General features: G+C 34.8%; 4 protein-coding genes across 10 annotated transcripts; 3 read left to right on the top strand and 1 right to left on the bottom strand.

Moving 5' to 3' along the window:
- Positions 1-26,558: 26,558 nt before the first annotated feature.
- LOC123562422 (uncharacterized) lies at positions 26,559-47,972 on the bottom strand. Of its 3 annotated transcripts, XM_053524046.1 has the most exons (5): positions 47,609-47,972; positions 37,792-37,882; positions 37,301-37,378; positions 27,493-27,599; positions 26,559-26,655 (listed from the first exon to the last, which is right to left on the bottom strand). In XM_053524046.1, the coding sequence occupies exons 1-5, from the start codon at positions 47,647-47,649 to the stop codon at positions 26,604-26,606; spliced, it is 369 nt and encodes a 122-aa protein (XP_053380021.1). In that variant the 5' UTR covers positions 47,650-47,972; the 3' UTR covers positions 26,559-26,603. The 3 variants fall into 3 exon arrangements, 2 of the variants coding, with proteins under 2 accessions (XP_053380021.1, XP_053380025.1); XM_053524050.1 differs by lacking the exons at positions 37,301-37,378; positions 37,792-37,882; positions 47,609-47,972 and adding an exon at positions 31,653-32,066; XR_008367240.1 differs by lacking the exons at positions 26,559-26,655; positions 27,493-27,599; positions 37,301-37,378 and adding an exon at positions 36,244-36,295 and having other exon boundaries at positions 47,609-47,961.
- A 7,659-nt stretch (positions 47,973-55,631) lies between these two features.
- LOC123564775 (small G protein signaling modulator 3-like) lies at positions 55,632-105,156 on the top strand. Of its 4 annotated transcripts, XR_006689035.2 has the most exons (21): positions 55,632-55,787; positions 61,313-61,491; positions 66,024-66,090; positions 71,835-71,965; positions 73,523-73,717; positions 74,256-74,390; positions 74,776-74,892; positions 76,015-76,093; positions 78,622-78,767; positions 79,762-79,857; positions 80,938-81,069; positions 81,353-81,541; positions 82,269-82,424; positions 82,910-83,073; positions 83,758-83,851; positions 86,076-86,146; positions 89,383-89,431; positions 90,180-90,265; positions 91,930-92,052; positions 99,864-100,052; positions 101,196-105,156. XR_006689035.2 is itself a non-coding variant. In XM_045358586.2 (20 exons), exons 1-20 carry the CDS (start codon positions 55,721-55,723, stop codon positions 99,997-99,999), a joined length of 2,412 nt encoding a protein of 803 aa, XP_045214521.2. In that variant the 5' UTR covers positions 55,632-55,720; the 3' UTR covers positions 100,000-105,156. The 4 variants fall into 4 exon arrangements, 3 of the variants coding, with proteins under 3 accessions (XP_045214521.2, XP_045214520.2, XP_045214522.2); XM_045358586.2 differs by having other exon boundaries at positions 99,864-105,156; XM_045358585.2 differs by lacking the exons at positions 99,864-100,052; positions 101,196-105,156 and adding an exon at positions 97,620-99,852.
- Positions 105,157-106,442: 1,286 nt separating this feature from the next.
- On the top strand, positions 106,443-109,713 carry LOC123564774 (uncharacterized). The gene is made up of 2 exons (XM_045358584.2): positions 106,443-107,133; positions 108,129-109,713. Exons 1-2 carry the CDS (start codon positions 107,073-107,075, stop codon positions 108,542-108,544), a joined length of 477 nt encoding a protein of 158 aa, XP_045214519.2. The 5' UTR covers positions 106,443-107,072; the 3' UTR covers positions 108,545-109,713.
- A 20,841-nt stretch (positions 109,714-130,554) lies between these two features.
- On the top strand, positions 130,555-134,655 carry LOC128548685 (uncharacterized). 2 transcript variants are annotated; one of them, XR_008367232.1, is made up of 2 exons: positions 130,555-132,698; positions 133,308-134,655. XR_008367232.1 is itself a non-coding variant. In XM_053524045.1 (2 exons), exons 1-2 carry the CDS (start codon positions 132,572-132,574, stop codon positions 133,766-133,768), a joined length of 588 nt encoding a protein of 195 aa, XP_053380020.1. In that variant the 5' UTR covers positions 130,739-132,571; the 3' UTR covers positions 133,769-134,655. The 2 variants fall into 2 exon arrangements, 1 of the variants encoding a protein (XP_053380020.1); XM_053524045.1 differs by having other exon boundaries at positions 130,739-132,698.
- The last annotated feature ends 9,524 nt before the right edge of the window (positions 134,656-144,179 follow it).

Here is a 144,179-nt window from a genome sequence, read left to right as displayed (position 1 = left end):
TTATTCGATATACATGTACATAAAGAGAAGTTCAAAGCTTTATTCAGTATATACAAAACTTTCAGCGTACTCTAACACATCTAGAGACTAATCTTAAAGGCACTGACCACCAAATTGGCTATTTTTTTTTTTTTCAAATTGAAGTTTGGTTATATTATGAACATACAGATCAGCTCACGCGGAAAACCCACTTTCCGTTTTTCCTCAAAGGAAATATCTTGCATAGCGAGGAATTCTTCCGAGTACTGCCTAATTCTGACTCGGAGTACTGACTTTTATAGTTTTATTATTTTAACGGATAATCGTCGAGTCACTTCGAGTAATTACTTGACGGAACTCCGAGTCGAAATTATACAGGTAACACTATAATGATTGCCGGTATTTTATGGCCACTCCGCGCGGCTTCAAGTCTGTAATAAACAATAAATCGGTCGTTTCGAGTGCCGCAAGATGCATTTGACGAAACTTCGAGGCAGTATTTCCTAACTTGGACGGATTGTTTTTATATAAATAGCTAGTTCTTTTAATTGAATGTATGAAACTGTTGTGAATTTTGATATTGAAATAGTTTCTGACCATGCGAATTAGATTTAGAAGTATATTCATGTATAATAAAGTAAATTATTAATCACACGAAATTAAACAAACTTTCAAATCACCGCCGTTAAAGGCAAGTTATTTGTTAAATTTTGATATTTAAATATTTTCTGACTTTGCGAATTAAATTGAGGAAAAAAGTCGTGTAATAATTTATGCACTAAATTAAGAATTATTTATAAATAGATAAACTTTAAAATAGCACCCGCTAAAAGTAAATTGTTTAGTATGATATTGAAATACATGCGAATTAGATTTAGAAGTAAATTTATGTAGAACGGACTAAATTATTAATCATATATAATTAAACAAATTTCCAAATGAGCGCCGTTAAAGGAAACTGCTTTGTTAAATTTTGATATAGAAATAATTTCTGATTTTGCGAATTTAATTTAGAAATAAAGTCATGGAAATGCACTAAAATATAAATAATTTATAACTGGATAAAATTTAAAAATACGCCCGCTAGAAAAGTAAATTGTTAAGTATTAAGAATTATATAAAACTAACAAAATTTCAAATAACTGCCGTTGAAAAAAGTGATTTGTTAAATATTATATTGAAATAGTTTCTGACAGTGCAAAATAGATTTAGAAATAAATTGATGTAAACTGGACTAAATAAGAAACTATATAAGAGTGGGTAAACGTTAAGATAATGGCAATGAAAGAAAAGTGACCTTTATTAATTAATGAAAATTATAGGAGATATGATTAATTTTGATTATGAAAATGGTCTTTGTTTAATGTATTTATTTGGAAGGAATTATAAATAGGATAAAAAATACTACTGCCGTATCCACTCAACGAGAGGTTCATGATGACCCTGGATTGCTCACCTGAGAAATATGAGCTACATGTTTCAAGTGTCAAACTGATGATAAAATATTAAGAAAGTCAGTAGGTCACATTCATGGTCAATGAAATTCAATTTTACGATTTGTGTGCAAAACTGTGTATGTCATCAAAATTTCAAAGCTGTATCTTAACAAGAGCTGTCACTAATGGTGACAAATGCCCCCGCAGCGCATTGACCTTTGGCCTGGTGACCCCAAAGTCAATAGGTGTCGTATGCTCAATAAGTACTATCAGCATGTGAAGTTTGAAGGTCCTGGCTGCAGTGGTTCGCGAGTAAAGTGCCTTCATGCAAAAAGTTAACGTTGTTGTGACGAACGAACGAACAAACGAACGAACAGCAGATGAAAACTAATATGCCTCCTTTCGGAGGCAAAAAACAACAACAAGAAAGTAGGTCAGTAGGTCAAAGTCACAGTCAAGTGACATCACATTACTTGGGGTCATCAGGTAATTATAATTAAACAGTCTTGGAAATAGGATCAGATGATTTTTTAAATATTTTTCCTATATAACTCACATAATAACTAAGTGACCCCAGGGCGGGGCCTCTTTTAAACCCAGGGGCATAATTTGAACAATTTTGGTAGAGGACTACTAGACAATGCATCATACCAACTATCAAAGCCTAGGTCATATGGTTTCAGAAAAGAAGATTTTTAAAGCTTTTTCCTATATAAGTCTATATAAAGCTTGGGACCCCCAGGGCAGGGCCTCTTTTCACCCATGGGTACAACTTGAACAATTTTGGTTGAGGACCATAAGACAATGCTACAAACAAAATATCAAAGGTCTAAATGTTGCCAGCGGTCCGATCTTTGCATAACGAAACTGAAAGGTTTGTAAAGTACATATACTGCTATACCAAACACCAGTTACGCAAAAAGAGAAAATAACTTTCATTTAGAAATAGATCTTTGGATTTACATATTGAAATAGCTGGTTTTCAGCGTTCCATTGCATTTGCACTTGTTCGTACAGAAATCGTTGTAAATAAATCCTCCAAGGGATTCCAAAGCTTCGGTCATTTTTGTTCTTTTTTAAACAGAAATCCTATCATATTTCCGACCGGTCGAGACGGGCCGGAACAAGTACATGGTTCATTCTTTCGGATGGTGACAGAAATTTCTTTTACTAACATATTTATGACTACAATTTTATTTGCATATATAAACCAAACTGATACTTTTACGTTGGGAAATTTGAGGAAATGATTATAGAAATAATCCATAATCCATAAAATAGAAATTAAAGTGGAAAACCACAGTGTGGTTGAGCTTGTTCATGGAGGTAGTCGAAATGCAAGCTAGGTTGAGCAGAACTCAACATTTATAGATGTTATAAATGCAAGATACAGTTTAGACACATTCCGCAAATGTATTATATGGCTGTGTACATGGAACTTTTAATGATACACAGTATGTAATTTAAAAGTCCTTTCTATATTTAACAAAAATATCTTTTTTAAAAGATTCTTGAAGCAGTGTAATTGAAAAAAAGTAATGTATAAACTGGTAAGTGTTTGCACTTGGAAAAACTAACCTGTTATCCATATAGAAATGAAACTGTTATGTCCAAATTAGAAAGAAAAGTGTTTGAAGGTTAACGTGAAATATCTATACATTTATGTGAATCACTTATGACTAGGAGTAATGTGTGCTAGTTTCAAAGAGATCGACCACGAAATAAATGAGTTATAATAAGCATGGTTAAACTTTGTGATAGAGACACAGAGCATAAACAATATGCCCCCAGATCATTTGAACCAGGGGGCATAAAAATACTGGTGGAAATAAAACTACTTTCGGAAAATTGCAATTCAAATGAATGCAGCAAATTCAAGTCTGTGACTTCTTGTTTAACACAGCCTGAAGGGGTTAGTTATTTCCACTTTCAGCAAGTAGTGCAACGCATCTTTTAGATCTACCCCACGAATGCATGAGTTGGGATTCAAATCATCTGAAGTGGTTCCTAAATACGAGAGAAAAGATTGTCACCAGAAACCTGGAAGACTTACATCTATTGCACCTGAATATGACACCTGTTATGTAACATTCAGTATATTAGCTATACGACCATACACAGCTCTATAAATTCATAAAAAGTAGCATTTTAACGGATTTTCGTATTGTATTTATTTGACATATACTTATCATATTTAATTAAACATAGCAACATCATATACTTGCTAAATATACTGACCGACACATACCCTTAAAACTGTAAATATATGTAGTGTCATCCAGGATGAACACTTTGTCATTTCACAGAGCGTGGTACAAGACATAGTGTGAAGAAATTGAACACTTCGATCCAATTAACAGGACTGTTGCATCAATCTTTTAGAAAGCTTAAATACCAGTTATACGTTATCAAGTAATCTGATTTGACAACTAAGTCACGTGGTATATGTTAGTGTAGATCATGAAAATGAGCTCTACAAACACTATAACAGAATAATCCTTCAAGAGAAGAAGTCGTTTAAATGTGACCACTCACGGCACGTCGTCAATCCACACTTTTATATCTTTTCCGAAACTATTTTGTAGGAGTTGATTAAACTTGGACTAGATGTTCCTTGGATGTATCTATAACATGGCGTCGAAATATAAGAACTTTTTCTGAGAAACCATTCACCAGATTGCAAAATAATGTAATAAAAATATTCCTTGGATAACCGTTTACCAAGACTTTTCAATTTTTTCCGACTCGTCAAAATATGGTCACAATCCTCTTTATTTATATTGTATACAGAAAGAATATTGAAAATCTTCTTGTCACAAAAATATTCCTTTTGACCATTTACCATGACTTTTCAATCTTTTTCTGGAGTTGCTCGCCCACAATTGGGATGAAATTTTTCAACATGTTCATTTCCACCAAGTTTGGCGTAGAATGTATATATCAAACTGAAAAAAAGATAAATTAGATGAAAACAAATTAGATATTGGTACAATGCAAGAAGAATGTTGATTTTCTCACTGTTTATGGATTTCTCAGATGTTCACTTAAAATGTGTGGGTTAGTCCCTTAAAGAATCATCTCGTCTAAAACCGTAATGTCATGAGCTTAAATATTTGCGTATAACTTCGTAAAGTGGATCCATACGACTTTGTTCAGATCGTGTCCGTAGTGTAAAACTAGGCCTCATCCTAGGGTCACTTGTTTATATAAGAAAACCTTCTTGTCAAAAACCTCCAGCCACTGAGCTAAGATATTAGTGTAATGGTCATTTACCAAATTCATTCAAATCATACCCTTTGAGTAACCATTTGCCCCGCCCGGGTATCACTTGTTCATATCCTCTTGTGGTATTTGGTCTGCAGCTGTATGTAATGGTTTTCGTCCAGATTTGTTCAACTTATGCCTCTGGGGTCAAAACAGACCAAGTTATGCGGTCAAACTTCATATGATAAAACTTGAACGATTTCTGTGATAACTTTCTCAAATATCTTTATTATTTTTGCAGTATTACTTGTTACTTACTTCTCTCATTACCAACTGTAAAATATTTGTTTCTGAATTTCAACAATATTTTATTATAATATTTTCACCTCCCACTGATATAATGCAAATATGACCATATGTTGCATACTGTTATACACTGAAATGCATAAAAACATGAACGTCCGCCTTTCACATATATGTTAAAACATCATATTGATCTATAATCGACCTGTATGCACTTGAGTAAGGTGAGCGATATTGAGCCATCATGGCCCTTTTGTTTACCTTTAGCTAGCCTCCTAATGCAGTTCAGCGAAACCGTTTGAATAAAAATAATATAAGGAAGACACTTACCAAATTTAGCAAATACATGTGTATTCACTAACGATTCCACAGAAGAAGTTGTGTACATATTTGTACTTGTTTATGTTTAACTCCGGCGGTCCCATAAAGTAGTTAAGCGAAACCATTCGTCAATCTTGAGAAAATGCAAACAAAGAGAATACAGACCACGTTTGATTACAGCCAATCGGTTGGCTCATAGAGAGAAGTCGTTTAAATGAAGAGAACTATTTGAATTGAGGGAAGTCAATACAAGGATGCTACAGACTAAGTTTCCAGACGATAAGAAGTTGTTTATTTTTAAGTTTTAGATCTGGTGCACACAAGTATGCTATAGAATAAATTGTTAATGAGAAGTTGTAAAAGGATATCTAGCGGGACCATTTACATAAGGTTGTCAGAGAGGTCCGTGCCGGGATGCTACAGAAAAGTTTAGTGTAATTCTAACCAGATACTTTAGGTTAGAAGATATTTCAATTTGGCGATGAATACAGGACGACAGATCACCCACCTATAGCAACAGCTCATTCGGAACGTTTATATGCATTAAGATATAAGGGACTTGGATCCTACTTGCAGCATTTTAGCAGACTTAATTTGACACTTGATCAATTGTCTTAATATTGCGAATATTGGAATTGCATCAGTGTCTGTTATCATTTATGGTTAACATTAGGAAACAAAAGCGACGGACTGGCAGACTGATGGAAACAAAGGAATACTATATGTACAAATTACAACAAAATTTAATTAAATTACGTCTTTAATCCTTGTGAAATGTCTAGAGATGTTGAGTATTTTAAAAAATGACAAACATTAATTTTAAAAGAAATAGTAATTGTTTTCAATGATAATTATTGTAACAAATCTGACATAGTAATCATTACAATCATCTTCATTAAGTGCCTCACTCTAGAATAATATACTTGCGATTTTCGGGGTCAAGGTATTGTAAATTTGAATTTACACAAAGTGCGTTGACACCATTGTGGCAAAAATCATAAAGTGAATCAAAATTTGAGAAATGTCAGCAGCTGTATCACATTCATTTATCACTTTATCGTATGACATTATCAACTGATATTTAAGATAAATCGAATAAATATTGGTTTAAGACACAAAATTTTAAGGCAAAAATGACCCGTATTGCACACTTAAAATGAGACCTGTCCCGAATTACTTGCAAGCGATTTACTTGTGTACGTATTTAAAATTAGATAGCATGAGACTTAGACGTAAACAATACCCGTAAGAAAGGTGACTCATTAAGGGTTACGTGAGCTTAATCTAGGTGGATGGATGACCGTTCCTTTCTAATGTATTCCTATGTCTGAGAAAATAGTTTACACCCGTCCAACTTTTATGAGCTATGGAAATCGGTTAAAGTATTTATCAATATGACACAATAGTTACTCATTCGTAGAAATTCTTAGTTTCATAAACATAATTGATAACATACATAATACAAATGCATATAAAAATATACATTTCTTCTATGCAGAAAACGCACCATTGGTAAAATATGCTATATTTAACATGATATGGCCCACGGATGCTAATATGCATTATAATGTGAAAGGTGTCGTTGGAAAGAGCTTAGAACAAGCTGGAGACCAGAACAGCATTACGGTTAGAGGTGTGGAAATGAAAAAAAAGATATAGTGTATACTATCGAGTTGAAAATTCGTGAAAATTACCTTTTTTGTTTTATTCAGTTTCGTAGAGTAAAAAAACGGTCTATTTTAGAGAGTTTTAAGTGAAATGATGTTGAAATTATTATATGATATTTGCACATAAGATATAGACTGGTTCAGTTCACTAAATTGAACCATACAATGTAAACAATATATATCATGGTCTAAGAGCTAGTCTAGTCTATTATATAAAGTATATGAAAACACACGACAAATCTGACAATAGAAGTAAAAAGTCAATTAGTTCTCTGAAAGACATAATATACTGTCATAGTTAACTGATATCAATTTACTGATAGTTCTTACCACTTTATTTTGTTACTAGAGACTGTAGAATTGTTTACGCCAAAGTGACCAACAAATGCGGGATCATTGATCGTACTAAGTGGTTAAACATGCATTCTAGAATAACTACAATCAGTTCCGTCAGTACTTATCAAGCCATTAGTGCGAAAGAAAAATCACACCATTTCGTCTAATTAGGAATATTAAAACAATATTAGGAAATGAAGCTGTAAGGCGTCTAATCGGCGATTCCGGACCTTCTGCATGTAGAACTTTTTATACTAAGCTTGTAGGCACATTGTTTCGCAACGGATTTGCAAGAATTTTGCCCGTAAACAGAAGAGGTCAATTTGATATTCTTTCTGTAAATGCTTACGTACGTTACAGATTTGTAACTTCTGTTGAGTAACTTTAAATTGTAAATTATACAAAACTCGTGAATAGAGTTAGCGACAACGTAAGTTTCAGAAAATGCTATTAGCTTGACACGTTTTACAAGAGGTGAAAATGTCGCGAAAGGTCGGTTTACATACAGCAGACATAGCATACCTGTTTTATTATATAAGCAAATATATGACTTGAGTGAGTGAGTTGGATTTTACGGCGAATCGACACAAAATGGTCATATATCGCCGAGATAAATTATATGACTCGATTGTACATGTTTGTAAAATATGAAAACATGAGTGGAAAGCAGACGTGGAATGTACAGATGTTGTCCAGGAATTAATGACCAATATACTGGGCCAATATACACACTCTCACCCTGAAACACAACAAAGACTCATTTGTATGACATTTATCTTGATACATTTACTTCAGAATATTGAAAAACCTTATCTTATTTATGTAGGGCTATATGAATAGTTAAATGTCGCGCATTCACAGTCGAGTTTTAAAAACAGCTTCCACTTGTTTCAGTGTTAGTGCACATTTATATTTTGTTTAGGTATACATGTTTTGTGTACTACTTTAAACCTAATGCACATTACTGTTAATACACAAACCTTGTTATATGTTTACATTAAAAATATATATGTAGTGATATTGTTAATATTTTCCAACTTTGCAATAAGCGTGACAGTACGGTGGCGAAACGCGACTGTACGATAGTGACACTTCGATGACGAAGCGCGACAGTACAATGGCAAAGCGCGAAAGTACGATGGTGACACTACGATGGTGAAGCGCGACAGTAAGATGGCGAAGTGCGACAGTAAGAAGGACTGACACCATCGTACTGTCGCGCTTCGCCATCGTACCACCGTGTTATCGCCATCGTATTGGCGTGCTTTGCCACCGTTCTGTCATGCTTCTACATCGTTCCATCATACATTCGCGCTTCGCGTTCTTAGGGAGCAGGCACTGGCCCTAACTTTTTATCTCTTTGATATTAAGGGTTAGGAGAGTATGTATCCATCTCCCCTAACATTATGCAGGAGCTTCTTAAACCTAATGAATTACTACATGATCTGTAATACCATTTTAGAGAAAAGAAAAGCATCACTATCAAATACTATACTCAGTACGTATCAGATTTAGTTTTAACGTATTTTTCAATTACCACCGACAGCGATTCTTCTTTAAGAGTTGTCTCGCCCGCCGTTATTCAATTGTATCATGCGCAAACACTGGGTTTTGTTTGATACATTATAAGTAAACACAACCCTTTGTTATTCTGCATTGTATTTGAACTTTTTTATTGCAGTTTATGGAAATTAACCCTTGTATTTCTCCCATGCTTGAAGTGTTTATGAGCCATTATTTCCGTTATTACATATTGACCAAATATTTATCCATTAACTATGATCTCATAATGGCAAGAAGGAGATTTATTGGCTTGGTGTATGATGTCACTGTGTTGGAATCTAAAATGTGGCTCGCTTATAGGTAACTTTGAACATTATCCGCTTTATGATACAAATGTAACTGACCTATTATATCGTTACACCACAAAACACAGAACTGGTTTTGTTTTTCAAATTACCGCATATTACTTCGAAGCTGATATGATATATTATTTTGTTATACATTCCTTTGGAAAAGCAACACACTAGTTTTCAAAATCACATTGTACAGAAAACACATTGTAAACTACATTTTATAAAAAATTAAGACCAAAGATCTCTTAAAACAGCTATGTTCATAAACGCATTAGGAATCACAAGGCCAGGTACCTGATTAAGTAGGAGATTGCAAGGTCATGTAATTATCGAAGGAGGACGTTATAAGGTCAAGTAACTGACTAAGGAGGGAATTACAAAGTCAGGTAACTGTCTAAAAAAGAGATTAGCCAAGTAACTGTCTAAAACAGAGATTAAAAAGTCAAGTAATTGTCTAAGGAGGAGACTACATGGTCAAGTAATTGTTTAAGGAGGAGATTACAAGGTCAAATAAATATCTAAGGAGGAGATTACAAGGTCAAGTAATTGTCTAAAAAGAGATTAAAAGGTCAAGTAACTGTCAAAGGAGGAGATAACAAGGTCAAGTAATTGTCTAAAAAAGAGATTACAAGGTCAAGTAACTGTCTAAGGAAGAGATTACAAGGTCAAATAATTATCTAAATTATCTAAATAGGAGATTACAAGGTCAAGTCACTGATTAAGGAGGAGATTAGAAGATCAAGTAACTGTCTTAAGAGAAGATTACAAGGTCAAGCAATTGAGTAAGGAGGAGATTAAAAAGTCAAGTGACTGTGTAGGGAGGAGATTACATGGTCAAATAACTGATTAAGGAGGAAATTACATGGTCAAGTATATGTCTAAAGAGATATAAGTAACTAAGGAGGCGATTACAATGTGAACTAACTTTCTGAGGAGACTACAATGTCAAACAACTAAGGAGGAGATTTCAAGGTCAAGTATCTGTCTAAAGAGAGACTACAAAAATAAGTAACTGAATAAGGAGAAGGGGGCCTCCGTGGCCGAGTGGTTAAGGTCGCTGACTTCAAATCACTTTCCCCGCATCAATGTGGGTTCAAGCCTCACTCGGGGCGTTGAATTCTTCATGTGAGGAAGCCATCCAGCTGGCTTACGGAAGGTCGGTGGTTCTACCCAGATGCCCGCTCATGATGAAATAATTCACGGAGGGGCACCTGGGGTCTTCCTCATTAAAGCTGGAAAGTCGCCATATGACTTATCATGTGTCGGTGCGACATTAAATCCACACCCCCCCCCCCCCCCCAAAAAAAAAAGAAGGTTAAGATCACAATGCCAAGTAACTTATTAAGGAGGAGATTTCAGAATCAATTAACTTTCTAAAGAGGAGATTGTAATGTCAAATAACTAAGTTAAAAGGAGGTTACAATATTTCAAAAGATCCTAAATAAGGTATCCTATGACAAGAATGAAAAATGATAAACAATTAAAAAAATAAGTGTTTGAATTGTCCACATACATATGTATGTATATATATATAATGTAATGAGCAATGTATGGAAAGTCATGTTTGATCAAGTTAAATAACACATGAACTCCAGTTTCATATTAATGCAGTTGTACTTTCCTGAAAGTTTCAAGTGATCATATATTATCAAGTAACCAATGTAAAGACAGTATCGAAGAATATATGTGACCACTTCTGAGAATGAATTGCCTTTTTGAAGAACAAATTAAATCACAATAATTTCCCTATTTGAAATAGCGAAAGAATATAAATGGAGTTATTATACGTTTAAGTATTTGTCTCGAATTTTACTGTGTTAATAAAGAAACAGAATATTAATGTCAAAGTGCCAATGAAACACAAGCGAGATTCTGTTGTAGTCTGTTGTAAAACACTGAGCCTTAATGATTTTACATCTCAGATAAACTTTGCACATGTTTGATTTTTATGGTATTCGTTTAGAACTGGAACGAAATAAGAATTCACTGCACATCATATTTTGAATTAAGATTGAATATTTGTTTCCCGAACTTTTCTTTCCGCGCCATTGTCTTATTTCAGATAATTCGAGTAAAACCGATAAATCATTCATTTGTCTTGAATTACTAATATCTGTTCTAAGGATATTTTCAAATTGCCATCAACTGCAGACTTATGTCAGCTGGTATATGATCATTGATCGAGATTAATGCTGTGTTGATTGGAGGAAAACAAGATTCTGATTGGAATGTTCGAACTTTTGTCGGTAGTGCTTATCATAAATATCATTTAGTATCAGAGTCTAGAAAAACACACTAAACAACGACAAGTGTATGACCCTTTCATTCTACTAATTAATAAAACGATGCCGCTGTTACGACAATATGTTAGATTTAATGTTAGATAAAGTGAATATCGTTTTGATCTCTATGGCACCCAACATCAGAGTGTTCTTCAAACATTAAATGTGATTAATTGTCACTAGCGAAAAGAACGATCAGCCCGGTCAATAAAATTAATATAGAAGAAATGTAAGCTTCAGCAAAGGTCAAGAGTTTGACGTGCCTATCAAGAAACTTGAAAAGTGACATGTCAAAACATTGTGGAACACCACTAAGGCATCATAATAAGTACTGATGTAAGGAAGCGAAAAAAAAAAAAACAAAAAAAAAAAACACCACATTGGCTGGCTGTTTTTTATGTTCGTTGCTAATTTGATGTTAAAGTCGCAAATAGTCATTTCCGCACAGCACATATGCACATTTTTTGTCGGCGTTTTTTTTGAGCAAATTATTAAGTGTATTAGACATTTTGCAGAGTAAACTAAATAGAGACTCATTGATTGTAAACTGCTTAATAAATAGCAATAACAATGCACGTTAAAATAACTCTAACATTACTTGATATATTACCTAATAAACGTTACATGTGTTCAACAGCTTGCTGATATGCATGTCTTAACCCTCAAGACATTTCTTAATAACAACTCTATAAAGCTGGTCATTGCGCTCACTTCTACAAGTACATACACACGTTTATATGACTAAATTGTTGAATAAAACGCTAAAACTATAAACTATAATAATAATATTAATATAAAATAAGGCAATGCCTCAATCGAGAATCGTTACAGTCCATCAGCTTACCCAGAAGTATGCGTTTGTATCAATTTAAAGGTAGATTTTGGAATAAAAAACATACTGCACGTATTTGTACTGATGTGCAAGACGTTGCGGTTCGACGAAAGTATGTGAACGCTTATTACGCACAGTACAAGGAATAAGCGTATTCTTCCAAAAAATCGGAGGCAGACTCTCTATGCACCTGCCGGAAGACCACACTTTTTAATTCAATAGTATATCTCATTCGGTATATATCACACGTTGCCGCAGAGGGACTGATCCCGATTTTCGTCGTTTGGCGACGACAACCGATAGGGTCGATTCCCTAATATCTGGTTGGTGTTTACGAATTCGTTCCGAGGGCCCCTGCGCATTAGGCGGTAACGAGGCTATAAGGATGACTTAAATTTACTTCTTATTTTTCTTGCATACTATATATTACAAATAATGGAATAATAAAGAAAATAGAACACTTTCTCAATGTAGAGTATTACACAAAGCGCGGGAAATCAACGTCCGTAAGCGCTTTAGAAATGTGTCATTGAAAAATTCGTTCAGGTAATGTTTTTTTTTTTTTTGTTTTTTTTTTTTTGTAAATAGCAAACTAGCAAACAACAGTTTTGTTCAAACGATTCTGCTTGCCAACACATAGGAATCACTAGGACTTTAAACAGACAAACCTTCAGACGACCACTTTTCCTAAACCACTGGTCTGATGTTCCTTATCACTTTGATTCGTCATAGGGACCAAGTAATTATTTATTATATTTAGATAGTCGTTTGCTTGTCACAAAATGCTGGCTAGATTTTTCAACAATAATTATCACTTACAATGGCCTTAAGTGACCCGTAAACAAGATTGTTCAAATCTTTGAAATCCATTAAAATATAACCACGAAAGGGCGTGGTTACTTTTCCCTCTATGTACATTAAAATGTTTGTTTTTATTACCTGAAATAAAACAAATATTCGACTTCACGCGCATGTACCGTCTACATGTTCGTCACAATTTTCTTTAAAAGACATCTACCCTGAAACTATCTATTGGAACCTGATGAAAATTGACCGGTATGTTCCTTGGATCGTCTTTACTCAGCATCGTCTGAAAGGCATTATCTGGTATGTTTCTTGTATTGTTTTTATTCAATATTGGTAAAACGTCTTTGCACGGTTACAAAAGGCCACCACCGAAGCTTAGATTAAAATAATTTTCATGCGGCACATTTTGCCAAACTGCCAGCAGCTTGGTCAGTTTATGAAATGACCATCAGATATCCCCCATTTTTGCTGACTCGTCAGAACACGGCTGTTTGTTCTTAATCAAATACAAAAAAAAATCTTTTCCTGAACAGGATGTCTGATTTTGAAGTAATTTCAGTGACATGATTCTTTCGGTAATCCTCAACCCCCCCCCCCCACCCCCCCCACACACACACACACACACTCCACTCTCCCTCTGTTCGGGGATCATTAAAAACTTTCCACTCAGAAATGTTAGGCCCGATTTCATAATAATCTGATGAGTTAGAATCTTTTCTCCAAATTTTTACTAGATTGGAAGGGCGATTTAGGGTCATCCTGTCCCAGTTATTTCGGAAGTCATCTTTTTACACTTTGACACCTGGTCAAGGAATTGGAACATTTTCACATACAAAACTTTTTTAAAGGAAAAATGAACAATAACGTGTTGCTTCGTTTAGATTTCATTCAAAATTCTTTTGGAACTTTCGGATGTTATTTTCACAAGCATTTATATGCAGACTATTCCTGACATTACAAACGTCAAGTTCTTATAACCAGCTAACATAACTTAGAAAACATTTTCTTTATTATTCAGACGCCAAAGATGTATCCAATTAATTTGATAAACTACTCACTCGTGTAAAATATATGTTCGTTTAGCAAAACTAATTTAGAAGCAGTAACGGCGACAAGAAGTTTATAGTGTTTATCGAACCTCACGAAAGATGAAATGTGACTATTAAGTAGCTGTAGATACCAGTTTTCATTAGGTGATGTATTGGGTAACCTTAGCTTTATGTTAGTCATTTCGTTAAATTTATGTATCTTAAACAAATACAAATTAGAGATAGTTGGATGCGAATATCTATTTTTTAAGTATTAGTCATAGAAATAGATTTATTTGTCTAATCTGAAAACTGAAGTAATGCAAAAATTAAATCAGTGTAGGTTATATTTGTAGCAAAAACAGATTTGTTCAAAGGCAGTGATGTTTCAAAGGTTCATATTATTATCTCTGCTGTACCAGTAATTTTGATACCATCTGATAAGGAAACGACATGTCACTTAAGTCGATTGTCTGCGATTTTGTTATAGAGATCTGTTTGGTAATGAAGTTACAGATAGCAAATTACAATGTATGGAAGTGTAAACGCTCCACAGTTTCCGTTATTACATTGAGCCACTAGATTTTCCAATCAATTTTGATCTACGTTGACGGCAGCAAAATGTATCGGTGCGATTATAATACAAATATAGCCACCACAGAATCTATACATATTTCACGCTTACTGTTGATATATTGTTACAGTACAAAGTGTTTGTAAGATAGCACTTATATACCGATATGATTTGCTAAGTGGTTTGTATCAGTGATTGTTCGTAGTATAGACAATTGTAAGAAGCAAGCTTCTTAATAGAGATTACTAAAATACTGAAAATTGTAAGTAGACTATATAAAAGCCAAACTATTTTGTAACATTTGTTGAAAGCATAAGAAGGCTAATAAAATAAAATTATGATAAAATCATCAACCGTCCCAAAGTATTAAGTTTTACTAAAGGGTAAAGAGTTTCTAAAAAAGCTTATTAGCTTACTACTCGATCCCTTGCTTTTGTAACATATATTGTAATTACATGCTATTTGTTGAATGAAATATTGTTTAAATCAAAGGGTAGCTTTGGAAGATTCAATTCAACACTGTGACATTAGAGCTAGACTGTGGTTCTAGTATCACTTACTTTGAAGTTTGCTGTTTATAGAGATGGCAAAATTAGCGTTCAGTACATATAATTCCCAACATTAATGATAAGCTAAGATGACCAGGTAGCGTCTAGTACTAGCAACTTACCAAATTACGTTGGACAAAATATGGACCGTAAGTTCAACAAAATACTTTCAAATACATTAACTGTTTGTTCTCTACAATTTCGCTACAAGATTGTATAATACAGATCATTTTTTAAAAATGACACACAGTGTGTACAAATTCTTCGTAGTTTGTTGGTTGGACTCCAGTTGTTTTTGCTTAACAGCGATTGAGAGAAAGGGAAATATGACTGCCATCAAGAACAATAGGCTCTTTTGGAAATGCCCATTTGATTATATTACCCAGTAATACAAATTACTTCTAATGTACACAAACAGTTCAGAATTTAAAGTAAATCATATTATATCACATATACCTAAACTTAAGATGGACAATTACGTCATGATATGAGTCAAAAGACTGAAATTCTTGAAACGACCAGGTATCATTAAAATTATCATTTTCACAGGTATGAAAGAATGTTTAGCAGTATCCTGTCTTACAAATGGTACAAACTATTTATCAGTTTCTGGCTTACCAGCTTGCCAGCTTTTTACCAGTTGCAATATCTCTGATACGCCAAAGACAGTTTATATTCTTCACTCCGCTATTTTATCATCGAAACGGATGGTTTTAACTCAAGAAGATGAAGAAATCCATAAAAACTATTGCACAGCATGCGTGCTTTGACTTAAACACGGCAGCTTTGATGCATTTCAAAGTAAGAAATTGCCTGCAGTAATCATAAACTTCCATTTATTGGTGATATATGTAAATATTTATGATAAAACAAGCATAATAAAACATTGAAGAGAGCGACATTCATTGCTTATATCGGTTTAAAGTTATGAAAAGTAAAATTAGAAAGGCAGATTTTCCGAAAGCACAGAGCACAGCAAACACAGCTAGAGTCATGAATCACAAAGTAGACCCGCAACAAATAGAAACTGTTGTGGAAGATATTATGCATGGGCTGCCTTAAAATCCAACAACAAGTACATTTTTAAATACAAGCAAGATGCATGAATGGGAATTAAGTAGAGGAAGGGGTGGGGTGTTAGGGGGGAAGAAGAATAAAGCAAGGATGAATATTCAACAAGGAAAACCACGTTCTTTCAATGTCTATACCCTCTCTTGATTCCGCTTCTTGTGGAGACATAACCCTGCGATCTCTGGATAGAATCGGTGACTTTTGATCCCTATATGCCATTTCATTTATCTCTTACTGAAATATAAATCAATCACAACAAAATCAGAAGTAAACACGATGATCATATCTACCAGATAGATGGTAAGAGTGGTAATTGTGTTCACATACACACATTTATTCTTCTATCCAATAAAATGATCATAAGAGTTGCACTTTATCCAAAAGGATAGTTACAAGAAATAATTAGCAAAAATGTATATAATCAGTCTGTAAATTGCCATTTTGTAGAGCAAATCAAATACAGTAATTGCTACACTGGAATACTGAGACAATAAAAGCGGTCATAAACATCTGTCACCATGTTTTACAGCGCCAGTAAGAAGCAAATTACGCATGCCATATGTCATGCCGACAGTCCAGATGGACCGACTTTATAATCGGCAATTAATATATAGTTCCATACTTATGAGAAATAGTTTTCCAATAAATGATTTCTAATCTTTTATTACTAAGTTATAAATGGTGCGATGTAAAATTGATCAATGTGATTGGTTAATGGCAATAACTAATCATTCGAGATTATAATTGTTTATTTTTAATATTTGTCAAAAATGAGAAAAGTACAATGATATAAAATGCATCCACAGTGCAAAACCAACTATATTTTCTCATATGTGAATACTTCTGCCAGTTTCATCATGCGAAACGAAATCAGTAAATTTAAATTAGGCAGTGTTACCTACTTAAAAGATAGTCAGTTAGATGACAGTATTTACTTTGGACCAGAGCTTCTCTCTTTTCATACTCTACAAATGCATTTCACTATTAAGTCACAAATGCCTGTTCCAACACAATTTCTTTAATTATATGATACAGTCATTTGACTAGAAATTAATTCTAGACTTTATCACATCAGAACCACTGACTACGAGAAGAAACACATTTGCTGCATTTAACATTTTTATTCAAATTGTATGGCGTCTTACTTCCTACTATATATAATCAATATGTTAATATTTTAAAACCTGTGTATCGTGAAACTGTTACAGTTGCAATATTTACGATTTTGGTATTAAGTTCATTGCAGACAGCATGTCTCTTAAGTCCTGTAAAGCTGTCATTTCTAGACTGTAATAACTTCCATGTTATCTTTATTATTTTCTTGACACGAACATTGAATATGTGTTAAAGTATTGAAGTATCAAAACTGACAGTGTCTAGTATATGGAAAATAAACCCGGTTAATGCTATTAATGTTGGTTAGAAACAATAGAAAACCAAGGAAATGCCTATGTTATTACGTGTACAAACCCATCTAAAAGTTTTGAATGATTAAGCCTCTTTAAGCTTATTATACTATTAAATTCCGCTCGACTTGAGATGTGATGCACTTAACCTGATCTCTCGTGAACCCGGTTGCGCTGCCAAAAGAACACACTTATAGATTATCCTCATTCCTCCATTTTTTTTATAGAATATACAAGCAAATCTTGGCTTTTTGGACAGACGAAACGTGACAACAATATCTATGCTAGCTCTACAGAACATGGTTGTAAAGTGTGAGTTTTGCTGTGCAAACGACATCTTACAAATTTACTTCTAGAATGTTATATATGTACATTAGGTCAGTTGATATATACTTCAGTTCGTTAATAATCTTTAGTATTTGATACTTATCTCTTTTCATATGTATAAATGTCAGTCAGCTATCTCGGAATGGACTTTGAATTTTAACTTATAGTTGGCTGCATATATACAACACAGATTCCATTAAAATACTCTAGAACTCTTAATTTTCATTTTTTAGCTAATGTTTAGAATAATCAAATGAAGGAAGTCACAATTATCACAGACAAATTATTTCATGATTTCATGAACTCGACATTAACTGTTCTTAGTATCAAGTTACCAGAAACCATAGAAGTATTTGCTAATGTGAGAATATTGATCAATATATTTATATTGGGGAGAGAAATTAATATCTGCTGATAATTCGTGTTTTCATTGCTTATTACACCTGAGATTCAACTGAATACTAGTGACTTATCACATACTGACCATCGATAACTAAACCTTCTCACACCGAAGCATGGCTTATAGTGTGTTTAGCAATATGTTCCTTGAGCGTCCACAGAGGTCTGTTAGGACAAATGAGAATTCACTACCTCAACCTCTTCCTTCCATACGCGTATCATGTAATAACAACTCAAATCTTTTTTTTCTTTTCCAGAATGTGTAAGTATGCTGATATGAAAATATTGATTTCGACCAAACCAACAAGTTATGTGGAATGCTGAAGCAATCACTGTTTAGTTTGTATACTCATAAGTTTAGTACAAGACCAGAAAAATGCTATGTTTTGAACCAAACATTAAAATATGCAGTATGTATTATATGCGGGGAAAAACGTCTTAAGAATGAGTACATCTTTTTGTAAAAGTCACTTACCTCATATCATTAGAGTATAATTTAGGTATTTTTTTAATGAAAAACACGTTGAACTGTGTTGTAAGCAATTGTTTTGTAACATATATTTTCAACTTTCCTTTGTCAAACCCTGGATATTTCCACACCCTTGTACCATAAACGTGAGATATGTTATGCTGTTATTTTGATGTGATACTGACAGCTTTATGATATACGAGGTCGCTCAATGATACTGAAGAAGATTCCAGGAAATATTAGCGTTTGACGTGTCTTACAGATTCTGAAAAATGACATATCAATTCTTCATCAAAGGTCAAACTCTTGTATCAACTGTTACTTTATATTTATATATTCAGCATCAATTTGATATATCTGACAAAATGTCCGGGAAGCCATCATTTCTTTTATGGGTTCATTTCATTCAATTGTCCGTTCAAGAATGTTTGTGGACTCGAGAACTTTCGATTTTACGTCACTAAAATATGATAAACGGGTGTGTAACGTAAAACACAATTTCTTTTTCCAAGTTTTCACTATTTTTCCTTTTACATAAAAGACAATTATATAAATGAAACATATTTGTTTGTTTCAGTGTAAGATAGAAATATCTTTCACAAGTGAACACCAGGGGCCGTATTCATACATGTAAAGCATCTTAAGTATAAGTATAAGAAATTGATTATTTACTTAAGTATTACTTAGGTAAGAAATTAATTTTACTTAAGTATATTTGTTATTCATAAAACAACTTAATAAGTAATTCTTGGTTTTTATTGTGGACGAAAACATTAAAAAAACAACATTTATTTCAGACAGATACAACATGCACAATTATGTTTAAAGTGCTTTTATCTGAAAAACAACACTTTAATCGTACTCACGGCGCCATTTTGTTTTCTGACTTAAGTCATTTCTTACGTATCTTAAGTTTTAGCAGTTTATGAATAGGACTTAAGTTTTTTACTTAGACTTAAGCTGAAATCCCAACAAACTTAAGTAAAATCTTCAACTTAAGTTAAAACTTATACTTGTAATATGTTCACGAGTGGCATAGCCAAAAGTGAAAATGTAAGATATGGTGTGCATGAGCGAAAAATTATTTAAATTTTACACACAAATTTTCTTTTTATTTCATGCTGGAACTAAACTGACATGTTTTAAAGTTTTAACCGGTGAAAAATATATTTCACTCTAATATTTTGATAAGTTATTGAAATACATATAATAAATAATATTATGTTTGGCTTAATTAAAAGTTTGCACTGAAATAGTCTTTTATATTAAGTGTTTTTTTGTACATCTCCCTCTTATTTATTTATTGAGCTTATAGTGAAAAAAATCTGTCTGAGTTTATTTACGTATTGAGCATGATAGCATCTGAAGCAATTATATGACTGTTAGTTTATAATTATACTGTAGCCATTTGAAATTTCGAAGTACCGCATTTTTTTGGATACATCACAGTATGTTGTTTATAGCAGATGTCATACTGGATGAATTTATCAAAATTAAAAAGTGATGGCAGATTTTTTCCAAAAGCACAGGGCACAACGCCAAACATCGAAAACTAGGCACACCACAAGTAGAAACTGTATTGGAAGAATATATAGCAGATTGCTTAAAAATCCAACAAGTATATTTTGATTATAATTATGCAAGATCTAAAATGGGGATTGGGCAGAAATAGGGGTTGAGGATATTAGGGGGAAGGGAAAAAAGCAAGGATGAATATTCAGTAGGGAATACTCACGCTTTTCTACAATAAAAAGTTGAAATGCGTAATTTAATCGTATGAATTTAATTTAATAGTCTTTCATGCTTTCCAAATGTGACTCTCCTCAAAAGCATTTCAAAATCACATCATTTTATTCAAATTATGCTGTACCATTGTTGTAAAAAGACCCATTATTCTCTCTTGATTTACGTAACTGCAACTTCTTGCCAATTTTTGTTTCAATTGTTTTGTTACATGTTCTTTAAACGACTCTTATTTGACAAGAGTTCAATAATTAATTCAGTTTGGGCAGCAGGAAATTGAGAACCCATGCGCTTTTGATACACGCATAATAGGGTTCCAAAACATACATGCATGCATGCAAACTGCTTTACTGTATGGATATGAAACAAGCCGCAATGTCATATGTAAAACTGTATTAATTTATTGTACTCTTGTGTAATTAATGTCAATAAACTAATGTTCATGTTATGTTCTGTTATGTACAGAAAGAGACATGAATTCATAAACCTGAAATCTTCAACAGTCATGTATCCTTGAAAAATAACCGCTTATATCTAACAATCAAGATAGCGGGCCCTTACTTTTGCTGGTTTCATTTTTAGCATTTTCAAATGCAGGCATCCTGTCACATTAGTTTGAGGGTCATTAGCTAATGTGGAAAATGGGACATTCATACAATAATTGTAATATAGCATTATATCGTTAAATAGTCCTATATTAAAGATGTCATCTAAAGTGTGCAAGATATTCCAAATGAGCAAATGGCAAAAATGACAACAGCAGCTTTAACATATTTAATGCTAATTTTACCCAAATCTAATGTCTGAAGCCTTCCTGTTATGTTAAGGATTTGAAATACCAGTTATTACACACACTTTGTAAACAAAGTAAATAGAAATCAATTAAATCCTTTTCTTTATTTTTATTAGCTAAAAGCTCATTGATTTTCTAGCGAAAGTCTTTTTCATTTGTTTCTTTTCTCCTCTGACAAACCGAGGCATAAAAAATAGTTCAGACTGGAAGAAATCATATAAGACAGAGAGGCAACCTAAAGTGACTATTTTTTGATACTATATAGTGTACATTTTCTTAATATTCTTAACATGAAACATAACGCCAAACGAAGTATCCGTTTTATTCAATAAAAAGGTCTAAGTATTTTTTCAAAAAATACCTGAAAGCGTTTTCATTTATTCAGACTCGCCTATAAAATGTAATTGTGTAAAGCAAATCAAAAACAAGAACATTAAGACAATACCAATTGAGAGATGACGTGTTCAAACATGCATCTGATTTGCCGTAAGCAAAACTCCTCTTTGTTTAGAGAAGGTAGCTCGATATACTTTTGAGACCTATTTTCCCCAAGTCCTTCTCACAAACAAGTAAACACAATCAACTGGACATGCATCTTTACAAGCAATGCAACACCGAATTTAAGACAGATGAACAACCTTCAGTCGCTGTTAGTCAGAAGATTGTTTCTGTACTTTATGCAAAAACCTACACATTTTATATGTCCAGGGTGTTATTTATTATTTTGATGGCAGAATAAATGTATACTATTTGTATACCTATATTTTATTAGTGTGCGAGCTAAGGGGTTTGCAGATTTAGGACTGTAAGATGTTGCATAATGTTGACACTTCTGCAATAGTAGCAGTGGTGCCAATTTTATCTCAGTATTTACTGAAGTCTGATTTGATTTCTGCTGTTGAGTACTGCTGCTGGAAATTAGACTATGGAAACGAAAGTATGACAAGAAGCAATCCGTAAGACTGGCCGAAAAGAACTATCTCTTAAACATGGTTCGCCCTCCAATCTGCAAACGAAATATTATATTCACGTAGCGTCACAATAGCTAAACATCAGATGAATACAGAATATTCTGTATATGTAGTGAAAGTTCAACAAGGACTGTGACGTTTACGTGAGGTATGAACGGTTTTTACGACGGCACACGCTGACCACTAATCCTTGTCACTTTGTGACAGTGAGCCTAAAAATTAGAAATGTGTCACAGACACGGATGCCCCCGCAACATGAGAAAGGTCACAGGCATACAAACTAAAAGAATGACCCTTGGCCCTATTTATTTACAAAAAAATATATTGTAGGAAATCAAGAAAATTTAGTATTCTGTATATGTAGTGAAAATTTGCTTAGTTCAACCAAGGACTGTGACCTTGACCTTTGAGTTAGTGAAATGGTTTTTACGCAAGACACATTGTCTACCCATGCTTATCATTTGTGTCAAATTATTTTGAAATCGGACCATGCATGTCAAAGTTATAAACCGGACACGAAGACCACATTATTAGTATATATGTAGTGAAAATTGGCTAAGTTCAACCAAGGATTGTGAACTTGACCTTTGAGCTAGTGAAATGGTTATTGCGCATGACACATTGTATCCATGTTTATCATGTGTGTCAAATTATTTGAAATCGGACCATGCATGTCAAAGTTATGGCCCGGACACGAAGACCACATTATCAGTATATATGTAGTGAAAATTTGCTAAGTTCAACCAAGGACTGTGACCTTGACCTTTGAGCTAGTGAAATGGTTTTGCGCATGACACATTGTCTATCCATGCTTATCATTTGTGTCAAGTTATTCTGAAATCAAACCATGCATGTCAAAGTTAAGGCCCGGACACGAACACCACCCTTTCCCGAACACACAAACACACACGCACGCACGCACGCACGCACGTACACGCACACATACACATACACGGACAGGGGTAACACTATATGCCCGCCCCCACCCCCTCCCATTTTACGGCGGGGGCATGAAAACTTAATCAAGAGAAAAAGGTGTCTGATTCGGAATCGAATCCGAGCTGCCCTGCTTCAGCAATACACCACATAGGAATACTACTTAACGAGAGTTAATACACAACTTAACAATTATGGCAATTTACTTTCAACTGGAACCCTGTGACAAACGTTCACGGATAAAATAGTGAATAAAAGTAACTCTCATGTGTTTCCATAAGAAATGATGTGTTAGTAACTAAGTTTCATGTAAGCCATCTTTAAAATATATAGAAACAATTTTATGATTTCTTAAAAAAAGATTTTGTTGTTCACAATGTACGATCTGGAGGTCAGTCCAATAATGAATTCGATACCGAATACAGATAGATAGACATGCATGTAATAACAATAAAATGTAAATAATGATACCTTTCCACAGGATCACGAAGGATGACTATGAGTTTGACATTCGGGTTCACGTACTTGATTAGATGTGGTGTGATGAATTTTGGCTCTTTAAGACCATGGTTTTGTGGGATGCTCACCCATCCACTCATGTCCCAGATATCCATTGGAGTCCCGTCACCTGAATATTGAGATACCATAAAAAGTGATCAATGTTTTAAGGTGATGGACCGAAATGGCAATCTGCAAAGTACGTACTCTTCATATGCGATTTCGGAATTATCCGGCTTTTACGGAATGTCATGTGCGCGTTGCGCTATATTTACATTCGAAGAATGCCGAATAGCCTGACGAGATGCGTTATTTCAAGTAAATTTACGCGGGACATTACGGTGTTACTACCTCAAACACAAAACGGGAATTTGGCTCATATGTTTAACCCTTACCCTGCTAAATTTCTATAATGAACTTGTCCATCTTTCAATTTGGACAATACCATAAACTGTTAAAAAGGGGTGCTTACCAAAAAGATAGTGACTGAATGGCGAACAGTGCAGACCATGATCAGACTGCACCAATCTTGGTCTCCACTAGTCGCGAAGGCAGAATCACTTGCCACCAGCAGGCTAAGGGTTAAACGCACGTAATGGGAATTTGGCTCAAATGATTTAAATGCACGTAATGGGAATTTGGCTCAAATGATTTAAACGCACGTAATGGGAATTTGCTTCATTTCGGGAACATTTCGGCGACCTGGAAGACACATTTCCTGTAACGCGCGCTCTCGCGGTATAATGTCTTACCTAACTTTTTTCTAAAGCAAATAAAACGTAAGTCTCTTCCGTGCCACCGTAATTTGTTCACGATGCTCAGTATGAATATATTTTTGTAACGTTGTGCTGATATTAGTTCAAAATGTATTTGACGTTGTTACAAATAAAGAATGTTATATCTATTTTTATACATAACATAAAAAAACATTTATCCTTTCGTATCATGATTAAAATGGAAAAAATACGCAGTACCATACACTGCGTCCATATATAATACTTCATAAAATATACAAAAGTTTATGTATACAATAGGGAAAATGTGCATCATTTTCAACCGAAACATTGAAAGACATACATAATTCTGTGTTATGTACTAGATGTGTCATTTTTCTAGAGGTTCAGATCTCGTGCGGCATAAAAGCTGAAGGTTTCATGTGTCTGTGTCAAATTGACTGTGATACGTACCTGTGATGTACCCAGTGTTGGGTTGTGAACGAATGGTTCTGGCAGCAGTATCAAAGTATTTAGTGTAGTATTTAAACGGCTTTATTTTTTTTCGACCTTTTAACCAATGTCCTGAAACAGAATAACAGTTTTTTTTTTATAATTTTGTAATGCGTCCGGACGAATACCCGAAAATCTCATAGGTTTTTGAACATACCGCCTATAACTCGAAAAAGGTCATTTTTGATTAGACTATACAAAACAATGAAATAATATTAAGGTTATTACAACAGTGCCTTCATCTGCAACGTATTCGGCTTGAGTGGATGATGCCAGGCTTGATCCAATGAGGCGCATGCCAGGCAAAATATATACGGGAGACGAATGATCAAGATACTGTGACCTTATATTACATACATGTACCTATTTCTAGAGTTATATCTGTCATAACCGACTATGCTTTTAGAGAAATAAGACTGACAACTTGTTTGAAACGGTGAACTTCTTGACGCATGGAACAACGAGACGCCATCATTGCGTCATTTTTTTTCCATTTTGGGCCACACTGACGTTTGCGTGACATCAGTTGTGTCGTAGCATTTAAAAGTTCTGCAACGACATTATTTTTAATTTTTCTAAGGTCGAAAAACAAATTCATATCAATTATATAATTACTTTAAGTGTAGATGCATATGTGATTAAAGATATTAGATATGCATCAAGATGTATGCATTCCACACTGGCCATAGCTTTATCAGATCAAGTGGTTCCAACGTTGTTTGAATGGTGAATTTTACGCCGATCGCTCAGAAATAAACAGAAGAATGCACGAAACAAAACAGATCCAACAGAAAGAGTTACTATAGAAAATTCTTAAGAATACCACATTTTTAAAGCGAAAACAAACCTCAAAATGGCTGTGGTGCAGTCTGTCGTGATTTTGGTGTGGTGGGCCGTGTCTGTAACTCATTCACTTTTTCCTGGTAAAAATTTATGACATTCTTGCGTAAAATATTAACTTATTGCAAAATGCTGCATATTTCTTGTTGGCTAGTAGGAATAAGCAACTACACTGAACAAATCATCAATAATAAACAATTAAATTTCTAAATCTAAAGTTGCATCAAAAAACGACTATACATACCTATTCAATATTTATCTCTAGAAAAGCAACTAACTACTGGTAAGCTGCCTTTTCATTAAATGAGCCGCGCCATGAGAAAACCAACATAGTGGGTTTGCGACCAGCATAGATCCAGACCAGCCTGCGCATCTGCGCAGCCTGATCAGGATCCATGCTGTTCGCTAATGGTTTCGCTAATTATAATAGTCTTTGAAAGCGAACAGCATGGATCCTGACCTGACTGCACGGATGCGCAGGCTGGTCTGGATCCATGCTGGTCGCAAACCCAATATGTTGGTTTTCCCATGGCACGGCTCAAATCTCAATAAGCAAATTTTGTGACCTTTTTTTTAATCTGAACATCTAGCTTTTGTAAGTTTTATAAGAAAGCGATGCTTTTTCAAAAGATAATTTTAACTAAACATAAAGGCACCTGAGGAAAAATAGCAAATGCAAAAGATCATATGACTTACGAGGCAACAATATTTTGTAGGCGACATCTATCAGCCTGTTGTGCCTCTCCTTTAGTTACTTACTACTGGGGACACTTCTCATCAATGGGAAACCTCCCTTTATTTGTCTGTATGAAAAAAAAAGAGAATCATAGATAACTACTTCTAAGCAAAATAAAATATGGATTTTGAAGAAAAAAATAACACATTCAAAAAGAACACTCCCCTTTGCCAAGTTTCTTTGCAAGCATTTCAAGCAAACAACAATATTTTTAGGGGGCTTTATCAACTATATCATGTAATATTCATGTCATTTAACATCAACCATTAGCAAGTTAAAAATTGTGATAACGTACAATTATTATGATCTCTATTTTACATTTGTTTTCTTTTACAATTTGTATTATCTGTTCCTTAAGTTACAATGTTTTATTACTTTAACCTTTACATTTTCTATTAAAAAAAAACAACAGACTTTATTAACATTTTTACTTGTTACAACATCTGGCATCATCTGAATCCATATCACCAAGGTGGTAGGTCAAAAAGGTAGACCAATAAGGGTAAACAAATTCAGAAAATACATATATGATGATAAAACAAGATGAATATGTTTGTAATAAAAGGAAAATTACACTTCAAAGAATGTTTTATATCACATTTGGTTGGTTTTCATATCATTATATTACTGTCCTTCTGACTTGGGTGATACAAAAAGTAACACAATCAACTTAACTTGATAAAAACGCCCAGATCACCATGTAAGTATAATATTCCCTATGTCTTGTCAACATTAAATAAATTTTATCATATCTTTATTTCTAATATCTTTCAAATTTTTTTAACATCAGCGTTAACGAAAAAAATCAATTCAAATACACTTGCTCTAAATAAATTCTTTTAAAATATGTCAAAGACAAACCCAAAAATGTTATACAATATATTCTATTTAAGTTTTCTCTTACTTTCGTTTCTCTGATTTGAGACCCACACCAAAGCCAACAAACTCAGGACGTATTGCTTTACCCTCCCTGGGATGGTGTCGATACATCCACTGGGGCATTGTGGGATGCTGAAATAAAAATAACAATCTTTACACTAAGAAAATAAACTGGACATTTCCGTTAGAATGTTAATGTTAATGAAAAATGCTGTTTTATTTATCTATGATCATAAAATGTTCTATGTGTAACAGGATTTCTTGTTAGAGAGGGTAATTATAATCAAGTAATCAGAAAATTTGAATAAACTAAGATGATAAAATATCAAATTTTCAAGTATAATTTCAGTAGAACAGTATAGTAAGGATAGGCAATTAAACTTTAAATGTATTTTTGCATAATATATCACAAAAACTGAAGCAAGTTTAGATACAGATATACCAGCTGAGCTTTCTCTGAAGTCACAATTAAGACTTTAATTACCGGTAACAATAAAATACAACTGAGAAAAAAACTTGTAGAAAAAAACGAAAAGACATTTGCTTTCATTCAACTGAAAATTATGTAACTGCAACAGTACTATTTCCATTAAATCTGAAACCTGTGAAATGTATTCTAATCATCCATGATTAAAGTAAAACATCTACGATAAACAATAATAGACAAACTCCAGCATGCAATATTAATGAATAGTCTGCTTACATGCACATAATTTGCTGAAATTGACAGGATTCTAGCTACTAGGTGATATAATGAAAACAACATAACAAATACTATTGAAGTTCAGTGATTTGCTTGTATTCCTTAATGACTTGGTATAAAGCAGTATCTATTGAAGCAAGACTTTGAATTTTTCTATCAGCCAATCCCAAATAAAAGCACGAGGAGGTTATCATGACTCCGGGGTACTTTATCATATCCGTAAACTAATGTTAACATCTCTAATGGTTAACAACAACATGAAAAACACACCACTAAAACAATAGCAACCCCTAGCGGGTCAGAACGCTCCTCTGATTTTTTTTTGTATAATAGAAATATGTCAACCCATGAATTTCTAAGTCAAAAAAGGGCCATCAACATCCTTGCAAAAACAGGATAGAGATTATGTTTCTTGATGTACAGTGTCCCAAATGATGTGAAAAACTGGTTGCAAGTTTTTTAAGCTAGCTTTTGATCGTTTATGAGAAAAGTTGACTTAAACATATTATTCAACCAAGAAAATGATTTTTCTAAGTCCAAAAGGGCAATAATTATGGCAAAAGCAGGATTGAGTTATGTTGTCTTGCCTGTTACAGGGTCAGTTTATGATGGTGAACAGAGTTCAAGTTTTAAAGCAATAGCTTTGATAGTTTAAGAGAAAAAGTTGACCTAAACATAAACTTAACCAAGAAATCCTGATATTTTCTAAGTCCAAAAGGGCCATAAATCTTGCAAAAAGCAGAGGATGGAGAAATGTTTCATGCTGTAACAGGGTCAGCTTTATGAAATGGGGAACAAGTGGTTTGCAAGTTTTAAAGGAATAGCTTATAGAGATAGATAAGAATTAAAAGGCAGACCTAAAACATAAACTTAACCAAGAAAACTGATTTTCCTAAGTCCAAAAGGGGCAATAATTTCATTGCAAAAAGCATGATGGAGTTTATGTTTCATGATGTAGCAGGGTCTGCTTATGATGGTGAACAAGTATTCCAATTTTTCAAAGCAACAGCTTTGATAGGTTTAAGTGATAAAATCGACCTAAAATAAAACTTAACCAAGAAAAACCTTATATTTTCTAAAAAAAAAAGGGCCATAAATCTTGCAAAAAGCAAAGATGGAGTATGTTCTTGCTATACCAAGTGTCCAGCTTATGATGGTGAACAAGTATTCCAAGTTTCAAAGCAACAGCATTGATAGTTTTTAGTAGAAAAGCTGACCTAAACATAAAACTTAACCAGGCAACGCCGACGCAGACCGCCGACGCCGACGCCGACAACCGCTCAAGTGATGACAATAACTCATCATTTTTTTTCAAAAAATCAGATGAGCTAAAAACTGTTTAGACAACATATATATAGTTTTATAAAAACATTGAAAAAAGATAAAGAAAGTGAAGTGTTTCAAACAAATGTGAATGTTGCAGCAATGTTAAATTGAATGCAACTAAAAAAACTTTTTCGCTTGTAAAAATGAGTAATATAAGTCCCGTTTTGCACAGTATTGCATTTTGATCACATTAGTTAGATGCTCAATTGTCCATGACAAGATTCTAGTAGGTACCATTTTCATTAAACTTTAAAACTGATATAAAACAAGAGCACCGCCTTGCGGGTGCTGACGCTCATCTGATTTATTTTGTGTGATAAAATATTGTCGCTACCCATGCTTTTTCTAAAGTCTCAAAAGGCCATCATTCATGCAAAAAAAGCAGGATATAGTTATTTTACTTGATGTTCAGTGTCCACTTATGATGGTGAAAAACAGTTGTTTGCAAGTTTTAAGCAATAGCTTTTGATAGTTTATGAGAAAAGTTGACTTAAAACAAAAACTCAAAGCAAGAAAATGATTTTCAAGTTTCCAAAAGGGCAAAAATTTTGCAAAAAGCAGATGGAGTTAGTTGCTTGCTGTACAGGGTCAGCTTATGAATGGTCAACAAAGTTGCAAGTTTCAAAGCAATAGCTTTGATAGTTTTAAAGAAAAGTTGACCTAAACATAAAACTTAAACCAAGATACTGATTATTTTCTAATCCAAAAGGTGCCATAAATCTTGCAAAAAGCAGGATTGGAGTTTATGTTTCTTGCTGTAAAGGTCAACATATTATGGTGAACAAGTGTTTGCAAGTTAAAGCAATACTTTTGAAAGTTTAGGATAAAAGCTGACCTAAACATAAAAACTTAACCAAGAAAACTGATTTTCCTAAAGTCCAAAAGGGCAAATAAATCTTGCCAAAAAGCAAGATGGAGTTTATGTATTCTTGATGTACCAGGGTCGCTTATTATGGTGAAACAGAATTCCAAGTTCATCAAAGCCCAATAGCTTTGATAGTTTATGAGAAAAGATGACCTAAACAAAAACTAAACCAAGAAAACTGATATTTTCTAATTACAAAGGGGCCAAAAATCTTGCAAAAAGCAAGATGGAGTTAGTTTCTTTGCATACCAGGGTCAGCCATATGATGGTGAACAAGTATTCCAAGTTTCAAATCAATAGCTTTGATAGTTTATGAGAAAAAGCTGACCTAAACATAAAAACTTAACCAGGCAACGCCGACGCCGACAACCGCTCAAAGTGATGACAATAACTCATCATTTTTTTTCAAAAAATCAGATGAAGGCTAAAAATGAGTATAAATAGCAGCAAGGCCAGTGGAAATCCTGAGCAGCTCTTGGCCTGCCAGGAGACATGCTTTCGAACAGTCCCAAGCCCTGATTATTGGGTGCTGCTTTCGAACATAGTGGGGCAATAGGATATCAAATCAGCCAACTTAATCACCCTCAACACCCAATGAAGTCTGAAGGCAGTGGGCCACTACGTCAATTTAGTTTTGAGTGGAAACCATTTTCCATTCCAAAGACCTAAATGACATACCCCCCTACAAAATAAGAGGGCCAACACGGCCCTAGGCCCGCTCACCAGAGTAACACACAAATAGACAATGTAACAATTTTTAACATAGTGATTCATGAGACAAAATTCTGACCAATTTGCAATTAAGATTGGACCAAAAAAAGTGGCCTCTTGAGCGTAAACAAGTTTAGGTCTTTGATTTAACCTGGTGAACCTAGTTTTTTGACCCAACAAACCCAATAAAAATTTGTTCGATATTTTAATGCAGACAAACCATTCTCACCAAGTTTTCATGCACATCAAATGAACAAGAGTGTTAACAAGCTTTTCCTTTGACTTGACCCGGTGTCTGATTCTAGCATTAGTATCCACCTCTGTCATTATAACATTTGAACACGATTAAATTCATTATACAGATATAATTTTAAAATAATAATATTCCCGTTCACCAACATGGAACCCTTTTGTAAGACACTATTTCAATCCTCATTAACTGTATACAAATACATTAAGCAACATACATGTACATCTACCCGTTTAAAAACATGCATACATGTGCACCTCTTATATGTATGTGCAACATTAAATTTTATAATATCTTTCACAACACACCATGCAGTAAATTGCGTTAAACCTTATTCTGTGTTGGCTGCCATGCTTGTGTTCTGTTACCATGGTGACCATATTTCCTTGTGTGAAGGTCAGATCCATTTTGTTTCTTTTGATTAGTGCTAGCAGAGCTGCCCGAGTGCTTTATTGTGAAACGTGCAACATTTAAATATATCCTTGTTTGTAGAAATATGCATGTACAATATAATATTATGAAAATCATGAAAATACGTGACAAGTGAAATTTGATAGCAAATGACACAGTGTGAAAAGAACAGTGAAAGATGAAAGAAGGTAAAACATAGTTTTAAAGATATTTAGACCTTAAACTGGTAGATAAAGGTGCAAGTAGTCCAACTCCCAACACTGGTCCTAAAATTGTTATTATTGCAGTACAAAATAGCTGCTTGAACTTTTGACAGACAGAGACTCTTTGTTGTTCAAAATTAATAAAATACAGATTTGGCTAACCCCTGCCCCAACAACCTTGAAACTTAGGTCACGCTTTCAACTTTGGCCCCAATCTTTGAAAGTCTTCCTATACCAATTGATTTTGATAAATGTTAGTTTATAAATGTGAACACAACTGTTCATAAACAAAATTCAAAGAACAGATTATTTCATTATAGCTATATTCAAGATAAAATCAAGACTTTAACATGATTGTATACATTATAGTCTGATCTTGTATTTTTGCAGATGTATGCAATAAAATTTACTTTTGAATGCATACACACCTTTATCTACCACCCCTTACTCTATTAGATCTGTAATCAGAGTTTTTTTGCGAAATGATAAAACTATCATTACATCTTCAACAAGTTTCGCTGAATATACTTCAAAGTCAAGTTTAATTGTTTTTAAAATTCCAGCCAAGGGCTTATTTTAAATTGGTTATCATTAGGCCTAAAAAAAAAATTCTTTGTTTCCGGTAACATGCTCAAAAAAATTAGGGTAGGTAGGTCGGAAAATTTTTTTTTTTTTTGGAAAATTTTTTTTTATTAAGGGAGACTTTTTGTCGGAAATTATTTTTTTTGACAAAAAATGATTACAAATAGGGGGTTTAAGCCTTTAGAGATCATAAGTTGATTCTAACATCACAGGCCATGTTAAAGCAAAAAAACGTGCAGTTTTGCATCTTATTGTTTAAAAAGTTTGAATTAATATTCTCAAGGCCATAAAAAACATTTATGGTCGGGCCAAAAATTAGGGTAGTGGTCGTGATACCGGAAACAAACAATTTTTTTTTTCCGCCTTATATGAAAGTAATGTGATGTCATGAAAATCATTAAGCATAGTATTTAGGCCATAGCATCTTGTTTCTATGTACTTAGCACCATAATAAAATAAAATAATCATATTATGATTCATATAAAACAATGCATATAAAACATACTATACTATGTTCTATTTATACATGTAGCAGTTATTTAATTAGCTCAAAGCAGATGACTTTTCGAAAAAGTTCTGACGTAAACCGCAGAATGAAACTTTGTATGTCCTCAGCATGCTATTACAGGAAGACTAATGATGATGAAGCTTCTATTTTGATGCAAGAAAGATCAATATGTTCTTACAGGAAATAATTATATACTTTGATGGTATCTGATTCCAGACATGACTGTGAATGGTATAACATTCCTTATAATCTTGTTTCATTTCCCATCTAAGAAGAGCTGCAGACTGTTCCCAGAAGTTCTCACCATTTCACTTGACATTCTACTATCTTCCTCTTCAAAACAAGCAGTATAGTCAAAGTGGAAACTGATTCTGTATAAAATCATTGTGGACAACAATATCACAAGTGATCTGTCCAAAAAACTACGGCCTAAACTTAACCCCTCTTTTAATTTTTTCATTGTCATTTATAGTTTTTTAGACATTTTAAGCAAATATTTTCCTTGTCAGCCTTATCATGTCAGACACATTGATTCGCCTTGCTAACCAGTGATAGAATCATGATCAGCCCTGCACATCACATGCAGTCTGAACATGAAATCTTCACCTGTTAGCCATTCAGGCAGAATCTTTTTTGTAAGCACTCACCTTTTCACAGTTTAATGGAACTGTCTAAATTGAAAGATGGACAAGTTCATTATAGAAATTTAGCAGGGTAAGGGTTAAAAGAGAACATGTAACTGGAATGAGGAGGATGCATATGTCCCATTTAGCCATCTCTGACCTCTTGAAAAGGAACAAATTATACTTTCACGACCTGTTGGTTCTTAACATCTTCTCTGCCAAGACAACATATGACAATTTACATGTGACTTCTTTCAGCTAATAACACCACAATGTTTCGTAGACCTTTCACGGTCATGTCAGTACAAAATACCGAAAAATTATCTATGTACTTTTCAACTAAAAGAATGAAAGTAAAGGAGAAATGTATTAAAACCAGTATATGTTTTACCTAGTAATTACAGTTAAGACCATGTTAATGATGATGTATAAAGATAGATGATGGTTATAGCAGATGCGGGAACTTACAATAAACCTTATGCTTGTACATGTAAGCGTTTTCAGAAGCTTTTCAGGTCTTCCTCCCGATGTTCTCCGTCCAACGAAGTATTGAGTCCCATACAAGATGCTGTACTTTTAATACAGTTTTCTCTTAATCAGATAATGTCTTTACATATTTTGTTTTAGCTAAAAGAAAGTCTTTTATAGTTTTATACTGAAGAATTAATGAACAAACAACAACCATAAATTATTCTCAAGATTTGATTTTCATTCAGCTGTAGAGATACAGTAAAACCTGTATATAGGCCTTTCTTTTCGGGTGATTTTTATTCAAAAGTTCAAAAAGTTAAACATTTGAACTGGAAATAAAACTAGTGTTCTCTATTCATAGGTTATCTTTAGCATATGTTTCGACTGTACATACACAACAGTAATATATTTGATATTAATTAAATCAATTTGTGCACAAGTTTAGGCGATGTAAATACTTAAAAAAAAACAAACCTGCTCCATTTTTTAATGCAAGCCGTGTTTACGTTAATTCCTGGTGATCAATAAGATCTAAACCACCTTTTGTGGTTTACAAATTACACCCATTCTTACATTTTCAAATAAAGTTGTAAATAATTCTATCTATTGACAATAACATGAGGTTACCAAGTCACTTTATTTATCAACAAAAGTTTAAACCTGTTTGAAAGTATTATTTAAAGTTAGATATGTAATCGCAAATCTGGTTAATATTCAATTTAGTGTGGCAAAAACTTTGTAACCTTGAGTTCATTCAGATAATCCCTAAAACAAACACAGAATTCATATTTCATGCACAACGGAATGAATTCTAGTTTAATTTGCGTAAAACAATTATAAAAGAAGTAGTTAAAAAAAAAACGATTTGATGGTCTAAAACTGTGTTTTTACTTTAATACATGAACACAATGAGGTAAAGAAGAGTAATTCATTAAAAAAAACACAGTCATGGCAACCAGAAAAGAAATATTTCACATTAAGAGTGTTAATATAAACATACTTGATTGCGTCGAGACACAATTTACGATTCTCCTGATATTACTTTGTATTGACTGTAAGATTCATAATTGATAACCAAACAGAAACAAATTGAAGCGCTTCAAACATACAGTGTCAATAAGTGCTTGCTTTAATGTTTACATATACAGAAAATATTAATACAGTCACTTCATATTTGTAATTAGTGTCAAAGTTTTGTTTCTATGTAAAATATTGATCATAGTTTTGTTTGTTGAAGGATATACTACTGCAAATATTTACATGGAAATTTTATTCATAGATGTACTTCATATTTTATAAAATTATACATTTCATACAATTTGCCACAAACTATTTCCATAAAAATATTAATTTCACCCCTGTTTCAGTCAAAACTTTCTTAAAACCTAATACTTGGTAAATGGTCTTCAATGATAACAGTTTATGAATGCTGTGACCAATGTTTACTCCTCAGTTATTACCCTTTTGTCAATTTTTCTCAATATTTTTCTCTCTACAATTTTCTCAAAAGCTATGTTTTGTTTCTGGAATAAAAACTTTATTATTTTTTACTTGCAAGCTATCTAGATCTAGTAACAAAAACCTGTAAGCAATATTTGTATTTTAACACAAATTTACCATTTCAAGAATTGAATCAAACAAACAAATAATAGGAACAGTAGTAATTATTAGCTTTATATCATACTAAACTATTTTGAAAGACCCAATTAAAACAACAAACAAATATTCTGATTCCCAACCGTGTTAGCGGCCTTGTAACAGAGACAACCAACACTACTTTCTTCTCTGTATGCAATTTAATATGGAATGCCTACAGGAGCTAAATTACCAGGTAATTCCTTCCAAGAATATACTATGGTCTGGATATTGCCGATTTTCATTGTAAGTCCACTACCTTAATTTTAAAAATAGTTTTGAAAAGTACAAAATGTTTAGTCAAAAAAAAATTGCAAGGTAACTCATTGTCTGATAGTAAGAGTGTTAAAGGATTTAGATAGCAATATGAGTTTTACTTTGTTAACGCTAACATTTTGTAATACAGTACAACTGTGAGAGATGATACAACAAAGTCCTTACCGGATGCATTTGAGTGATTCTTGTTTTGACATCATGCTTGACTCAAGAGTAATGTTTAAGCGCCCAGTCGTGCAAACCATCATACTGCAGTGTAGCCCGCTGAATAAAACAAGTGCATATTAATAAGCACCATACATGTACTTCAATCAAAATACAGTAATACCTGTTAACAACACTAATATGAATTTCAAACTGTGCCAAAAGAATAATAAATCTGGCAGAAATGGACTCCCATTACACAAAAAAGATGAAAATCCAAAATGGACAAAACATTGTAATGGGACGTAGTGAATGTAACTGACAAAATGTAGTTATGTAGTCTTTAACTACAATGTACCCCAAATGATATCCCAAAATTATCCCTAGTACGATTATTTTGGCTGAAATTAGCAAAAAATAGTCCAAGAAAAAAAAGTTAAAAAAACTTAATAAAAACAAGGAGCTGCGTTCAATAAACACTTGATGCCCCCAGTGGCATCCTTGTCGATACAAAGCAACCTAAGTCCAAAACGAAGGTCAAGTTCAAGTCAAGGGCAAACTGATGTTCGATGTGAGTCCTGAAGATGAGGAATGGCCACAGGTAAACATCTGCATAAGGTAACAAGTCATCTAGTTTTTGGTATTGATGCTAGACGTAAACGTCCCATTTTTGGGTTAACCTTGTAAGGACGGACAGACGAACGCAACATTCCAAACATATGGATCCATATGTGGCTACTCTATGTTCTCTCTATTGCTCTTTAAGCCATGTAAGAGAAAAATAGCCACATACAAGCCTAACGTAATGAATGGCATCACAGAAAAGTACAGTTACCTATTATTCAAACAGCGCACCTAAGTATGCAAATGTATTTACCTTACTATTATTATACCATTTTTCAACTAAATTTGGTGTTAAAAAAACATACTGTGGGTAATTTAGGATAATTTTTTGGGCATTCAAAAAAGTCTGTACAACAAAATTTTATTACTCAAGGACAATCTTTAAATTGTTAATTTGTTTTGCCTTTTCTTGGGTGTATTTTTTCAGGAGAATTTTGGGCTGTTAAACAGGTTTTACTGTACTTCACAAAAACCAGTTCCACACTGTGTGCTACTCCCTACCTTTTCTCTTTTTGTAGCATATTCAACAATATTCTCTTTGTAGGGTGACTGACGTTTAACTAAGTCCCAAATTATGCCCTAAGTAAATGCGCAATGGTTTTAAAACAATTGTCTACAATTTTCTACAAATATCAACAAGTTAATTATAACTGCAGTTAATTGCTTCACCTAATTTTCTGAAAAAGATCTGATGAATTAAAGACACTAATTTTGAGAAAGTCGTAAACAAAATATTTACTGGCTGTTACTGCAAAACCATGGAGACGTTGGCAGCTATGTACTCTCTGAACATATCTTTAATCCATGTACTCTCTTGAATACAACGTTATCCACTAAGCAACAGTAAATTTTACTGTCATTATCAGAGCATAAAACAAAATTTTCTTACAATTATTAAAGATAGACACAAAAGTATATAGCCAAGCAATTATTACATTAGAACATAGCATATTACTGCTGGAAACTATATAATATTCTAAATGATTACTTACAGACTTAAGAGGCGGATGATTCAACTGTGGGGCATTAACCCCTGACAAATCAAACCCATCTTCTAAACGCTTCACTTCAAAGTAGTATCGCCTGAAAATATATAAATAAACAATGTAAACATTTACCACAAAAATTGTATTTTAAAAAAAAAAGAGATACATTTTGTATTTTGTGCAGTTAGAATGACTATTAAAATGGTCTTTAAAGAAGAAGGTTTTTACCCAACTGCTTAGTGTTATGACTTACTGCAACTTCCATGTGTCACAGTGTCACTGTGATAATACATTTTTTTTTTGGTTGGGTTTAAAGTCGCACTGACACAACTATAGATCATATGGTGACTTTCCAGCTTTGATGGTGGAGGAAGACCCCAGATGCCCCTTCGTATATATTTCATCATGATTGGCACCTGGGTAGAACCACAGCCCTTCCAAAGCCAGCTAGAATGGCTTCCTCAAGAAAAATTTCAACGCCCCGAGTGATGCACGACCCTCAACAGATGAGAGGTCAAGTGATTTGAAGTCATCGACCTTAACCACTCAGCCACTGAGGCCCCCATAATATAATACAGTCTTGTCAGGCAATTTGGCATTTTTCAGAAATAAATACAGCTCAAAGCACACACAGCCAATTATTATTATGGGTTCTCTGCTTTAATATGATATATTTGAAACATATTAAAACCAGTTATATAACCTGCCTTGTGGGCATAAAATTTCAAGCATTAGCGTTAAACAACTTTTACAGATAAATTGAAAATTACTGTCAGGATTTGTTTCAGCAGATTGATGCAACAATGAAACGCATGTAAATTAGCACCCAATGAAAGTCGTTAATTTCACTGTATATAGAACATATTAGAAGATTTTCAAAAAATTCAAAATATTTTGAGTAAGCATGAAATAACTATATATCCAATAAGTTCGAATACCTTATTTTTGAAGATCTCAAACTACCGTTCAGTTATTATAACTGATAAAACAAACAAACCAGACGTCAAAGAATGAATATCTAGATATTCCATTTTATATACAAGGAATTTAAATTCAATTTATAACTTGTGGGGGTTGTTCAACTTAAAATGAAGAAGCTTTAAAACTCTTCAAAAAGATCTTGTCATTGTCAGAGATTTGATGTAGTTTTATTTACATGTTAGATTAATATATTTGCATTTCATGCGTACATTTATATGGTGAATTATTGTCCCTTTAAGACGTAACCATGATATATGAGCCGTGCCATGGGGAAAACCAACATAGTGGGGGGTAGCGACCAGCATGGAGATCCAGACCAGCCGGCATTCCGACTCAGTCTGGTCAGGAACCATGCTGTTCGCTAAATTTTCTCCAATTCCAATAGGCTATAAAAAGAGAACAGCATGAGCCTGACCCAGACAGGTCTCGGAATGCGCAGTCGGTCTGGATCCTGCAGGTCTCACACCCACTATTTTGGGTATATTCCCATTGCAAGGCTCATATATGAATTTTTTTTCGGGGATTTTAACCTTTTAAGAAGTTTTAATACTGGAAAATTCTACTATTTGTTAAAGATAAATAATTATTGATCCAGCAGTTAAAAAATTAATTTAATACCGGTATATAAAACATTAACAGTATACAGGAAATCATTAATAATTCTCGTGGGGACTAAATTTCGTGAATGCGAGGTTGAGTCAATTCCACGAAATTTAATCCCAAATGACAAGTAAATTCCCATTCAATTTATGTTCAAAAGTTGAAATCCACAAATTCATATCCCCACAGAAATTGGCCTGTTATGAACCAAAACCACGAAATATCAAGCCCAACCAAAATTAATGAAATTACAGTACCCAAAACTTGATTTAGAGGCTCATAACACACTAATGTTGTACTAAACAAAATAATTTTTTTTTTGTTAAATTACCAATTTTCCCAGAAATTGTTTTCTCTAATAGTTGTCAAATGTTTGGATATTAATTAACATAGTAGAAAGTTTTATTGAATCCACTGGTTTTTATTACCTCCCTTTATGGCTCTTACTGTACAAGTTCATATGCGGTACTGAAGGTAGTGCTTTTAAAAAAAAACATGTTATTATGCATAACATCTCTTGGAAAGCTGTTTCATATGTTTGTGAAGAAAAATTGAAGAAAAATTTAGTCTTAATAAGACTTTTAGCATGTTAAGCAAATGCATTTTCTAATACTTTGTCCAAAATGAAAACACTTCTGTAAACTATATTTCTGCCAATTACGTACTGAATGAATAAAATGCTTATTATTCAGTAGTTTCTACATTAAATTCAAGCTTCTATAGCAACATACATTTATAAATGTACCCTGCAAGTATCTACACAAATTTGATATTTACTAAAACACACTACTTTATATTCTACAATATTCAGAATTTATATTTTATAACATTTTTGTGTTTTCCCTTGCTATCAACACTTTTTACAGTGACTGATTATTTGGTATACATGTATGTAATTATTTATAATGTGAAATGTACACTTGGGATGTTAATTAGTGTAACAAATGACAGTTTTCATTAAAATTTAGTATAACAAAAAAGTTGATTATAGTTTTCATTAACATTTCTTACACTTCATGAACCAAAATATTAAATTAAAATATTAATTAGATATTTACTGTGCCCTGTCAGCCAACACCCCAAGCACACCCCCAAGCAACCGCACACCTGCAAGAACCCAAACCCCCCAAAATCTACAAATAAGCAAAGTTGAAAGCATATAATAACCAGATACCTATAGTAAACAATGCCAACTCAAAAGGCCTCCCACTTTTGTAACCAAACAAATTCTGTCAGAATAATTAAACTATAGTAGCTTTAATATTACCAAGTAAACAACACATTAAAACCAAATTTGATTTGTAATGCTCAGGTTATTTTTTCCTTCAACAGTTCCATTATATCTTACATATGTATAGAACATGAATAAAATTATTGCATGTTCAGGGCAACACTCCTACCCAGCTACACTCCAAATCCCAATAGATACACTTGATCTCAACTGACCACTACCTGAGAATGTAACAGACAAAAATGATTTGAAAAAAAAAAACAACATATAAATATATTTTACATTTTAATGACCAGAAATCAAAACAATGAAAATTATTGGCCTACTAAAACAAAAGGGAATAAAAGGAGTATTTAAATCATACTAGTCTCTCAACAACACTACTACTGCTTTTCATTTCTAACACCATCTAAGATACTACAACCTCAAACAATAAACAGATTGGATAAGAGGAATGAGTGTTCATGTCTGACATTTTGCATGGTTGTCACAAGGTTAAATTCAATTAAAATTGTACGGATTAATAACACATCAAACCCTTTTCCGACTCTTTATTCCCCATGAATTTAAATAACCTTATTTGATTATTAAAAGAATCATTGTATCTGTATTGAATTGAATGGTAGAAAATAGAAGTAAGTTTAACACTGGATAGACAAGAGGGCCATAATGGCCCTATATCGCTCACCTGTTATCATTGCACTTAAGGACAAGAAGGTCAAAAAATCATAATCAAGATCAATCAAAAGAATTATGAGAAAATATAGTACATCAGAGGAGGTTAGGAGCAAAATTTTGAAAAAAGAATTCTTACAAGGTAAAGATATGTCAAAATACACCTAAAAATTGGAGGTACCATCCATGTTGTACCACAGAAAAGTGGTCTCGGTTTTTCCCTATGGCCACTAATAAAAAAGTTATTAAATAAGCTATTTATAGTAACATAAAAGTAGGGCTGTCATTGATTGGGTCTTAGATGTATCGACGATACCGATATATCAGAAGACAAATATCGACGATACATCGTTATATTGATTATTAAGTTAGATTAACGACCTATTTGTTCATATGCATGCTATATATCTTCCTGTAAATGCTATTTTGAGTTTTATTGCCTACTTTCCATATTTCTGTTTGATTGTGTTGTATTTGTATTTATGAAATAAAAGAAATACATAAAAATTAATGACATCTTTCATTTTTATTTTGCCTTCACTCCTTTTTTTGCATTTATCCAAATTTACAACTTTGTGAACTTTAGTTGTTTTTTAGGGTCTGAGTGTTTATTTGGGTAGTTTTTTCTCTCTGTAAAATATCGATTTTTGAAAATGGGAATCGATAATCGATCGACCAAAAAATATCATTGATACATCGATATCGTTTCTATCAATGACAGTCCTACATAAAAGGGAAGTAAAAAAAGATATTGTAAGTGAACAAAAGAAGGATCTGCCAAATAAAAACAAGAGCACTGCAATGCAACGCAAATGCAGAGCAATATACACACAAAACAAAGTCATATGACCTTTGACCCCTAAGTGTGACCTTGACCTTCAAGTGAGCCATCCGAAACATGCGCTCTGCATGTCGTTTCGATGAGGTGAACATTTGTGTCAGGTTTCTTTGAAATCCTTCAAGGGGTTCAAGAGTTACAGAGCGGAAGGGAAATGGCTAACCAACAGACAGACGGACACTGAGGCGATAACATAATACGTCCCTTCGGGCGTATAAAAAGGAATCGAAATCTTATGGTGATATAAGTTGTGTGCAAGTTTAGTTAAAATCAAATCATAATCGAAGCTGCTATTGTGCAGACAAGGTCAAAATAGCTAATTTTGACCCTTTCAGGGGCCATCACTCTGGAACCCCTTATGGGATCTGGCCGGTTCAAGAAAGGAACCAAGATCTTATGGTGACACAAGTTTTGTGCAAGTTTGATTAAATTCAAATTATAAATGAAGTTGCTATTGTGCAGACAAGGTCAAAATAGCTAATTCTGGCCCTATCAGGGGCCATAACTCTGGAAAACATTAAGGGATCTGGCCAGTTCAAGAAAGGAACCAAGATCTTGTAGTGATACAAGTTGTACGCAAGTTTGGTTAAAATAAAATCATAAATGAAGCTGCTATTGTGTAGACAAGGTCAAAATAGCTAATTTTGGCCCTTTCAGGGGCCATAACTCTGGAAACAATTATGGGATCTGGCCAGTTCAAGAAAGGAACCGAGATCTTATGGTGACACAAATTTTGTGCAAGTTTGATTAATTATAAATGAAGCTGCTATTGTGCAGACAAGGTCAAAATAGCTAATCTTGGCCCTTTCAGAGGCCATCACTCTAGAACCCATACTGGAATCTGGCCAGTTCAAGAAAGGAACCAAGATCTTATGGTGATACAAGTTGTGTGCAAGTTTGGTTAAAATCAAATCATAAATGAAGCTGCTATTGTGCAGACAAGGTCAAAATAGCTAATTTAGGCCTTTCAGAGGCCATAACTCTGGAACCCATAATGGAATCTGGCCAGTGCAAGAAAGGAACCAAGATCTTATGGTGATACAAGTTGTGTGCAAGTTTGGTAAAAATCAAATCATAAATAAAGCTGCTATTGTGCAGACAAGGTCAAAAAAGCTAATTTTGGCCCCTTTCAGGGGCCATAACTCTGGAACCCATAGTGGGATCTGGCCAGTTCAAGAAAGGAACCAAGATCTTATGGTGATACAAGTTGTGTGCAAGTTTGGTTTAAATAAAATCATTACTGAAACCACTATCGTGCAGACAAAAAATTGTTGACGGACGGACGCACGGAAGTTCCTACATATGGATACTTATGTGGCTACTCTTTTGTTTTCTCTATTGTTCTTTTAGCCACGTAAGAGAAATATAGCCACATGAAACCCTTACGGAATGAATGACATCAAAGAAAAAGTACAGTTACCTATTGTTCCTATAGCCACCTAAGTATGCAAATGTGAGCTCGGACGGACTGAAGACGGACGAAGGGTGATCACAAAAGCTCACCTTGTCACTATGTGACAGGTGAGCTAAAAATAAATGAAATGATTTAATTTTAAAGGGAATTAACCCTGTAAAGTAAATTTTTCTTATTTATTCTAGTATCAAATATTTGTTTTTGTGTAAAATGTTTGATTGAAACCTCAGTCTAAATCTGACCATCCTTTCCAACACTTCATTTTCATCAGAGATCGATATATGTTACGTGCAATCTGGCTTTCAAAATTGGCAAAAAATTATATGATTCAAACTAAAAATCTCCATTGCCAAGTCAAGCTACCGTAAACTATTTGTTGATTTTATTTCACATGTGTGAATGAGGTGATAAATTCAATACTATATCACGTCATATAAGTTACATGTCTGTTTTACAGCATATGTATTATATGGTTTTGTTAATTGCTCTGTCAAAAAAAAAAATTCTGATTAAGCTGTACCAAGGTCAAAATGTGTATATATCTGACAAACCTCACTTTTTGGTGCTTTAATACGATGACAGTTCTATGTGGGTTTTTTTCAGTTGCAATTCTGCTACTGAAAAGCTTATACTAACCTGATAATGCTACGTCAGTTAGCTTTACATACAAAATTAACTCAACTGACATAATTGGATTTGCTTAATTCTTTCGTTACAGATCTGATCATTTTATAATTGTCATCCCTCCAAGTTTAGTTTACTTTTAAATCACTTCACCTGATGATTTATAATACTATCATATTTTCATTCATTTTGGCCATTTTTCCTTGCATGCCAAGAAGATAACAAGAGTGGCAAACCGTAACAATATATGCCCGTCACTGCAAAGTACCCTACTTACTGTATGACTTTACTACTAATGTACTGACTAGACATATCAATTTTCCCAATTTGAACTAATTCAGGGACCATCAGGGGCCATAACTCCTGAGCAACAAAGACTTTCCACCTGGTTATCAAACATATCCCAGGTAAAAATGTCATGAAAATTCTAAGTTTGGTGAACACTGGCTAAGAACTGCTTAGTTATTTAGTGGACACTGTGGACTCAACAGTGACTGGAAGTTTGTAGCTGGTAGTCAGTGCTATGGATCAAGAGGTGGTATGTCCCTAGTTAGTATTGCTTCAATTTATTATTGTCACTTTCCATTCTTGGTCATAATGTTTATTATCATCTTGGACAACTTGGACTACCAGCTTGATACAAATAAGAGGTAATTTACAAAAAAGTAAATACATATTTGATATATTTTTGACGTCCAATATTTGATATACTTTTGATGTCCACTTCCAACAACAAAAGTTTTCCCTTTAATGACATTGCTGAGCGTAGTCCAAATAATAGGACGTTTCGGGATAATTTGATTAACTTCAGTTGTTGGAGCAAGTAATTCTGGCCAGTATTTTACGACTTTTAAGTTTTATGGATTTTTGAATGCCTAGGTTTTCCTAACAATAAAATGTAGATGCAGGTAAGGCTTACACAGATGGCAACTATGTAAAATTTCAGATCATAAAAAAGCCATCCCGATAAGCCAAACAAGTAAGGCTAGGTTGAGCGTTTCACACCCATAAAAACGAAACAGTTTGAGGTATGATCAAAGGTTGGGTTTTCTCATCAAATATACTTTTACCTCTCCACTAATATATTTTTGTCTATCAAGTTGGTAATGTAGTGATAGCAGATTTATACACCACTTCCAACAGCCTTGCTGTTTGATTAAACCTTTAGTGACATGGTTAGAATGTCTGACAACAGTTCATGAGGTCCGGGCTTTGAGCCCCTGCAGGGACTTTGGTATTTTCTCTCCCAGTGTTTACTTTAATAATGGTTTCAAAAGTTTTTGACAGACTCTAGTCCAAATAATAGGACGTTTTGGGACAGCATGATAACTTATGACTGTTGCTGTCCCGTCAAGTCCAAACTTATTCTGCATATTTCTGTTAAGGAAATCCCCAATGAAATCTGTTGGGAATGTTTTCTGGTACATGTACAATGTATTTGTAATGATTACAACTCTGATAATAAATTTAAGTTGACATTAAAGCATAAAATTGCCTTGCTGACAGTTTTTGAATGTATATTTTATGTTTTGTTTCTGCAATTTAGTGTCATTGGCAGTCTGCTGTGTATTGAAACTGGTGTCCGGGTAGATATCTCCTCGCACCAGTTAACACATATTTGCGAAGATTTAAGTCTCTATTTTAAAAATTATGAGTTTAATATATTCAATCCATAATTTTGAAGTTTCTACGTGAAAATTAATGTTTAATTTATTGGAGCAAGTAAGGTCGACCAAAATTTTATGACTTTTTTGGATATTATAACATCTTCGTTTTCCTAACAGTAAAATGCAGATACGGGTAAGGCTTAGAGGGATGACAACAGATCATAAAATAAGCTAGTCTAAATAATGAGACCTCGGGTAGACCGATTTTACATTTTGATATTTTACGTTGTCTACCTAGCGGATATCGACAAGTCAAAAAAATATAACGATAAACATTGCCTTTTTCCAGTCTTGAGGGGCAATGCCTGTATTTAGGGATAAATTGAAGATGTGGCAAAGGACGGGGGCGATTTTTTGGTGAAGTTCCTTGAGAACACGGGGGATAATTCATCTGGCCCCGACGCTTTATGTGGGGATAGGCCAAGAAGGAGTTTGTCAACACCCTCTGGAGTCAAATTTATTTGGTCCATTAGGGAGGAAGGGGATGTTTACAGTTTGGAGCACAAATGTTTAAGGCTTAGGTGGGGAGAAAACTGATTCAAATTGCTTATTAAGGATGTTTGCTTTAGTGACTGGATCAGTATGGGTGAAACCATCTGATTTGAGTGGGGCTATGCCGACATTTTCTTTTTTGTTATGTTTGATGTAGCTATAGAATTTCTTATTTCTACCAGGTTGGAAATCATAACTAAAGATGACGTTTTCCATGTATGACCAGTATGAGGCTCTTATTTGCCTTTGTATATAAGATTTTAGGGACTTCAGTTTCTGGTTCTTAGCTTGATTTGGGGATTTGTTGAGTTTGTGATAGAGTTTATCACGCTTGTGGATAAGCCTGATAATTCTGGGAGTTAACCAAGGCAAGTCGGCACGGGATTTGGATATTTTAGTAGGGATATGCTTGATACAGGATTCATTTAAGCTGTCCTTAAATGAGTTCCAAGCCTCATCAGGGTTTGTATAGGCCTTACTAATAAAACTACTACTAAATGAGCGCATGTCAGATCTGATCGCCTCCCAGTTATTTTTCCGATATTGTTTTATTAGTCTCTTTGGCTGGATGGGTCCGCCCTCTGTTTATTTTGACCTCATGAAATACTATATCATGGTCAGAGGTTGCAAGGCCGGAAGTGTCTTGACGAGGTGGACATGGATGGGTGGGAGGTAAGGAAGAGGTCAAGGGTATTGGACAACCTGGTTGGGACTTTTACCATCTGTTCCAAATTTAGGTGGGACAGTTTTTCCATAAAATCTTCATAGAGACTTCTATTTTTACAATTTGGTTTGAGTGTTTCATTGACCCAGTTGATATCAGGCATGTTGAAGTCTCCGAGGAGCCATATTATGCTATCCTTCGGGATTTTACTTAAGGATGACCACAGTTCAGACAATGATAGTTCGTCAAGTTCATGTGGTTTATAGTATGCTCCAACATAAATGTTTTTTATACCAGTTAAAGTTATTTTTGACCATATTATATTACAGTTAGTTTTAAGGTCAGGTTGTTCTTGACTGAGTAACGCTTTAGAGATGGCAATCATCACTCCCCCGCCCTGTCCACCACAGGCAGACTCACACCCTGGGTATGAGTATCAATCTGGAGCGCTGGTGAGCTCTGAAAAGTAAAGGGGGAGAAATAAAGTGATAGTGGGTTTATAGGCCACTTCCAAAAGTCTTAATTGCTGCTTTACTTTACTTTAGTAAACACGGAGCCATATGAGCCTATAAGTATAATGAGGTAAATAAAAATGAATTATCAAAAAACATGCGCCGCTTGCATGTTCTCTACTTACAATTTCTTGCCAACAGACTTCGCAACAGTTTCAGATGACATTCTTTATGATGCTTTTATTCCTATAAATACGACACTTTACTTAATAAACACAACGTATGTAAAATCCGCTATATTTCCATTTTGGTCGTTTAGAACCGCACAACACAGTCCATGTACACAACTACCTCCGCGGGGACACCTGCTTATAGAAAATAGTTCTAAATAAAGTACTAATTTTGTTAAATAAAGCCTGCTAATTTTATCAATAATGTATTTAAAAGGTGTTCTATCTTCGATTTAGTTTTGAAAATATTATGAAAAACTATATTTATTTTTAAAACATCGACATAAACATTATACAAATATATGCGCCTTAATTTCGTTTCTATGTAATTATTGACTGGTTTAAGACATTTTTAATAACTAAGCCAACCAATTCAAATAAAGCTAAGTTACATATTACATTTCCTGGATGCCAAAACACTAATAAATCCAATAGAAAACATATTCTTACTTGATTTTATTACATACTATCGCTTTTACTATTTACAATGCAATATATGTGAAACAATGACTTGTATCTTGTAATAGGCTCAATAATACCGAGGTTGCAACATTTTCGTTCTTGTCACGTTTCAATATCGATCTATGGAATGTCAACTTTTTCTATTTTATTGGCTGAACATGGCATTACATGTCAAATTCATTTTCGGGGAGGGGGATCTGATTATTTTAAAATTTCTTCTCTAAATATAAGTACTGATAAAGTGAATGTAACATATAGTCATATATATATTATTTAACTGACACAGCAGTTCCAATAAAGTAGTTTTAATTGCGAAATTATATTTCAATATATGATACAGTTGGCTTTTCAAAAGTATATTCATTATTAATTATCTATTTTATTTTTTCTTGAATATGAGAAAAATAATATTTAAAGGAATGCAGTAGAAATGTGTGTAGTCAGGCGAAGGTGTGGAATGTGACTAGAAAAAGTAACACTGTTTCATCAATAGAGAAAAAGTGTAACTGTTCTACACATAGATGATATCAGCTATAATAAATCGAGTCTGAAACAGTTGTATTCATGGTGATGGGCTGTTTACGTAAGATGAAAATAGCACTTTTTATCTACTGACCATAGACATTCGTCCTACGAAGTTTTTTTCGAGGCAAAGCATTATCTGATTATTGACCAAATGGTCTACTGGTCGATTTTTCTCATCATTTGGCTGGCACGGTGGTCCATTGGTACGTTTGACCGTCAATCCAGAAGTCAGGGGTTCATACCCATGTCCAGGCACAGGAAGTTTCTTAGATGCTTTTGAGTGTCTCCTACCCTACCCACCTCCCAGGAAAGAGGTTTCCGCACGTATCGACGCTATAAACTTCCATAGTAGTAGTGGAGGGCATCTCTCTAAACCACCTTTTTTCCTTCTTTGTCTATATAAAGCCGTCATCTTGGATTGGGAAAAGTGATATTTCGTGAGTGTAACGGCTAGCTTGTACTAGGAAAGCCAGCTCGTCCGTGACGATAATGAATTGAAGCAACTCTAACTAGGGACATGCCACCACTCGATCCGTAGCTCTGAGTTCGTGATGTACGTGTTTTAGGTGAGAGAGAGGAAAATAAGAGGCTCACTGATTTTCACGGGAAACTCTAGTTTATTGCGTTGTTTCAATTAGTTTAATTTAGTTTAATCATATTTTATTGCTCTCTGTTTCAAAGATACACACAATAGTACATACATTTTTAACACACAACAAAAAACAAAAGGGTTGGGCTACGAGTTATTTCAACATCAGCATACAGCCCTTCCCATAGAAAGAATGTTATATTCTATTAAACAGATTAAAGGTGAGCAAGTTACTTGAGAGTGAAAAAACAACAACAAAAATTACAATAATACAAGAGAGAAAAAAAGCATATCAAAGAATACATTTCTGTTATGGAGCTACTATTTTGTTTTCTGAAGCTGTCTCTGCATCCCGACCGTACCAAAAAAAAACATGCTTGATATAAATCCATACTGTGTTCAAGCAAAGGGGAACATAAGAGGACAATTAAATTCATAACAAAATGTATATAAATTTTTACGTTATTGAATATATTTTACTTACTTAAACCGATTTGATTGTTTTATAAAAGCTTGCACTGCTAAAAAATAATACTATTTTCTTCTTCGGTTAGTTATTCTTTTCCAAAGAGTAATATATTTGTGTGTGTTTAAAGGACGGAATTGTCTTGTTAATTGAAATAAACGAAGTCTTTCCTCAGAGTACCTTTTACAAATAAAGAAATAATGTTCTGCATTAAAACAAAAAGGGTAATTTCGTAGTGATTATTGTAAAGATCGTAGTTAAAGCTGCTACATTTATTTCTTTAGCGAGCATGATAAACTGCATTTTCTCTTTCTTCGATAAGGAAATATTTTGGTACAATGGGAGGCTGAAATAATTCTTTCAGTTTTGCTTTAAATATGTTTAAGGATGATGATTCTCTAATTGAAGGCTCTAATTCATTCCACAACTTAATTGATGATGGTATAATTTTGAGAATATTTCTGTGTGCTGCAGTCACAAAATTGTCATTATTACGAAAATTATATGGCACTGTTTCGTTAACTAAAGGTTGGATAAAGTCATTTAAGTAGACCGGTAGTGTTCCGTGCCTTCCTTTATACATTAAAATCAGTTTTGTATTTTACGCCGATCGGATAAAGAGACACAGCCTATTTCTTTTACTAAATTGTTTATTGAAACTATGCGAGTTAAACCGGTCACTGTTCTGACCGCCTCATATTGTAGTTTTTTCAAGTGTTTCTTGTTCATAATGTGTGCAGCTATCCCAAACTACTGATGCATATTTAAGTAATCTGAAAACCAAGCCAAGAAAGAACCAGTTATGCCATTTTGTTTAAGTTTAAAAAGAACGCCTTTGTGCCAAACTTTATCAAACGCCTTCGCGATGTCACAAAAGACAATACATGTAGACTGTTTTTCGTCGAATGCTTTACATATTTAATTGTAGACAGTTTTTCGTCGAATGCTTTACATAGTTGATTGTAGATATCTGTTAACTGATAAACTGTACTATGTCCAGGTAAGAAAACGGCTTGATTTTTATATACAAATCATTAAATATAAATAATTGTAGACGTGTTTAAAGACTATTCTTTCCATGATCTTTCCAACACAATTGATTAATGAAATAAGTCTGTAATTTGACGGCAAATCGCGGTCCCCCATTTTAAATAGAGGCATAACATTAGCGGTTTTCCAAGAGTTTGGATAGATATTCTCTTGTAGTGATCTGTTAAAAGTGATTGATAGTGGTATACAAATGGTTTTAGCTGTTTTTTAAGCATATGATGACTTATACCATCAGGACCGTTGGCTTTTTTGATGTCTAGATTAAGAAGAATGTCTGTTATTTCTTGTTCGTTTGTAACAAAATTATCTATAGTTTCATTTGTCTTCATTATAAAATTAGGAAAATTTGTATTCGAGTCATCTACTGTAGAAACTAAGACAATGAAATCATTCAAATTGTTAGCTTTATCAGAATCAGATATAGCGTAAGTATTATCTTGATTTTTTTCAATGGAGGTGTTTTTTCTGACGCTACAGTGTTTTCCTTAATCAAGGTTTTTACTATATGCTAGTATTTTCGAGGATTTGGTGCATTCATGTCACTTAAGTTAATTTCTAAGTTATTATAGAAAAATTCTTTTGCATACTTTTTCATGTTATTTACTTTGTTTCTTAATTGTTTGTAGAGGTTCCAGTCAGACGATATTTTTTAATTTAGAGCGATGCGTTTTTGTCTATCTCGTTGACGGGACTTGTGTCTGATTTCTGAGTTTTACCACGGCCTATCGTTTGGACGAATGGTCACTAAACTTGTTGGAATACACCTTCGGGCAAAATCAACAAAAATGCGTGTAAATGTTTCGCTGGCATTACAAACAGTATCAATATAAAGTATGGTTTGTTGTTTCAATTCTACACATTTTTCACTTATAACGCTGATCAGGCTAGTACACTAAGTCACTTCACAATTAAAGGCATCACGCTGAATTCAAAAGAAGTCTGACCTTTCATGTGAGAGTCATCTCTGTAAAGTAAGGGCGTCTACTTAATATAACTTATCAAACAGTATTTCATATATCTCCTTACCTGAGTATGTAATGACGTCTCAAACCTCTTCACTACATAAATCTAAAATGGCGGTAAATCATACTAACGTCACGTCATTTCGTTCAAATGAGTCCCTTCCCGAAATTTTACTCCTCCCAATCCAAGATGAAGGTTTTATATAGGCACGGAAGGAAAAACGTGGTTTAGAGAGACGTCCTCCAATACTCATGGTAATTTAAAGACTCTTCTGCGACAAGGTATATCAATACCTGACCTTCATATTTTTGTTAAGAGTCTGGGTCAATAAAATTTTCCAGTTGTTTTGGTGGGATAATAATAAGAGTTAATCAGGATATCCTTTCCGCAGCCTTAACGTACTAAAATGTATTAGCGTCTGATGGCCCTTTCACGCTTCCGTAAAAATAACATTTATTACACGAAACTTATTTTGAAAATATTTCTGAAATGTCTAGGTCTGCAGCTTTCAAATACGGTTATATCTTACATCTGAAGCATATACTGACACTCTCAGACAACATCAAAAATGACATTTTGAGCGATTTGATGAAGTTCCAAAATGATCAATGTACCCTTGGTCCATTACGGACCCCTGTGGGATTTCTGTTTATGCAGAGCTCAAATATTTTTTTCATAGATTAAAAGCTGACATGCTTACTAAAGCCCAGGTAATTTCAATTCGTAATAAAGTGCTGAAAATTGGTTCGCCAATAGCAAAAAGAAAAAAAAAGAAGTCCACGCGCATACATTTAGACGGGGTGACCCCTGCGCGTGACCCCTGACTATCTACGAATTAAAATGCGGCTTTCGTTTTCAAGTTTAGCATTTCTACTTTCATTTTATTTAATTCCGGAAATAGCTGAAGGTCGAGTGACGTCATTTTCTGTGTTGTCAAAAACATACATATGCCTGGCGAGATTGCATAAATATGTGCTGGCCGTCCTAAGGATATGTTAAAACTAACTACATGTCTGATGTTTAGACATTTAATATTTTAATGTTTTTACTGTGTTTCACGGAATAGTTAAGAAAACTCTATGATAAGCAGTTCTAAAATGTTCACTGGGACTGAGTTGCTTTGATATGTGACTTCCGATCTGTGTTGTTTGGCTTTTAATTGTGTTTCTCTTGTTGCTCGTCTATCTGTAATGGTATTGATTTCATGCGTGTATGCGTTACTTTTTTAGCCATTATATGTATAAGGGATTCAGCTGGCAAGAATAACATTCATTTATACTGTCCTGCAAAATTGAACCATGCTATGGATTTATGGTGAGTGTTTGCGCGCAATTAAACTGTCTAAACTCTCCAAACACGACGGTGTTTTACCACTGACAGTCAAAAGTCGGTTCCCGATGTATTTATTTTCTATTTGTTTTGCTTAACCTATGTATTTTGTATAAATGTTCACCCTGTTGTGCTAATTTTTATGAAAACGCATTTTTAGAATGTGACTATTCCTATCGATTTTTTGTGTTTTGAATTTTCGTTGATTTTTTGGTAGGAAATGTGTATCTTAAAATTATTTCATTGTTTTCAACCAATTTCATTTATTTTAAAATATATGAATTTTAACCCTGTCCATAGTTTTTATTCAATGAAATTGCAACTGTGTAAGTTCTTAGACCTACTAGTGTTTCTACTCCAAGACTGAAAGTTGGCCTTCAAGTGGCTGTGGAGATTTATACAGAATAGAACGGCGGCAAAAAAAAGTGGAACTTTGTCCTCGTAACATATTAGGGGATGATCGGGGCGAGAATGTTAAAAGAAGTGTATGTACCCTAGACCTTTATCCAAATAAGTGCACACAGCTCATTCTCGAGCTAGATATCATTCGAGTTTGCCTCTGACTGCTCTAAGTTATTTCAAATGGAGATACTTTCGTCATTTTCACCCATAATAGAGTGGCAAAGACATTTTTAATAAATGCATATACAGCTTTTTTAAATGCATTTTATGAAGAAGAAGAGCTTGCGTAGAGCGTCCAATACAAATAAGTAGATAGATCATTTTCACGAAAGTAAAATTGATGCATCAGATTAGTTGTTGTACTTTAAAGATAACATCATTAGCAGATTAGACATTCAAATGTCAGAAAGAGCCAAGTGATCTGGCTGCAGTAGAGACAGAGTACTTTTTGTTTGTTGATGTTTTAAACCTAGTGTTTCATTTTTTAACATTAGTCTAATATGTGCTTTAAACTTAGTCTTTTATGTGCTTCCTTTTATATGATCTAGAGGAAGGTGCTAAGGGCTACACCAACCTTAGTAATATGCTACCAGCATTCACTAAATCTTAAAATGCCTAAAAAAATCTTTTGACCTTTCCTTGTCTTTTATATAAAGCTGCTGCCAAAATTAGCACCTTCTTTTCAATAAACTCACTATGTAGTGTATTTTTTGTATGTCATTTCTCTTTTACTTATGTACTTTTACAGGTTTGTGCTTATATGTGCTATGTATGTAAGTTTCTTTATAATCATTTAACCATAACATTCTTAATTGCTGTCATTTAATTTATGTTTTAATATGCCTAATTTTCACTTATCTCTCTTTTTAGCCGCTTTATATTTTGTTATTTCTGTTTTCTTTGTTTGTCGGGAAATAGCTCATGAGCTAGTGTTTTCTGTTATACTTTATCCGACGTAAAATAAAGATTCTTGTATCTTGTATCTTGTATCATATTTAGACCCAAGTAGAGTATATACGCATTTTGAGATTTTAGATCTTGCCGTTGATTTGTTCTCATTCCGATAACACAGTACCAGAAGTTATACACATAAGCATCAGCTACACTTGTATTTTATAACGATATGTCTTTTTATATTTTGTTTCATACATTGGCTCGTTCATAGAACTAATAATACATCAAAATTAAGTATCTCTAACCTCGTGATTTAATCTCATATCGCCTAGCCTTAATTAATATACAATAATCGGGGAATACTTTTATTTACACTGTCCCGTGTCTTTGGAACATGGTGGGGGTAAAAGTGAGGCTGGATGCGCACTATAAACTGGTTTAAGCTCCCCAGTGGTGTTTATGCCACTGACCGTTCCAAGGCGGTGCCCAACTGTGTTCCTTTGTTTGTTCGTTTTGTCCTTGTGTGTGGGTGGGGGGGGGGGGGGGGTGCGGTTCGTTTTGGGGAGGCTGCGTTTTTGGAACATGGCATTCCCTGTTTGATATTTGTTCTTGTTTTCTTGTGCATGTTTGTGCATGTAGTTATTTTTCGCCGTTATATAAGTGTATAGTCTAGTCAGGCATTCGTTGTGTAATTACTGTGTAATTATAGGTTATTAGATTTGTATTGAGAAATATGCACGAGTTCTGCAGCGAAAATATTGCACGATTTTAGGAGTGCAATATTGTTCCACGAAAAAACAAGTTCATATTTCCCGATGCAAACCTACTAATCTTTTTATTACATACACATACCACACTAACAATTATTACATAATGATATAAATTAGTTCTTTAGCCTGAGCAAATTTAAAATTACGCATGAAACTGGCGTCACAAATGACGTCACGCACCCGATATCAATTTTAACGTCAATATGGAAAACTATTGACGTTTTGTAACTTATTGGAGTTTATAATGCTAATTTATTATCGTTTTATTAGCTTTTAGCGACAAGACATTCTTTGTTGTAATTATTAGACGATGGATTTGAGAACCCGTCTATTAAAACTCTTTGCACGGAGGCACCTTCCGCGATTAAAATAGTACTGATTATATGTGGCACATTTATATCTTTAAACAAGTGCTATAAAAGTAATATATATATTTCTGAGCATTATTTATATACAATTATATGTATTTTAATAGGCAATTGATAATATCTTTCTTGCGTAATATGCACATCAGGTTGTTTTTATTTATCGTATATTCCTACGCCGTCTGACAGCAGCCGCAACCCACGCAAACAAGAATGCAATTTTGATAAATAATTTAACAATATTCATTCATTATGGAACTTGCAAAAACAGTATTCGGTGGAAGGGCAACAGATGGATACAGCGGCAAAGCAAATAAAGGTAGTTTTTTTTAAATCCAACACAAGGATGACAAAGTTCCAATGGCAAAATGTATGGAATAAAATCCTGTTTTTTTTTAGATTTTCATTTATCGATACACTGGACATATTTTATGTTATTTTGTTGCGCTGTCATCTGAATAACTTGAAAAACTCATCCCAGTATTAATTTACTTGTTAAATTAAGCAAGTAAGTAGACAAGAATCTTTCAGTTAACAACCAAACAAGTTAAATTCGCGTTTATTAACACAAACTATGCTGTTTTCGGATGAGCACATGTAGTCGAACATAATAGAAAATGTGCTGACCTTAAAACTTGGATTTATCTTGTTTGAGAAATAGTTTTTGTAAGGTTATGCAACATACATCTATATTTATGCATGGAAGTTGTTGTCAGTTATAGAGGAAAATTAAGTGCAATTAATGCAGAACGAATTCCAGACGTTTCACCCCCAAGACTTTTCCTCCCCTAGACATTTCACCCCCAAGATATTTCCTCCCAAGACTTTTCACCCCCAATTTTACAAACCCTAGACTTTTCACCCCCAATTTTTAATATACTGAAAATATTGAGAAATATTTTGTTATTTGGTATTTAAAATATTTTTTATATATTTTGTATAGGTTGTTAGGGCATTTATGAAGATAATTTGTTACTTTACGGACCATAATTCTACAAAATATACACTGAATTTAGGGTAACATACATGTAGTCAACTTAATCAGTTGATCTTTTTAAATGTAAATTTGTTGATACTTCTTAATGATTAAGTTTGTTTTCTATGTTATTCAAATGGATTCAAGTTTTATTTATGTAATATAATTATGAAAAATATGGGTACATTTAGATTACAATAGTAGATGTAAATATTAACTAGGGGTTAGAATTAGAGGGTGTATGTTTATCCTTTAGTACCATAATGATAGCCCAATTGTGATAACATGTAATATGGTTATTTATAAGTGCAATATGATGTGGAATTTATTTTTATGATATATTTTTATATATTTAACAAGATTTATAGTCTCGGGTAACTCAGTATTGAGTGGCAGCATTCGATATGTTTGATGTTATTATATGCAATACATGTTTGTACTGTGATAATATTTATGTATGCTGATGAGACTGAAATAAATAAATAAATAAACAAATATTACAATTTGAAAGTCATTCATTTCATTGTAGGTCAATATTTTAAACTCTTCATAGGTGTTGTGTTTAATCAACACCTTTTGATTGACAGAAATAGTCAATATTTTAAACTCTTCGTAGGTGTATGAATTTAATCAACACCTTTTGATTGACAGGAATATGTCTTAAAATATAAATGGATTAACTGGCTAGCCTATAGTATATTAAACTTTAATTAATCGAAAGTTCAAACCTTGACTGATCTTATGGAAATCAAGAAACAAACAAATTATACTCATCACTCAAAAATGGTTGCTTCAAAAATGAAACTAACTTTCAATATCTTGTCTAAGCTTATTTGCAAAATAAATGAATTTTGACAGATTCAGTAATTCCTTCCTGTTTTCCGTAGACATCAGATTTACAGAGCGGGCCATCTACAGTAATATGGTTTTAAACATTTTCTTCGTAATTCTTTATACAACGGACATACAAGAAGAAAGTGATATTCATTTTCTAAAGAACTAAGATTACAAAATTTACATTTTATATCATTTTGATCCGTGTTGTTATATCTACCTCTTACTATTTCAAAATTATGTTATGATAAATTAATCTAAATCTACTAAGAGCAGTTCGAGAATTGTTAATGTTAGCATATCAAGCTTGATAATAATTGTCCAATATTCTCTGTAGATAAAGAATTACTGTTACTATCTTGACCTATCCATATATCCGACAATCCCAGGTTTTCTAACAGCATTTTTATTTGAAACGCCCAGTTTGAATTATAATATGTACAGTAATGTTATTGTTTGCATTGTTGTGCAGCATATGATAAATTCTTTTTGTAGTGAGTTTTCATTCGAATTCAGTAAACGGAACCAGCAGCTTAGCATATTTATCCTTTTTTTTTTCTTATTCTATTATACTTAGTACGCATGCTTGTAAAATTAATTCTATTTCTCTCATTGTCTTTCACAAATGTATTTCTTGCTTTCTTGAAATTATTTTTTTGCTATTATGTAACAAGATTCATCAAACCATTTCGACTTTAATATTAGATAATCGAGAATTTGTTATTATTTCAATTTATTGATATAACTTGAACATGTACAGTGTACAGTTTATCATTTTAAGGACAAAATATATTAAAAAAATGCAAGAGAAATCTGCCAATTAATAAATGGTTGATAGACTTAATTTATCTTGCATCACTTGCCTATAAAGGATAACAAAAACTAACAATTAAGTTGTCAACAACAAACGATGTGCGATATATAATCAATTTTAAAATAACGTTTTTCAACAATAGATATATATTGCTTATTTCCTACATAAAATCAGCATAATATTTGGACAAAATTAATTAAAGTCCGAAAATCCCCATACTTTGTTTTAATCATCCAAATCATTAATCATCTAACACTTGATTGACTTATATAATTTATTTTCTCACAATATAACAAACAAGACAAAATGGGTCATTTTTTTTATTCAATCTTATTTGTACAAAATTTGCATATATTTATATATTTCTATACTATGATGTAAATTATTTGACAGCGGCTTTTAGCAATGTATGTTTTTATGTCACAACACCGTTAATTGATAGCAAACTTTCAAACCTTGAACAACAAGGCTAATTTTAACACCAATAAAATATTTTACTTTGTAGTTATTATTATCAAAAGTACTTCTATTTTTTTTCAATTACTGAACATCAAACAAAGGGAATAAAATATTTTTTTTAGTTTTGTAACTATTGTCAAAAGTACCTTTAATCATCAAAGTCACATTTTCAATCATTGAGCAAACAAATGAATTAAAAGATAACCTTGTAAATAACTTATGTTTAAAGTTTATGGTCATCTCTACTAACAAACATAATAAAATATTTTTTTTAATGTATTAACCTAATTATAATACATATGAAATTCTTCATAAACTATACAACCCCCTCCCCCCAAAAAAAACGTTATAATCATATTAAATAATAAAAACAAATAGGGGGGTTAAAAGTCTTCATATGCTATAAAACACCAGACTTTTCACCCCCAAATTGGGGGTGAAAAGTCTTGGGAGGAAAAGTCTTGGGAGGAACAGTCTTGGGGGTGAAACGTCTGACACCCGTGTAGAACACAGGTAAAATGGCAAGTTGAAGTATGCTTGGTTCACTAACTTAACTAAGACTTGCTCATTTGGCTTATTGGGATGACTTATTTTATTATCTGATATTTCATAGTTTTCATCCCTCTAAGCCTTATCCGTAGCTGCATTTTACTGTTAGGAAAACGAAGACATTAAAAAATCCCCAAAAGTCATAAAATACTGGTCAGAGTCATGTAGAAAATTCAGATGGGTTGAATATAACTCATAATTTTAAATAAGAGACTTAAATCTTTGGAAATGTGATGTGAACAGGTGCGAGGAGATATCTACTGCGACACCGATTTCAATACACAGCAGACTGCCAATGACACTAAATTGCAGAAACACAACACAAAATATACATTAAAAAATGTCAGCGAGGCAATTTTATGCTTTAATTAATGTCAACATAATTTTATCAGAGATGTAATCATTACAAATACATTGTACATCTACCAGAAAAGTTTTCAATGGATTTCACTGGGGATTTTCTAACAGAAATATCCAGAATAAGTTTGGACATGACGGGACAGCAGCATTCAAAAGTTATCACACTGTTCTGAAACGTCCTATTATTTGGACTAAGTCTATGGAAGTTGCTGTTAACACCACCACCTGTCAAGATGCTCAGTATTGAGAGTGAGAAGTTTTCAAGAAATCAATTTCTCCTCTGAAAGTATGATCAGAATTACCCTAGATATGTAGAAACTTCTACATCATGGCATAGACCTCGCAATTTTTTTCAAAATCCAGGAAGTGCCTAGAATCAGATTCTAGAGGTCCGTACTCCTAGACAATCTCCTAAAAGGAGTTAGGAGAATTTTTGTCGTGCCCGCTTGCGGTGAGCTTGATACAGTCGTCACTTTTGGTGGGTCGGTGTATGTGCGTGCATGCGTTTGTCCGTAAGATTTTGTCCGGACCATAACTTTGACATGCATGGACCAATCTTGTTTATATTTGGCATGAATGTTTACCTTAATGAGAAGGAGTGTCATGCGCAAACCCCATGTTCCTATCTCAAAGGTCAAGGTCACAGTTGGAGGTCAAAGGTCAAATTGAAGTCTGTCTGGAGCATTTCTTCTTCATGCATGGTGGGATTTTGATGTAACTTGGCATGAATGCTCACCATTATGAGATGGAGTGTCATGCCCCAGAACCAGGTCCCTATATCTAAGGCCCATGGGCATACTTGTTTTATTATGCCCCCCTTCGAAGAAGGAGGGGTATATTGTTTTGCAGATGTCGGTAGGTCGGTCTGTATGTAGACCAATCCGTTTCCGGATGATAACTCAAGAATGCTTTGGCCTAGGATCATGAAAGTTGATAGGGAGGTTGGTTACAACCAACAGATGACCCCTATTGATTTTGAGATCAGTAGGTCAAAGGTCAAGGTCAGAGTGACCCTGAACAGTTAAACGGTTTCCGGTTGATAACTCAAGAATGCTTCGGCCTAGGATCATGAAAATTGATAGAGAGGTTGGTCATGACCAGCAGATGACCCCTATCGATTTTGAGGTCAGTAGGGTGAAGGTCAAGGTCACAGTGACCCTGAACAGTTGAACGGTTTCCCGCTGATAACTCAAAAACGCTTAGGCCTTGGATCATGAAAGTTGAAATGGAGGTTGGTCATGACTGGCAGATGACCCCTATTGATTTTGAGGCCAGTAGGTCAGATGTCAAGGTCACAGTGACCAGGAACAGTTATCAAGGTTTCCTGATGATAACTCAGGAACGCTTGGGCCTAGGATCATGAAAGTCGATAGGGCTGTTAATCATCACAGCAGATGACCCCTTTAGATTTTGAGGTCAGTAGGTCAAAGGTCAAGGTTTCGGTGACTCTGAATAGTTAAAACGTTTTCGGATGATAACTTGAGAACGCTTGGGCCTAGGATCATGAAAGTTGATAGGGAGGTTGATTATAATCAGCAGATGACCCCTACATATTTACAGGTTAGTAGGTCAAAAGTCAAGGTCACAATGACCCAGGACAGTTAAACAGTTTTCGGATGATAACCCAAGAACGCTTGGGGTCTAGGATCAGGAAACTTGATAGGGTGGTTGATCATGATCCCTATTGATTTTGAGGTCAATAGGTCAAAGGTCAAGGTCACATTGATCCAGAACAGTAGAACTTTTGTGTACAGTGATCAAATAATTTCTGTTCCTTGTGCAATTACTGAATGCATCAATGGGGCATTGCGAGTTCTACAAGCTCTTGTTTCTATCTGGAATTTATTTTCAGTGGAGACATTGTCAGAGGATGAGGAGGATATAGGTGAAGGATGTACAGAATCTGTGAGCGTGTCAGCCACATATCCATACAAGGGATCTTCAGATTTCAGTCCTACACCAGGAGGGCCCTTCTCAGCACTCACCCCTTCCATGTGGCCTCAAGACATAATGGTGAAACTTGGAAATCCAGTGAGTGACTGTGCAATTTGATCACTGTTTTTATATGCTTTGTTTGTACATAGTATGATACATGTCTACTGCTTTCAAACTTTACAGGATTACTAAGCACCTTTTGAGGAGGATTCCTATGGCTTTTGGGGTCAGCAGAGTCGAAGCGACCGGGAGACTGAAATGATTTCCAGAATTTTAAGTCATAACATACATGTAACAGTTATGGCTTTCATACTTAATACTGTGACTAAGTACCATTTGAGGAAGATCCCAGCTGATTTTTGTTTCAGTGGCTCAAAGGTCAAGGTCACAAGGACCTGACAATTTTTGTACATGTATGTATCTGGACTCTTAAATCAAAAAGTATAATAGCTACACCTTTCAAGCTTCACTTGTTTTTAGCACCAGTTGAAGAGAATCGCTTCAAGTTTTTTAGCCAGTGGGTCAAAGATCAAAGGCACGATGACCTTGACACTGAAAATTGTTCTGGACTCGTAGCATATTTAACAGCTACAGCTTTCAAACTTAAAACAGGGACCAAGGACCTGTATTACTTTTGGGGTCATTGATTCTAAGGTCAAGCCTTGAAGGTAACTGGGATCTGACTTAATTTCTGGTCATTTTTCCATTTACAGGCTCAGTGTCAGAAAGTATGATGCTACAGCTTTCAAACTTTTCACAATAACTAAGTACCATTTGAGGAATTATGTCTCCCCCCACTTGTTTTTGCCCTGTCCATCCGTCATACTTCATTTCTGATCAGTAACTGGAGAACCATTTGACCTAGAACCTTCAAACTTCATAGGGTGACAGGGCTTATGGAGTAGACGACCCCTATTGTTTTTAGGGTCACTCCATCAAAGGTCAAGGTCACAGGGCCTGAACATGAAAAACCATTTCCGATCAATAACTTGAGAACCACTTTACCCAGAATGCTGAAACCTCATAGGATGATTGGTCATGCAGAGTAGATGACCCCTATTGATTTTGGTGTCACACTATTAAAGGTCAAGGTCACAGGGGCCTGAACATGGAAAACCATTTCAGATCAGTAACTTGAGAACCACTTGACCCAGAATGTTGAAACTTCATAGGATGATTGGACATGCAGAGTAGATGACCCCTATTGATTTTGGGGTCACTCTATTTAAGGTCAAGGTCATAGGGGCCTGGACTTGGAAAACCATTTCCAGTCAGTAACTTGAGAACCGCTTGACCCAGAATGTTGAAACTTCGTAGGATGATTGGACATGCAGAGTAGATGAGGTCAAGGCTGCAGCAAACAGAACATGGAAGTCCATTTCCAGTCAATAACTTGATAACCATTTGACCTAGAACCTTCAAATTTCATAGGGTTATAGGACTTACAGAGTAGATGACCCCTAGTGTTTTTGGGGTCACTCCACCAAAGGTCAAGGTCACAGGGGGCTGAACATAGAAAACTCTTTTCAATCAATAACTTGAAAACCACTTGACCCAGTATGTTGAAACTTAATAGGATGATTGGACATGCAGAGTAGATGACCACTGCTGATTTTGGGATCACTCTAAGGTCAAGGTCACAGGGGCCTGAACATGGAAAACCGTTTCCAATTTATAACTTGAGAACCACTAGGCCTAGAAAGTTGAAACTTAGTGGGATGATTGGACATGCCAAGTAGATGAGGCCTCTTGCAGCCAACCATCAGTGTCTCTTTGACTTTTCCTTCTGTCCCCTATTGATTTCGTGCCTATACGACTATGCAGTGGGGGAGACATGCGCTTTCTACAAAAGCATCTTCTAGTTTCTATTTTTGTTCAGAGCTTCACAGGTCAAGGTCACAGGGATTCCATCCCACATGTTTTTAGCTCACCTGTCACAAAGTTGACAATGTGAGCTATTGTGACTACTTGATGTCCGTCGTCAGTCGTGCCTAGTACGTCGTCCGTTGTCCGTCAACAATTTCTAAAAAAATCTTCTTCTTGAAAACCTCTGGGCAGAATTACACGAAACTTCACAGGAATGATCCTTGGGTGGCCCCCTTTCAAAATTGTTCAAAGAATTGAATTCCATCCAGAACTCTGATTGCCATGGCAACCGAAAGGAAAAACTTTAAAAATCTTGTCCAAAACCACAGGGCCTAGGGCTTTGATATCTGGTGTGTAGCATCATCTAGTGGTCCTCTACCAAAATTGTTCAAATTATCCCCCTAGGGTCAAATATGGCCCCGCCCCGGGGGTCCCAAGTTTTACATAGACTTGTATAGGAAAAAAGTTTTAAAAAATCTTCTTGTCTGAAACCACAACACTTAGACCTTTGATATTTGGTTTGTAGCATTGTCTTATGGTCCTCAACCAAAATTGTTCAAATTGTACCCCTTGGATGAAAAGAGGCCCTGCCCTGGGGGTCCCAAGTTTTATATAGACTTGTATAGGAAAAAGCTTTAAAAATCTTTTTGTCTGAAACCATACGACCTAGGCTTTTGATATTTGGTATACCGTATGATGCATTGTCTAGTAGTCCTCTACCAAAATTGTTCAGATTATGCCCCTGGGGTTAAAAGAGGCCCCGTCCTGGGGACACTTAGTTAATATGTGAGTTATATAGGAAAAATACTTAAAAAATCATCTGATCCTATTTCCAGGACTGTTTAATTATAATTACCTGATGACCCAAAGTAATATGATTTCTTGTTCTTTAAGATACAGCCTTCAAATTTTGATGACATACACGGTTTTGCACACAAATCGTAAAACTGAATTTCATTGACCATGAATGTGACCTACTGACTTTCTTAATATTTTATCATCAGTTTGACATTTGAAACATGTAGCTCATATTACTCAGGTGAGCGATCCAGGGTCGTCATGACCCTCTTGTTTACTTTCAGTTCAATTTATATTGTATCTTGGTATCCTTCATCCAACATCCTGCATTTTTAGCGTGACAATTCAAAGAATATGTAGAGCTATTGTACTCACCCATGTGTCGACATCCGGGTCGGCATCACAATTTGGTTAAGATTTTGTATGTAAGCTGTTTTCTTAGTATCCACTAACGGAAATGGATTGAAACTTCACACTCTTGTTCATTGTGAGGATCAGACATGCATTGCACAGGTTTCATAACTCAGCTTTATAATTTTACAGAATTATGTCCCTTTTTCGACTTTAATATTCATTAAATTGACAAGGCTGTTGAATAGTCCAGTGTTGCATCCTCTGAGAGCTCATATTTTTAAAAACTTCCAGTTAAATTCTTGATACTCGTATCTTGGAACCCTCCCCAACCAGCCACATACCTCCAAAGTAATTGCTTTTTTAGCTCGACTTTTCGAAGAAAAAGTAAAGCTATTGCACTCGCCCCAGCATCTGCGTCGCCGTTGGTTAAAGGTTTTGATAAGTCAGATATCTCTGTTACTGTCTAAGCTATTGACTTGAAACTTGAAAAAGTATTTACTATCAAAGTCTACCCCAGAAGAAAAAATCCCCTTAACTCTGTTTGAATTTTGACAGAGTTATGCCCCTTTTTAACTTAGAATTTTTTGGCTAAAGTTTTTGATAAAGTCAAATATCTCTGTTACTTTCAAAGCTTTAGCTTGAAACTTAAAGTATTATTTACTATTAAAGTGTACACCAGATAAAACAATCCCCATAACTCTGATTTGAATTTTGATAGAGTTATGCCCCTTTTTAACTTAGAATTATTTGGTTAAAGTTTTATAAAGGTTTTACTGGCAAAGCTCTAATTCAGAGTCAAGCACTGAGAAAGGTCGAGCGTGCTGTCTTATGGACAGTCCCATTCTGGGTGTCTTTGTCTGGTGACATGTATTTCAAGCAGAGCAATTAACCATATACCTCTGAAAGAGGTAGCTCTGTTGTTTCCCAGACGTGCAATATCAATAGCCTACAGTATTTAATTAATGCAGCTGTTTGCTGCTTATAATTCAGTATTACTTTCTATAATAGAAGTTTGATCATTATCTATCAATACTGAAGCATGGTATTGGGAGACAGCTGTTCTCATAATAAATCCCCTGTCTCTATGTTAATTAAGCATGCATGTATTGAAAATCAAAACAATTTGTATTGATATAGGATTTTGCACCAAACTTTGTCATAGCAAGGACATTTTAATATCAAAGATTTGCACAGAAGTTTCCTTATTTGTCTTTTGCTTTTCATAGGATATTGAATTCTTATCTGTAATTGTCAGTTTGAAAGAAAGAGTAAGGAATAAGGGCACATTGAGTTTGAACCTACATGTACATGTACATGGAACACTACATTGGCACAAAGGTGTATGTAAATGCCTCAGACTCTTGACCCTCATGTAGAAGGTTCATGTTAGCCATCACTTCACATGAGCTTCTAATTCTGGAAAAAGTTAACATAATCATTATCTGTAAGAATTTTATTCTTAACAGTAATGCAAAAGCACATACATTTGAACCAGATGTTAGTGTCAGCTGTTTGAACCAGTAGGAATGGTGTGTGAACATTGACATAATATAACTTTTTATAGTTTAAGACACTTAAATCAAATTTATGGACTAATGTTACCTCTTCAGCCTGAAGATTCAAATGGACAGTTGGATTACCGGTATGATGAGTTTGGATTTAAAGTCGAGGAAGAAGGTATGTATTTATACATCTATCTTTATAAATTTGACATTACAGTTTACTTCTGTTTCTTACTTTAATTTTGTTTTTAGAACTTAATCCCTCCAAGATGTAATGAATAGATGTTTTACAATGGTCTGGGCACAGCAGATCAATACTGTTGTGGCTATGAATGATGAGAAATGTTTGCTTTTTCAAGTTTAGATATGTATTTGTATGCTAAAACTGTCAAGCTTTTCTTTAATTTGAAGATAAAAAATATTTCATCTTTTTTTTTTATTAGCTCACCTGTCACATAGTGACAAGGTGAGCTTTTGTGATCACCCGTCGTCTGTGCGTCCGTCCGTCCGTGCGTGCGTGCATCAACAATTTCTTGTCTGCACGATAGTGGTTTCATTTATGCTTTTATTTTAACCAAACTTGCACACAACTTGTATCACCATAAGATCTCAGTTCATTTCTTGAACTGGCCAGATCCCATTATGGGTTTCAGAGTTATGGCCCCTGAAAGGGCCAAAATTAGCTATTTTGACCTTGTCTGCACAATAGCAGCTTTATTTATGATTTGATTTTTACCAAACTGGCACACAACTTGTATCACCATCAGGTCTTGGTTCCTTTCTTGAACTGGCCAGATTCCATTATTGGTTCTAGAGTTGTGGCCCCTGAAATGGCCAGAATTAGCTATTTTGACCTTGTCTGCACAATAGCAGCTTCATTTATGATTTTATTTTAACCAAACTTGCACTTAACTTGTAACACCACAAGATCTTGGTTCCTTTCTTGAACTGGCGAGATTCATTTATGGGTTCTAGAGTTATGGCCCCTGAAAGGGCCAAAATTAGCTATTTTGACCTTGTCTGCACAATAGCAGCTTCATTTATGATTTGAATTTAATCAACTTGCACAAAACTTGTGTCACCATAAGATCTCAGTTCCTTTCTTGAACCGGCTAGATCCCATAATGGGTTCCAGAGTTATGATCCCTGAAAGGGCCAAAATTAGCTATTTTGACCTTGTCTGCACAATAGCAGCTTCATTTATGATTTGATTTTAACCAAACTTGCACACAACTTTTATCACCACAAGATCTTGGTTCCTTTCTTGAACTGGCCAAATTCCATCATGGATTCCAGAGTTATGGCCCCTTAAAGGTCCAAAATTGGCTATTTTGGCTTTTGCAACTATATAGAGACTTCATTTATGGTTTTATTTGATACAAACTTCCAAAATATCTTCAACAACAATAAATCTTAGATTCCATGACAAATCAGATCCAATCGTAGGTTCCAGAGTTATTTTATATCTGACTACCTCCCCTGATTGTAATCAAAATGGATTTATATCAGTAAGTACTTATAGGACTTATTTGAAATTTCATTATTGTCATTGGTTGGACTGAGACAATCAGGGTAGATAACTATGGACTGATTTTATGTCAAATTACCTCCCTTTATTTCAAATTAAAATGGGTATATCTCGGTAACTAATGAAGATACTGATCTGAAATTTCATTTATGTCAACAGATTTATTTGGCAGAGCCTTCTTTTGTTCACTTACAATATTTTTTTTTTAATTACTTCCCTTTTACGTTACTATAAATAGCTTACTTTTAGTAACTTTTTTATTATTGGCCGTAGGGAAAAACCGAGACCATTTTTCTGTGGTACAACATGGATGGTACCTCCAATTTTTAGGTGCATTTTGACATATCTGTACCTTGTAAGAATTGTTTTTTCTTTTTTGTTAAATTTCTTCCCTTTGTTGTTCCTGTGCTTTGGACTTAAATATTTTTACTGAGGACCTTCTTGTCCTCAAGTGCAATGATAACAGGTGAGCGATATAGGGCCATTATGGCCCTCTTGTTAGCTTACCTGTCACATAGTATGGGTTCCAGAGTTATGGCCCCTGAAGGGCCAAAATTAGCTATTTTGACCTTGTCTGCACAATAGCAGCTTTATTTATGATTTGATTTTTACCAGACTTGCACACAATTTGTATCACCATAAGATCTTGGTTCCTTGTTGAACTGGCCTGGTTCCATTATGGGTTCCAGAGTTATGGCCCCTGAAAGGGCCAAAATTAGCTATTTTGACCTTGTCTGCACAATAGCAGCTTAATTTATGATTTTATTTTAACCAAACTTGCACACAACTTGTATCACCATAAGGTCTTGGTTCCTTTCTTGAACGGGCCAGATCCCTTAATGCGTTCCAGAGTTATGGCCCCTGAAAGGGCCAAAATTAGCTATTTTGACCTTGTCTGCACAATAGCAGCTTCATTTATAGGGGTGACTATTGAGGCCAATTTTGACTATTGCAATACTATTGATATTGCTTAAAAATTATTGCGATACTATTCTATTGCAGGTTACTATTGCGATACTATTGCAATAGTTATCGGCCATCATATTTTATACAGTAAAGCTACCAACTGGCATTGTAACACAGTGTAAGAGACGGCACTGTTTATAATTGCTGTTAACACACATTGAGATGTTTGTATAACTGAAACGGACAGAAATAATTCTAACATTAAATATTTCTTGCCTTCCTTGGCTTCGGAAAAATAAGTAAAACAATAAACCAATGCAAGGTATACTCAAATGAATCGGCCATTTTGTTGCGAATGTCAACATGTTTAATAACCCAAAGCATCAAAAAAGACGAAAATTAACGGATCGGATTAAGGTGTACCAGCACTAAATGAAGGGCCCTACCGAACAGTTTGCTGTATAATACAAGTATATAGCCTTCTTTCTCCATGTCCATAGTACATTTTCTCATCTAAAATTAACAGGTTATTTAAATATATTTAATCAAAGTTTCTAAGAAACTAAATTTATTAATTATCTCACAGACTTCTCAGTCCTTTATGGTAGTTTAATTCCGTGAGGGTAATTATTGTAATGGAGACGTTAACATTTTCCGAGGCGCAAATGAAAGCTGGCTCAGTTTCTTGGTTTATAAATTATAAATTATTTCTGTATTTACAAAAATTTCAAAACTATCGAAACTATCGATTGTTGAAGGAACTATCGGCGATTGTTATTGGATCGTGACTTTTCTATCGATGCATGCTATCGGGACACTTAGTATCGCAATGCATCGATAGTTCGATGTATCGTTACACCCCTATTCATTTATGATTTGACTTTAACCAATCTTGCACACAACTTGTATCACCACAAGATATTGGTTCCTTTCTTGAACCGGCCAGATTCCTTTATGGGTTCCAGAGTTATGGTCCCTGATAGGGCCAGAATTAGTTATTTTGACCTTGTCTGCACAATAGCAGCCTCATTTATGATTTGAATTTAATCAAATTTGCACAAAACTTGTGTCAACATAAGATCTTGGTTCCTTTCTTGAACTGGCCAAATCCTATAATGGGTTCCAGAGTAATGGCCCCTGAAATGGCCAAAATTAGCTATTTTGTTATCAAAATGGATTTATATCAGTAAGTACTTTTAGGACTCATTTGAAATTTAATTATTGCCTTTAGTTGGACTGAGTCAATCAGGAAAGATAACTATGGACTGATTTTATGTTAAATTACCTCCCTTTATTTCAAAATAAAATGGGTATATTTCCATAACTAATGAAGATACTGATCGGAAATTTCATTTATGCTATCAGATTGACTTGGACAGTCAGTGAAGATACATATTGACTGAATTTATGACAAATTACCTCCCTTTATTTTTATGTAAATGAATATACCTTGCAGCTTCTACTGAGATTGGTTTGAAATGTTATTTATGTCTTCCATAGTAAGAAATAGTCATGTTAGATAACTACTGATTGAACGTTTATCAATATGAATACTTTTCTAATGTATTGTTAATTACCTCCCCTGATTTCAATAAAAATGGATTTATCTCAGTAAGTATTTATAGGACTCATTTGAAATTTCATTATTGTCATTAGTTGGACTGAAACAATCAGGCTAGATAACCATGGACTGATTTCATTTCAAATTACCTCCCTTTATTTCAAATTAAAATGGATGTATCTCGGTAACCAATGAAGGTTCTGATTTGAAATGTCATTTATTACCATCAGATTGTCTCAGACAATCAGGGTAGATAACTTTTGACTGAATATATGACAAATTACCTCCCTTTATTTCATGTAAATGAATATACCTTGGCAGAATCTAATGAGATTGGTTTTAAATGTTACTTAAGTATTCTAGGGTAAGAAAAAGTCATGCTAGTACAAAAATGCAACATTTGAGTGTAGGATATTTGAGTGAAGTTGGCCCTGACTAGTATGTGACCCATAGGTCAAAAGTGACTGTTACAACAAAATGTTTATCCTGATGATATTTTATGTGTATGCCTATGTGATCCTCGTCAAAACTTGATCTTTTCATTTAGAGCAATGGTACTCAGGTGAGCGATATAGGGCCATCATGGCCCTCTTGTTCATTTACAGATTAATTAACTGGTTGATTAATTCAATTTTAAGCTAGTAGATCCGTAGATAGCCGTGAAGTGATTACAATTCCATGTGCAACCAAGTACATAGATCTACTTTCTTTTACAATGCTCTTCCATAATTAGACTTGAATTCAGACTTTATATTAACTCTTTGATAGAAATTAATGCTTGAACCTCATAATTATGTATACAATATATAAAGTTTGACAAGGAGCATATATATATTACATAGAGAAATTGATGCTGACAGAGTTCTGTTTATAATGTTGGACAGAGGCACTGCAATGCTTTTGAGCCTGTAGATACCTGGATATACAAATTTATAATAACATACTGTTTCACATATGATAGCTTGAAAATTGTGTTCCAGTAAATTTATACAAAAGGCTGATTTAAGGCATTACTATTTTAAGCAATTTTGAGATAATTTGTGTCTTTAAACATGTCTTGAAAATGATTTATTTCAGTAATATAGTTGTATAGGAATATTTAAAGTTCATGTTTGAAGTTGTTTTTTTTTTAGCTCGACTATGGCGTCGGCGTCACACCTTGGTTGTTTTTGCATGCAAGTACATACAGCTATCATTTAAAGGCATATAGCTTTGAAACTTTTTTTTTTTTTCTAGATCAATAACCAACCTCACTGGGTCAAGTCCCATAACTCTGACATGTATTTTGGGCAAATTATGCCCCCTTTTGGACTTAGAAAATTCTGGTAAATGTTTTACATGCAAGTTACTATCTCCAAAACTAATGCAGATATTGAATTGAAACTTCACATGTGTCTTCCGGGTTATAAAACTAGTTGATAGCAGCAAGTCCCATAACTCTGACCTTCATTTTGGCCAAATTATGTCCCCTTTTGGACTTAGAAAATTCTGGTTAAAGTTTTGCCTGCAAGTACATACAGCTATTACTAAAAGGCCTTGGTTGTTTTTGCATGCAAGTACATACAGCTATCATTTAAAGGCATATAGCTTTGAAACTTATTTTTTTTTTCTAGATCAATAACCAACCTCACTGGGTCAAGTCCCATAACTCTGACATGTATTTTGAGCAAATTATGCTCCCTTTTGGACTTAGAAAATTCTGGTTTAAGTTTTACATGCAAATTACTATCTCCAGAACTAATGCAGATACTGAATTGAAACTTCACATGTGCCTTCGGGTTATAAAACTAGTTGATAGCAGCAAGTCCCATAACTTTTCCTGCTTCTGGGGCAATATTTCTAATAGTGAAGCTTGGCTGTCTTACGGACAGCTCTTGTTTAATCTTAATATTATACTTGAATGCATGAATATGGAATGTTTCAGACGGTCCTGAGGAGAACTCAAGTAAGTTATTGAGCACACCGTTTGTTGAGGATGCCCAGCACAGGTTGAAGTGGGTCGCTTATCTCGAGTTTACACATAATGAAGAGGTGGAGGATTTAACCTGGGATAAGGTTACACATTGTTTCAGTCTAGTTGATCACATTTGTTTTCACAAAAAGCTGCATACTGTTGAATCACAGTGCTTTTTCTGAGTTTTAGAAAGAGGTTAAGCATTTTTCAGGGATAGACATTTATGTTGTATCTTTCTTTATTTGGAAATTAATATTTAACATTTACTAGAAAAAAGTAAAAGAAGCAGATATTGTTATAATGTATGATTTTAAATTGTCCCATCATAATAAATATGCTTAAAATGTGCAGTGTTTTAGCCCTATTCACTGTGACACTGTGCAAGATTCACGCTTAAATGCACATTTGTTGATATTCTTATACTTATCCCCACCCACCTCCAACCACCCACAGTGCTTACCTTTTACACACACTTTGTGCCACTCAGCATTGTCTATTTTACAAGTAAAGAGTGAGTAAATTTTTTAGAAGAAATATGTATACTGAATACCCTAAAATAAAGGCTTTCTGCTCAATAAATTGCTTACTGATTTCCATTGACTTTAAATGCATTACAAGTTGTCTCGCTTTGTATATAAAGAGATTTTATCTTGCTACTTTTGTATTCTGTACAATATGTTGTTTCAATTTTATCAGAAGAAACTCTGGTTTTATTCAGAGATAAATGCTATTAAGACCTTTATGGCAGGTTTGTCTGATTTAGCATAACGGATACCTGGCATTATTTACTAGAAGTTATATACCATCAATGCCAGCAGAAAGAGATGTCTGTGTAATTTGCTGCCCATTTGTATACTATAATAAATTCCTCCACATGCATCTTATATACACTTAATTTCCATCTTAGCACAGAAATATTAACCAGTCCAGAAATGAATTAAGTGTTTTGTCTAAGAAGGTCTAGACAAATACATAGAGGATCTTATTTGAGTTTCTTTTCATATAGAATGTATTAAACAAGTAGAATGAAATAATAAGATATGAGGTTCTGTCAGGAATTTTGTGATTTTTAGTCAACAAGATTAATAAATTCAATGCTGAAAGACACTGTCACAAATGTTAAATTTTTATAACTTGCTAGCTTTTTCTGCTGAAATATCAATTTTTTTTTCTTTAATGTAGACTAAAGCCAATTTAGCCAACCATCAAACATGACCATTATCATGGTTATAACACTGCAGTTAGTGTAATATCAAAAATATTGTGGCATTATTTTATTCCTATGACATCAGACATGTGATAAAAGTAAAATCATTATACATTCTTAAAAAAAAATATTGCAAATAGGAATTTGCATTGTAAATGAAACATCACCAAATCTGGTCTCATAATAGTGAGGTGCTTTTGAAAAAGCAGTGTCCCAAGTGTTTATTGAGAGGTATTATATGCTTTAGTTTTGTTTTCTGATATCAGTATTTATCAGTTCTATTAGTTATATTCCTATACATTACTATAAATTTCTGAAACTGTTGGAATATTTCATCTGAAGAAGGCTTGAAGCCAAACTGTAATGAAAAAGAGAATATTTTTAAAAAAATATTTAGATTTCCATTGCAATCACCATCACAGTGTAATCTATTTCATCAACTTTTATACAGGTGGACAGTCGTTTCCAGAGAACAGAGAAGCTGCGTCAGATGGCAAGAGCGGGTATCCCACACTCCCTCAGGCCTCAAATGTGGATGAGACTGTCTGGAGCCCTTGATAAAAAGAAGAAATCAGACCTTACCTACAAGGACATTGTGAAAGCAAGCGCTAACGATCACCTGATGACCTCCAAACAAATTGAAAAAGTGAGATTTTGTTTTAACCAGATACCAAAAACTTTGTATCAGAGAATGCATATAGATATGAACAATTAAACAGACGTAGTTTTTAAATAAGACTATTTTCTGCAGAAAAAATTGTTTGTAGATCGCACTTTATGGCTTGCCTTGTTATGACCATTTGACACATTTTGACATAATTTTGTTGATTAAAATTTTGTTATTTTAAAACTCATAAAGTAATGCTGATATTGTTTCATCTGTGCTTTAAAATGGCGTGGAAAAATCTTGAGCCAGCCGGAGTCTAGCATATCCTTTACTTAAAATGGTAACTTAGAAAATGAAAATGTATGTTGCTTCTAAGTACATGTAATACTGGCACAATGTAGGTCATACAGAGGAATATGCAAGTTGCACTTTCAGGTGTTATTTTAAGCATGGGCAGGCATCTGAATAGAACCAGTGACCTCCCACAAGTCGGCTAGATGGAGATAATTTACATTTAGTTTTAGATTTGAACATTTCATTGTTAGCTAGGAATAACTTCTGATTCTGTTGTTTACAGGATCTGTTGCGTACAATGCCAAGTAATGCGTGTTACTGTAACATACACAGTACTGGTATACCAAGATTACGCCGCATCCTGCGTGGTTTAGCATGGCTGTTTCCAGACATTGGATACTGTCAGGGTACTGGAGTGGTAAGATTCTCAACATTATATGATCAACTTTTCAGCATTAAAAATTTTGCTGTGTTTGTGAAGCAAACTATACACAAGTGAAATATTCACAGGTTAATGTCAGATATTGCCTTAACCTCAGATCATCAACTTTGGCAAAATTAAAAGTGATCTGCTGTAAATGTCTAATTTAATGCCTACTTTTTTGTCATTAAAGACTTTGTTAGTGATGAAAAAATTGTTAGTGATGAAGCAATCACTTATTAAGTAAAGAGGTAAACTTCAGTCACAAGACTTACGTTTCAGCATAAAATCAGGATTTGTATGCTTTTTACAATGAGTTTTTCATAGAGTTTCTAGAAATGAATTAAACACGTTTCCTGTTAGACAGTATTCTCGTTTACAGATTGCAGCTTCCTTGTTGTTGTTCCTTGAAGAAGAAGACACCTTCTGGATGATGTGTGCCATTATAGAGGACCTTCTCCCTGCGTCATACTATTCTAGTACTCTACTTGGTATTCAGGTTTGTATTGAAGCCCTTAAGCCTACTTGAAGTGAAAAGTAATTAACTCTTCTTTGAGTCAGTACATTTATGCAAGGAATAGGATTCAGTTAAAGGCGTACGCTAGAATTCCCTGTATATGAGATGGGCGAAAATTTTCCCAATAACAGAATTTCTTTAAACTTTGGATATTGAAGGACAATCATCTAAGAAACAAAAAAATGCAATAAAAATCATAGGTCACCGGATTCGAAAAAGAGTTATCTGCCCTTGAAAACGTCATTTTTGGGGGAAATGCCGTTTTCAAGGGCAGATAACTCTTTTTCGATACCGGTGACCTATGATTTTTATTGCATTTTTTTGTTTCTTAGATGATTGTCCTTCAATATCCAAAGTTTAAAGAAATTCTGTTATTGGGAAAATTTTCGCACCAAATTCTAGCATACGTCCTTAACTAAAACGTATTTAACTGTATGTTTTGATAATTTAGATACTTGGTTGATTAAGCCAGATTGAACATGTAGTGTTGAAGAATTTTAACAGTTACCTGATCATTTGTAACATTGCATGGCTGTTCATTTCCTAGGGACAAACATTAAAGCATGTGGGACTATAATCTTACATGCCTGCCTTTGTAAGACAGGGTTTTACCAACACGAGGGTCAGCAGGGAATAAATATATAGAGTGCTAGCAAGAATTCTTACCCTGCTTTTCTTACACGGGCAGACATGTTGGGTCATTTTTGCCTACATTTGCAAAACTTTTGAAATATTCTCAATTATAAAATGGTGCATGTAGTTTATGACACAATGTGTAATGTAGCTTATCTTTCCCTTTAGAAGATTTACTTCAGGGATTTCCCTTTCTTTCTCAGCTAAGTAAGCAAGAAATGCTGACCCAAGACAGGCTTGAATAACAGTGCTAAAATACGCCGGAATAGTGTTGTGTTGATCTCGAGTACTTTAATCTAAACATCGTAACACACAAAGTCATGCTCAAAATGCTGTTGCGTTATAGTGTGAGTTTATGACAGGCACTTTTTGTCTGAACAGTCGTTCCAAAAAAATTATATCCAACATTTCATTACTTTGAAATTTTTTTCCTAACTGGAAAAATTTCATTGACTTATTTGTTTATTACAGGCTGATCAGCGCGTTCTTAGACAGCTTATTACCAGTTACTTACCAGATACAGATCTTGTGCTGAAAGAACATGATATAGGTGTGTTATGTACTTGATTTGTGTGGGATAACCAACATTTGGTATTACAAGTTACTTTTGTAAGGAAGTGGATCCATATAAACAGATGGCAATTTCCCTGCTATTTCTAATTCTCGTCTGTTATTTTGGTATTCCTTGGTTATACATGAAGCACATTAGGAAAGTAGTTTCCCTAACAACTAGAGAATTCCAAAATCACATTTGGAGAAAACATAATCAATTGGAAATTACCTATTGTCATTGGTCCACAACCTTAAATAAATCTTTCAGTCAGATAAGCTGTATTTCCGTCCTGTTTAAAGAACACTGAGTTTGCAAAATTCTTTTATGTTATAAGTATAAAACAAATATTGACACAAATAGGTTTAAACAAATTATAAAGTAGATGTATTTGTCCTGTTGCACAGTTGATGAGCCATTGGTCAGATATCATATAAATATAGGATATGGCCTTACACATACATGTGATAAGTTCAGAATCCCAAAACAGGAGGTTTGCCATTTTTCAGCTGGAGTTGGGGTCTCAAAACTGGAGGTTTTTTATCAACATAAATTAAGCGCGTGGACACATAACTTAGAGGCAAAATCCAACATTTTTGGCCACACAATAATGTATATAAGTCTACACCAGAAGAAACAATCCTCATAACTCTTGATTTGAATTTTGACAGAGTTATGCCACTTTTTAACTTCATTTTTTTTTGTTAAAGTTTTATATAATGTCTAATATCTCTGTTACATTCAAAGCTATTGACTATTATGCCCCTTTTACTGGCAAAGCTTTAATTCAGAGTCAATCACTGAGAAAAGTCGAGCATGCTATCTTACAGAAGCTCCCTCTTGTTCTAACTTTAAACTTTCTTAACAGATTAAATTTGTAGAAACAGTCTCAATTTAGGTCTGAAATGAAGGTGAACATGCATTAACATTATTCTACTCAAGGAATTAAAAAAAAAAACGAAGCTCTAAATTGGTCTGAACACAACTCATAAATTATGTAAATTCCTTACCCCACCCACTTTCGTATAAAAATACTGATGATTTTGACATGAAAAATAGAAAACAGAAATGCATCAACATGTATTTACCATTACCAAAATAATGTAGATTGATGTTATCAAATAAATGAGTGTGTGTTTTCGTCCAATTTTCAATGAAATAAGTCCGATTTAATAGCAAACATTGGAAGAAAATGGCGTAACTCCATAAGGGGAAATAACACTCTTGTTCTAAAAATAGTAATGGGTTGGTTTTTCCAAATATTTATGTGATTTTATTACCGAGCAAAATTTTTCTTTGAATAATCAAAATTCACTTCAGTTGGGAATTATTTCTTATGACTGGGAGTTTTTTGCTTCAAATTGGTAAAAAATGGAGCTTTATTGGCATTGAGAATGGGCAGATATTCAGCCCCGTGAGACAGGTGGAAAAGGCCCTGCTTGTCGAATCCCTTATCAAAACAAACAATTAACAATTCACATGTGAAAAACAACTCTTTCCTCCAGCTACATGTGTGTCAAACATGTATAATACACAGTCGGTGACACTTTGATTTACTGTGTAAACATGTTTGGCACTCCTCGGTAATTATCATCCCAGTCATAATACTGATTTTTTTTATTTTTTATTTTTGAAAAGCGGGAGAAATATGGTTTTGGTCAGGAGACTGGAGGCAAGGTGAAAAAATCGGGATTTTGACCCTCCCGCGCGGGAGATCACATGTATGGCCTTACAACTTTTCATGGATTAGGTTGGGTGGAGTTGTTGGCATTGTTGTGGTTGTGTTTTTACTTGCATCAAATACAAATTTACAGAATATACTGGTTGATTAATTAATAAAAGAACTCAGACATAAGTGATGCACTTAGATTCTTAGGTTGAGATTTTATTTTCTTTTTTTATGTAATTATCAGTCTTGAAAGATTATCAATTTCAAAAGAAACTGAGTACAGACAAACATTTCCTCAGGTTTTAAATTGTTTCGTAAAAAAAAAAAAGACTGTATGGATAAAATTTGACTTTATAAAGTTGTTATATCAAGACCATTTGTTAAAGTGGTCCATAATATTGATAACTCTTAATAAAAAATGTCTAGTTATAAGGGCTGCCCTGACGGAGTGGTTAAGGCGACTGAATCTGAATCACTTGACCCTTCACTCTGTGGGGTTTGATCCCTGATTGGGATTTAACATGTGGCAGGCATCCAGCTTGCTTGTGGATGGTTAGTGGTTCTAACCAGATGCCTCTTCCTGCCTGAAATAATGCCATGTGGAGCACCTGGGATATTTCTCCCCCATTTATAGCTAGAAAGCCATTGGATGACTTAAATTGTGTTGGTGAGACTAAAAACCTAACAAAAACATATAATAAGATATGATAAAAAGCTGTTTTCTACAAATGTTCGTTATTTAATATGAGAAATCCTCATTACTGATACAAAGCAGGAAAAACCTTTGCACTGATAGCCTAGTTATTTATCTAACATAACTGCCACTGCATGTTTGCATGTTGACTGTGCATGTTTTCAGAGTTATCCCTGATAAGCCTGCATTGGTTCCTGACCCTGTTTGCCAGCGTGGTACACATGAAGGTTTTACTGAGACTCTGGGATCTTTTCTTCTATGACGGATCTACTACACTCTTCCAGATGACCATGGGCATGTTAAAAATGAAGGTACTAACACCTGGTTATACTAATCTACTCTTCTACTTATTCCTAACCTGACAATATTTGACTAACTCTTAGAATTAGTATAAAGGTATTAGATATATGTGGGTTGTCACAACAGCAGCACCGCTTATAAACATAAATAATACGCTGACTTTACATGACCTGTGTTCGTATCATTACAAACTGAATCTAAAAATATATTTGATTTGTACTCCGTACAGTGGAAATCTACCTACATCTGAATGAATGTCATGGTGTTCCTGAAATAAATGTTAGTCAACTGTTCTGGTACAATAAGTCCACTTTTGCTAAAAGCTTAACCTTCACTGAGGGCTTACAGATACTGTTCTTCATTTTGTGACGTAGAAATTTTAAAGCTTCACAACCTGAGTGTGGCAAATTCTGAAAACTCTTACCTGTTTCAGTGCAAGGCAGTGTGTAGACAAATTATATCAGACATAGTTAGTTAAAAGAGTCATTCAGAGCTTGTATTGTATCATTATATGTATGGCCATTTTGAATTTTAAGTAAAACTTCTCTTAATATCTTAAACATAGCCATTGAGTGTTCATGCATTTAGAACAAATTTTATTTAAAACTGAAAAGCTTAGCAAGCACTGGTTGAATAAAATGAACTACATTTAGTTTGACTTGTAACTTCTAAAACATTTTAAGGGTCATGTGATAGTTTTAAGAAAGATTGTAGAATTTGGCTTGCAAAAGATTGTAGAATACAGCTTGCAAAAGATTGTAGAATACAGCTTGCATATGATGATCGCATCTCTTAACTGTGCCTGGTGTCTTCACATCTAATAACAGAATAAAAAACTGTTGTGTTATATATTTATTTCTGAGAACATATGCACTAAATGTTCACAAATCCCAGTTGACTTCTTGTACATATGTAATTAGATAACTAAAATATCAGTTTTATTACACAATGTACATTGCAATGTATAATAGGGATATGTTAATAATATGTTTACATTTACAATAGGAGAGTGAGTTGAAGACGTTAGACAACTCTGCCCAGATATTTAATGCACTGTCTGATGTTCCTGGTGATGTACAGGATGTGGATGAGTTAATAGAGGTATGTTTACCATGTGTCTTGAATTAGACATTTATTCTAAACCAAAGTACAATAGTAATTGAGCCGCACCATGAGAAAACCACCATAGTGTATTTGTGACCAGCATGGATCCATGCTGTTTGCTTTCAAAGCCTATTGCAATTAGAGAAACCGTTAGCAAACAGCATGGATCCTGAACAGACTGTGTGGATGCGCAGGCTGGGCTGGATCCATGCTGATCGCAAATGCACTATACTGGTTTTCTCATGGTGCGGCTCAGTTTCTTGGCAAGTATTCATGAAAATTTCAAGTTTGAAATTTAGACTTACACTTTCAAATACTGAATTTTCTTTTTGCTGTGTATTTTGCACATACTTTGATGAAACTCTGCATCAGTGTGCATTTTGCAACTACAGACATTTCAGCAAAATTTCATTGGTATAAATAAGTTACAAAGTTATGGCAAATTGAAGAGTTGAGGTTCTTAAGTTTCAGACTTTAAAAGTTGAGTTGATGATTATGGGCCCAATAGCACACATCAAGCAGTATGAAATTAAATTTTATAGATAGAGGTCGGTGCAATGGAGAGGTTTATATTTAGAATTAAAGAACTCATCTCAGAGAGTTTCTGTCTGATGTAGATTCACTTGCTTCGTATAATAGGTGTCGGCTACTTTTATAAAGGTTATACTGTATTAAGTTTGTATAAGTTACAGAGTTATAAGAAACCTTATGATGGACTCATTAAGGTTGCTAACATCAACTGGCTTTCTGTTTAAGCTTTATCAGAGTTTCAGTTGCTTTACATGATAAATCCACTGTATGGCATATAGAATATCATGTATTCATGTAATGACCCTGTACAGTAAGAAGTCCTGTTCTCCTACAGGTCTTGTATATCTGCAAAAACTCATTAAGTTCAGAATCTTTGAGAGCATGAAGTATTGCAAATTATAAAAAAAAGTACTTTGAAGTTTTATGATTAAGATTATCAGTGTAGCAGAGTCTTGAGTTTCTTAGTGATTACTATAGAAAAAAAGGCCACTTGTAATTACATTTACATATCAGAATAATTTAGGAGAGTTATTATGAATATTACAGCTTTCATACAGAGTATGTGGATCACTGACAGACATTGTTGTAGATACACACAGGCGCAAACATCTTGCCTACATTATGGCAGACCAAGGTGCAATTGTCAATCCAGAATCAGCCAAAAACTTACCAAAACAGGTATATATACATGATTAACATTAATTAACAAATTTTCTTTAACAGACCGAGTAAGCTCACTATTGAGTGATTTGAAATTTAAAACCATTTTTTAAAGAAAGAAAATAATTTACTGTTCTGCTGATTTGGACCAAAATACATAACACAAGTTTTTTGTTTTTTTTCAAAGATTCAGTCGTAGATTATTAGTTCATACAAGATAGAAATTATCAGATTCTGTTCAAAGTTTGCTTCTTTCTAACTTTGTGCAAATGTGTTTGAGTTTCTTTGATTTGTTTTATAGCAATTAAATAAACGACATTTGCGGCGATCAAAGTCACTGATGTCATTGTTACTCTGGGGTGAGAATGACGATGATGAATTTGGTAAAGCAAAGAATATACGGCAGACAGAGCTGCTGGTGGATCTACGAGAAGCCATACTACAAGTGGCACGACACTTCCAGTCTCTCGATCCAAAAAATATTAAAGTGGTATGTGTGTAGTTAATATGAAAGAGGGGGTTGTGGGCTGTAATAGTGTATGAAAGGATAAAGATACAAAGACTGTGAAAGGCTGCAATGATGAAAGATTGTCTAGTGGTTAAGGTGCCAACTGCTTGACCTTAAGGTCATGGGTTGAACTGCGGCTAGGGACACCACACATCATATAACACCAGGTCTGGTATATCTAGAAGTAGACTTAGGAAGAGTGATTCATCTAAGCTTAAAAGATTCATCGCAAGCTGAAATAAATATGTATGATCTAACAGACTGAAAGCAATAGATTTCCTGTTGTTTCAGTACGTTTTATAATATCTTTGAAAACTGTATGAAAGAAGAATTTTCTGGATGTGTCATATTCTACTCTGTACCAGATTGTATTGCAATGAAGTTCACACAATTTAAGAATATGGTGATAACCTCTGTTAAAAGTTGCCTAGACTGAGCAAATAATTCTACAAAGGCAAAGTTAGTTTCTCATTTTATAAAATTCTTTATACATTAACCTCTTCAAAGCAAAACTTCTATATAGCAACCACATTTAAATCTTTCTAGTGGTGTTCGCTTTATAATGGCAAAGCCCTGCTAAAGCCTAATTTGTGATGGTCTGCCAACATTGTTAATTCCAGGATTGCTTTTAGGGGTTATTGCTCAGGAAAATTACTTACTGAACATAAACTTGTTTGAATGCTTGTTTAATTACTTTAACTTATTTCAGAACTTACAAGCAGATTATTCTATGGAGAGCCATGCCAAAGATCTAGAGAACTATGTAAATGTAGCAAGAAATCGACGGAGAAGAGCGAAGGCCCTGCTCGACTTTGAGAGACATGATGACGACGAACTTGGCTTCAGGAAAAATGACATTATTACAGTAAGGTTACTTGTAGTTTCGTCACAGAGTGATATCAGTTATGAAAATTTAGTTTTCTTCTAATGCTTATCTTTTCTGTTTTGTACAATACAGGTAATATTCTTGGGGTGGTAGTAAAAACATATTCATATAATCTATAAGCATACTTGAATGTTGATTTTAGTATAAGTTCCCATTCTTTAATTTACAATTGAAGATACTGTTTCAAAATCACATGAAAATTGAAGCTGGAGAGATTTCGTCCTGCCAGTTCAAACAATGAGAGTGGTTTTTATCCGCTTAACAAAAATCAGCAAGAATGGTTTTGTCTGAGAGTGGTTTAGTACTACACATAGAAGTTTTGTTGGAAGTTTTGTATCTTGGAAACTACTAGAACAAGTGCTGCTGCAGGTTTTCCTCCACCATTAAAATGGGGGAAAGTCAATGTTTGAGTAATGTGTGGCAGTTTGACTTGAAACAAAAACAAACAAAACATTTCTTTGTAGATAATCTCGATGAAGGATGAGCACTGTTGGGTGGGAGAGTTGAATGGTCTGCGAGGCTGGTTCCCCGCAAAGTTTGTAGAGTTACTTGATGAGAGGAGTAAAAGTTACTCCCTTGCTGGTGACGATGGTGTGTCAGAAGCTATTACAGATCTAGTCAGGGGCACGTAAGTCTGCTTTATGATCTTAATTTCACATAGATGTTTGATTTATGGTTGTGTAAAAATGCATATAATTTGATGTGTCTAATAGGGAAAGGTATTCTTATCTTCTTTGCAAGCTGAGAACTTTAGATCTTTCTTAATATTTTAAGACATGAATTGTCAGAATTGGAAACTTGCTAGAAAAGTATGGCATACCATTTTATAAAAGTTTCAAATAATTTTTTGTCGAGCCTGCTTGCGGAAGCAAAGACATTAGTCATCCAAATGGCTGTACAGTGTATGTGTGTGCAACGTTCATCCGTGTGTGCATGCGTTCGTCCGTCCGGATTTGTTTGTCCTGACCATAACTTTGACATGCATGGAGCAATCTTGTTTATATTTGGTATGAATGTTAACCTCAGTGAGACAGAGTGTCATGCGCAAATCCCAGGTTCCTGTCTCAAAGGTCAAGGTCACGGTGGTCAAAGGTCATGTCAGATCTTGACAGCTGGCAGGCTCGACATGTTGTCCATGGGCATCTAGTTTCTTCTAAATTGTAATTAGTTTCAAGGTAATTGCAGCAGTGATTCAGGGACTATATTTCCTTCTATTCCTGTGAAGGTGCAATGAATAATTGATAGGAAGTTATGACTAAAAATCTGTGCAGTTGATTGGAAGTTATAACTAAAAATCTCTTCAATTTTTCAGACTGTGTCCTGCATTGAAGGCAATATTTGAGCATGGTTTGAAGAGACATTCACTGCTGGGTAGTATATGTCATCCATGGCTCTTCATTGAAGAGGTACATATTGTACAGTAAACATCACTTATAAGGAACTCGGATATAAGGAACACTCGGTTATAAGGAACAGTTTTCAATTCCCCGATCTAATTCCTTCTTTATTCAATGTAAAAATCCTCGGTTATAGGGAACTCGGTTATAAAGAACACTTTTTCTAGTCCCAAAGTACGAAATTCAATGGAAAACCCCTCGGTTATAGCGAACAGACATAAAGAATAAAAATTATTGAAAACTGGAAATAAACAGGAGAATCGCTGATGACGTTAGAGTAACGTCGGCACTTTCATGCGCTTTTATGCACATGAATAAACACATATTTAATAATAATTATTTCATTTCTATAATCTTTAGTTTGTTATTTCATGGATATGATAAAACGAGAATAAATAATATCATCATTAACTTATATTTACTCGAGATTATATTTGAGAGCTACATGTATTATGTATTTCATGTTAACAATAGTGAACGAAAATCTGTCGCGGACAGGGTCATGTCATACTATCCTAAATAAATGTGTTAATTACGCGTGATTAACAATGGCAAACAGTCCAGTTTACCAAATTTTCAATTGTAAAAATTATAGCAGGTGCTAAAATGGACAATAGCGAAACTATAGGTATAATTTACACTTTAGACCGTATGTATGGCGCCGTTGTCTATTCGTAATGCACTGTATGTCATAAACACCCTACTTTTAAATTTTAATTGGTAGTCTAATTTAACATTTTTGTATTAATTATTTGAACATTTATTTTATATTAGTATTGATGCTTATTCACATAACATGCTGTCGAGCACGGTAAGAGCTGCAACATATCTTATAATCATAATGTAGTGCTCTCTAAAAAAGAAGATAGGAATAGCCGACAAAAATAAACACAAATCACGTCATTCTTACCGATGTACATTTTGACTTAGTTTAGGTTTAAACGCCGTGTTTCAACACTATTTCAGTCATATAAACGCAGTCAGTTTACCTTACCATCTCTCTAGGAAAGGACCGGTACTGGACTCACAACCTTCTCACATAAAGATTCATGGTCGACCCGGAGCCCTTTTCAAACGTCAGTCAAATAGTGTTCGCTATACAAATTGTGTTTGTTATACAAACCTCGGTTACAAGGAACTAGTTCGCTATACGGATATAAGGAACCTCGGTTATAAGGAACAATTTTCAGAGGTCCCAAGCTGTTCCTTATAAGCGAGGTTTACTGTATTTTGTTTTTCTTTCACAAATTTTGTATGGTCAGCTTTGTAGGCATGGCCTGGAACTGCCAAGGGAAGTATTTGTTGTTACAGTGTGACAAAAGAATTGTGTTTCATTTCCAATCCTTATGCTGTTATGGATGTTATTTCAATGTAAAAGAATTACATCCTTTTAAAAAGCAGCCAATTACCTTATGGAAAGGAGTTAATAACAGGGAGCAGTCCAAACTAGCTGTTGCTAATACATCCTTCTGTGTCATTTTTAGCTCATTTGATTTTTTGAAGAAAAAAATGATAAGATATTGTCATCATTTGATTTGTTCTGGCGTCGGCGTTGCCTGGTTAAGTTTTATGTTTAGGTCAGCTTTTCTCCTAAACTATCAAAGCTATTGCTTTAAAACTTGCAGCACTTGTTCACCATCAATAGCTTACTCTGTAAAGCAAGAAACATAGCACCATCCTGCTTTTTGCAAGAATTATGGCCCCTTTTGGACTTAGAAAATATCATAAAAATACACAGGTTAGACAATATTTCTATTATACAGAGACAAAAAAATCAGATGAGCGTCTGCACCCGCAAGGCGGTGCTTTTGTTATGATCTTTATTATTGTGAAATACATTTTATCGCCAGTGTCTTTAAGCCGCCCTCATACGTTTTATCGCCAGTGTCTTTAAGCCGCCCTCTTTGCTCAGTAGAGAAAACAGAAATCTACGGATCGTAGGGTTTTGAGTTCAAAGCCCTTTGTGGAGGGTATGTTTTCCATGTTGATTTGATAAAAGACATTGTGTCTGAAATCATTTGTCTTTCACCTCTGATTCATGTTGAGCAGTTGGCAGTTACTTGCGGAGAACAGGTTAGTACTGGCATGTAATCCAGGAACACTGGTTAGGTTAACTGCCAGCCGTTACATAACTGAAAAACTGTTGAAAAATGTTATTAAACCCAAAACAAAGTCTTTGTCAGAATTTAATTACAGACTGTCTGCTACTTTAATTTTATGCATATATTTTCAGGCTGCCTCACATGAAGTTGAGAAAGATTTTCAATCAGTATATTCCAGACTTGTACTTTGTAAAACATTCCGGTAAGATTTTCTTTGTTTCGGCAGTGGGGCATTGTATAAAATATAAAGTGGGAACTCTGTGTCTGATTGGTTAAGGTCGCTGACTTGAATCACTTACTTCTCACTGTGTGGGTTCTAAGCCTGCAAGGTATGTAGAGTTATATTAAGTTGAGAAGCTGTTCTGCTGCCTTATGCAAGGACAGTGGTTTACCAATGTACTCGCCAGTGCCTGAAGTTATGCACAAAGGTGCATTCACGGGATCTTTCTCTTCCGTTAAAAGCTGGAAAGGCCCAGTAGCACCTTAATTATGTCAGTTTGAGTTAAAACCCAACAAAAGCTAACAAAGGAAATGAAAAGCAGAAATCTGAATCTGATGCTCATAATAATCATTTATTCATATATAACAATAAATCCAACACAGACAAGCCTGTTGCAAAGCTTTGCAAGCTGATTAATATAAATGTGTTTCTGGCATGTTGTTGGGATAAAGCAAATCTAACAAACTTTTGAGTTGTGGAAAAGGAAGTTCCAAATAAAGTTGTGTTTTTTGTCCAAAAATGAGGTTCTTCCAAGTTCTTGGATTTATTTTGAACTGTGGATTTGACTTTTTTTATTACCACAACTCCACTGGTGTGGTAGATTTCTTTTCTTGCAGTTTCAGTCATTGAAAAAATACATTGATGTTATCGGGTGTGAAGAGAAACTTTTGATCTGATCGGCTGTTTGACACTGTATATGATATATCTAACAAACTCAAGCATAAATGAGGAGTAAATAATGCAGTTAGATTATAAAGATGTTGTAAATCGAAGTAGTCCATGACTATTGTGAGCCAAATGATCACACCAGTATTTTCTTTAAAAGAGACATTTATAGCCTATACATCTAACAACTAAAGATTTTAAAGTAGCACAACTCTAAATGCAGAAAATGTTTTCACCTGTTAGTAATTTTAAAGTAAACACAAAGTGATTAGTTGATATATTATTGGTATTCACTTACATAAACACTACATAAACACTCCTGAAATCTCTAAAATATGCTAAAAAGCTGTCCACTTTTTGTTGTAGAATAGAAGAAATTCAGCTGTACTTTATGACACATAGATCATATGGGAGAATTCCCCTTTGAATAAGCTAAGCATTAGTCTTGAATGTTGTTTTTTGTACACTGCATATATAATATTGTCAAAGTCAATCCGAGTCCAGTTCTGGTCCTAAATTCCAAATCTGTTTGACTAGCTACTGTCTTTAGTCAGGGTACAGTAGGAATCCAGAGAAATTGCACCATTGGGAGAAAAGAACAAATACTTCAAGAAGATTGGTTGTTTCCACTGTGTCCCCGGCATCCAGATGTAGCACTACCATATTACTGTCTACATATGTATTGTTCTTCCCAAAAGAGACAGACATAATTACCTTATAATTCCTTAACAAGGCAACGGTGGTTTGAGCTGTGTCGCGTACAGCATAAAGATTCAGATGAAATACGTAGGTTCCAGGTATCGGTGCAACAAATCGCCCAGTCTCACTGGAGTAAGCACTGCCGTCATTTGTTCTGACACTGTTAAAGACGACTGTTTCAAACATCCCAACTAGTGTTACTGTTTCGTTGATGAAAGCTGAGAAACTAATCTTGAGTCTGGCATTTTGACTGTTAACTTGTGTTTTCAGAATTTCAACTTCCCTCTTCAGATCTTCATATTGATCAGACTTGTGATTAGCTCTGAACATGTTTCGAGAGTTATACCCTCTCCCAACAGCTGTGAATGTTTTCTCGTTACATTTCTGCTTTAAATCTTCAAGTTCTTCCTTCATTAACAGTCTTTCCTGCTTTTCTTGTTGAAATGCTTCAAGAAGTCTCGCTATTTTATTTGTCTCAACTGTTTCATTAGCTGAATTTTCCGTGATCAAGTTAACGGGTAAATCGGGTATCGCTTCAAGTTGTGGAACTGCATTATGGCCACTGTTGATTTTGTAGAAATCTTCTCTCAAAATTGCGACTTCTTCAGCTTGCAGATGATATTTGCTCTCCAAAATACGAACACGTCTGTCTAAACTTTGTATCTTGGTAGTCTGACTTGTGCGTGAAATTGCTGAAGCAAAAGTGATAGCAACAGCAGTTAGTAAAAATATAAGTTTGACATCCATCTTAAAGCACATTTAACTCTACTGTCACTGGTTTCTGTTGGCAAGAATGATTTTGATCGGGGCTGTTTGTGATTTTATAGTACTGTTGTATTAGTATGTCATGACTTCATGTAAGAAAATAGTTAGCATCAGCATGCCCCCTATTATAGGACATCATGCCTACTCATATAATAAGTGACTGTCATTTATGTTTCAAGAAGATGTCATTTGAAGTAATTAAGATAATGTTCAGGCAATTATCCATCAGTCATGTTTTGAAGAAGGAAGTGAAACTGATGCATTATGGGATAAAAGTGCTATATTTAGATTGTGTCCACTTGTCTACGATGGAAATAACAAAACTTTGTGTATTTTTGTCATGAATAATCTTAAGGTTGTAGTGTCTCTTAACAAGGCCATGTTAATACAGAATGGAAATATGTGGAGTCCATCATATCTTCAGTTGTGAAAATCAGAAGCTAAAAAAATTAAGAAATATTTCTGTTAAATTACATCAAAGATGCCTACTGGTAAAAGCTTTATCAAGTATAGCAAGTCACACTTCACAATGACCTTAAGCTGAAGTAGATTTTTGTAAACATGTATTTTAAGAAAGAAAAAAAATTAAGATGTTCTGCAGATCAGATTAAAATATATATGTCCATAGCTTTGAAAATTGAGAAGAAATTCTTGTCTAAAAGTCTTTTGTTTAACCTAAAATAAACTAATCGTTTTCTTCATAGTTTACTTTCTAAATTTAAACCCTTATCATGATGGACACAGTTGATTCTGCCTGTGCGACCAGTGCAGGTCATGATCAGCCTGAACATCCATGCAGTCTGATCATAATCTGCACTGTTTGCCATTCAGTCTGTGTCTTTTTGGTATGCACCCCTTTTAACAGTTAATGGTACTGTCCAAATTGATTTTAAGATAGGCAAGTTCATTATAGAAATTTAGCAGGGTAAGAGTTAACTTCCATAGCAGGATTTCTTTAGAACTTTGTTGCTCCTTTGGTTCTGTTTTATTTAGAGTTTGAAAAAAAACTAATACCAGTTTATTGTAACCTGATAATTATATTTGAGTGAGATCACAGTATAAATGATTTTCCTTCATCTATTTTATAGGTTAGATGAAGATGGAAAGGTGCTAACCCCAGAAGAAATTCTATATCGGGTACGTACTCATGTTTTTTTCCTTCAAAAAGCTTAAGAAGCTATAGAAGTTTAACATATATTCACCTTGAGTCATTTGTATCTAACTACTATCTAGCTAAATTTCGGAAGGTCATTGCTTCTACCAAGGTACATGCCAGTGCAAGAGGTAGATGATGTCTTCCTATGCCATAGAATCTTTGAATGCTGTTATATTGCCTAATCTATGAAACTAAAACTTAAATGTCATTACAGTACATCTTGATAATCATGAATCTTTAATAGAAAGTGTTAGCATTAAAAATGACCAAGGATTTAGACTGCCAAAAACTCAAAGGTATATTATCCCACAGTCTCGAACCTACAGTATCAAAACTTCTGTTATTAAAAGACTTTCTTTTATTGAATGAAACTATAGCACCCCTCTGTAACGCCAGAAGGAGCCATCCAGCTGGCTTACGGAAGGTCGGTGGTTCTACCAAGGTGCCTGCTCGTAATGAAATAATGTATGGAGGGGCACCTGGGGTCTTCCTCCACCATCAAAGCTGGAAAGTCGCCATATGACCTATAATTGTGTCAGTGCGACGTTAAACCCAACACAATAACAATAACAAACCTGGTCTCTGGGACAATATTGAGATAAAAGTCAATTTAAACTTCCCAAATAAAAAAAAAAAAAAAAAAAAAAAACAGACAAAAAAAGCCCAAAAAAAACACAGACAAATTACAATGTATTGACAATATGTTGTTATTTATTGTGTTGTTGACAGGCTGTTCAGGCTGTTAATATCTCCCATGATGCTGTACATGCTCAGATGGATGTCAAGCTACGCTCCCTGATCTGTTGCGGACTCAAGTAAGTTTTTACCTCGTCAGACTTTTCTTAAGTAATCTACAAGATATTGTCAATTGCTTGTAAGCAATTGTGTTGATTAAGATTATTATTAATTTCACTAAGCTAGACTATAGTTATGGTCCTTGACATAGTGAAAAATACACATGAAAAGCTTAAATGTTTATGTTGTATATATTGTAAAAAATATTTCACCTAGAGTCATGAAACCGTGTTCAGTGACAATAAGTGGGGACACCTGTGTCCTGTGGACATATCAAATTAACTAAGAAAATTGGTATTTTTCTCATTTAGTATTTGGGTTTAGGTCCATTTTTAAGCTATAGCATTTAAACCTTGTACATATGTCTATTATCAGAAATTTAGTGATTATGCAAAGAACATTTATTTTTAATTGCATTTTGTTTCATCTAAATATTGGCCTTAAGGTTCTTAGAAAATCCATTTTCCTGCTGTAACAGATAAGGCTTTGAAACATACATTTGTTCATCATATGTAAGTAAGAGGGCCAAGAACTATTTTCTTGACTATTGCCAAATGTCCAGCTTTTTACAGAAGAAGTTTACCATTAAATAGAATTTCTTTAGGGAGAGTGTGGGTGACACTTGCATGAAAATTTTTGCAATTGATGCAGATATGGACCACATAAAGGCTTTTCCAAAAGTATAAGTAAAATGGGAATCAAAGGAAAAATAATACTGCTTTCCCAAAAGTAGTTTCAATAGACTGGTTCGACTGTAGTTATATTTAATGTATCTCTTCTGAAGAACCTCAGTATATGTCATCTGTTAAAAAAATGTAAATGAGGCCCTGATAAAGTAAGATTAATTATCAAAATTTAAGTTATTTTTATGCCCCCACTTTTGGCCGGGCATATAGATTTGCCCTTGTCCGTCCTCCGTCCGTCCGTCCTTCCGAGAATGTTGTGTCGCGCCTAGCTCCAAAAGTATTTGACGTAGAGTCACAAAACTTTACAGGAATGTTGGTCAGCATGTGTAGTTGTTCACCTGGGGTTTTGTGTCCGGATTCATTCAGTCGTGTAGGAGTTATGGCCCCTGACGTAGTAAAAAATTGGTCATTTTAATGTTGTGTCGCGCCTAGCTCCAAAAGTATTTGACGTAGAGTCACCAAAGTTTACAGGAATGTTGGTCAGCATGTGCAGTTGTGCACCTGGGGTTTCGCGTCCGGATTCATTCAGTCGTGTAGGAGTTATGGCCCCTGATTTAGTTAAAAATTTGTCATTTTAATGTTGTGTCGCGCGTAGCTCCAAAAGTATTTGACCTAGAGTCACCAAAGTTTACAGGAATGTTGGTCAGCATGTGCAGTTGTGTACCTGGGGTTTCGCGTCCGGATTCATTCAGTCGTGTAGGAGTTATGGCCCCAGACTTAGTTAAAAATTGGTCATTTGAATGTTGTGTCGCGCCTAGCTCCAAAAGTATTTGTCCTAGGGTCACCAAAGTTTAAAGGAATGTTGGTCAGCATGTGCAGTTGTGCACCTGGGGTTTTGCGTCCAGATTCATTCAGTATTGTAGGAGTTACGTTCCCTGACCTAGGAAAAAATTTGTGTCCTTTGTCATGTAGTGGGGGCATCTGTGTCCCATGGACACATTTCTAGTTTGCTGATAGAGACCTTAACAACATCTAATTGTCTGAAATATGATTTTCAGTGAGCAAGTTTTACATCTATGGTTGGAGACCCTGTGTTCATGTACAGATGTGGTAGAAAAGTGGTACCATCCTTGGTCTTTTATGCGTAGCCCAGGGTGGGTCCAGATCAAATGTGAGCTCAGGTAAGGCCTTCAGTATGTGATGTTTGTAGTCTCCCAACTAGAGTGAGAACATTCTGTTGTGATTGATGTATTGTGCACATCCCTTTGATAATTGCTATAAGTTTTGCTTCTTTTTAGTTCTGCTTTTTAAAGTATAGTTAATTTTTGTTTCTGAACACTTCATTTTTATTTCGCTTAGACATTATTTATGTTTGTAGTACAGTCGACATTGTATTAAGAGACCACACAAGGGACTGCTAAGAAGTGGTCTCTTAATGGAATGGTCTCTTAATGAAGTTCAGTCAAATGAAAAAAAAAGAAGTTATTTTTAACTGTTAATGTAACTGTATTTATTATGAACATACATGTATGGTTTAAAATCTGTTTTAACATCGCGAACACTTTTCCAAGTCCACAAACCGTGAAATTTATGGCTAGATTGTTTGTCAGTTCGACTGGTACAAAGGTTAATTACATTCAGTCACGTGCAAAACGTACTCGCTAATTTCACATATGAAGAAATGCCTGGTAGAATTTTGGTACCCGGTCGCTTAATAGATACTTTTGTCGAATAATTTACCTGTCGGGACAAAATTAATGTGGTCGCTAGTCGTTTAATAAAAAAGTTGTTAATGGAATGAATTTATGTACTGAAAACTTTCGGGAGGGATTTTGACTGGTCGTTTAATACAAAAATCGCTTAATAGAGGTGGTCGCAAGTACGATGTCGACTGTATCTCATTTTCAGTTTGCTACTTTCAACACAGTTTTAATGTCTTCACACAAATAAGTCAATACTTCTTATATATATATATGTGTAACCTACTGAGTTATTTTTGCATGAAAATTGCTTCCTTTGTGGAATATATGCCCCTTGGTGTTGTGAATTCCTTAGTTTGATGTTGTACATTTCTGTTTCAGATTATTAGCAGAGTACGGTTTCAACCTAGATTATAAATATGAACTTGCAAAAAAGAAAAATCCCGCAAAAGCTATAACAGAGTCTGTGAAGGATATACTTATAACACATCATCTGTTCTCATGGGAAATGTAAAATGTTGCTGGTTTTAGAATTGTATAGAAGTTGTAGGATATGCTGTTTTTAGCTCACCATAACACAGGAGCAGTGATGGCCCTTGGCAGTGACTTCCTTCATCCGTCCACAATATCTTCAAACATCATCTACTCTAAAACCATCTGTTGATGGTTGAAGCAACATGGTTTTAAAACGGTTGTTTCTTGGAGGAACCTCGACAAAATTGATTATTCATCCATGACTGCTAGTATGTGGGCCTTGTTTCAATGTATAAAAGCAAAAAGCTCTGAAACTCTGGTGGGCAATCTTGGGTCAATTTAGCCCTCTTGTTTTTATTGAAGCTTAGCCCTAGTATGGTGTATGTTCTCTCTGACGATATGATTAAAGACATTTTGTCTCAAGTCATTTCGTCATCCACCTCTGAATTTTGTGAAGTTGGGAATTACTTGCGGAGAACAGATTAGTATTGGTATAGAATGAAGGAACTCTGGTTAGGTTAACTGCCTGCCATTAAATGATTGAAATACTGTAGAAAATTGTTGATAAATTCAAAACAAAAAACATTCGAAGAAAACCCAGTGGAAATTCCCAATGATATTCTATAATTTGTTTTATGTTTTAAGAATACAGGAATTTTGAGATAAATAGAAATCCAGAAAATTACAGTTTCCATAATAAAGCAGTACCAAAACGTTGCTGAATGTATAAGAACACAATGGAGACTTAATTTTACACTTACTATTATATATTTTGTTATATTTGGCAGCTTGTGTTCAGATTTATACCCTGTGTATGTTTTTGTTAGACTGCTGGACAGTCAGAAAACTACATAATAAATGCTTTATATTTACTTGTCAGCTTAATAGTGTTCTATGAAACAATTTATTGCAATACTTCATCATTAAGTTGTTTACAGAACATAATTATGTTAGTGATGTGTTTATGATTATTGAAAATATGCCTATTTATGCAAACCTTGAAGTATGTGTGATATTTTGGCCTGGTAATTTTAATGCAATTTTTTTTCTTATTTTCATTTGCAAGTCCTTAATGCATAATCTGTGAAGAATTTTTTCTGTTATACATGTAAATAGTTTAAGCAATAAACATTTTTTTCTGAGTCACATGCTTAATTACTTTTTTAGCTCGACTATTAGAAGAATAGGGGAGCTATCCTACTCGCCCTGGTGTCCGCGTGAGCTTCACACAAATGTTAAAGTTTGCGTACCACCCCAAATATTTTCAAAGTTCATTGAGATATTGCTTTCATATTTTGCATACTTGTTTACCATCATGACCCCAGTCTGTAAAAAGGAGGAGGCAACTCTATCAAGCATTTTGACTGAATTATGGCCCCTTTTCAACTTAGAATGTGCTTATTGTAATGTTAAAGTTTTACTCATGGCTTATATTATACTATCAAGCACTGAGAATAGTCGAGCGCGCTGTCAACTGACAGCTCTTGTTAATGTATGAATTTATAGGCTAGATAAAGAAACAGTGTTGTGAGATTTGTTTGCCATATTGTTGACATGCTGGTCTTCCCAAACTGAAGATATTTAGTTAAAACGTACTGTTTGATTAATAACAGTCAAACTTCGTTAACTCGAACTCAGATAATTTGTACACCATCCTTCTCTCTTACTCGTTGTCAGGTCTCGGAAAAATATCTGTATAAGGAATTTTATTCGATATCTCGAACAACGAATCACTCGAACAAATTTTGCTGGTCCGGTCAAGTTCGAGTTAATGAAATTCAACTGTTAAGTCAAAAGGTCACTTTATACTGTTTACCACCACATTTGATTTATCAACCTGCCCTTCCAATAATATTTTATTCAGATAGGTAGCAAGATTATTTTTGGTGATGGTGAATTTTACTATTCTTATACTACCTCAGGTTTAATTTTTGCTCATGATTTTACATACATGTTCCCTTTATCATCTTTTTAACTTGTTAGTAAAGGTAAATTCATTGAAAGACATTTCTACATTTGAAATAAATGTCTAAAGATAAAATATTTTTTCGTGAAAGATGGGCATAGGATAACAATGTTTGAAAGAACTAAATCCTTTTTTCTCAATGACAAAAACATACATTGCCCAGGGGAAACATTCATAGCATTTACTACAGTAGCGTAATAGCTTAATAATCCCCCCCCCCCAGAGACACCTAAAAAAAATAACACAACAAAACAAACGTAATAAACCCTTACCTTGCTAAATTTCTATAATGAACTTGTCTATCTTTCAATTTGGACAGTACCATTAACTGTTAAAGGGGTGCTTACCAAAAAGATACTGACTGAATGGCAAACAGTGCAGATCATGATCAGACTGCACAGATGTGCAGGCTGATCATGATTACACTGGTTGCAAAGGCAGACTTGATCAGTACAGCTTGATAAGGGTTAATTGCTCTTTATAAATAATAATGAAAATATGCATTGTAAAAGGGTGGCCACGGACCTTTAAATTAACATTTTACTTCCCTTTTTGCAAGAAAATACAACCAGATTTTAAATTTCATGAGGTGGGAAAGAGGACAGAAACTGTGTTTACTTCACAATGTAGAACACAAAAAAGAAATGTATTTACGTAGTTGTTTTGAACAAGAAATGTTTCATAAATTATGTGTTTTTGTAACCAACTTATACTGGTATTCGTATGGAACAGATATTTTGCACTGTTAGAAAATGCTGTCAGTGCTCTATTATTGTATGTAAACATTCGTGATTTATTAAACCTGTCTTTTCATTTTGATTTTTTGTTATCTGCTAATATTTTGTTACCTGCCTTAGTGCATAGTTGTTGTAAATTTTATTGCACTGTTTTGTGTTGTACTATTGATTGACTTTTACATATTTAGTTTTTTGATTTGTTTAGAAAACTTAAAACAAGCCGGTGCAATATGGTCAGGCAAATCCTTTATGATATGTATCCAGATGTTCTGTTTATGAGCTTTGATACCAATTCTGCTAAAAAACAAAACAAAAACAAGAACAACTTACAAGCACTTTTTGTGTATGTTATACATTTGTATTAATTTTGTTTATTATTGTGTGTTTCCTAGAAATACTTTTTGTGTTAATGTTTAAAGAAAAATGATGCCTAAGTAATAGAAATTACTTTCAGAGTTACAGAAATGCTTGGAAAACATACTGATACCATAGATTGGTTTATTTTCAGTTTCATAGTTAGTAACCTTATCCTCTGTATGATAAATTCACGAAATGTTTTAGGGAATGATACAAATTAATATTCACAAATATTTTGAACTTTTGACTGGCATTTTTTGCAAATAAAAGTGAAAAAATTAAACCATTATAAATAATACCCACTCTACAGTAGCGTTATGGCAAATTAGGAAAACAAATTTTCCTTGACCAAGTTTCAGGTTTTGTTTTTGGCAAAGTTATAATCCTGAAATATTATCTTGTTATTGCAATGTTTTGTTTAATACTAAATGTGGCAACTTGCAAATTTTTGTATAGCAAAGCATTAACAAACAATGTTTTGTATTCAAGTTACTGATCCTAAGAAAGTAAATGATCTTCAATCTATTAAATATAAAGGACACAGGAAAGATTGACATGATCATGCTAGTTTTACCACAACTAATCTATTTTTAGCATAATGCTTTCCAAAAATAGCACAATAAGCTCATGTTTCTGTTATTTTTCTTTCCTGATATAATTTTATTTTTGTTGGTGATTTGTTTATTTATATTGTTATTTCTTATATATTAAAAGCATGTATTAAGTCTTCATTTTTTGTTGTTATTCGTTTAAACAAGAAACACAGATTTCTTGTACCTGTAGTTGTTTCCTTGTTGATTTCCCTTTTTGTGTTGATCCTCTCTACCTCCTCCCCCCCCCCCCCCCCCCACTCTCTCTCTATAGCTTTTACAGATAATTAAAATCATATTTAAGAATACTCTAGAAAACATAGTTTCAGAATTTCACAGTACATCTTTAGATGAGTTATAACTATCCATTATTTTATTTTATAATGTTTTCAAGGTTTCCCTATGAACTCTTATAAACTATGATTATCGTGTGTTACTGTTATATCTACATTTGTCATGTTTTTATTCTTAAACTGTAGAGTGTGTTTTCTAGAGTGTTCTCAGATTGAGTCATTGTAATGGTGTTGTAATCATAGGTTAGAGTTGTGGCTTTAAAGGGGCACCCTATGATGTACACCAGAAAATTGATAGCAATGCATATTTAAGTATATGATATACAGGTAAGATATCAAAAAATCCTATATCAATTATTATGTGAAGTAGATATTCTATGGTACAGTCAACTTTCTTTTGATTTACATTATATTTTACTGTGTGCCTAACGCAGTAGAGATATACCAAAGTCTTGTAAAAAAGGCGAAATTTTTACAATAGAAATACTTAACAAATGAAAGTACTTCCTCAATTTCAAAATTTCTGATGTCTAAAATGTGTCCCTTTAAACCCTACAGAAACATTGTGTGCAAGTTGTGCTGTGTTGTGTTGTCCTGTACATGTTTCATGTTGTGTTGTACCTTATTTCAGACTGCTGACCCAGTTTTCATTTAACATGGCCCCTAATAAGGAACTACCAAAAAAGACGACACAACCAAAGGACAAGGACCTTCTGAAAGAAGGGGTCCGTGACATGCTAATTAAACACCATCTCTTCAGCTGGGATCTTTAAAGGCTTACTACAGTGTGATTGTTTAAAATGTGCTGCACAGGTGATGAATGCAATTGACAACTGCAGTACTGTGAAAAAAAAAAAAACAAAAAAAAAAAAATCCTTTAAAAGTCGCTGCGTTGAATAACTATATTTGATGACAACACGAGAATTGTCACGAATCAATTGTCATTGAATTTAACCACAAATTTTGATTTCATTTTTTTCCATTTGCAGTCGGCTTAATTGAATCGCCACTTAACTGACTAAGATCATTGGACAACTGAAAACGTTCCGTAGATTTCCTCATAGTTTGTTAATTACCATGCTATTTTTGGAACGGTTGTTGCGTGCAACAAATCTGTTCGCTGCTAAACATTTATTCAACTACGAAAGGCCGGTGGTTCCATGCAGGTTTCTCACCCGTTCCTGAATTAATGCCCGGAAGAGCACTAAAGATCTTCATCGTCAATAGCATGACCTATGAATTTTTCGTTGTGACGTTAAACCCAACACAAATCTATGTCGACCATTAGTCACTTTCATGAACTTCTTTCAGCAATGTTTATTTAATTGAAATGTACGTCTCGTCCTTTAAAATAAATCATTTTATACCTTTGTTTAATGTATAGACTTAATATAACATTTATTCATCTAAACTAAATGGGGAATTCATTGAGTCATACATGAAACTAAAGTTGGCATCTTTATTACTTCCTGTTGTTATATAATTATATTATAAAAAAGATTGAATGCTAGTGAATCATTTAACATACTTTTGCATAGATAGCGGGAGATAACATAATGAGATCAAATTTAGGCATATTAAACTGTGCCTTACAAAGCTGCGTATACCAGTAATAGAACATAATCCAGTTATCATTTTTTAGATTTTCTCGAGTGTCTGTAGTTATATGTATCTCTACACATTCATTTTCAGAATCAAAAAGAATTTAAAGAGTCTCATGGCAGTCATATTTTAGAACAAATTAACAATTTCGAACAAAAACGACAATCTAAAATCTTATTAACGGTATAGCATGTGCATGGTAACACACACGTAAAAGTTACTACAGAGTCCAGGAATTTGATTATACTGCATGCATATATGTTGGTTAAGTGGGGAATCTGTCCTTAATGTTCTTGTAAATTTCATCCTAAATTACGCAGAAATTTACGTCACCGCACCAACCACCACATTCTTTTAATTGTGAAACGTCACGTCAAAAGGGACCATGAGTTGATAAAGGGTAGAAATTTCGTCTCGTGGACACCATCACAACATAGAAGTGCGCCCGTTATCGCTAGATGAAATATTTTTCGACCTTTCACTGAAGTGTTTTTCTCACATTCTCTATAATTATGTCAGTTCTCGAACAGTTAACGTTGAGCTAGATGGTATTTTAACGTGACGGCACACAATTTTGCATCACCGAGGCATCAATTTACCTCGGTCAGTTTCTATATCAAGCAGTAAGTTAAACTATTAATGTGAAATGCGTGTAAACAAAACCTTGCCCTGAACTTGAACTGGACATTTTAACTGTAATACTATATTTGTGTTATAAACATATTTACCAAGATGGTCCAGGTCAACAGACGCTTTCATAACTGTAGGAAACTAAATTTGCTCGAAGGTGATCTATTAGTACAAAAATTCCGTTTATAGAATTTTGGACACGTCTTGAACTCCTGCAACTGTAAAGCAGAATTCTTTCAAAGTTACGTTTGTTAACTATATCTGTGCTGAACAGCCTTCACTCACGTTCACGAAACTTCTTGACGCAAACATTTCAGGCTTCTCTTGATGTATATAACGCGGATTAGGTCGAGAGTTCAACAAATAATTGTTACTCTGCCTGTGCGCACGTTTTTCTCGCGGAAAGAGCTCAGTCACGTACCAGTTTCATAAGAAATTCTTTGCGCTGTTAGCTATATTTTTTACTCTTAAACAAACAGTAATTTAGATAAACATGAAGGAAAATAATTACAATTTTGCTATATTAGAAATGTAAGGGAAAGCGGCACTATTGACAGTGACTGTAAAAGTAATCGCCATTTTCCCTCTCAAAGAAGAACGAATTTCCTCCTGCTTTTATCCTGGTGATTGGTTGCTTTTTCAGGTTGATTTCTCAGTTTGCCTACAATCTGTCAATAGACTGGGAGCTACCCAAAAAGACGGAGCCCACAGCTCGACCCCTGAAGGAAGGGGTCAAGGACATGTTGGTCAAACATCATCTATTCAGCTGGGACTTGTAGCACTGGTGTCTGGGTTGCTTTGTATGGGATGGAAATTTATATATCTATTCAATGTAAGGCTAAATCAATAAGATTGTTTCTAGTAAGAAAAGGCTGGTTTGTAGAAATTACCAAATCGATTAGATCGTTTCTGGTAAGAAAAAGTTAAATCATTTAGATCGTTTCTTGTTGGAAACGTTAAATAATGCCCTTTCGTAGTAGCAGAAATGAATGAAGAAAAATAAATGAATTGGCTAAATCTTAATAATCATGTTATAAACACAAAAGAAATGCTTGCCTTTGTTTCCGAACTACTAGATACATGCATAATTATATAGCCTTACACAACTATTCATTGCTATCATCAACCATTCATATTTAAATATCTTGACATGGTATGTAGAATTTTCAGAGTGCGGGATGAGTCCGGTCAGTATTGCATTATGTTTTTAACTCCGACAGTTTGCGTCTGTCATATACGCGAAAAAAAAACTTTCAAGAAAAAAAATCTATTTTATATCACTTGCGCGATCTCTTTAATGTAGCCGGCGCATATCCACAGAGGGAATTTCAAACTGGCACACTGTATCTTTCCAAACATAGAAAATTCCTGTTCAAAGTCCTTTTCAATTGTTCCCAGATTCGTGGCAGTGTTTTTATTAATCAGAGAACAAGGGGCCAAGTGAGGCCCTGGTGAATGTTGACTGTGACAAAAATACATTTTTACGAAAGTGTGGACTTAACAAAATCATTCTGCTTTTAAATGTTCGGCAGGTGTCCGGATATTCAGAAAAACTTAAGTTTGTTTAGCAAGCCTGTTCTTTCACTCTTTAGTGAACATAGACTGTGCAGTATGGACCTTTTAATGTATAGCAGAGTTTTCAAACCTATTTGGACGGTCCCATCCCGTTGTATTTTCACCGATAAACGAAATTTGAATTATGCAAAACATTTTAACTGTTGTGTAATATCAGTTGTTGACTTAATTTATCTTTCTAGTGTATACAAAATCATATAATTTATCTTTCTAGTGTATACAAAATCATCCCAAATAATTGTATTCAGGGAAGGGGGTTGCCACTAGGTGCAGCAAGATATCATTTGTTATCTTTGATAAAATTTCCGTAATAGATAGAAGTGATTTGTGTCATTCGTGTTCACTGTTACAATGTTGTGAAAAATGAAGAATGCTATGTAACAAATACTTTCTTTTTAAGTTTACAAGTCGTGTAGCGTCAAAGGTCACTAAAGACGTATGTACGGTAGAAGCCAAATTGAAGATATGACTACAAAGGGACGCGATGTTATAATATTGAATGCAGTTGTAATTAACGATTATTATACGACTAACAGCTGTGATTTAGTTCTTTATCGTGTAATGAACATAAACATTGAGCACGAATTTGTGAGAAAAACCTAAGTTCAAACAGTATATTTCTATGTTTCTGAACAAAACACTTGGCAATGTGTTCTCAACTTTTTTGCTTAATTAATTAATGTAATGTCTAAAATAGATGTAATTGACATTGCACGTGTGTAATTGCCTTGAACCTTGAGCGTCTTACTTCAAATTCTCTCAGAATTCATCACCAACTGTCGCCAATCCCCACCCACCCACACGAAATCTCCCCTTTCTAAATAGTATGAAATAAAAGTAATGAGCCTAAATAGAAATTTGGTAAAGCATTAGCCATATTTTTCTACAACAGATACATTATTTGAAATTTAGCTCCTGTAAAAACGAAAAACAGACATATTATGTCCGCTTATAATGTAAAAATCACATGGAGATTGGGTGGATATTAAACAGGGAGGATTTGTATTGTATATCACAATCATAATTATTTACTGGAAACTACAACAATTGAATAATTATGAAATAAACTGCATCAAGTAAAAACTTTTCTTGTAACGTCTTCATCATTTTTTTCACGAAGAAAAGCTGTCGTATCTGCTGCTTTATTCATACATTGTTACAAAATTCTCCGGGGCTATTATATCGTCATTTTAGCTCACCTGAACCAACGGTTGAGAGTTAGCTATTTGTATTGGTAGATGGTACGACATTCATCGTCCGTCGTCCACAGTTTTACTGTTAACACAAAAGAGGTAATGATTTTGGCTCAGTCTTAATGAAACTTGGTCAGAATGACTAATACTGGGTCATCTGGGATCGGAATCTAGGTCACTACGTCAAGTCATAGGTAATCCTTGTTAACACTCTAGAGGATACCTTTTTTACCTGCTCTTTATGAAACGTAATCAGAATCTAGGTCAAGTTCGAAACTAGGTATGGGATCAAAAACTACGTCACTAGATCATATTTCATAAAAACCTTGTTAACACTCAAAAAGTCACATTTTCTACATGTAATCTGGACAGAACGCTTGTATTTATAAAATCTAGGTCAGGTTCTAATGTAAAAAACTGGTCTCAATGTCAATTCAAAGAAATCCATGTTGACACTTTACAGGCTATTTCTTTTTATTAGCTCATCTGTCACGTAGTGACAGGGTGAGCTTTTGTGATCGCCCTTCGTCCGTCGTCCGTCCGTCCGTCCGTCAACAATTTCTTGTCTGTTCAATAGTGGTTTCATTTATGATTTTATTTTAACCAGACTTGCACACAACTTGTATCACCATACGATCTTGGTTCCTTTCTTGAACTGGCCAGATCCCATTATGAGTTCCAGAGTTATGGCCCCTGAAAGGGCCAAAATTAGCTATTTTGACCTTGTCTACACAATAGCAGCTTCATTTATGATTTGATTTTTACTAAACTTGCACACAACTTGTATCACCATAAGATCTTGGTTCCTTTCTTGAACTGGCCAGATCCCTTTATGGGTTCCAGAGTTATGGCCCCTGAAAGGGCCAAAATTAGCTATTTTTACCTTGTCTGCACAATAGCAGCTTTATTTATGATTTGATTTTTACTAAACTTGCACACAACTTGTATCACCACAAGATCTCGGTTCCTTTCTTGAACTGGCCAGGTTCTGTTATGGGTTCCAGAGTGATGGTCCTGAAAGGGCCAGAATTAGCTATTTTGACCTTGTCTGCACAATAGCAGCTTCATTTATGATTTGAATTTAATCAAACTTGCACAAAACTTGTGTCACCATAAGATCTCGGTTTCTTTCTTGAACCGGCCAGATCCCATAATTTGGGTTCAGAGTTATGGCCCCTGAAAGGGCCAGAATTAGCTATTTTGACCTTGTCTGCACAATAGCAACTTCATTTATGATTTGATTTTAACCAAACTTGCACACAACTTGTGTCACCATAAGATCTAGATTCCTTTTTATATGTCCGGAGGGATGTATTATGTTATGGCCTCGGTGTCTGTCTGTCTGTCTGTTGGTTAGCAATTTCCCTTCCGCTCTGTAACTCTTGAACCCCTTGAAGGATTTCAAAGAAACCTGACACAAATGTTCACCTCATCGAAACGATGTGCAGAGCGCATGTTTCGGATGACTCACTTTAAGGTCAAGGTCACGCTTAGGGGTCAAAGGTCATATGACTTTTTTTGTGTGTATATTGCTCTGCATTTGCGTTGCATTGCAGTGTTCTTGTTTTTATTTTGCAGATCCTTCTTTTGTTCACTTACAATAATTTTTTTGAACTACTTCCCTTTTATGTTACTATAAATAGCTTATTTAGTAACTTTTTTTATTATTGGCCGTAGGGAAAACCGAGACCACTTTTCTGTGGTACAACATGGATGGTACCTCCAATTTTTAGGTGTATTTTGACATATCTGTACCTTTAAGAAAATTTCAACTATATTTTCTCATGATTCTTTTAATTGATCTTGATTATGATTTTTTTGACCTTCTTGTCCTTAAGTGCAATGATAACAGGTGAGCGATATAGGGCCATTATGGCCCTCTTGTCTGATCTATATTGTTAAGTTCGAAAATTATTTATGTGGGATCAAAAACTATATCACTAGATTAAGAGGTAATCTTTACCCAAGCTGCATGAAACACAGTCAGAATGTTTGTCTTATATAGTCTATGGAAATCGAAATATAAAAAACTAGATCATTAGCAAATCACAGAACTAGAATGTTGACGCCCAAAAGACAAGAATGAAGAGCTCGTTTTTTCTTGACTTCCCCCCCCCCCCGCCCACCAGTGTCACTACTATTTCAGTCAAGTAAAAATAAAAGCTATGAAATGCGAACCTGTGGTTTGCGTGCAACACTGTCTCATTGAAACAAACATTTATGCCAAATAAAAATAATAGTCTTCCATGCATATGAAAGTTATGGCCGGGACAAGATCTGATGTGACCTTTGACCCCAAAGTGTGACCTTGATCTTTGGGATAGGAACCTGGGTTTTCGCGCGACATCCTGCCTCATAAGGAAAACATCCACGCTACATATAAACAAGATTACTCCATCCATGTCAAAGTTATTGTCAGGACAAAATCGGACGGACGCACTAATGCACGAACGCACGGGACAGCCATTTGACGACTATGCCGAGCTCACCGGGAGCGGGTTCGACAAAAAAGCCTTTCATACACTCAGGAAAACATATTCCATAAACTGGTCAGAATGTTTGCCCTTATGAAATCAGTGGCGAATTTGAAACTCGGCCATCTTTAGTAAAAAATAAAGTCATCAGAAACATCGATAACACTCTCAAGGCTTAATATTTTTCATGATCTATATGAAACCTTGTCGGTATGTTTATCTTTATAAAATCTAGCTTGGTCAAAGTTGAAACTCAGAAAGTAGGTCATTATATTAAATCATAGAAACACCTCATTACCAGTCTATCTAAAAATTGCATTTTGTCTTTATCTTATCCATCTTGTTGCATACTTAACACAATTGTGACCTTTCATAATACAGCTTGTCATAATATGTTTAAGGTCAAATTGTCAAGGCCAGGTGAGCGACATAGTACCACCATTATCTTCTTGTTTTAAAAGGGGAATAGATCAGACAGTAGAATGTTCATGCTGATATGTACATTCTATTTCAACAGTTGTAATGTATGCCCTTTTTCAAAAGTACTGATGATATTTTATATGAATGACATGTAGAGCTATTCATGATTCTGGACATGTTTGTGATATCTGTTATTTTATGAATATATTACATTGTTGTTCAATCAGAGTACAAGAGAAATTGAGTAAAAGAGATTAAAATGAAAACATGTATACACATTCTTTTTTATTTTACACTATAGACTGATTAATAGCAAATTATTATCACAGAAGTACACTGTGGGAATCACGCCCGAACAATCTTGGTCTTTTTGTATCCCCAGTGCTAATGGCCTTAGATGAACCTATATAGCCCTAGCAATTTCCACTGACACTATCGACGTGTACCTTACCAAAGGTTGCCCGTGGCACCCGTGTATTTTGGCATATACAGTTGCATTAGAGATTTCTTATTGCAAATATCATATCGTGTTATTTCAAACACATGTAAATGTAAAAAAAGATTGCTCAATCGTGTTCAAAATATGTTGTACTTTTAGATATTTTTTTCTCTCTGTATTTGAGGTATGAAGAATTGAAATGAAAAGTAACTTTAAACGGCGTTCTGCAAGTTGATCCTTTTGTATGTGAGGAATAAGCCAGACTTTAGCTACTGTTATCGCAAAACACGCCAGTGTCAGTGGAACCTTGAACTAACTTTCTAGAGTTACCTTACTGTACATTACTAGTATTCAAAATAGAGAGCTATGAAAGGTGACTGGACAGAAATTCTGTCTCGTTACATAAAACTGGGCCTCAAGTGCTCGCTTATTTCCAGTCATTTGCCCTTCTGGTACAGTTATTGGTTTAAAACATTTACCTTTGTCCCGTTACCCACCCGTGCCTGAAATACTGCTTGGAGCGGTACCTGGTGTCTTCTCTATGCAAGTCAACAAAGTTTTTGGTATCTTGTATATTGGCCCTGCATTAATTGACGAACAGTCAACTTAAGGGGGGGTGGGGGCGGTGGTCTAGTGGATAAGGTGTCGGTCGATAAATCCAGGGATCGTGAGTTCGAGCCACACTGGGGTCACGACCCTGACCTCTCATATGACACCAGTACTGTTTTTTTCCAGAAAGCGGACTAGAGAGTGGTTCCAATAAGATTGAAGCTTTCATCACAATCGAGCTAAAACAAAGTTAGTATAAACGAAACTATAAAACAAACTTATTTCAAACAGAAGAGGAAAGAATGCACATATGAATATTTGGGATATAGCGTGCTTCCAGATACTTGTGATACGGAAATGTCACGTTGCCTATACAAACAAAAATATTTTTCAACAACTGATTCCGGTGGTTCGACCGCACTTAATCTCTGCTAATAACCCCCGTGCGTCATTTAAACATATTGAAAAACGAGATTATTGAAAATCCCCAGGTGGATGCGCAATAAGGTTATGCCAAACACCAATGAAAATAGAGTTTACTCGCGTGAAGACTCGCCTGATTTTGATTAAACTATGCATGAATAAACCGCTCGCGTGTGAGTCAATGAAATTATGAAGTATTTACAAACTGTCAAAAGGATGTAGTTTTTTTTATCTGAGTTCTCTAAATAAAAATGAAAGTAGGTCGGTTGTTACCTGGTTGAATGACAGTGGTTTACCAAAGCGATAGTTAACTTGACATTAAAACCTACTTTAAAGTTTGTTGACACCATTTAACAAGCAGTTCTATCTAAATAGTAGATTATATTCAGATTAAATAGTGTGTATTATACCAATAAGAGGCCTTAATAAAGGGTACAACAACAGGAAAAGGCGATAATAACTTCGTTTAATTGAAAGGCGCGACATCGTACGATTTTGTCAGCTGACTAGATGCAGTGTCAGTTTGCATATTTTTGACAATTATTTAAACGAGCACACAATTAGAACTTGCGGTAATAAATTTTTGGCGTAGTTCAGGTTTGGTGTACTATATCTTAACTAATTTAAGGAAATACCAATATAAGCGGACCGCAACGGTCATTTGGAGGATTATATATAGGTTTTTATTGTAAACAGACATTTTCAAGGCTGCGGAGAGAAGAGAAAAACTTTTATGGACTTAATATCATAGAAGTACAGTTTAAATTGTCTCAAAGAAAATGGATGTGAGAGCTGGCATCTGGATCACCTGGTTGGCCAGTATCGTTTTTATAAATACAGGTCAGTAATATTATATCATATTTTTTATAATTTCTGTCGTCAGTAATAAATCAATTGCTGAGTAGGGTAACTGTTTTAAATATTTTATTGAGATAACAAATGTTATCTTAATGGTCAAAGACTAGCAATTGAAAGTCTTTTTTTAAGGGGCTGGATGTAGATATATTTTATCCAGGGATTTGCATACTAATGTAGTGCTTTTCACCCAAATTAATGATTAACTGTTTAAAAGAGGAAGTTAATAAGTTATATTTTCATAGAGAGATCAATACTTCATATGAACGAATGTACACAAAAAGCTAATTTTTGAAAAGTGTTTTTCTTTCTTTCCATCTGTGAATTTAGTACACATGTAAGGGGGTATCGTGTTTTTTTGTGTGCTCTTAGATATTGAAATGAAGGTGTCTTATTTTGATTACGGAATTTAGTACAGTTACAATTGATTATGAACAGTTGTCCACTATGGTAAATTGTTAAACAAAATACTATTCAGATCGGAACAGTAGGAATACTTTTGAGTACGTTAGGGAATGTGCTGTTATTTCAGTATTCAGCTGGCAGCAAGCACGCAAATTCCACCACCCTTTCATTCTGTATTTAATAGCTTATCACGCTTCAGTTATAAAGCTTTTAGAGCGGCAATTTAATTAGTAGTGTCGGAAAATTCCAAAAATACAAAGATATAGAGATCTACCAAGTTATTTTAGTACCTATGTTATGAATAGATACTTTGGAAAAGATTCAGGAATGTTTATTGTAGCGTTCCAGATCACATAGAACGCAGAAATTCATGAAGTGAACACGTGAACCGAAACAGCTGATATATGACCTATTTATTACTGCCTCGTTTTTGTAACTTATTACCTATATTAACAGAGCACTACATTATAAAGTACGGAATCCTTTTGAGGCCATTCGCAAGTTTACACACACCAATTTGTATTCTGAGGAATTTGGGATATAGGCATTTTAAATGACTTGTTCTCTATTTTCAGTAAATGCAGTAGATCCTCATTACTTGGAAAAGGCGAAAATTCTCAGCCAGGAAGAGGTAGATTCGGCGTCTGAAGAAACCGGAAGGTTCGAAGCTTCGGCGAGACGCTGCAGGAAGGTTGGCGAAAAAGCTGCGAAAAAGCGTGTGTCGTGCATTGCCGATACGGACTTCTTTGAAACGCTGTCCAACCGCGTGCACATGTCTAGAATAGTACCCACGGCAAACGATAGAGAACTGTGGGATCTGGCATACAAAATCAGCAAATGTTCGCTAAGTTACTCTAAATACTTTGAGCATGCTTGCAAAATAAAAACCATATATTTGAATGACCGACGTCGTTGCAGACGACTTCGTTCACGACAGGCCCGTGCTGAATGTAAGGGAGAAATTCAGAAAAAGTATCCTAATAGGGGATAAATGGACACTGAAACAAAAATAACCGAACAAGATACCAAATGTGCCTTCATTGTGTGATCTATAAATACGAGAACAAAAAGAACTTGTCCGTCAGTCGGCCCGCAACTTCACAGCAAACTGTTACTGACAGAGGTCAAGAAGGTCCTATGTCGCTAACCGATCAGCCACCGAAATGCGGACAAGATACGGACATCACCTGTGTACAAACTATGTGGGAAACTGCCAGTTTCTTTATTCGCATTATCTATGTCATATGTAAATAAGTCTTATTTATTGTACGCATTCATTATTCAAACTATTTATGTCACTCTGCACCTCATTTTCCACTCATTTTTGCCATCCTAGGTTAAATTTCAAATTCACAATTTTTAGTTAAACAAATAAACACTGTTGAAAAAAAGAAGATAATAAACAGTTTTACAACATGACTTTTCAACCACTTACATAATTAATTTTCAAGTAAGCATAAAATTTTACGTAATACTCGATGTTCATGGTCTTACTTTTATCGTCGGGATGACACGACGGTAATCTCAAATTAAAACAATGAAGTAGCATTGAAAAACGCATAAATTTGCATTTGAAATTCATATATTATTATATTTTGGCATAAAGAAAAAAGTTATCCTCTTTTTTACGCAGAGGTGACAGAATTTGACTTGCAATTAGCATATCCTTAACTATGTAAACAAATACTTTAGTAAAAGAGATACCGGCGTATTAAGGATAAGCCATTCATCCTGTTACAGTAGACCTAAATGTGCATATCTACTTTAGACACAGACATCCGATTTCATCAGAGAGCCCCGTACGTTAGAATACCAAAATTTTGTTTTGCAAAAATCAAAATTTCTTCTTACTGTCATGATAAATGAACTTGTAGACTTGTAGAAAATTTAAGTTTTTTAGTGTGGTTTATTGGATTTTGATAGGTCATGGCACAATGCATGCCGCGACGGGCGTTCCTATGAAAATCCAGTGTCTGTGGTTTCAGCGGACGAAAATCGGATGTTTTGATGTTATTGTTGTTGCTTGCCAACTGTAAGTTCGTGATTTACGAAGGAAAAGCATGCAGTAATGATCCACATGAAATATGATGCATGCACTTTATCATACTTTTTGTGAATGTAATTATTGATTAATGAAATATTAAATATTGCGAATACCTACGTCATGCGTTTGTTTTTCTGAATGGCGCAGTTTCCTGCCTGACTGTTGCGTATCAAATAATAATATCTTACACACTTATTTTCTTTGCATGGCGGAGGCGTTAGAGTTAATATATGCACCTGCACGATTTCACGTGTACGCATATTTTACGTGCATATACCAGCTGACGGAAATAACAGCCATAACCATTCCCAAAATAAACTGAATGCAGTTAACACTGTAGTGGCTATGGTTAATTAAACCGTTTAATTAGTATATTACTTTTGTTAAGTGTCTTGTAAGTGGACGCCTTTCCTCCGTATTGGGCGTGCTGTTAGAGTTAAAAAGTAGCCATTTCTCGAAAAGGAATTATTAAATATTAATTCAGACACCTTTATCATTTTGATACTGAGTTCTTTTGTTTTTTTTAATCTTAATTGGATATACGTATCAACTGATAGTTTTCATAGATGTTATGCGTTATCATTTTTCGAAACCTCGCGGTTCACTCATAGGCGCATCAGCAGGATGGGAACCGGGGGCAAGTATAAGTCCCCAACTTGCGACCCTCCCCCATCTTTTGGGCACAAATATCAAACTATCTGTTTTATTATTTTTTTGTGATCGCATGATGTCCATCGTCCGTCCGTCTGTCAACATTTTCTTCCAAACAACATCTCTTCTGAAACCACTGGGCCGAATTGAAAGAAACTTCACAGGAATGATCATTGGGTGGTTCTCTACCAAAGTTGTTGAAATGGTGTTGTTCCTACCATGGCAACCAACAGGAAAACTTAAAAAATCTTCTTGTCCAAAACCACAGGTCTTAGAGCTTTGATATTTGGTATGTAGCATAATCTAGTAGTCCTCTACCAAGATTTTTCAAATTATCCCCCTAGGGTCAAATATGGCCCCGCCCTGGAGGTCACATGATTTATATAGACTGATATAGGGAAAACCATTGCCAATCAATAACTTGAGAACCACTTGACCACATGCAGAGTAGATGACCCCTATTGGTTTTGGGGTCACTCCATCAAAGGTCAAGGTCACAGGGACCAGAAAATTGAAATTCATTTTCAATCTGTAAGTTGAGAACCCTTAGCACAGAACCTTTAAACTTCATAGGGTGATAGAACTTACAGAGTAAATGATGACCCCTATTGTTTTTTTTTTGAGTCAGGTCAAGATCACAGGGGCCATTCTGCCCGTCACACTTCATTTTCGATCAATAACTGGAGAACCATTTGACCTAGAACCTTCATAGAGTGATAGGCCCTACAGAGCAGATGACCCATATTAGTTTTAGGGGTTTTAGATCAAAGGTCAAGGTCACAGGGACCTGAACATGGAAAACGGTTTCTGATCAATACTTTAAGAACCACTTTACCCAAAAAAACTTCATGGGATGATTGAATATGTAGAGTAGATCACTCCTATTGATTTTTGGGTCATTTGATAAAAGGTCAAGGCCACAGGAACCAGAACATGGAAAACGGTTTTCGATCAATAACTTGTGAACCATTTGACCCAGAACCTTCAAAACTCATAAGATGATAGGACTTACAGAGTAAATTACCCCTGTCGTTTTTGGGGTCACTTGAGCAAAGGTCAAGGTCACAGGGGCCTGAACATTGAAAACATTTTCCCATCAATAACTAGAGAACCACTTGACCCAGAATGTTAAAACTTCATAGGATGAGTTGAGATGCAGAGTATATGACCCCAATTATTTTGGGGGTCACTCGATCAAAGGTCAAGGTCACAGGGGCCAGAACATGGAAAACCGTTTCCAATCCATTACTTGAGAACCAATAGGCCCAGAATATTTGTGGAATGATTGGGCATGCCGAGTAGACGATCCCTATTGCAGCCAACCATCAGTGTCTCTTTGACTTTCGCTCCTGTCCCCCATTGAATTCTTGCCTGTTACTACTATGCATTGGGGGAGGCTTGCGCTTTTCTACAAAAACGTCTTCGAGTTGAAGTATGAATGTATGTCACGGGGCTATTTGTTTTATGTGGGTTCTCATATGAGATGGGCGCTGCAAATATATATAATAATATATTAAATGACAATGTATAACAATGATGGCGGATGACATAACAAAAAGTTCATTACACATATGTCAACGGTTTTCAATAAATGTCATCAAATGCACTTTAAACAACATATAAATTTAGAACACATATTTATGTAACTAACACTATATAAGAACATCAGAACATACCTGTAAATATATTTAATAATATGTTAAATGACAATGTATGTTTATTGTTCATACAATAACAATGATGGCGGATGACATAACAAAGGCTTAAGGGCCAAGGGAGATAATTAGTACAACTCTGGATTTGTGCAAGTGATACGATGTTACGGCTTACGAACTGACTACTGACTGCTAACTATGTGACAACAAATAGATTCTAATACAATACGTTCCTGAAAGTATAAAATAGGTAAATAATGGCATTTGAGACATGTTTCATGTAAATAATATTATTTGCGTCCTATGACATGTAGCATCGTGTAGTAGTCCTTTAGGAAGATTGTTCAAATTATCCCCCTGGGGTTAAAACTGGCCCTGCCCCGGGATGTTGTGTGTGTGTGTGTGTGTGTGGGGGGGGGGGGAAGCATGGTTTAAGCAAGCAACTAAACTCAGTTGAGCGATATAGGGCCATCATGGTCCTCTTGTTTTATATTACTGAGGCCAAACCGATCATTTAATCCAGAATTCAGCATAATATTATGGCTTTTAAAGTATTCAAAATTATCCGTAGTACAACTTCTTACCCCGCTTCGACACCGAACGATTCAAGAAATTTTTAAGGCGCAACTTAAAACCAGATATCATCTTTGTGTCCTCTAAAATTCAGGATTTTGACTTCAAAAATGCATATAAAACTGAAAATTGTTTTTCTAAAATTAACTAAAAATCAGTATCACACGTTTTGAAATACCAAATGTTTCAGGGGATGACGACAAAGCGAATCTATAAAGTCAAGTGCCTGTGGTTTTATAATTATGCGTATGAAAAGCGGACACACGTCACAAGCGTAACTACTGTTATACATGCGTTTATTTCATTTACAAGTCTGCTCTATGGAATGACTGTGACATTTTTTTATTTGTACGTGTAAATGGTTTTGTGTTTGTTAAGAGGGCCTCATTGAAAATAAGATTTGTATGTTACCATATTTATCCTTTATTATATATATATTGAACCATATTTATCCTTTATTAATGATGACTATCTAAGAAGGTTATTGACTTGTTTTCGACTTTCTTCACATTGCTTAGCCATAGAAACTGGCAGATATACTGGAACTGAAAGAAATAATAGAATATGTGAAAAGTGTACACACAATTTAGTAGAAACAGAATACCATTTTCTAATGACATGTCAATATTACAGAGAAATTAGATGTAGATATCTACCAAAATTTTGTCAGCTTTGGCCAACTATTGAAAAATTTACTAACTTAATGAAAAGTGAAAATCCAAGAACAGTTATACGCCTTTGTAAATATTTAAAATATGCATTTAAGAAACGCATAGTGCATACTGATAATATGTTGTAATGTGTTGTTTTGTTTACAGATTGATATATCATATATACGTGCATGCTATGTTTAAATTACATTTTGTTCTGTTCATTGCCAAAACCATGCGAATGGTGATTGCATTAAATTGTTGTTGTTGTTGTTCTTGTTGTTACGTATGAAACTTAATGAGTTTTACCCTCTATTATAATTATTATTATTATATAGCTGAGCGCCATAGTGAGAAAACCAACGTTATGGCTTTGCGAATAGAAAGGATCATTGCACATACATACTGTCGTTTATCGGCGCAAAGCCGTAATGTTGGTTTTCGCACGACGGCGCTCCATTTCTTTTTTTTCTCAGATGCGTTGAACAAAATATTCAGAAATGTTGCGCATACGATATGATGTGTTTTGTAGTTTACATGATTCATAATGATTTTACATACGAATAATATATTTTTTTTAATCCTACACAATCGTTTTTTTTCCCTGGATGGTACGGTTTCCTATACGCCTGATTATTAAAGTATGAATTTTATACACTTGTTCTGTACAAATATAGTGTGGATGCGATTGGTGCACATGCACTATGAACATGTTCACGCACACGTCAACTACGTGCACAAATGCAGGGATATAACAGGACGCTGTAGACAAAGAAGGCAGATGACCCCTTTTTGCTGTATGCCTTTATCATAATTTGTCCTTAAATGTATTTTGGAGTATAAAATGAGAGTTAAAGTGAAAGTATTTATACTGTGCGGTGTCAGTAATCAGAAATATGTTATTTGTTTACGTCTACATTCCCCTTAGTGTTTAGTCGCGCACGATATTACGACACACTACAGAAGTATGGCGGAACAACAATAAAAGTAGAGGACATCAGATGTATATAGTACAAGGTATTAAAAAAAATTAATGTATTTGTCATAGTCTACCAATATATTGAGAAAATGTGACTTCTGATGGCATTTTTTGTTAATGCTCGAATATTAGTATAAAAGTGTTCCTTAGGATCGAACATGAAATTTAAAAGGGGCTGTCGCCTTCTAGGGTTCCTAATTACAGTACAATGGGGTCAAAGGTCAAATAAGTGCATTTACAAATAAACTATGCCGCTATGCATTCGTTTTATTTTCATATACCATCAAAATTGGTTTAAATATTGTGTCTCAACGCCCTTTAGTATTTTGTAGATAAAACCGATGAGAATATATATATATATATATATATAGATATAATATATATATATATATATATATATATATATATATATATATATATATATATATATATATATCTGAGAAAAGTGGCTTACGATGGCAAAGTGTGTTTTACTTGACATGTTTGCTAATCTTTATATGTGGATGAACTAGAGAAATATTTTTGGAACCGTCGTATCCAAGGGTTGTTTCAATGTAATTTCAAGGTCATAGACATGTCAAGGTCAAAACTGAACTTTTAAAAATGACTTCTGTGTTATTAAAGGTAGCAAAATAGTGCGTATATTAATAATATACTCAACAACTTTCCTAACTCCGCACTTATTTTATTCTCTTCATCGCCAAATTTTGACAGATTTGAATGAATGTTTTACACAATGTTAAATGATTATTTTATTATAATATAATATAAAAACGATCATAGCCTGGTGTAAATTCACTTAACTTTAAGGGTAACAATAAGATAACCCTTAAATTAAAAGTCACATAATTAGTAAATTCCAAATCACAGTCACAAGTACACTTTGATCCTATTAATTCAATGAAATTTAAATTATTATATTCTGAATGTTCAACTCTGTTTAGCTGTAATGGAACATCCGTCTATATTTTCAAGATGAACATGTTCATTTTTTATCAGGTTTGTGACGTCATTAATGACACCACATTAATGCCAAAATTGATTAATCCCCCGCAGATGGCAGTTCTTACCGCATACAGACCAGCACCAAGTTGCATTCATTCTGTGACATTTATTTGGGAGGGGAGGGGTGGGGGGAGTGGTACCTTATTTGAACGAATGTACGCACAATTGATAATATCGCCTATTTAATTGAACTGGTCATTAAACAATGTGTCAAATTTATCATTCAAATCTGTCAAAATTTCGCAGAAATAAAAACAAAAGTCTGGTGTTGAGTTAGAAAAATTGTTGAGCACATGATTATAAAATGACACTGCAAATGCATTTCTTGCATTTCAGGCAGCAATAAAATTTGAATTTAAGCTTTGAACTGACTATATAAAGAATATTTACATATTGTACACCTTTTGAGAAACGTGTGCGAAAGAGAAAATATGATAGGTTTTGATGAAGAAGACTACAGCGGAAAATGAATTACATATAAATGTATAAAATTCTCATGTAAATAGTTAAAATCACTTTACTGTAATGTATACAAACAAGTACATTTTAGCTCAATCAGAAGGGCGCAGATCTAAGGATCGCGGGGTCATGAGTTGGCAGTTACTTGCGGGGAAAAGGCTACTACTTTTAGCGACTTCAGAACACTGATTAGGTTAATTGATCGCAGTTAAATGACTGAAATACTGTTGAAAGTAACATATATAATATTACATGGAATCCTCCTCCAGCCCCTAAAGAAATGATTTCAAATCTGGTGATGATTCATTACATGATATATATTTATGTTAATTTGTCCACGCGGTGATGGTTAAATAGGACCATTTTAGAAGAATAACTGAAATACTGGTCTAACAAAATTGTACACAGTACATGTACGGTATTAAACTAAACAGAACAGATCTGTACTATTTCAAATAGTTAATATATATATTATTCCCTTGATTTGCTGTATATAGTTCTATTTTTTACTAATTTTTGTATTTGCAATTAAGTAGCACATTTCAAGAACTAGATTTTTCTCACCGAAGCTCTTAATGCGATATTTGCATCATTTTATTCTGAAAATTCAGCACGCTATTTCTGTTTCGATTCTTTTTATCGTTGGCTTTGCTTCTACACTCTTACTTCAGGCTCAAAACAAAAGTTGAAAACGAATCAGATCGTAACAATTTACAGATCAGACACTTGGTTTCAGACAGGACGTCCTTGATAACATTGTGAAAACAAAGCTTGTGTCTTGACACTGAAACATTAGTCATTCAGATGTTTTACAAATCAAAATGTAAAAACAAAGGTATAAAAACATCAGAAGGTTGATTTAGAATCTTTTATAATAGTAACATTGAGGCTCATTCAGTGAAATATTGTAGTTATACCCTCCGATATTTTCATAATTACTGACAGATGATGGTTCAGCTAATCAAAATGATGAAAAATGGTGGTTCGATAGTTACCAAGAAATATACAATGCGAAACAATAACTCCTGCAGGATGAGAAAAGCATGAAGAAGAGATTTGAAATTCAAAACGATGGGTTTATAATAAACAAATAATGCCGATTAAATATGTCAGGCTAAGACGTATAGCTTGCGAAGTGTTATGGAGTTTGTTCATTTTTTATATAAGGGTAAGAATGAAGATGAGAGTGTTGCCATGGTAACAAGGTCAGGTGACATCAGTCAAAAATCACATGTTAGATGTTACACAAGACATAATATATATTATTTCTATATAAGAGTAGTTCATTCTAGTATTCCGCACTGAATCTAATTGACAATATATTTATTTTTACACGTTTAAGGCTACATAGCGTAAGCTCACATTTATTCATTTTATAACATCAGTAGATTCCTTTGTGATACATTGGTAAGTTTGCTCTACTCGGTTCTATCACAAACCAATCACTCGGAAATCTAAAGGTGTTGTAACAGGAAAACAAACATGCTTTGCTCCTATATTCACATGTGTCATAAAGATCATACTAATAACATTCGACATACATTCGGAAAAAAAACAAAAAACAAAAAAAACATTCGATATACTATCAATTATCAAGCCTTTTTGAAGTTATCACATCTATAGAACCAACATAAACAAATAGTTACAAAATTGTAGATACTGGAAACACTTGAAGAGCGGTTACCTGTTCTTATAATAGCATAATGTTAATGTGCAAAGAATTTTTTTTTTACCTGATTCAAAAATATGAAAAGTACCATTTTCATGCTAATGGAATGAAAAAAAAATTAAAACACACAAAAAACATAACATTTGCTGTTATCTAATATTTGTATTTACACTTTGATACATAGGTAGTATTTCTAAATGCCCACACATTCATGAAATTGCTACAACACAAGCGTAAACCACTGGAACAGAGTTTTGATTGACAGCATAGATCATTTTAGATAATGATTGCGAGAATTTGCACATCTCACAAACAGACTTAATCAAACCGAGTTTGCTATTTTTACGTCCTTGAGTTCTGTGCTTCCGGATGAAACTTCGATCTGTCAACAGTTAGTTCAGTCAAACTATGTTTGCTAGAGCTCAACGGGACAAGCAAAATGTGTTCGAGATATCAGTAGTACAAGCAAACGTGAAATATACATTATATAGACCTGACGCTGAAGTTTGACCGTATTAGTCTTTATAAAAATACGCGCCATAGATTTCTTTCCACATGTACTGTTCATACAGACAATCATACAGGTAACCAACCAGCCTTTATGGAAATTGTTAGCCTGAAAACGGAAGTTTTAGAAATACGAGAAAGATAACTTCCATAAATGAACAAAATATCAGAACGTACGAAAAGTTAAGCTTATTCTGTAGAAATAACCGTAGTCGTTTTGAATTTTGCCAGTCTCAAATGCAATAAATCTATCTGAAGTAATTTATTTTACTTCTCAGATTCATAATTATCACCAAAATTTACAAGATTTTATTAGAATGTAGCAAAAATGGCGAAAATCTACAATTTATAACAAAAATGTACTTATTGACCTTTGACCTTGTGCTGTGACCTTACTATGACCCTTAGAAGGCGACAGCCCCCCCTGAAAAGTTTCCAATTTTTATAAAGTTAACAATGAATATGGCTGTCGGGCATTAACAAAAAATGCCATCAAAGGCAATTTCTAGGCCTCCTTTTTGGATATATAGGCAGACTATCAGCCACCGACGTCGTAAATCCGAGAAGCTCGCTTTTGTTATCCACCACCAGAGGGGGACAGATATGGATTTGGCATCTCCGTCCGTCCGTGCGTCTGTCCAGAGCCATATCTAAGACATGGTTTGGAATATTTTAATTAAATATGGTAGATAGGAAAGTGCCACCCTGCAAGTTTATATTAGCGTTTTTATTCCATAGTTTGTCCAAAGTCATATCTAAGGCATGGTTTGAAGGATTTCAATAAAATATGGTAGAACTCTTAACTGCTATCAGGAAATGTGGCCATGTAAGTTTTAGGGAGACAAGAATAATGACCCTTTATACTTAATACACATTCATAAAATATAGTACATATATAATGTAAATGTATTAAAGTCCCAGTCCGTCCATAGTAATATCTCAGACATGGCGTGAAGGATTTCAGTAAAACGTATTGATACTTATTTAGTGTTTTTTTTTTGTCTTTCTGTCCGTCCGGAGACATGGTTTGGAGTATTTCAGTAAAACATGGTTCTAATGTTAACTGTTTCTGGGAAATGGGGTCCTGCAAGTTGCAGTAAAATTGCTTTAGGAAGTTAATTTAACTTAATCATATTTTATTGCATATGTATATACATTGTAATAACATAAATACACCGAGCAAGCATAAACTCAAACGTCATGACCCTTTGTACCGTTTTCTATATATGACATTTGCAAATGGCATCAGGCCATGTTTGCCTCAAGCTTAGTACATATGTAGTTTTCTTGGATTTCAAGGTATGCATTCTGATCGCATCATTTGCGCTGTGTCTAAAATTGTATACTAGTATGCATCAGTAAGGAAAACGGTATTGCGATCAAACTTGGAATCCGGCGAAGCGTGCATGGAGGTCATGGTTTTAGTTGTATCATTGTTACTAAATATAAAAATAGTTTGTTTTTTTTTCACAATAACGTCGCAATAACTTCCCTTAGCAATGGGATGATTAAACAAAACCAGATCTACCCGGGAACTGAAAGATACATGCATTGGGTATTGTTGACATTCGGATATTTGGCCATGTATCTTTTTGGTTGAAAAATGACAAAGCGTGAAACGACGGTCGCCTTGAAATGCAGCCCTGCCGAATAAATTACATTCATGATTGATTCAATTAATAAAAAGTAAATGGGTGCTGGATTTTTTTTGGGGGGTCCTGGACTGTCTATTGATGTTCTATCATATATAACATCATTATTGACAAAACAAATAAGCCGAATGCCTGTGGTAGCGACATGCTGTTTTCAAGATTAAAACCATTTAGGCTTACGAGACATTTCTGCTGGCCAATAGACACTACAATCTTGTTGAAATATGACCTTAAACACTTGAATCAAACACGTTCATGATGGCAACTAAATAAAAATAATGATGCTTTAGATTTTGTTTCAAAGTTTGCTAAAAAAGCCTTAAACTGTTGAACGTATTCTTAAAGCCATTTACAAAAACGCTCATATTCGACATTGCATTTCTATATGCAGTCTTGTAGATAAACTATCTACATGCATTCACATCCGAATATTACATATTTTTTCTTGGTAGACAGAATCTCTGTTCTTTAAAAAGTATTTTATGACAATTTAATCGAACAAGAACATTTTAAATAACATTATAAAGAGTCACCAGTTACGAGACAGGTTAGAATTTATGTTAGAATTTATGTTTTATGACATCACTGCAATATAAACTGGATGTGAAAAGTTTTTCGCCGCCATTTTTCGATTTTTGAAAGTATTTTGGATACAAAGAAAGACACCAGACAGTTGAGTTGCTAACTATATTCTTAATTTCATGTTCAATTTCGGTTGGAGTGTTAAAAACGTGAAGGCCATGTGTTGGCAGAGCAGTTAATTGACCCCTAACTGGGTTAAAAGTCCCGAAAATTGTTTACATGAAGAAATTGTTTTGAGCTGGAGTAGAGAGACCATTGAAATCGATGTCAGTAAAATATACGAAAAGAAAGCTGTATACTAGTATATGTATAAAAGCGCGTGCGTGCTCATGTCATTTCAGATGGAAATTCGTTTGTTAAAAAGGCAGAATACATCTCAATGAAATCGTAGTGCAAGTGTCAAACACGCTGCAACATTTTCTACAATGTCCTTTCTCCCATACAAGTCAGCATCAGAATAGATATAAATGTGGAAATGGGAATGGATAATGTTACAAATCTTATATCTACATAAATATATTTGTCATTACTGCAACACAGAAAACAGTACAGGTCTGAAAAACTGACTACAGGTTTGAAAAGCTGCCATTAACTCGCAGCTGGCTACACATTAATCAGGGTGGATCTTAATTGCTCATCAATGTAAACTATAATTATACTACCTGCTAAGCAACGTGATACTTGTTGTTCACTTCCTAGTTAGCTATCTGTCTGTACGTCTCTCTGTACGTCATGCAACACTCTTCTACCTTCCAAAATATTTCTATTGTATATGAATGGATTTATTCTCGAATGTTGTATGTGGGAAAGCAAAGTCTAAGTCCCAACGTATGAAGAATGTTGAGCTAGTTAAAAAAGAGTGGCCATAAAAGAAAAAAAATCAGACAAATAAAAGTTATTTTAACTAATCGATATGAAGTCAGTTGAACGTGCTATTATATAGAAAGAAGCGTAAAATGATTGCGGCCGTAGACGAGAAAAACATGCAGAGTTGTGATCAAGCAGATGTAATGCTAGGAGGTAGTACATCTACATGTTAATAGCACAACAATTGACAGAAACACTCCACTTACGATCAAAATGCCTTTTGGCCAGTCAGAAGTACAATGAAAATCCACAACTTGGTTGCTGTTTCGCCTGGATGATATACGAACAAGAGAAGCAACGTGCATATTTGATGGCTGTTTTAAGGCAAGTGGATTCATCGATGATAGTTAAGCCTTTGGCTGCCTCAGATCCTGATGAAAGCTTCAAAGAAATTAGATGAGCAAGGCAAGATATCAGACGAGAATGAAAATGAAAATAATTGCTGAAAACAAAGAGACAAAGTCTGCTGACAACAGTAACGAGCTAACATAGATTTTACTAAATGTTCGTTTTAATATTGCATAAATATGGTGACATTTAAAGGCTACATTATTTCGTAATATATCTATTCCAAATGAATGCTTAATATTCTTTGACAGAGATTACATTGAAAATTCTTAAGTATTACAGCTCATTGATTGGCGTTTCCATCCATTAGTTTAGCTCGAGCGCGTTGTAATTTCTTGCTCTGTGCGCACATGTATGTATATCTTCCGGAAATGTTTGCGTCTTTTTGTTAACACTTTCATTCATTCTGTATAATTTTTAACAGATATGTTTCGATTTTATTTATTAATTTTGTTGGGTTTAACGTCGCACCGACGCAATTATAGGTTAAAAGCGACTTTCCAGCTTTGATGGTGGAGGAAAGCCCCAGATGCCCCTCCGTGCATTATTTCACCACGAGCGGGTACCTGGGTAGAACCACCGACCTTCCGTAAGCCAGTTGGATGGCTTCCTCACATGAAGAATTCAGCGCCCCGAGTGAGGCTCGAACCTACATCGATGAGGGGCAAGTGATTTGAAGTCAGCAACCTTAACCACTCGCCACGGAGGTTTCGAAAGTGTGTTTTTTTTTTTTAAAGACAACCAGTGTTGTAATTGCCACACGAATATTAAAAAAAGTACGAATTTCCAAATGTCGCATTTGAGAGAGACTGAGGTTTAAGCGTTTTTTCCATTAACAAAAACATCAATGTATGCGCAATTTCTACGGTAAAATGTTTAAGATTATTCAGTCTGTGCTAAAATGCCAAGTCATGTAACAGACAAAACGTTAAGTTTTTAATCTTTTTCTTAAGTAAGTACTTTATTAATATTTTTTTCTACTTTTTCAAATCATTTCAAAAGCATATATAAATGGCCTTTATTTAGTAAATGATACTGCAGAAAATTTGCTTGATAGTGAAGAAATACAGCTTTTTTTCAAGTTGACCCTATATTCTGTATGATGAAGCAGCATTAAAGAACTGAAATTCCTTGAGAAAATGCTACAATTTTTAACCTTGTACCTGACCCGTGTGCACTGTAGAACGCCGCAGCTGTCTTGTGTCGAACATTTCATGTTATCATGTCAGGGCTCGCTACAGTGTCTTATTATGTTAAAAAAACTATGTTATTGTGTCAAAGTGGGGTGTCAACTTGTCGAAATAGTGTCTTATTAGGTTAAAAAGCTATATTATCATGTCTAAGTGTTATGTTAACTTGTCCAAATAGTGTCTTATTATGTTAACTGGCCCTGTTATCGTGTCAAAATGTGATCTTGTTCACAGAGTGTGTTATTATGCTAAAAATCTATGCTATTTTGTTAAAGTATCTTTTGATCTTGTCTGCAGAGCATGTTATCATGTTGAAAATTTATGTAAGCTTTAAAGGCACCGTGCTATTTTGTCCACTGTGCATGCTATAATGTTAAAACGCTATGTTATCATGTTAAAATGTCGAGTGATGATCTTGTCTACTGTGTACCACTGAGCGTGCTGATATGTTAAAGCGCTATGGTTTCTTGTTAAAATGCCGTGTGCGCATTCATACCGAGCGTGCTATTATGTTAAAATGCTAATTTATCTTGTCAAATTTTGGTGTATATTTGTGGAGACAGTGCTTTATGATAAAATGCTATGTTATGTTGTCCAGGTGTGATGTAAACTTGTCCAAATAGTGCCATAATTTTTTTATGTTATCATGTCAAAGTTTGGTGTTAACTTGTCAAAACAGTGTCTTGTTATGTTAAAAAGCAATGTTATTATGTCAAAGTGTGGTGTTAACTTGTCAAAGTAATGTTTTAATATGTAATATGGTATGTTATCATGTCAATGGGTGGTGTTTATTTGTTCAAATAGTGTCTTATTATGTTCACAATTCGTGTTATCTTGTCAAAGTGTGGCATTTACTTGTCAAAACAGTGTCTTATTGTGTTAAAAAGTTTGTTTTCATGTTTAAGTACGATGTGATATTGTCTACCAAGCGTGCTATTATGTTTAAAAGATATGTTATCTTGTCAAAGTGTAGCGTTAACTTGTCAAAATAATGTCTTATTATGTTAATATGGTATGTTATCATATCAAAGCGCGATGTTAAATTGTCCAAAAATAGTCGTATTATGTTAACTAGACAAGTTATCATCACAAAGTGTGATGTGAACTTGTCAAAACATTGTCTTATTATGTCCAAAAGCTATGTTATCTTGTTAAAGTATCATTTGATCTTGTCTAGCTTTTTAACATAATAACACGCCATGTAGACAAGATTACACGGTGCTTTGATAATAATAACATAGCTCTTGGACATAATAAGACATTATTTGGACCTCACACTTTGACGTGTCATAACGCGGCTAGTTAACACAATAAAACACTGTTTTAAGTTAAAACCACACATTGAGAAGATAACATGACCAGTTAACATAATAAGACACTGTTTTGACAAGTTAACATCACACTTTGACAAGATGACACAGTTTTTAACATAATAAGATACTGTTTTCACAAGTTAACACCACACAATAAGACAGCTGCAGCGTTACACACTACCGATCTGAAATATATATTTCATATGGGATTACAATTGTCTGTGTGCTATATATAAATACAAGTGGTTTATCGCGGCCAGAAATTTGTACAAACCGGACAGAAGTTGCCAAATTGTCATTTGTGCAGGAAAGAAGCGTTTACCATAATGTCCAGTACTGGACAGGTATAGTGACCATGCACGGACACAGCCAATTTTCTCAGAGGGGGTCCGATCTCCTGGCCCCCACCCCACCCTGGAAATTTTGAAATTTAGCACTTCATTCTTTGCATTCTTTGACAGTTTTAGGGACTAACCTGTTAAATTTGGGAAAATGATAAAATCAAGCTTTCTTGAAGGTAAAATTCTTAGTTTCTTTTAGATAAATAATATGAATTATGTCGGGGTCGTATGTAGCAGCAGCCGCATATACTTTACATGCAGTCCTAATGTTGCCTTTTTCGAAAAACATTTTCTTTCCTTCTTGTCTTCTTTCCTTTTTTAAAGATTTTCCAGAGGGGGTCCGGACCCCCGGTCCCCCCTCCCCCCTCCTCTGGATCCGCGCATGGTGACATATCATGCTTTCTGTTTATGCAGGTAAACTTGTGTTTGGTTAAATTTCCACAGAGCACAATTGTCTGAACAGTGTACAAACTCATTACTGTTTTTTCAGGCAAGGGTGGAAAAAAGTGGTAGACAATGAAAGCAGTAACATTTTTATTTAAAAAAAATAAACAATGAGACAAACATTTCCAACATCTTTGGACGGTTCAAAAATCCCATGTTAAACATACGATAAAGCCCGAAACGCGTGAAAATGTTCCGAATGTAAATCGGGTGAAGTGGGCGCTCTATGCATAGAGTTAGATTATGCGTCTAGATACTGTACCAGAGGGGTCGGTCAACTGTGGTTATAACACACTAAATAGTTGTTGTTCTTTATTCTATATAAAATTGACCTAATTCCAATGACCGCAGCACACATCAGGACCCATTTTAAATTTCTGTAACCTACATTTTCTTGAAGAATATTGTCAGTACTAACTAAAAATCAAAAGAAAAGTAGGGGTCATGTTTGATGCAAGAAAAATAATTTCAGTCAAACACACAAACTGCAAAATCAGCTAAAAACGAGACCCCAAATTATACTGGTGGTGTATGATCTACCTTTCCATGAAAAATTTTGTAATGTTATTTCATTATGAAAATGCTACCTACATGTCAAGCATAGATCTGTCATGTGATTTTAGCAAAAAAAATTGCAAAGAAAATAAGGAAAATAGCTCTATAGAGCAAAAAACTGAGGACTATTTGTATCCGCCATTATGCGACTACCATTTTTTTTCGCGCCATTTTTCTTTTTAGTGTCTGTATGCCTTGTGGGTTATTGATTAAACTGGGCGAGTCTACTTACTTATTACTTGAGGATGAAAAAAAAAACGTGTTTTTTAAATGTTGCTCTTAAACAAGGGTGGCGGTTGAACTACTAAAGGTACAACAACAGTTAATTCACAACAAATCGTACGGTATGTTTTATAATCAGTAGAAGCTAGTCGTATTTACGCTTATGAGACCTGTTTCACCCATAAGTAAAGAATTCACAGGTCCATCATGAAATATTTTCCCCAGCGCGCATATACTTTATTGGAATTTCCGCTTCGTTATATTGTTTATTGAGGAATTATTTAATAATGGAAAGGAAAGTCTACCGCTACCGGATATGGTTTCAATGCAGAATGCTTAAGAAAAAAAAGGCCCATTACAACCCCATTACATAGCATTAGAATCCCTATTACAATAATTGCATTTTTTATTTATTTATGTATTTTTAGCTCACCTGAGTTAAAGGCTCATGGTGAGCTTTTGTGACCGCTCAGTGTCCGTCGTCAGTCGTGCGTCGTCAGTCGTCCGTCGTCCGCCGTGTGTCCGTCAACATCTTCCTGGAAACCACTGGACAGAATTATAACAAACTTCACAGGAATGATCCTTGGGTGGTCCCCTTTCAAAACTGTTCAAAGAATTTAATTCCATGAAGAACTCTGGTTGCAATGGCAACAAAAAGGAAAAACTTTAAAACTCTTCTTGTCCAAAACCGCAATGCATAGAGCCATGATATTTGGCTTGTGACATCATCTAATGGTCTTCTACCAGTTTTTTTAATTATGCCCCTGGGATGGAAAGAGGCGCCGCACCGGGGGGTCCCAATTTTTACATAGACATATAGGAAAAAACTTTTAAAATTTTCTTGTCTAAAACCACAAAACAAGCAACAGGATTATTCAAATTATGCCTCTAGGGTGATAAGAGGCCCCGCCATGCGGGGTCACTTTTTATATGAGTAATATAGGGAAAAATACTTCAAAAATTATCAGATCATATTTCCTAGACTGTTTAATTATATTTACCTGATGTACCCAAGTGATTACGGGTCACCTTACTTTGACCTTGACCTAATGACCTACTTTTTGTTTTAAGATACAGCCTTGAAATTTGGATGACATGTACAGTTTTGCATACCGATCTTAAAAACTGACTTTCAGTGACCATGAATATGACCTAATGACCTACTTCCTTAATATTTTAGCATCAGTTTGCCATTTGAAACATGTGGCTCATATTACTCAGGTGAGCGATTCAGGGTCATCATGGCCCTCATGTTTGTAATTACAAAATGAAATCATTTAATTTTTCGTTTAAATAGGAGTTCTAGTTCAAGTGTTTATTACGAATTTTTCTTTTAGCTATCCTTGCATTCAATCGGTAACGAGGCATCAAATTACTAAATCTTGATGGTCACACTAAATTGCTGACGACTTAACTGATTAAGTATAACTAAGGATTATCGGAAAATGTTAACGATAAATATGAATTAAGACGGAAATACGACCAGTGCATGTATTTTGTTCTAGGGATAACCCCAGGCACCAGTATCGGACCTGGGACGTATGTATCTTTTGAAGGGGGCTCATATTTCACTACATATTTTTTATTTTGGACTCATTTAGGATAAAAACAAGAGCTTGTATCAGTCTGCCCATAGTTTTTTTCCCAGGTCCGATACTAGTGCCTGTGGGGATAACTAACAATTTACATACTTAAATGAAACCCAACGCAAGCGGCAGTTCAAATTATTCAGGATATTTCATTGTGGAGCCTTTTATTGTTACTATGTTATCATAGATCTATATAATAATTATGTCTTATGAGCAAAAACAAAACAAGTTATTTAAGCATGAAATAGATAGCAGAACATAACAAATACGTGAAAGAATCATTGATACAAGTTGATATTCAATATTCAGTATAACGCCAAGTTGTACAACAGTTGATCTAGATTGTAATGATCATTCACAGTATATATAATTGTCACTATTATAATTTCAATTGGCTTCTTTATATTAAAGTCGCAAAACTGCAAATAATTCTATTTATAACTTTCTAAATATAGCATCAATGGGTTTTCACATATTATATGTAAAAGTTAGCAAAAATTATTGTAAAAGTATTATTGATTTATGTATAATTAAATAGGTAGATTTAAGAAGTTGTTAAGGTTCGTCTAACCAAGTTTTGATTCAGGTGGTGCAAAACATGTGACAATTGGCGTAAAAAACTTCTCAGTTTCTATTCCGTGCCAGTGACCATGTCATGGAAAAAGATGGAATCATGGCAATGGCCTTTTGAGTATACAACTATTGCCCGTGTTTACCTACCCAGGTCTTGGGACACTAAGCATGTGGACTTTAACGATTTTTCTATAGCATGTAGCCTTTGCAGACGCTTCAGTATATATAATATCAGTCCAACAGTTGTTAAACTGTTGCAAAAAGATAGTAATAAGTACATGTCCCTTTGTGGCGGCCAAAAAGTAACGAACGAGGAAAAGCAACATGTATTCTATGTTCTGGAACAACTCTTTTACCAACCGGATGTTGAAAGTTCACTTGAATTGAACCCTGAATTATATATAAACGAACTACATAAAATAAGCTCTGAGCAGAAAGACCGGACAGGGGAAAACAAATACAAGTATGACATGAAAAGAATTACTTACCTACACACAGGAAAGCAACGATTGCGAATACCAGACCTATTCGACAATGTCAAGAAGTATGCCAGTATAATATTTCTAGTGGTTCTCTTTAGCACAATTTACATCACTTGGGATGTGTTACAAAGTTCCTCTTTACCAGTCGTGCAATCTTACTATAAATTGGGTACGTTTTTCGTTTCATCTAAAGTAGTCTAACTAATAGGACGTTTAGGCCAGCGTTATAATTTTTGGTTTCAGAGATGGCAACTTTAAAATATCAGAATCATTAAACTGGAAGTCATCCCAATAAAATACTAAAATCTAAATAACTATTTGATAATGTGAAAAGACCAATATAGATAGAAAAGCAAAAACGGAAAATAATTTTATTCAAACTATTTTCTTTTCCTGAAACAGCTTCAAAGCAGAGGCCATACCAAATTGATTCATAGTTCTTCGGAATTTTTTTTTAAAAAATGGGAGCGAGCGAGCGAAATTTTTTTTTTTTTTCTCAATTTTGATTTTTTCAGAGGCGGGTAGCTTTCACATGGAGCGAGCGGGTATTTTTTTTTTTTTTTTTTTGCAGTTATGATTATACATGAAGTTAACATTTCTTTAAGAATAACACAGAACTTAAACATTTACAGTGTGACTAACACAGTAGATAGCTTTTCTATATGTTTTAAAGACTACAAGAATGGTTTTGCAAATAAATTCTTGCTAAAACTCACTGAATCACTTTGTTTTTATTTTGTATTTATAATTACTAAGGGATGAGTGTCTTATTTTTAATATTGATTGTTCTACATTAATCTGAAGGCGTGCCCATTTAACTGCAGAGGATGAGGAATATTTAACACAAAATGGGCACCCAAGTGAAATAATTAACATATCTTCAGAAACCCAGTTAGATGGCTTCGACACATGAGCAATTATGTGCCCCTAGTGAAACTCCAAACGGTAGAGGTGAGGGGCAAGTAATAAGTCACTTGACCAATGAGATCAAACGGAGTTGGGCACACAGTTAAATGCTTCGACATTGCTCGAATCCCATTGGAATAATTTCTTAATTAACAGATCAGGCTAGCTTAAGTTTTTATGGCAGAGGTTCATTTCAGTCAAAAATGATAACAGACGGACAAAAAAAATGATCCCAGTATGGCCACTCTTAAAAGTGTTATTTGTTGTGCTTTGACTGACCAAGAAATTTTGAGTTGGGAAGGTCTGTTTTTTTCAGATTCTTTCTTTCAATCAATTCACAGCAAATTAATATACTAACAGGGAAATTGGGGTTACAATACGACAGAAATTATTTTTTATATCTACACTACTTATTTGAAAAGCTAAACATTTTTTTAATTGAATATATGCATTTTGATAGAATATCTGACTGCAGTCCTAAAGAAGTTTCGTTCAAAACGATTTGGGCCCCAGACAATTAATGTGATGGATCAGTCAGGATCTGTGAACAAACTTCTTTTTTTTAAGAAAGCACTGGCTTTGGCTTGAGATCTAAAATAATGAACTAAACAACTGATAGCAAATGGTTTGAAAACTTTATCTGAACAATATTTCTATGTTTAATCAAAATATTTTTAATTGAATCCCCGTGCACGTCTTACAAGCCGGGCTTGTTCTTTTCACTGTATTGAACAATCGTAGAACGTGCCTACTTTATCACTTACCGGCACATCGAAGGCCATGTGTGGCACTAGCACAGACACTCCAGATTTAAAACAAATGATGAAAAACATCATAATTCCCGACTTTTTGAGTTTGAGACATCAGCTACATGTATTACGAACGCATGAATTCCGATCAATATCACTTTGACGCATTAAAACAGCGATAAAACCTGTTTTGCCGTTATCATTCCGGACCGCGTAAGCAGAAATTTTTTTTTTCGGAGATTTTTATGTACGTGCGGGCGGGTGAATTTTTTTTTTCTTTTTCTCGGGAATGAAATCGTTGATGCGGTAGTTCCGACGAACGACAAATCAATTTGGTATGGCCAGAGAAGTATATTAAGTTCTCGAGCTTTCTAGTTATAAGTTGCAATTGTTTAGAAAATTACCTCATGGGTACTATCGCATTCTTAAGAATACCAACTTTAAATGTCATACTAAATTCCTATCGGTAGAATATTACTATGACCTAGTTAACACTAACATTTTGACTATATTTCAGAGACGTATTTGGATTGACGAAGAATTTCGATTGTTGGTCGTAGTCACTTTGGTATTATTGACTGCTATTATTTTACCTACCATACTTGTCTGTAAGGCGTTACTTGGATAATACATATGGTACAGGTAATGTTGTGTTGTGTCGACTTTTGACATTGACAAGAATGATTAATTATCAGTTTCACGTTAAGTTATTTTATAGATTCATATGTCTATTAATGACATAAAAGGAGCAACCAAGGCAAGAAAATTTTAAAATCGTTATTTTTTTTTGTTATAAATAGATCTGTATGTAATAAGTATAATATATTTTGCGCTAACCAGATTATAAATCCTGCGCTGTTCCAGCAGGCTAGTTGTTGGAATTGCCATTACTTGAGACATTATTCATTAATCAAGTTCAACAGGAAAAACCACATTTACAAACTCGGCCACCTATACAACACACTATTGACGACATAATAGAAAACTTTTACAGGTCTGGTTGAAAAACTTCTGTCAGATTATGAATGTAGAGGTATGTATAAACCATGGAAACCACACAGACTGCTTACAGACATTTTTGACCTCATATTCTAACATACCCTTCAGTCAACAACTAAGGACATTTTAAAAAGCGTTTGCACGATTGTATCTGGTGCCAATACGAAGCAAAGTCGTGTACTGAACATCTGGGGCGACATTATCAGGTACAGAAAGAAAAAGCACCAATACATGGTCAATTTAGAATCAACATCAGCGATAGCAAAATTTAATCTGGCATTCTACATTAGAGTTAGACAACACGAAGTTATTTATGATTTGAATGAATTTATTTCAAAAAGAATTTCTAGTTATCTTAAGAGTCTAAATATGGATAGACCAGTGTCGGCCTTACTTAACAGAGAGTGTCTTGTGATTTTAGATTTGAATAAAGGTAACATTCGTTCTCCTCATGAACTACATCGACAAATCATGGGAACATACAAAGTATTATTATTTGTACATGATTCATAGGTAATGACAAAACGTATATGTGGCATAGATAAGGTATCATGTTCCGAGTTATTAGCTCAATGTGGGGAAGTAACCACACTTACTGTAACAAGAAGAAAAGGAATAACACGGCGTTCTATGCCTAATGAATACGATTATGTGATGACAAACTTAAGCAAAGAAATTAACACTGCTCTCTTCTTAAAGTCGTTTCAATGTAAACTTGGGACTAAATTATTCGACATAATTTTCCAAGACATTCGTTCTCCAAACTCTTTAATTACAACTGAAACTGATCTACATAATTTTAAAAAACAAACTAAATCTGGACAAATCTATGTGAGAAACTTGGAGCTGATAAACTGTGATAGTTCCATACTGTTTCTTCATCCTGCAGAAAAGGTTGTATTCAAAAAAGGGTATTATCTCAATGAATTATTAGTTTAAAACTGCATGCTTTGTTTTCCAAGTTGTATAAATTTGAGAACGGTGGTGTTTTCAGACATTATTATTGGCCGAGAACAGATTAATATTACATTATCTGAAGATAAAATCAGAAAGTTCAAGTTGTTTACCCGAACACATGATGTAGTGTTGAAGATATTCATGCCATATTTTGACAATTCAGTAAACTTCAATAAAGAAGACTTCAGCATTGAAAATCAGCGCTGTAACTCGATTGGAAAAGAAATCATATTTAACCAAATATGTCACCAACTTGTCATTTCTGATCCAAATAATGCAGAAGCGTATGCATCAAAGAGTAAAGATGATGATGTCATTATAGTTGTTCTGACTCGTGAAATGCATACGACTTGTAAATCTCAACAATTGTTCAGAAACTTTCCAGTCGAAGTAAGACCATATTTTCCTTCATCAAAATCATCTGTGCGTGCTGAAAACTCTGTTGAGAGCATGGACGAAATGTTAAATGAAACTTTTTCTAAACAGCTTTTCGCATTAAACGAAACCGTGTCTTACCATGCAGATAAGCTAATGGAGCAACATAGTAATTTAGAAGCTATTAAAGTCAGTTTAGTTCATATTAGTGAGGAAAACAGTATTGAAGCAAGTCCTTGTGTAGTTTTATATTGCCGATGCAAATCTTTCATTCCATATGGAGAACGGTCTTTTCCTACTTATCTAAAACATCCCAGCGAAGACATTGCATTTCTCACAAATGTTAGGGAAGGTTATTTCATACCATGCAACAATGGAAAGGTCATGACAGGATTTGCAAAACTTTGGAACAAGGAGATGGCGATGGGTTGCAGCATAGGTCCAGAAAACGAACCTTTTAGCGCAACATGTGGACCCTTCGTAGATGTGAAAGGGACAAGCGAAACATGTTTCTTAACAGACATCTGTTTCAACCTTTATCAAAACCAGACCAACAAGTCATTGGGACAAAACTTGTACAACCTGCAGATGGTGACATTATTCCGTCACAAGCATCTGCAATCCATAATCCAGTAGCAGCCGGAGTGGCAGGTCAGCAAGGAAACAACACTCCTGAACGAAGATGCGGAGAAGTAATCGATCTGCTCTCAGTGAAACTGTTGATGCTGTGTTGGTAAGGATCGACGATGCGCGAGTTCCCAGACGAGGAAACTATGTTAACGTGACGAAAGACGATCTGTACTTCGCAGGTCAGTATTCATTGACAAAAATAGGTAGTACAAAAACGTCTGTCTGATATTAATACACATGTTCGAAGCATACATATTTTCAGACGTCTAAAGTACTGAAGACGCTCGCAATTAGTGCAAAATTTTGTCGTCAAAACTATGCCTTTTTTTAACTTAGAAAGATCAAAGTTTTGCACATAAGCAGGTTTCTGAAAAAAACTGGGCATAATGGTTTTAAAATTTAATCATAAAATTACTACATTCAGTAAAGGTCCAAAACCCTGACTTGCATTTTATTAAATGATTCTCTCTTTAATAACGAAATTCCAGTGAAAGTTTATCTATGTAAGCTGGTTCCATTTACCATGTTAGCTGGTTACTATGTTTCTTCCTGACTGAACGCTTTTTAAACTCCAAACGCGTACTTAGCATTATCAGCTGACCTAACATATCCAGATTCCATACTTGTACTAAGTTGTGCTCCTTCCGTTTTATATTAAATTTTGTTGAAGCTTTTGTATCTAAGTCAATATTATATGGAAGGATGTAATGTCATTAGAAAACAGCCTTTTGAGCGTTTTTATTAACAGAAAAATACATTTCTAGTAATTTGCTTGATATACTCTTCAGGATTTTCCTACCAAAATTTCCCAACTTACAATGATGGAAGCACACTAGATGCAAGACCTTTGACAGTCCATGACCGAGCGACGGACAGGGTGATTAAGTTTGGAAAGGAGACAGGGCCCCGCAAAGGAACTCTTCATCTGTCTTCAATGGCAGTTAAAGAGGATATGTATACAGGTTCAGTGCAGTTGAATGGAAGACCATATGGACATACCCTTAAAAATCAGCTTCAGATTGACTCTTACGCTTCAAGCACATTCTTTCAAGCTGGTGATTCTGGTTCCGCTGTTTTTCTTGTTGATAAGGAAAATAAACTTCATTGTATCGGATTGGCGATAGGGGTGATGTCTGACCTTACTACCGTTTTCACGCCCATTCAAAATATTCTACAAGGTCTTGGAAGACAGTTAGGCAAAACTTTGGAGATAAAGAAGTTCGAGTTAGAGAAAATGGACGAAAGTTGAGACAAAAAGAATGGAATTTGATTCCAGACCGTGCCTTTTGTTACGATTACTTGTGCGAGGGATCACCTTGAGTAGAAATCTTTTCTTAACACCATGTTGTAATCTAAGAACATTGTAAAGCTTAATTGTGAGCGCACTAACAACTAGTTCATTCTCAAGTGGTAGTTTTATCAATTGTCCGTCCCTAGGCGGTTCCCTGCAGTGTTTCTTCAGTTTATTTGTTTTGTAACTTTTGTCTAATTGTTTTACTTTGTGAATGTCTATTGTTTACATATCAATGCATACACTGCTGTGAGGTTTCGGTTTGGTATTGCGTGCCTTTTCATACTGGGTCTTATACCAGATAGAAATATCATGAACATTCATCTCAATCAGAACATTCGAAAAAACAATCTTAAAATACGAGGAGTGCCTCTGCCATAAGAAACACTGAGAATAAGTGACTGGTGCAAGCCATTAAATTACCATTTGTTTAATATTTATAATTATACTGCTAATTTGCCGAACTGCATGTTTAGGTTGAAATGGGCTAGTATTTTTCCCGTTCATGACCATGTCTGTCATACTTTACATAGGGGTAGGGCCACTTTATTTCTGGTCTGATGCTAGTGCCTCGGCGAATTTTAATTTTTCAGGAGCAAACTGCTAAAATTACACGATTGTATGTTTTGTACTTACCTCACTAACGTTCCTTACAATACTCACGAATTTAATAGTTTAATCAATCTATATTTTTGTCTGATAATTTATACTTACTCTTTTATCATTTATTAGTAATGGAGCATTCAGATTACTGTTCCACATGTATGCCAGCCATAAGATACTACCTCACTTGTAACCATCACCTATAAAATGATGATACCACCTACGTCGAACATTAAAATTTTTGAAAATGTTTTCTCCTATTCATTTCATTTTATTAATGCTGAACTGAAACTTAACAAACTCCTAACGGCGTATGCCTTTGATTATATATCACACTCTCAAACAATTTATATCCCCTGCCGAGTAGGTTGTTTTCGCTAATGAGGGAATTGTATTTTGAAAGATACGTTATTTGTTAGATACTATCTTCTATCAAATTAAGGAAGAATTCTGTCCTATAGTGATCTATATTTGTATTAATTTTCATGAATATCCATCAATGGGTTACTTTTTGTGGGAGTTTATGAACTTTAAAACAATAAAGGGCAATAACTCTGGAGTAACTGAAGATATCCAGACGATAGACGTGTATGCTCCACTGCCCTGTAGTGATCTATATTCGTGTTAAATTTCATGAAGATCCATTAATGGCTTATTAAGCTATATAGGAATTTATTGATTGTAAAACAAAGGGCAAACTCTGGTTACTGAAAAGATCCTGACAAAAGTTGCATGTGCACTGACGTCTTATAGTAATCTACATTTGTATAAAATCCAGTAAGAAGCCTCCTACTTGTGGAAATCTTAACGCAATTTTTAACAAAGTGTAACGGTCTGTGAAGTGAATCGTTACTCCTGAAAGGATCATGTGAAGTTGGAAGTTACTCAGAGAAATTAATTACGGTACAGAATTCAGGTTAACTGCCAACCGTTTCACAACTATTATCTTCCTTTCTGCAAAACATAGTATGTATGTGCATTTTTTATCCAGATAGGGACTCGAGGTTCTCTTTTGGTATTGCACAATTTTTTATCACCAACTGCCAGTGAGTACTAGGTGGATTGAGTAGCTCGTAAAATCTGGTGGTTCTTTCACTCTTTTTACTCCCCCCCCCCCCCCCGCCTCCGCATGGCTATAGTGTTTCATCACTGAACGTTTGCCATTATTATAAAAGATCTGAAATGCCGTTGAAAATGGTGCAAAACAAATCTCATGGGTTTGCATCTTTTTCGACCGGTATATGTAGTCCTGTTATATAATGATATATAGAGCCAGTGTTTCTAGCTTCATTGTCAGTACTAACCTGTTCTTTACAAATAAAGGATTTCTTGCCCACAAATCAGAGACTGACCATGAACAAGTTGTATCAAGTGGATCATCTGACAGTATTATCGCTTGCCAAAACTTTAACATGAGGGTCATGATGGCCCGTGATCGCTCGCCAGACCAAGTCTCGTGAACATCAGGTAAAAAATATGGACTTTATATATGTCGGTCTTTTATTTGACCTAGTGACCCAGTTTAAAACATAGCCTAAGGTAACCCAAATCTTATCTTGACCTATATTTCATACAAACATCTAAGAAACATTGCAATGCTATCTTAATTAAATGTATAAGGGAACGAGAGCGGCCTCGACTATTCGAAGAACTGATGGAAGTATGGGGTCAAAATATTACCAGAAAGAAGAAAGAGATAATTGTACCTGTATTTGTGGATCTGGATAAGTCTGGCACTATATAGCAATGTGTGACCACAATGGTAAGCAAGTGTTCAAAGTTTCAAAGCCATATATCAAACAGTTTAGACAAAATATGGAATGGTATGCGAATCTTACCTAATTTCTATGTAAAAAATGGGCTAAAGTCCTTGTCCTAGTTATGTAGTCTTCCCTACATATGTAGACTATGATGGTAAACAAGTTGTCAAAGTTTTAAAGCCATATGAACAACGGGTAAGGCAAAATATGGACTGGTATGAAAATAAATTGACTGATTTCCAAGTCCAGAAAGGGCCATCATTCAGCCAAGATAGTTAGAGTTATGTACTCACAAGTGTTCAAAGTTTCAAAGCCACATGTCAAATAGTTTTGACAAAACGTTGACTTGTACGAAAACTGAAGCAATTTTCAAGTCCAAAAAGGGCAATAATTCAGCCAAAATAGTTACGTACTCAGATTTTATTTGTTTGTTTTGGGTTTAACGCCGTTTTTCAACAGTTTTTCAGTTATGTAACGGTGGACAGTTAACCTATAACCAGTGTTCCTGGATTCTGTACCAGTAAACCTGTTCTCCGCAAGTAACTGCCAACTTCCCTACATGAATCAGAGGTGGAGGACGAATGATTTCAGACACAATGTATATTATCAAATCGTCACAGAAAACATACGCCTCGTCTAGGGCTAGAACTCACGACCCCGAGATCCGTGCTCTCCCTATTGAGCTAAGCAGGCGGGCTGTATGTACTCAGATGGAAATCAAGATAAGTGTTCAAGTCACGTGCCAAATAGTTTCGACAAAACATGGACTTGTACGAAAACTGAACCAACTAGAAAATGCTTTTGTCTCCCCCAATGCACAGTCGTAATAGGCAAGAAGTCAATAGGGGACAGGAGCGTAAGTCAGAGACGCTGATGGTCGTCTCCAATAGGGATAGGCTACTTGGCATGTCCAATCACCCTATGGAGTTTCAACATTCTGGGTCAAGTGGTTCTCAAGTTATTGATAAGAAAACTTTTTCCATGTTCAGACTCCTGTGACCTTGACCTTTGATTAAGTGACCCTAAAATCAATATGGGTCAACTACTCTGCACGTCCAATCATCCAATGAAGTTTTAACAATCTGAGTCAAGTGGTTCTCAAGTTACTGATCGGAAACCGTTTTTGTATGTTCTGGTCCCTATGACCTCGACCTTTGATCAAGAGACTCAAAAATCAATAGGGGTCATCTACTCTACTTGTTCAATCATCCTATGAAGTTTCAACGTTCTGGGTCAAGTGGTTCTCGAGTTACTGATCAGAAACGGTTTTCAATGTTCTTGTGACCTTGACCTTTGATCTAGTAACCCCAAAACTAATAGCGGTTATCTACTCAGTAAGCCCTATCACCCTGTGAAGTTTGAAGGTTCTCCAACTATTGATCAAAAATGAAGTGTGACACACAGATGGCCCCTGTTACCCTGACCTTTGATGGAGTGACCCTTACTACTCTGCATGTCCAATCACAGGGATATAAATTAGCAGGGGCCCAGTAGCCCATGGCCATAGATTTTGGGCTGGGCCCCCAAAATTGTTGGAGAAATTGTCCATTTACCTAATTATAATGTTAAACAATTACTTTTGACAGTCAAAGAAATTAGGAGTAGGTCAAAGTAAAGATTATGCCAGATTACTTTTGAAATCTGTAAAAGTATATTAAAGGTGGTCCAAATCTTTTTGCTGTACCTTAAAAACAAACAAGAGGACCATGATGGTCCTGAATCGCTCACCTCTTCCCACATGACCCAGTTTTTAGTATGACGTCGTTTTTTCTATTATTTGACATAGTGACCTAGTTTTTGAGCTCATGTGACCCAGTTTTGAAACTGACCTAGATATTATCAAGATAAAAATTCTGGCCAATTTGCATGAAGATCCATTGAAAAATATGGTCTCTAGACAGGTCACAAGGTTTTTCTATTATTTGACCTATTGACCTAGTTTTCGAAGGTACGTGACCCTGTTTTGAACTTTACCTAGATATCATCAAGGTGAACATTCTCACTAATTTTCATGAAGATCTCATGAAAAATATGGCCTAGTTTTTGACCGCAGGTGACCCAGTTTCGAAACTGACCTAGATATCATCAAGGTGAACATTCAGATCAATTTTCATGAAGATCCATTGAAAAATATGGCCTCTAGAGAGGTCAAAAGATTTTAATAATTTTAGACCTACTGACCTAGTTTTTGACCGCAGTTGACCCAGTTTCAAACTTGACCTAGATATCATCAAGATGAACATTCAGACCAACTTTCATACAGATCCCATGAAAAGTATGGTCTCTAGAGAGGTCGCAAGGTTTTTTTTATTATTTGACCTACTGACCTAGTTTTTTTATGGCAAGTGACCCAGTTTCAAACTTGACCTAGATATCATCAAGATGAACATTCTGACCAATTTTTATGGAGATCCATTCACAAGTATGGCCTCTAGAAAGGTCACAAGGTTTTTCTATTTTTAGACCTACTGACCTAGTTTTTGACCGCACATGACCCTGTTTCGAACTTGATCTAGATATCATCAAGATGAACATTCAGACCAATTTTCATACAGATCCCATGAAAAATATGGCCTTTAGAGAGGTCACAAGGTTTTTCTATTATTTGACCTACTGACCTAGTTTTGAAGGCACGTGACCCACTTTTGAACTTGACCTAGATATCATCAAGATGAACATTCAGACCAACTTTCATACAGATCCCATGAAAAATATGGCCTCTGGAGAGGTCACAAGGTTTTTCTATTATTTGACCTACTGACCTAGTTTTTGATGGTACGTGACCCGCTTTCGAACTTGACCTAGATATCATCAAGGTGAACATTCTGACCAATTTTCATGAAGATCTCATGAAATATATGGCCTCTAGAGAGGTCACAAGGTTTTTCTATTTTTAGACCTACTGACCTAGTTTTTGACCGCATGTGACCCAGTTTCGAACCTGACTTAGATATCATCAAGATGAACATTCAGACCAACTTTCATACAGTTCCCATGAAAAATACGGGCTTTAGAGAGGTCACAAGGTTTTTCTATTATTTGACCTACTGACCTAGTTTTAGATGGCACGTGACCCAGTTTCGAACTTGACCTAGATATCATCAAGGTGAACGTTCTGACCAATTTTCATGAAGATCTTTTGAAATATATGGCCTCTGGAGAGGTCACAAGGTTTTTCTATTTTTAGGCCTACTGACCTAGTTTTTGAAGGCACGTGACCCAGTTTCGAACTTGACCTAGATATCATTAAGGTAAACATTCTGACCAATTTTCATGAAGATCTTGTGAAATATATGGCCTCTAGAGAGGTCACAAGGTTTTTCTATTTTTAGACCTACTGACCTAGTTTTTGACGGCACGTGACCCAGTTTCGAACTCGACCTAGATATCATCAAGATGAACATTCTGACCAATTTTCATGAAGATCTTGTGAAATATATGGCCTCTAGAGAGGTCACAAGGTTTTTCTATTTTTAGACCTACTGACCTAGTTTTTGAAGGCATGTGACCCAGTTTCGAACTTGACCTAGATATCATCAAGGTGAACATTCTGACCAATTTTCATGAAGATCTTTTGAAATATATGGCCTCTAGAGAGGTCACAAGGTTTTTCTATTTTTAGATCTACTGACCTAGTTTTTGATGGCACGTGACCCAGTTTCGAACTTGACCTAGATATCATCAAGATGAACATTCTGACCAAATTTCATAAAGATCCCATGAAAAATGTGACCTCTAGAGTGGTCACAAGCAAAAGTTTACGGACGCACGCACGCACGGACGGACGGACGGACGACGGACACCACGCGATCACAAAAGCTCACCTTGTCACTTTGTGACAGGTGAGCTAAAAATAGGTCAGTAGGTCACATTGATGGTCATTGAAAGTCAGTTTAGAGATTGGCAAGCAAAACTGTACATGTCATCCAATTTTCAAGGTTGTATGATAAAAAATCAAGGAAGTAGGTCAGTAGGTCATATTGATGGTCACTGAAAGTAAGTTTTAAGATTGGTGAGCAAAACTGTACATGTCATCCAAATTTCAAGGCTGTATTTTAAACAAGAGGGTCATGATGACCCTATAACGCTCACCTATTAAACTTGGCCTCAGAATCATCAAGATAAACATTATGACCAAGTTTCGTGAAGATAGAGTCGTAAATGTGGCATCTACATTAACAAGCTTTCCCTTTGACCACAGGCAATCATCCTATGACGTCTTAGGCTTGTATGCCAAAGCGTTCTCCAGTTATCGATCGGACCCAAAAAACAATAGGGGTTATTTACTGACAACAGGCAATCATCCTATGAAACTTTACCACTGCAGGCCTAAGCATTCTCTAGTTATTGAGCGAAGAAATGAAATTCCGAAATTAGATGAAGATAGGGTCATAAATGTGGCCTCTAGTGTTAACAAGCTTTGTGATTTGAGCACGTGACCTAGTTTTTGACCCCACATGACCCAGATTCAAACTTGACCTAGGGATCATTAAGATAAACTTTCATGAAGACAGGGTCATAAATATGACCTCTAGAATGTTAACAAGCGTTCCTTCGATTTGAGTGGGTGACCTAGTTTTAGACCCCACATGACCAAGTTTCAAAACTAACCTATGGATCATCAAGATAAACATTCTGACCAAGTTCCATGAAGATAGGGTCAACTAGAAGATGCTTTTGTAGAAAAGCGCATGTCTCTCCCAATGCAAGTTGTATAGGCAAGAAGTCAATAGGGGACAGGAGCCAATGATGGTTGGCTGCAATAGGGATCATCTACTTGGCATGTCCAATCATCCCACTAAGTTTGGACATTCTGGGCCTAGTGGTTCTCAGATATGAACTGCAAACGGTTTTCCATGGGCAGGCCCCTGTGACCTTGACCTTTGATCGAATGACCCCAAAATCAGTAGGGATCATTCTACTCTGCATGTCCAATCATCCTATTATGTTTCAACATTCTGGGTCAAGTGATTCTTGTTATTGATTGAAAAGTTTTTTATATTCAGCCCCCTGTGACCTTGCCCTTTGATGGAGTGACCACAAAAACAATAGGGGCCATCTACTCTGTAAGTCCCATCACCCTATGAAATTTGAAGGTTTTAGGTAAAATGGTTCTTAAGTTATTGACTGGAAATGGATTTCCATGTTCTGTCTGCTGCAACCTTGACCTTTAATAGAATGACTAAAAAAACAATAGGGGTCATCTATCCTGCAAGACCAATCATACTACGAAGTTTCAACATTCTGGGTCAAGTGGTTCTCAAGTTACTGATCAGAAATGGTTTTTCATGTTCAGGTCCCTGTGGCCTTGATCTTTGATGGAGTGACCCCAAAAACAATAGGGGTCGTCTACTCCAAAAGCCCTGTCATCCTATAGGGTTTGAAGGTTCCAAGTCAAATGGTTCTCCAGTTATTGATTGGAAATGAAGTGTGGCGGACGGACAGGGCAAAACAGTATCATATTCATATATGCTGGAAAACTTTCACCTATGAATATGTCTCCCCCAGTGGTGGTGGTGGTTGTTGGATGGGGGGCGGGGAGAGACATAAAAATGTGGCCTCTACAGTGTCAACAAGCTTTTCTTCAATTTGCGTGCTGACCTTGTTTTTGACCCACATGACCCAGTTTCGAACCTGGCCTAGGTATGATCAAGATAAACATTCTGACCAAGTTCCATGCAGATAGGGTCATAAATGTGGCCTCTAGGGTGTTAAACTTTGCCTTTCATTTGACCTAGTGACCTAGATTTTCACCCTACATGACCCAGTTTCGAACTTTGCCTAGAGATCTTCAAGATAAACATTCTTTGCAAATTTGTATCAAATCAAATATAAATAAATATAAATGAAACCTCTATATGGCTGAAAGGGCCAAACTAGAAAATTTTGCCCCTTTCAAGGGCAGTAACTCCAGAACACATGATGGAACCTAGCCGGTTTTCGAAAGGAACTGAGATCTTATTGTGACTTAAGTTGTGTGTAAGTGTGGTTAAAATCAAATATAAAATGTCACTTCTATCGTGTTCACAAGGTAAAAATTAACAAATTTTGGCTCTTTCATGGGTCAAATAGGGGCCTTAACTCAGGAACCTACGATTGGATCTTACAGATTCATCATGGAATCCAAGATTTATTGTTGTTAAAAATATTTTGCAAGTTTGTATTAAACCAAACCATAAATGAAGTCTCTATATGGCCGCAAAAGCCAAAATATCAAATTTTGGCCCTTTAAGGGGCCATAACTCTGGAACCCATGACGGGATCTGGTCAGTTTTTGAAAGAAACCGAAATATTATGCCAATAAAAGTTGTGTGCAAATTCGATTAAAGTTGTTTGCAAAATGTGGTCTCTATTGTGTTCACAAGCCAAAAATAGCAAATTTTGCAAGTTTGTATCAAATCAAACCATAAATGAAGTCTCTATATGGCTGCAAAAGAGGCCACAACTCTGGAACCAATGATAGGATCTCACCAGTTTTCGAAAGGAACCGCGGTATTATGCTAATACAAATTGTATGAAAGTTTGATGAAGTCGATTGCAAAATGTAGTCTCTATCGTGTTCATAAGCCAAAAATTGCAATTTTTGGCCTATTAAGTGGCCATTACTCTGGAACCCATAATGGGATCTGGCCAGTTTTCGAAAGGAACCGAGATATTATGCCAATACAAGTTAAGTGCAAGTCTGATTAAACTTGATTGCAAAATGTGGTCTCTATCGAGTTCACAATTCAACAAGAGATCACAGAGTGATCTTGGCGCCCACCAATGTGCCATTTTTGAGAGTTCCAAATTTTAAGACTTATTGACTAGCTAAAGGTCAAATTTCATTTCCGTACAAAACACTGTGCATGTGGTCCAAATTCGAAAGCTTAGCTTGAGAAATGTGAAAGTAGGTCACTATATCAATTTCAAGGACAAAGTTCTTTGTACACAAAACTATGCATGTGCATCAAGTTTGAAGGCTGTAGTTTGATAAATTTGAAAGTAGGTCACTAGGTCAATCTAAAGGTCAAAGTTTATTTCAGTACACAAAACTATGCAAGTGGTCCAAATTTGAAGGCTGTAGCTTGAGAAATGTGAAAGTAGGTCACTAGGTCAAAATCAAGGTCAAATTACACTTCAGAATTCAAATCTATGCAGGTGGTCCAAATTTAAAGCCTGTACATTCAAAAATGTGAAAGAAGGTCACTAGGTCAAAGCCAAGGTCAAAGTTTGCTTCGGTACACAATCCTATGCATGTACGTCTAAATTTGAAGCCTGTAGCTACAGAAGTGTGAAAGTAAGTCACTAGGTCAACCTTAAGGTCAAAGTTCATTTCGGTACACAAAACTATGCAAGAGGTCCAAATTTGAAGGCTGTAGCTCGAAAAATGTGAAAGTAGGTAACTAGGTCAAAAGCAAGGTCAAATTTTATTTTGGAACACAGAACTATGCATGTGGTTCAAATTTGAAGCCTGTACCTTCAAAAATGTGAAAGTAGGTCACTAGGTCAATGTAAAGGTCAAAGTTTGTTTCGGTACATAAAATTATGCATGTGGTCCAAATCTGAAGGCTGTAGCTTGAGAAATGTGGAAGTAGATCACTAGGTCAAAATGAAGGTCAAATTTCATTTCGGAACACAAAACTATGCATGTGGTCCAAATTTGAAGGCTGTAGCTTGAGAAATGTGAAAGAAGGTCACTAGGTCAAAATCAAGGTCAAATTTTATTTCAGAACACAGAACTATGCATGTGGTTCAAATTTGAAGCCTGTACCTTCAAAAATATGAAAGTAGGTCACTAGGTCAATATCAAGGTCAAAATTTTTTCAGTGCACAAAACTATGCATGTGGTCCAAATTTGAAGACTGTAGCTACAGAAATGTGAAAGTAGGTCACTAGGTCAAAATCAAGGTCAACTCATGTCAAGGTTCATCTTGCCACTCAAAACCATACATGTGGTCTAAATTTGAATGTTGTAGGTTATTGACAAGAAGATTTTAAAAGCTTTTCCCTATATAAGTCTATAT

Source organism: Mercenaria mercenaria, chromosome 2 (genome assembly GCF_021730395.1).
Source record: "Mercenaria mercenaria strain notata chromosome 2, MADL_Memer_1, whole genome shotgun sequence".
NCBI lineage: Eukaryota > Metazoa > Mollusca > Bivalvia > Venerida > Veneridae > Mercenaria > Mercenaria mercenaria.
This window is presented reverse-complemented; position numbering and strand designations above follow the sequence as displayed.

Coding starts and splice junctions, on each gene's coding strand:
- LOC123564775 (XM_045358585.2), top strand. CDS start 55,721: ATGGAACTTGCAAAAACAGTATTCGGTGGAAGGGCAACAGATGGATAC. Junction 79,858..80,937: donor ATGTGGATGAGTTAATAGAG/GTATGTTTACCA, acceptor TGAATATTACAG/CTTTCATACAGAGTATGTGG. Junction 92,053..97,619: donor CAGATCAAATGTGAGCTCAG/GTAAGGCCTTCA, acceptor ACCTTATTTCAG/ACTGCTGACCCAGTTTTCAT.
- LOC123564774 (XM_045358584.2), top strand. CDS start 107,073: ATGGATGTGAGAGCTGGCATCTGGATCACCTGGTTGGCCAGTATCGTT. Junction 107,134..108,128: donor TATCGTTTTTATAAATACAG/GTCAGTAATATT, acceptor CTCTATTTTCAG/TAAATGCAGTAGATCCTCAT.
- LOC128548685 (XM_053524045.1), top strand. CDS start 132,572: ATGCGGAGAAGTAATCGATCTGCTCTCAGTGAAACTGTTGATGCTGTG. Junction 132,699..133,307: donor AGACGATCTGTACTTCGCAG/GTCAGTATTCAT, acceptor TATACTCTTCAG/GATTTTCCTACCAAAATTTC.
- LOC123562422 (XM_053524046.1), bottom strand. CDS start 47,649: ATGTCATCTGAAACTGTTGCGAAGTCTGTTGGCAAGAAATT. Junction 27,600..37,300: donor ATGCTACAAAAAGAGAAAAG/GTAGGGAGTAGC, acceptor TTTTTATTTCAG/CATCCCACAATGCCCCAGTG. Junction 26,656..27,492: donor CTCAAATCAGAGAAACGAAA/GTAAGAGAAAAC, acceptor TTTTTCATACAG/ACAAATAAAGGGAGGTTTCC.